The sequence below is a fragment of the Tursiops truncatus genome, chromosome 20, assembly GCF_011762595.2.
Source record: "Tursiops truncatus isolate mTurTru1 chromosome 20, mTurTru1.mat.Y, whole genome shotgun sequence".
Lineage (NCBI taxonomy): Eukaryota > Metazoa > Chordata > Mammalia > Artiodactyla > Delphinidae > Tursiops > Tursiops truncatus.
This window is the reverse complement of record NC_047053.1, coordinates 27,868,650-27,969,974: the sequence shown is the minus strand read 5'-3', so window position 1 is coordinate 27,969,974 and position 101,325 is coordinate 27,868,650. Positions and strand designations below refer to the sequence as shown.

General features: G+C 53.0%; 3 protein-coding genes across 13 annotated transcripts in view; 2 read left to right on the top strand and 1 right to left on the bottom strand.

The window, feature by feature from the left end:
* Positions 1-12,965: 12,965 nt before the first annotated feature.
* Positions 12,966-89,623, top strand: CUEDC1 (CUE domain containing 1). 10 transcript variants are annotated; one of them, XM_033846772.2, is made up of 12 exons: positions 12,966-13,098; positions 37,660-37,733; positions 68,751-69,302; positions 73,567-73,694; positions 78,584-78,710; positions 79,362-79,554; positions 80,631-80,714; positions 82,342-82,413; positions 83,257-83,350; positions 84,662-84,720; positions 85,561-85,631; positions 88,037-89,623. In XM_033846772.2, exons 3-11 carry the CDS (start codon positions 68,982-68,984, stop codon positions 85,626-85,628), a joined length of 1,146 nt encoding a protein of 381 aa, XP_033702663.1. In that variant the 5' UTR covers positions 12,966-13,098; positions 37,660-37,733; positions 68,751-68,981; the 3' UTR covers positions 85,629-85,631; positions 88,037-89,623. The 10 variants fall into 10 exon arrangements, with proteins under 10 accessions (XP_033702663.1, XP_073653911.1, XP_073653914.1 ...); XM_073797810.1 differs by lacking the exon at positions 84,662-84,720 and adding an exon at positions 86,294-86,467 and having other exon boundaries at positions 83,257-83,383; XM_073797813.1 differs by lacking the exon at positions 88,037-89,623 and adding an exon at positions 87,691-87,828.
* Positions 60,629-68,592, bottom strand: LOC117309546 (uncharacterized). Its single transcript, XM_033847643.2, has 5 exons — positions 68,588-68,592; positions 67,730-67,832; positions 66,144-66,406; positions 64,070-64,344; positions 60,629-61,689 (listed from the first exon to the last, which is right to left on the bottom strand). The coding sequence occupies exons 1-5, from the start codon at positions 68,590-68,592 to the stop codon at positions 61,232-61,234; spliced, it is 1,104 nt and encodes a 367-aa protein (XP_033703534.1). The 3' UTR covers positions 60,629-61,231.
* An 8,768-nt stretch (positions 89,624-98,391) lies between the features above and the next one.
* Positions 98,392-101,325, top strand: part of MRPS23 (mitochondrial ribosomal protein S23) — a 4,633-nt gene continuing 1,699 nt past the window's right edge. The window contains exons 1-2 of one of the 2 annotated variants that reach the window (XM_073798159.1): positions 98,392-98,669; positions 99,449-99,619. In XM_073798159.1, the coding sequence (XP_073654260.1) occupies positions 98,407-98,669; positions 99,449-99,619 (434 nt within the window). In that variant the 5' untranslated portion in view covers positions 98,392-98,406. The remainder of the gene's footprint in view (positions 98,670-99,448; positions 99,620-101,325) is intronic. The other variant, XM_004314103.4, reaches the window with a different exon arrangement.

Here is a 101,325-nt window from a genome sequence, read left to right as displayed (position 1 = left end):
GTTTTGGATACCTACATCTGTTTCATATATAATTGAGGCTTTCCAAACTTCCTCTGATAATTGCTTTAGTCTCTTTATTGACTCAGTGAAAACAGCTGGAGGAAGAGTTCCTTATGTTGCTTTTGTCTGGAATGGGAAGTGTTATTTCACTGAATTGCTAGTTAACCGTCCTGGCTGTCCAGGTGTTTCCACTCTTCTCAAGGGGCGCTGCTGTTTGGTCCTCTCTGGAGAGACCTGGGTTCGGGATGTAGAGGGCATGGTGGAGGTTTTCCCTGTAGTATCCTCAAGTATCGTTGCCTGGAATGGTAATCACTTTCCCCTCCCAGGCTTAATAAATCTGGCCTTCAGTCCTGTACTCTTCCCTCTCTAAAGAGTCTTGTAGCCTGAAAGAATGCCATTTGTCCCCATTTGGGCCTATAAATCTCCCCCACAACTGATCTGACCCTGGCAGATTACTGGATAATCTCTCCCTGTCTTGTAAAAGTAGGGGCCAGGCAGATCAGTGCGTTATGGTTCACGGCTGAATACTGATTGAGTTTGTGCATTGATCTAGACTCCAGCTTCTCTTGGCTGCTCGCTTTTGGGCAAAGGCCCATGTAGTTCCCAAGGAAGGAATGGAGGGAGGGTCCAGGGCTCTGCTTAGGATCTTTGTGTGATCTAGCCCTCCCCTTGGACCAGCCCATCAGGGGTTGACTAGTTAGCTCTCTTCTTCCCAAGACAGGCACTTGACCCAGATCTTGGCCTTGGACCATGAGGGTCAAGTATTCTGTCATTTACAAAAACTGCCCTGTCATGGGAAGGGAATGGAGTTTCACACTTCAGATTCTGTATCACCACTGACTTGCATCATAGCTTCAGAAATTGTCTTCATCCCTGATGATCTTTAAGTTGACATCCCACCTTCCCAACTGTTAAATATCTCTTTGAAGAGTACATAGAAGAAGAAGAACTTAAAGTCAGTCTTCTTATTGTAGTGAATCCTTTCTGATGTATATAACTGCCAACCATTCAAGAAGAATTCTCTTGGGTGTTTTGGTAAATTTACATTGTTTATGGAGTTTTCTCAAAGTGAGGTCCACCTGCATTTGGCTGTGTCAGCCCTTTCACCTGAATGTCATTTTTTCCTAAGTACACCTATAAAGACCCTGGGCAAGAACTAATATGCTAACGATGGACACTTGAGGACAACTTTTCATTCTGCCTGTGAGCGATTCCTTTGGCACGGCAGCTAGAGAGGACGAGGAGACCAAGGGAAATGGAAGGGACATGCCCTTCTAGTGACTGGTCCAGCAGCTCTGTCTGGCAGTCAGTGCCCAGGTCCAAGGCTGGGAGGAGTAATGTACCAATTCCAGAGGCTGCTCATGGAGAGGGGAGCCAGCCTCAGAGACTGGGACAGGAAGCTAAGTCTTTGTCAACCTCAGGGGCAATTGGGAGGCCACCAAAGCCATGGTTCTTACTGAGTCAGCCTAAATCCACTCAGAGATCAGGCTTGAAGGAGCCTGGATCCCCAAGGCCCTTGGTCATGAGCCAAGAAATTCCGAGCTTTGTTAATGGTGGGAAAAGAGCCAGAGAGAAATCAGCTTGCTTATGAGGTGAGGGAGAGAAGGGAAAGGGGGAATTTGGAGGTTAGAAAGAGGCCCAGGGAAGGGGGAGAGAGAGAGATTTTGGAGAAATTGTCCTTGTGCTTCCTGTGGTGTCATCTCCACCCTGTCCTCCTCCCCTTTCCATGCATCTGCCCCGAGCTGGACATGATTACTCAGAGGACCCTGAGACAGGCTGCTAGTGTAAGCCAGCTGTGATGATTTCAGCTCCAGTCAATGGGCAGAAAAGAAGGCATGCTCTTCTTAGCCAGAAAAAGAACAAAATCAGTAGCTGAAGAAACAGGCAAGATTCAGGTGATTAGTAGGGAATCCCCACCTGTGGTGGGGACCCAGGAGCCCCTTCCAGCTGAGGAGGTAGGGGTCCCCCTTCCTGAAATCCTAGAGCTTCATCCCAGGAGAGTAGGCCTAGACTCCAGGGTGGCCTGTCCCACACAAGTGAAGTTCTGCCACTTTGCCAACACCAGAAACTGTGGCTGTCAAGGATGTCTGAGGGAGAAGACTGGGGAGAGGGTGGAGTTGTGGAAAGAGGAAGGAGATAGAACCTTTGTATATTCTGTCCCTTAGGCCTAGAATGTCCTCCCCCAAGCAACCCTCCAACACATTTTCTCTGTTGTGAACCACTAGATATCCTTCAAAGTCTAATTAAAATGTTGTTCCCTCCGAAGCCTTCCCTGTAACTTTTAGGCAGTTGGTTCATTCCTCCTTGGTATACAGGCAGAATTGGGAGCTACCCAAATAAAGTGGAGGTAGTCCAGGGCCCCACAGAAGGGAGGCTAGTTCCTAAGTCGGACTGTATATTCCAAATGTTTTGCCACATCCCCTAAATCTCTGGTTCCAAATTAGTGGGACCGTGGCAACCTGCTGCTGACTTGCCCTTGTATCAATGAGTCCCAATGTTCAGGAAGCCCAAAACACAAGGCACCAAGTACCAAGGCCAGAAACAGCAGCAACAGGTAAGTAAGGCCCCCAGAAGATCCAGAGCAGGGCAAGGCCTGGCATAAGGGACAGCTGGGAGGTGCTGTAATATAGGGTTGCAATTAAGAGCAGGGGCTTGGAGTCTGACAGGCTGGGGTGTAAATCCAGGCTATGCCAGTGGGAACTGTGTGTCCTCGGGCAAGATATGTAACCTCTCTGGCCTCAGTTTCCTCAGCCGTAAAGCAAGGATGATAATAGTTCCAACCTAGTAAAGTTTTTGAAGATCTAATTCATGTAAAGTGCTTAGTACAGAGCCTGATATAGAGGAAGGAACCTCAGATTCAATATACTCCCCCCACCTGGTCCTCCTATACCCTATGTAGTAACAGCAACATCAATTCCCTCAGAGGCACCAACTGCGTTCTCCAAAAGAGCAAAGGAGCTGATTGCCTTCCTTCATGGCTTCCCCATCTCAGACGCTGAGATTTTAAGGATTGGCATCCAGCATGGGAGCCAGAACCTCATCTCGGGAAGGAGAAATTTAGATGGGAGACACATCTGACCAGCAGCTAATTGAAGGCTGCCCAATATGTGGCAGGGAGGGCTCAAGTTACACCGAGGGAATAGTCACCAGGTTGGGAGACATGGAAAATGTCAGGATATGTGCCTATCAGAGAAGTCGTTCCATCTCACGTCATTCACCAAGATGCACTAATATCTAGAGAAGTCGCCTGTACAGTTTCCCTCTGCAATCTCACCATCCTGACAGAGTTAGTTCTTATAGCTTGCCGCTAGCCTGGCACGGGCCTGACCTCCTTCCTTCCCAAGAGGAAAGGGAGCGCCACCACCTACCCAGGCAGGATGTGGGAGAGAAGCCTGACATACTTCTCAGACCTGCTCGCTCCTAAATCAGCCCTCATCAGCTCCAACCTGTTTTCCCGAAGGCGTCCTGGACTCGGCGCTCTGAGAGAGGAGCCCCGCAGAGCGCGCGGCAAATGTGGGTTTTGTCAGGGATGAGTCAGTCAACCTACTACGGTGCCCAAACTGCCAGGCCTAACATCCGATGCCCTCCACCGTTTGGCCAAATCTACTTCGCCTGCCTCGTCTCCGCGGTCCGCGCCCCCGACCCCGCCCAGGGTAGACTACGGTTAGAGCGGAGGCAAACAAACAACTCTGGGCGTGTCAGCCCCGCCCCGACTAGAGCATTGAGGAGCCGGGATTGGTTGATGTCTCCTGCGTTCTGATTGGTCGGGTGAGGGTGCTCATTCACAGGGAGCATTGCTCCACTCCCGCTGAAGTTTACTCCAATGCTGCTTCACTTTCTACAGTCTGCACAATAGTTGTTCACATTCTATGTAAATAGATAAAATTAAGTTCTATGATGTGCTTCGCAATATAGTGTTGGCCCACTGAAGGATGGCCGAATCTGTCAGTTTATTGTATTCCATTTCCAAATCACACATGTGCCGGTGAATGGACAGAAGCTGCAGGAGGGCTGTGTTTTGCCTTTCTGGGGTGAGGCTAGGGTTTATCCCGGGATGCCATTTGCTGCGTTAGCTTTTCAGAAGAGCCATTTTCCCAGCACCGATCCTTTCTATCATCTACACTTATATTTCACATTTCCTTGCCATGCTGTTCCATATGGTAGGAATGCTTTTCCTTCTCATTCACTTTTTTTTTTTTTTTTTTTAATGTGGTTAAATATTCCTGCTCACTAGCTCCTCTGGAGAAAAAGCTGATTGCAGGGCTTGGGCAGGGAGAACACAAAGTGAACCTGGAAGAGTTCTGAAAAACTTTTTATTTGGAAATAATTTCAAACTTACAAAAAGTTGCAAAAATGAAAATAGTGCAAGAGACACCCGTATACTCTTTACCCACATTCACCTATTGCTAACGTTTTATCCCTTGCTTAATCACATATGGGCTCTCTATTTCTATATATATATATTTTTTTTCCGAACCATTCCATGGTTTTATACATCATGGACCTTACCCCTAAGTACTCCTGTGTATATTTCCTAAAAATAAAGATAAGCTCTTACACCACAGTCGAGTTATTAACTTTCTACATTTACACTTATATAATACTTTTAGTTAACTTACATTCCAATTACGATCAGATTATGTCCTTGAGAGCATCTTCACTCCCAGGACAAGGCCTAGTCTAGGGTCAGGTGTTGCGTTTAGTTGCTGTGTTTCTTTAGTCTCCCTAAATTTGGACCATTTGTATAGCTGGCTTTTTAAAAAAAAAATTACACACCCCTGCTTTTTTTTTTTAATATAACATTCTTCATTTTATGTTTGTCTGATGTTCTCCGTGATTAAATTGAGATTATTCATTCTTAGCTGGAATACTGCTGAGGTAATGTGTCCTCAGGATATCATATCTAGAGGCACATGACAGCCCTCTGTGCCTCATAGGTGATGTTACTTTATTTGTAATTTTTTTTACATCTTTATTGGAGTATAATTACTTTACAATGGTGTGTTAGTTTCTGCTTTATAACAAAGTGAATCAGTTATACATATACATATGTTCCCATATCTCTTCCCTCTTGCGTCTCTCTCCCTCCCACCCTCCCTGTCCCACCCTCCCTATCCCACCCCTCTAGGTGGTCACAAAGCACCGAGCTGATCTCCCTGGGTGACGTTACTTTAGATCAGTCAGTCAAGACATTGCCTAGTTTCTCCATCATATAATTACTGTTTTCCCCCTTGCAACTAATAAGAAGTCTGTGGGGAAACACATTAAGACCATTCAAATATCCTCCTCCTCATCAAAATTTCCCTCTAGATTTAGCATCTATTGAAGGTCTGATGCAGTCTTTATGATGATGGTGGAAACATCTCTGCACAAGAAAGGCAGGATGGGAATGTATCAAAAGAACACAGGGCCAGCAAATGGCCAAATCCGGAACAATCTAAGCATCAAAATAAATAATGATATGGGCTTCCCTGGTGGCGCAGTGGTTGAGAGTCCGCCTGCCGATGCAGGGTTCGTGCCCCGGACTGGGAGGATCCCACATGCCGCGGAGCGGCTGGGCCCCGTGAGCCATGGCCGCTGAGCCTGTGCGTCCGGAGCCTGTGCTCTGCAATGGGAGAGGCCACAACAGTGAGAGGCCCGTGTACCACAAAAAATAAAAAAATAAAAAATAAAAAAAATTAATAATAAATAATGATAGTAATAAATTATAAGCTCTTGGGAATTCCCTGGTGGTCCAGTGGCTAGGACTTGGCGCTTTCACTGCCATGGCCCGGGTTCAACCCCTGGTCCGGGAACTAAGATCCTGCAAGCTGTGCAGCGCAGCCAAAAAAAAAAAAACTATAAGCTCTTGAAGGAAAGGAAGAATTCATGAAGACATAAGTAAATGAATTAGTGTATCCTGCTGCTCCTTTAATTCTCAGTTCCGCTTTCTGGGGAAGCAACCCTGCAGTGGCAGCTGTGCCCCTTTATGCTGTCACACCAGCTGTGCTGCTCCTTTGACCAGCCACCATCAGGTGACAGTTCCCTGACTAGGGAATGGAGCCGAACTGAGCCCTGGCTCTACCTCCCCCTACCCCAAAGGGAGCAGGCCCTGCAGCCTCAAGTGTGGGACCTGGGCTGAAGGTCTGGACCCTAGGAACCCAGTCCTGTCAGGGTTGTCTTGCCCCGAGGGGCTCAGTCCTGCCCCTTGGGGAGAGGTTTCTATCTTCCTTTTTAAAGAGATACCTGGTGAGTGAAATCTCCCTCAAAGATGTCACTCAGCCCTTTAGGGTCCTCCACCCACCACCCTGGAACTAGCTGTGGTATAACCCCAGGGATGCTCTTCCGCCAAAGAATAAGACATTTTTGCCATTTCTCCTAGTGCCCAGAGCTCGGCTCAGGGGCTGAGGAAGTAGTGCCAGCTCCCTCTCTTTCCTTTCCTGGCCATTTACTGGTGCAACAGAGGTTCCGTCGCCCGAAGCACGAAGGAGCCCTCCCCAGAACTGCAAGGTCCGAAGGCTCCTTCTCCACCCGTGGCCCTGCTTCCCAAGTCCCCCAGGAATATGCATCCTGCCCCACCCCCAACCTCTTCCATGGATCTTCATCACCGGAGAGAATCAGATCTGAACATCTGGATGAAACTGATCGCAGGCAGACCTCCTTGGAATTAAAAGAATGACAATAAGTAAAACAGGCATCATTCATTAAGTGTATTAGAGTGACGAGGAACAGACTTTGCAGCCAGACCACCTGAGTTCCTCTCCTGCCTCTGCGAAGAAACTTGGGCAAGTTACTTAATCTCTCTGTGCCTCAGTTTCCTAGTCTGTAAACAGGGCCTAATGGTAGTACCTAGCACAGGGCCGTTGAGGAGTAAATGAGTTAACAATGTAAATGTTAACTGGTATTATGGGTTTAATTTATAATTATTATAATTGTTATCTCCAGGAGTATAGTGAAGTGCATGGGCTCTGGAGTCACAGGCTGGGTCTGTGTCTTGGTTCCATCACTTATTGCTGGACCTTGGGAACACTTTTGACCTCCCTGTGTCTCAGTTTCCACATCTGTAAAATAGAAATGGTAATAACGCCTGCCCCTTGGTGTTTTTCTGAAGGCCAAATGAGCTAAAATGTGCAAAAATACTTAAAACAGGGCTAGACATTGTAAATGTTCAAGAAAATTTATCATTTATTATTATTATTTTTAACCTAGTGGGGAGAAAGGTGATATTCTTATCATCATTTTAGAGATGAGGGACTCAGAGAGGTTAAGTAATTCGCCCAAGGTCACCCAGCTTGTAAACGGATACAGCTGAGATTTATTTGTACCCTGGTCTGACTGGCACAAAGGTCTGGGCGCTTAGCCACTACGCTATACTTAGGAGGTTAGAGGGAGTTTAGGAGGAAGAAGGAATCTGCTGCTTCAAGCTGGGATTGAACATTTAACCTCTGTGAATGTTTAACTCCAGGCTGGCTTTCCCCAGGAGCTGGTCTGGTGCAGGACCAGGGGACCTCACTGCCTCAAACTCTTGGTATTGTCAAGAAAATAAAAATAAATGTTAATATTCTATTTTTAAATTCCAGCTTGTGCCTCCTCCGCAGATTCTTTAGTGTGGTGTTCCGGGCCATCCACTGTCACACCCTCCTCACCTTTCCAACTTCATTTTGCTACGTTACCCACCACCCACCCTGCAGTCTGGCCACAGTGGATATTTACCCACATCCAAATACGCCTCAACATTCCCTCCTCCTTGCCTTTGCTTATGCTGTGCCCACAGATGGGAATGCCCTTATCCCCAGCTAAAATCTTTTTCATCTCCTGCCTCTTTTGCACAGCGAAAAAGCCAACTGTTCAGAGGTGCTCTCTCTGACCGGTCCTTCATGAGAATTAACCTTTTCCTTCCTGAGCAGCCCCAGAGCCCTCTGCTTACACCTTGAATTTAGTAAGTGTCACACTCTGCCTTGTATTATTTTGCTAGCTGCTCCATATCCACCTTGCCCTTAGATCTGGAGTGGGGGTGAAGAGGGGCTACATACTGTTCATCTTTGGGGTCTCAGTATGAGTACACGGGAAGTCAACAAAAATGGTCATGCAACTGGATTGAAATAGTCGAAGTTAGACAAAATTATGGAGGAAAGTTACTTATATTTCACTTTCCTCTTTGCAGTCATATATAATGATTTTTTTGGTGGGGGGGCACACTGCGCAGCACATGAGATCTGAGTTCCCTCACCAGGGATCGAACCTGTGCCCGCTGCAGTTGGAAGCGTGGAGTCTTAACCACTGGACTGCCAGGGAGGTCCCCATACATAATGATCTTGAAAGCTATATATATATATATATATATATATATGTGTGTGTGTGTGTGTGTGTGTGTGCGTGTGCGTGTGCGTGTGCGTGCGTGTGTGTGTGTGTATGATTATAAAGGAATGTATGTTCGGTGTAGGAAGTTTGGAAAATCTAGGAAAATATGAAAAACACTAACAGTAAAAGTTATCTATAAAACCCTCATCCAACAGTTGTTAACATGTTGGCATGGTTTTTTCTATGTTTATAACTAACTAAATAAAAATTACTAAATAGCCTCACATTGCATATGCTGTTTTGTAGCCTTCCTTTCCCGTAACATATTTTGGATATTTTAACAGACATTTAATATTCTTTAAAAACAACTTTAATGGTTGCACAGAGTTCCATGTATCTACACCTACCTAATCTCCACCCCACCACCTTGTACAGGACAAGCTGACAGCCTCTGAACAGAAAGGCAGGACACCTGGAGCCTTACAGTCAGTTACCAACGAAGGGAAGACACATGGTTTTTGTAAGGGCAAACCAGGCATGTCTCACCACCTGTCAGAAGTCAGTTCTTTGGCAAATATTTACTCACTCATGGGGTCAGCCAGGCCTTGGGCTGGGAGGTGTGGGCACTGAGACAGAAGACACCCCCTACCTCCCAGGAGCTCGTTCAGAGACCAGCTACAATACCATGTGCTTTATAGAGGCTGGCAGGATGGACAAAGGGACGGCATGGGAACAGTTTGTTACACAAGGGCAAGAGGGTTCAAAGGAGGTGCCACAGGCGTGACATTGGCTGGGGCGCTCTGGGAAAGGGTAAGCGTCCCAGGGAATCCTTCTCTCAGGTGGGAGCCAGACTGGCAATCCCACAGGCATCCATTTAGTTATTGTCCGAGAAGGGGGTCATTTACTCATTTTGGGGGGGCCACTGTTTCCACGTTTCACCCATGTGTTCTTTCAAAACCCCGAAGTGAAATTACCAATTCTTTAAAAGTTTCCTCTGAGTTTCTTAGTCAAATCAGTGAAGATGGAGAAAGGGATAGGATGACGCAGATCATCTGGCTGTTTACCCCACTTTCTTTCCCACTTTGGGCCTTGTTAAGCTATCTTTGGTGGTTCGAGGAGGGGAGGGAGTCCCCTGATGGCTGGGACCATGTGGTTGCTTCCAAAACCTCAGCCACACGCTCTTGTCACCATTCAGGCCTGCCATTTGTCCTGGGCTGGGGAACTCCCCAAGGGAAACATCCTGTTGGGGGAAGGGCCTCCCTAAGGCATTTAAATTTCATTCTCCCAGCCCTGGGGACTCACCCACATCTTTTCAACAAAGCAGAGAGATCACCAGTCTATGCTTTAGAAAATAATTGCAAGCATTGAGGACGACGGATTGAAAGGCAGGGGACCTGGTGGCCTGAGCAGTGGGAATGCAGAGGGGAAAGAGTCCAGAGAAATTCAGGAAGTAGTAAGCCCAAGTTTACTTAGGGGTGTGAACGTGGGAGAGGAGAAAGGCAGTGTGTGAAGTCGGTGGCTTGAGTGAATGGGATGTGCCTTCTCCCAGGACAGAGAATTCTGGCACAGGAGATGCAGAGATGAAGGGTTCCGGACCAGCCATGCTGAAGGTGAGGCAGTTGTGGTGCAGCCTGTCCAATCAGGAGTTCAAGAGAGGGGGCAGGTGTAGGAATGGGCCATCAACACACTCTTTATTATACCAATACCAGCACTCATTGAACATTTAAGGTGCAAGGCACTGTTCTGGGCACTTCACGTGTGAATTTGTTTAATTCTCAGTACAATCTTTTGAGGTAGGCACTGTAGTGAGCCCCAAATACAAATCAGGAAACAGGCACAGAGGGAGTTAAGTAACCTGCCCAGAGTCATGCGGCAGCAGGTGGCACGGTCAGGGCTTTGTACCCACTCTGCTCTCTTCCCTCCGTGAGAGCACCCTGGGAATTGCAGGATTTATGGAAAAGTGAAGAGGACTGTGCCCTGGCAAAGCCTCTGAGGCAGGCAGAGCTGAAGTAATGAAGGAGTTGGTTGGAATTCCCTGGCGGTCCAGTGGTTAGGATTCTGCGCTCTCACTGCCGAGGGCCCGGGTTCAATCCCTGGTCAGGGAACTAAAATCCCACAAGCCGTGTGGCGTGGCCAAAAGGAGAAAAAAATGAAGGAGTCTGTAGAAAAATCAAGAGGATAGGAGGCCTTGGGGGTGAGAGTCCCCTCAAGGAGGAGTTAACGGCATCCCAGGTGACAAGCGGGCCCAAGGGTGAGGTGGGGAGGAGGCCAGTGGGTTGAAATGACTGGGAGCCGCTGGTGCCTCCTATGGAAAGGTTATGATGGGGAAGAAAGCTGGATTTCGAGGATTGAATGGGGACTGAGGAAGCAGAGAGAGGATGTTAAGTCTCCTGATGAGTGGGCAAGAGAGAAATAGGGCAATGGCCTGAGGGTAGGGCAGGGTTGGGGTACGGGTGTCTTACCAGGGCACATTCTGTAGTGTTTGTGGGTATGAAGCGGGGCGGGCTGTGGGGGGAGGAGAGAAAGAACTGAAAGCAAAGGGACATCTCAAGCTCTGAGATGAGCAGAGACAAGAGGGGCCCAAACCAGGGTAAAGCCAGGGAAACAAAGGATGGGGAGAGTGAGGAGGAAGGAACAGGCCTCCATAACCAATAGACTGCAGGGGAAGGGACACTTCGGACTGAGGTTTCCAGCTGTGAAGCCAGGGTTGGGGTCGGGGGGGCTTGGGAAGGAAATGCTCTGGACCTCTTGCCTCCTTGCATTTGGGGTGTCCAAGGGACCTGCAGGTGGAAAGCCTCTGTAGGCAGCTGGGTGTGATGGGCTGGAGCCCAGGAGGGTGGGCTGGCCTGGGGTCCTGGGGAACATTCAGCTCAGATGCAGTGGTGGGAGCAAGCGAGGTTACCCAGTGGGGTGTGAGAGGCAGGGAAGGAGTCTGAGGAAAAGCTTCCAGGAAGACAGCCCGGAGAGGAAGAGTATGTTACCAACGCCTAAGAAGTGTTCTTCAAGGAAGAGCGTCCATTACGGTGATCGGTTTCATTTGATGACTATATGAGTAATACATGAAAAGATTTTGTGAGCACTGGCCTCCCAGTGTAAACAGCAAAATCTCCAAGTTTGCAGGTGCATTTTCCCAGCTCCAAAATGCCAAGGTGACAGGGAGAGGAACTGCAGAGGGATCTTGCAAGTAAGCAGAAAAGTGACATGAACTGCACTGTGGGCAAGTGTAACATAATCTAGTGAGTGAGCTCTCGGTTACCACTTTGGGAAAGGAGACAGGAGTCAGCACGGAGGCATGGGTCAGTCCCTCCAGATTAAGGGTCTTTAACCTGGGGTCTAGGGACCACCTCCTGGAGTTTCAAGGGCCCCCAAAACTGAATGTACCACCAAGTGAGGGGGCCTGGGGACAGGTGGGTGGGAGAGAGGAGATCCCCGGGAGGGGGTTGGGAAACTGGCCCTGGAGCTCAACTCCACACGCTAGTTACTGCTGGGCCTCCCCAGAGGGTGTGGTTCTGAGGTTTCTCCCTCTCCCAGGTTCCCAACCTGCTGAAGAAACTTACCCTCGACACGCAAATGATGGAAACACACGGGTGTCTGGGGCACTCTGGTTTGTGGTTTTTACCTTCAGATGTCTCTGTGGCTGAGCACGTTGATTTGTCTCAGCTGGCTAGGGGACTGCAAGCCCTCAGGGGAGGAGGGGAGAGGGAGCTGTTCCCTAAGATCTGTACCCAGATGGGCAAGTGGGTCTCTAAGGCACGCTTATCCAGGAGGAGGGTGCAGGCCTTGGCAAGCTGTCTGGGGGCAGTGCTGGACCTGCATTCTGGCCATTGTCAGCTTCAGATCCCTTCCTTAGGTAGCTCCTCTTCAAAGCTGGATGCTTGGCAGGTCACCCACCACCTGCCCCACCCTACCCACCCCCCAGTTGGAGTCTGAAACTAAACCATGTGGAAAAGAAGAGCCAAAGTTGATTTCCCATTTATTAAACAAGTTCTTCTGTGGGAGATCTCAGGGCTCAGACGCCCCTGAAGTGACCTGGTATGTTTGAGAGGAGATGGGGAGATGGCAGGTGACATCTGATGGTGTGATTGGGTACTACTTTGATTTCTTGACCTCCTCCCCACCATCTCCTTTGACCTCAGCCTTTTATTTTGTTTACTTTCCTGAGCCCTTACTCCCGGGGGGCCTCCCTCCCCTCCACCACAGGTGTCCCAGGTCCCAGATGCGTGTCCACATTCTGCACCCTCTCGGGCAGTCCGGCTCTTAGGTCTCCCCCGCCCCCAGCCGAGGTCTCTGGTCTCCCTCCCGGCGTCGCTCCCCGAGCAGGGTGGGGCAGGACGCCCCGCACCCACTCTGCCCAGGACCGAGACTCCCCGCTCACGCCCTCCGGCCCGCCAGCCGGGAGTCCCCGCGGCTGCTGCGGGGGTCCGGCGGGGATCCGCCTCGTCTTGGCCTGGCAGCCCCCGGCCCCCGCGACTGCGTTACTAGCGGACCCCGATACCGCTTCCCTCCTCCCTCCGAGGGGTCTGCATCGGAGAGGGTCTGGGGGCCGCTGCCCGGCCCGCGCTCGGCCCGCAGTCCCGCTCCTCCCCGCGCAGCCCCACTTGTGGCCCCGCGGCGGCCGCGCAGGGACAGCTGCATTTCGCGCCGCCCGCCGCTAGGAAGCCGGCCGCGCCTCGCTTTCCCCGCCTCCCGCGCCCCAGCCGCGCCGCCGCACCCGGCCCGCCGCCGCCGCCGCCGCCGCCGCCGCCGCGGGATCGCGCCCCTCCCCCCAGCCCCCGGCCTCTCCGGCCCGCGGGGAGCGGACGCGCGCGCGGCTGCTCGGTAAGACCTCCCTTCGCTCCCCGCCGGCGCCGCCCGGCCCGCGCGCGGCCCCGACCCGGCCAGGCCCCACCTTCCCGGGCCCGGTCTCCGAGGCGCCGCCGGGAGGGCCGGGCGGGCGCGAGTTTGATTCCCTGGGCGGCCGCCGCTGCTGCCGGGAGCCCGCGCCGCCTCAGCCTCGTGCGGCGGTTCGGCCCCGCATCCTTCCCGAGCCGCCGCCTCCTCCCGGGCCGCGGGCGCGCGGGCGAGCGGGCACCTGGGGGCTGGGAGCGGGTCGCGCGGGGAGAGGGGTGGTCGCGGGCGGGCAGCGCGGGGAAAGCGAGCGAGGCCTCGGCGAGCCGGCGCCGCCCGGAGCCCCTTCCCCGGCTGCTCCCCCTTGTGTGTGTGGGCGCCCCTCCTCGCTTGGCCCGGGCCGGGTTGGGGGGGGCGCTGGCTGCTTGGCGACGGCTGGCGGGGGGGCGGGGCGGGGGGCGCCTGCCGGGGCCAGAGCTCCTTTTAGGAAAAGGGGAGGTTCGCTTCCTGTCCCCGCGGATGTCACAGGTCGGCTCAGCTTTTTCTGGTTCCACCCGGTCCCCTGGGAGCTGCATCTCTCGTGGCTCGGCCAGGGAAAGTTCACCAGGCACTGTCCCCGCCCCTGCTTCCCCCCCACCCCACCCCGTCCGGCCCTAAGTGCCCAGGGCTCTACGCTCCAGGGGGTTGGTGTCGGCGCTAATTCTTTCTTTCCTCTTCATTTTCTGGTTGCATTGTTGTCTTACACCTAGCACGGGCTTGCCCGTTTCTTTTCCCGTTAAAAGAAGTTTTAGTTCCAAGAAATGAAATTCCGGGAGAGGAATTTGATTTAAGCGGAGGGAGGTTTTAGATTTTCCTTTTTGTGGTTAGAGTGGAGGGTGACTGGGAATTTATTAAGTTGTCCTAGAGGTGATAGAGGATACAAGACCTTCTCACTCCCCACCTGACCCTCCGGCAGGAGCATCGCTGAGCACGGGGACGGTGCCTTCCTGTTAGTTACCCTGCAGTACCCTGAGCCGCCCTGCTCGGGAGAAGGGACTCAGGGAGGTGCTTGGGCCTCTCATTCCTTTTCTTTGCCAGGCATGCTCATCTTTACAGCCTGGGTGGAGCTGGCCAGGTGTGCCTGAAGGAGGTGAGGGACACCAGGAATTCTCTCATGAAGGAAGTTGTCTCACCATGAGATTTGGCCCCCTTGGGATCAAGTGTGAAATGGGTCCCTCTCTGTTGTTGGCAGTCGAGGCCTTTGGAACCTCAGTTTGAATGGAGGATGGCATCCCTGGGCTGGAGAGAGAAACCTGGCTCAGGTCACCAGGAAGCTGGAGGGTGTGTGAGGGACCCCACCCCAGCTCACGTTCTGCAGCTGGAAGGAGCAGGAGACAGGGGATCAGGAGTGGGGACTCGGGCCTGGGCACATCCTTAAATAGGAGAGAGACCTTGGGCAGCTAGGATGGTCTAGGGATGATGATATGATGGGGCGGGGGGGAGGGACTTGGGGCCAGAGTTGGGGTTATGTGTCCCTTTGAGAATCCGGTGACAACTCTAACTCCCCCCTCCCTCCCTCTGACACGTGCATGTGTGTGAGGACACATTTTGTATGTAGTATCAGAAGGTCACTGTGCCCCTTGGAACTGGGGCCCCTGTTGAGACCCCTGATCTACAGTCTGGTCCAGCCTAGGCCATTCAGAGCAGTTCTCTCCTTTGTGTCGGGTCAGTGAATAGTCCCAGGGTGCGGAGAGCAGACCTCTCAAGAGGGCTTTTCTCATGACCTTCCGATGCGACTTTGGGCCGTGGCCATAGAGACCTGGAAACCCTGGACCAGATCCCAGCTCCCTACAGCTAGCCAGAGGATGGGGGCTGATGTGGTGGCCCTTCTCCAGGGGCTGATTTTGCTGTCTATGTGGTGAGAAGGCTCTGGGCACTAACTGGGCCAGGGCCACAGAACTGTTGAATTAGAGGTAAATACAGGGACTAGGGTGAGGGACGGATATTCTGGTGTTTCAACAGAATAGGAGCGAGGTGCTTTAATAGCCCCAGCTCATTCTTGGGGCCACGGGGTTGAGGTGGGAGAAGGTGCTTCAGTGGAGAGTGTAAGCATGAAAGACAGTCCTCCTTTTGAGGAGGTCTTTGGGCAGAGTTGTTCAAGGCCAGGATCGAGGTATTTTAGGTTCCTTAGATCCTTCTGGACTAGGCAAGTCGGGGCCAGAGGGAATGGCTGTCACCATCCCCAGTGCACCCCCAAGGAGACCTGGCCTGCCTTTTCTTTCTTAGCCAAAGCTCACTGGGCCCTGGGCTGCTGCTCAGGTGTTGGTGGCATTTATACTTGGGGATCTGGAAGAGCCTTTAGTAGGGTCTGCTGTCTGTGACTTCTCTGCTTGGTACTGAGAAGCCCTTCTTAGGTTCAGGTGCCCCCAGACAATGGTAGTCCATGGAGACTTTTCTTTGCCTAGCAAGCAGTGTTGAGCATGTGGTAGCACTCAGACTAGTCTGTTCCTTCAGAGCTTCCTACATTTACTTTGCCCTTATGGATTTCCCCGATCCTGGCAATAAGCAACATAGGCAGGTGTATTCTGGAGCCTTGGGGGGCAAGAAGCTGGGAGTCAGACAGGGATCACCTCTGACTATACAAGGTGGCCTGGAGGAGGTGATGTCTCCGTTTTGTTGGCTCTTAGACTTACAGGAAGTGAGAACCATAAAGGGCTTTGGAGACACTGTGGTCCAGTGGTCCCTGACTGGGAACTTGGAAGTTGTGTTGGTGGGATGTAAGGGTCCCGTTGTGGTGACTAGAGATTCGCATTCATCGGTGGCCAGGACTTGTCTGTCGGCCGCTACACCGGCTGCCACAGGTTGGTGAGTTTAGAATGCTGGTTATGTCGGCTCACTCAGTTCTTCTCTGATGCTCTCTGCTTTTAACCTCCCAGTAGGCGTCTCTGATGTGTCAGAGTAATATAATGGACTCCTAATAATGCAGCTATGGCTCTTATCTTTAAAACAGGTCATAAATAATAAATAGAGTAACAATGCCTGTCAACATAAACTCCCTTTTCATAAAATGTGAAATGCACTGAGGAATGATTGGTGGGATGAAAACTTTCCAAATCCCTCTAACCTCCACCCCCAGGAGGCAATCCGGCCACTCTGTGCCCATTTCCATAATAGCTTAGTGGTTTAGAATGCAGGATCTGAAGTTACATACATATTCCCAGTTGCAATTCCAGCTCTCCATCTTACTCTATGACTTTGTAGATGCTTCAGTTTCTCAGCTTTAGAAAAAATGAAAGGAGATCTATGCCAGACAGAAGCTACTATTATTATTATTATTTCTTCACTTGGGTGCTAATGTTCTGAGGCTTCTTATTGCTAAGGAAGATCTTTGGTAAAAACTAGAGGCTGAGGCTGGCTTTTGGAGGGGTGGGATGGGATAGGATGAGGCTTAAATTTTGAGCAGAGGGGAGATGACGAGCTGAAATGTCAAGAGATGACAGAGAAACATAGTTGGGGGCAGAATGACCCGGCGTTCGTAGCCCTGCTGTGGAACCAACTCTTCTCCCTTCTCTTTGGAGGATTTGCCCTCTAAGCTGGTGGGGGTGGGGTGGGGGGAGGATCATAATCAGTAAAAAGGGTTGAATGGCTTTCTATGTTAATGCTAATATTGGTCCTGGAGGAACTGGCAGAAGGGGCCTGGAGGAAGGGGGTCTAGTGGGGGGAGGGCAGGCCCAATGTCAGTCAGGAGTGGAAGCTGCCAGGGGCAGGTCAGGGGTTCTGTGAAGCAATACGCTTGGTAAATAATAATTCCAGCTCTCACTGAGCACTTGCTGTGGTTCAGACCCTGTTCCAAGTGCTTCTCGTGGATCAGCTCCTTTCATCCTCACAAGGTCCTATGAGATATTATATCTATTTTTCAGTGAAGAAACGGAGCTATAAAGGGGTTAAGTAACTTGACCAAGGTGACATGGCTAGAGACTGGCAGAGCCAGGATTTGAACCCAAGAGGCCTGGCTATAGAGCTTACATCGTTAGGGAAATTCTCAGAGAGACCCCTACTGAGCCAAGGGCTGGGAGGCGGGGATGCTGGGTGGGGGGATTGGAGGGGTTACGTGCTCCGGGTGAAGGGCTGATAATGCAACATTCAAGCATCATTGGGACGTGCCTGGAGGGTTCAGCCTAGCGCAGCCTACTGAGAACCACTGGCTCAGTGCCAGACACTCTCCTGGGGCCTGACCCTGAGTACAAAGGTCACTAAGACATGACCCCTGTCTGGGAGATGGCTATAGTCTAGTTGGGGGGATAAACATGTCAGCCTAGAACTGTAGCTGCCATGGCAAATGCTGCACTGAGGTGAAGCACTGAAGAAGGGGATGCTTTTCCAGCCAGAAGAGGAGCTGGGACAGGAAGGGCTTCCTGCAGGAGGGGGCACTTGAGCTGAGTGAGGGTAAAGGTGGCTGCTGCCCCATGGGCTTTTTTTTTTTTTTTTTTTTTTTGCGGTACGCGGGCCTCTCACTGCTGTGGCCTCTCCCGTTGCGGAGCACAGGCTCCGGACACGCAGGCTCAGCGGCCATGGCTCACGGGCCCAGCCGCTCCGCGGCATGTGGGATCTTCCCGGACGGGGGCACGAACCCGTGTCCCCTGCATCGGCAGGCAGATTCTCAACCACTGCACCACCAGGGAAGCCTCCCATGGGCTTTCGATCTGACCACAGAGTGTATTGCTCTCCCACTCTGTGAATTCTGAGTAGAACCGAGGGTCGAATTTTCTGGATCCTGCAACGCCCTTGCCTTATTTGGCTACCTTGATGCTTTTGTGGTTTTTAAAGTCACCTCCTATAATGCCTGCAGTGAACATGCTGAAGAAGAAATAAAAATCTTGTAAGAGTTGTTGCTCAGAACACAGTGATTCACTCTTGTCTCTCCGTACTTAGAAGCAGAACCAGAGGCAAATGAATGTAAACTGCAGAGGAAGGACTCGAGTAAGGTCTGAGGACAGTGTTGCAGATAGGATGTGAGATGTGAGAACAAGTGACACAGGAGTGGAGGGGAACCGCCATCCCCGAAGGTCTTTAGAAATGGGAACAAGTTCCATTTGTCTTTGTGGTTTAAGAGGTTTCATCTGGAGACAGGAAGATGAAGTAGAGGCCCCTCGAGATCTGTGTCAGCTCAGCAACGGGAGGGGAAAAGGATCTGGAATTTTTGAGCTAGAATGTTGCTCACATCTGGCCTAACCCCTCCTTTTACCATTGAAGTGGCTGAAGAGTGCCCATCACCGTAAGTGGCTCATTCATTAGTTAATGAGCCAAGACACAAACCACATCTGCCCAGCAGCCGTGTGCTGCCCTGTGTCAATCCCTGTCAGAGGGGATGCATTCTGGGGGCACTCCGCAGCCCTACTGGGTGGAGTCCACGCCTCGTGAAGAGGGCTGCAGGAGACCTGCAAGTAGTTGACCGCTTGTCTGGCCGCTGGCACTAGAGAAAAACTTCAGCTCCTAATCACGAGATGTTTCTGAGAATGGCCCAGTCGGAGCCAGCGGTCATCTTATTCACCCTTCTGGCCCAGCACCTAGATGAGCTTCAGGCATACCTACAGGGCCTTCAGTAAACTTTGTTGAATGAAGAGTGAATAGCAGACGATCCACAAGTTATTACTCTTTTACCAAACACTTGTTGGGCCAGTACATTTACCATTTCAATTCTGTTTTGCCCAAGCCGACAACTGAATCATTACACGATGCCCCCAGCAACAGAGGAAGGCGTCCAAAAGCATGCTGGGGGCAAGAATGATGAACAGAACAGTTTGGGATTTTTCTCAGAATGTATAATTCTTTGAAAGGGTTTCAAGGGCAGACCTTATGTTCATTTATGATGACCTGCTCTCTTTGTTCGTTTGTTGTAGTTGTTGTTTTTGTTCCCAGCGTGAAAGTAAAGGCTGCATTTTTCGAATTTAGGAAAAGCATGTGGTCTAGCCATCTAAGCTGTGTAGCAAGCAAGATGGCTGCAGAGATCTCCAAAGGGAGCAAGGCTTGCTCTCAGAAGAGAATCTGCTTAAGAATGAGCCAAACACGAACCGATGCTGGAAAAGGAATTTAAAATACTGGGTGGTGAACTTTACTTGCTGGGGTGAATTTAAATTAACTTGTGCAAATTAAAGAAAAGCAGCAGCAGCAGAAAACCCTGTGGAGGATCTCTTCCTTCCTCCTGCCTGTTCATTAAGGAAGCATCGGGTTTTAGCAGGCACCTGCAGAACTCTGTTTTTCCCGGCGACCAACACGCTAGATCTGGAGCTCTGCGGAGAAGATTCTTTGTAGTCGTGTAGGATGATCAGGCGTAGGAAGTCGTTATTTCACTTCGTTCAGGTCTGAGATTAGTTTCGGTTTCAGGCTGTACCAGGAGCTGAGTGAGAGAGAGAGAGCACGCGCGGGGAGCTAGGGCGAGTGAGAGAAGTGAGCTGGGAGAGTCTCACCATTGGCTGCCACTAGTGGCAAGGTGGGTGGGCAGGGAACTCCTGTGGCTGAGCAGGGAGAGGAGGAAGATGAATCAGAGCTGGAGTCGGGGAAGGCGGCCATTGAGCATGTGTGTATCTATGGGCTGGGAGGCAGCGTAAGAAGGAAGATAGCAGCAGGTGTGCACAGGGCAAAACCCCGCACAGTTACAGGACTACTGAGCTGGGAGGTTGTAGGGAAGCTGTAAAACACAGATTACCTGGATGAGGTGGATTTTCCACGAGCAGGTGCAGAGCTGAGAGGAAAGCCAGGTGTAAGTGTGCCACGAGGCCTACACCCACCTTGTACCGGTATCCTTAAAACTTGCATCTTCTTGTGTTTGAGTTTCCTTAAAAAAAAAAAAGAGACAAATGAAGGTTTGAGAGCTGATAGTTGAGACTTGCAGACCTTTGCAAGTTGGAGCATCTTCTAAGACGCTGTCTTCAAGCTGTCGTTCTTCCTGAGACGGTTTGGGGCCAGTCTGGTGGTTTCACAGGGCATCATTATCCTAGAAAATCAGCACTTTTCCTCCCCGGACCGGATGTGGGTGTGGCAGACACAGATGTTTCATCCCACCTTAGCAGTGCTAGAGCATCATTGCATTTTATTCCTCGAAGTCATAAATTCATTTTATTTCTAAAAGAATCACTGAATTTCAAAGCCAGAAAGGATTTTGAAGATTATCCAGACGGCTCCTATAGAGGGATTTGTGGTCCTGGGTCGTTAAGCACCTTGAAAAGAACTATGGTATGTAGTTAAGAACCGCAAGTCAGACTGCCTGTGTTTGAATCCACCCTTGCTAGTTGCTGCTGTGTTCTTGGGGCAAGTTACTCAAGCTCTCGGAGTCTTAGTTTCCTGACCCATGCAATGGGAGTAGTAATATCCCCTAATGGTTGCTAATGAGGATCACTTATTAAGCCCTTAGCACGTGCTTGGCAAATCGTAAGTTCTCAATAAACGTTAGCTGCTGCTACTGCTGCTGCTGTTGTTATTATTATTGTTATTATCATCATTTCATGAAATCACGTGGCTAGTTAGTGGTAGAGCCAGGGCTCCAGTGCTAAACTCTTTTTACTCCTAGTTCTCTCCAGCATGGCCATAAGATCATTTCATCACAGTCTTGAAATACACAAAGAGCACTGATGAAAGTACTTGTGTAGAAATCTTCGAATGAATGAACATTCATAATAGAGCTGGAAGAAATGGGCTCAATCCATGTATTAGATATAGTTAGACTTTGGGCATGAGGGCATATGTTTCCCAAATAATCTGTGTCCACAAACATCCTTTACTCGTGTTCAGAGGTTTCCTAAATGCCAGAATGGTTACCTCTGCTGGAAAGGTTGGGGTGTTTCTCGATATTTTTGTTGAGCTCTCCTCGAATTGGAAACATCCATTTCAATGCGTTGTGGTGGCAAGCAGGCTTTCGGGTGTGATGGAAATATTTCTGTAGCCTCGCTGCTATTTATCCAGGGTGAAGACAGTGCATGGTTTTAAAAACTACGGGCTTGGTGGAAGTCTACATGTCTTAGGCCAGGCCTGCACAAATGCCTTCCCAAATGATTTGCACTGACCTTTTTTGCAAATTGCTGACAGCCTGGGAGCCTCTCGAGGGAGCCTGAACTATTGTTGAGGTGGGTGTGATCCTTGGCCTTGAGGGGTCTTTTGACACCTTTGGTGAGGTGGTAGAAGGCCGTTTTGGTATATTTTCTTGGAATATGAAAACAAATGGAAATTAATTTTGTTTGGCAAATCCTGCAACATTCCCTTGAGATACTGCCACTCTCTGGGGCTTATAGAATTGAAGTCTGTTTTTGATGCTTATCCATGGGACTTCTCAAATTTCCATGCCTGAGGAAGGGAGCGTGTTAAAGTGTGAAATTTCTGAGCGTGCGATTTGGAGTCCAAGATGAGAGATCCAGGCTGAGCTCTGCCATGTATGGACTGTGTCATCTGTGTTGTTCTGAGCAGATCACTTAATTTCTTAATTTGTACTTTTCTTGAGGTTAATCTATTATTGTACCCCGGCAACAAATGGCTTTTGAACACATCTGTTAACTAGAGCTGGTAATAATAATCCCTGTTGCACTAGATGGTTGTGATGGTCTAATAATGATAACATTTTTATTACGTATTTATTGCATGCCAATCACCTTCCTGTGCATTTTAAGAGTATATATTTATTTACTCAGCCCCGTATGAGTATAGTATTATTTACCACTTTCCGTATGAGGAGACGGAGGCTCAGAGGGTTAAGTCAACGTGCCCAAGGTCACACAGTTAGGTAACCGAGGAGCTGGGATCTGAACTCAGAAAGCCGGGCTGCTGCGTCTGTAGATGGTGTTTCCAAGAGGGCTTTGTTGTCGTGTTGTACTTCTTACTCCTTGACTGTTCCTCTTCTTCTTTGACAAGCTGAGGGAGGGATAAGCTGAGCCTGGAGGTAGATTAAGTGTACAGATCACAGTGTTGGAAAGAATGAGGAGATGGGGCATATGAGAGCTTTTTTTGGAGTTATAGGGAAACAGCTGTTTCTAAGTTTGGGACAGAGCTGAAGAGAGCCGACAGGGACAGAGAAGGACATTTTCTGGGTGGATTTTTACTCTCTGCCGTGAGGGGCTGCGCTGTGGATTTAAGGGCCATGTGTCTCTTTGCTCTCCTATCACTTTATTTGGATAGGGATCTCCTATCCCTTTCCTATCACTTTATTTGGAAGCCTGTCTTTACAGCCCAACTCAGCCCTCAGCTGTGACAGCTTCAGAAACTTAGAACTAACTGCTATGGATACAGATAGCAAATTCTTGACACATGAAAGGCAAGGTGAAGGATGGGCTTTTGAGTGGAAATTCTTCTTTGTTATTGCATCTCTCTGAAATGCATATGGGGGTGAGCCATGGAGTGGCTGGTGTTCAAAGGAGAGAGAATTGGGAACCTGGGTGACTTCCTTTCTTCTCATGAGTTGACTTAAGAGAATGAATCATCCTATTAGCTTTCATCTTGGAAAAGAAGAAAGAAAAGAAAGCACGAGTGAGTGAGGTGGCATTTGACTGAAACCAGAGGCCTTCTGTTTGGGTATCCCAAGGTAGAGGCCAGGCCAACGCAGAGGGTCTTGGTGGCTCGAGCCAAGGGTGAGATACCCCCAGGGGATTTGGGAAGGGCTCCCAGCTTTGTGCCACTGCCACCTCCAGCCCTCTCCATCCCTGTGAGGCTCTGGGGAAGGAATAGGCCTTAAGGGGAAATAAATTGGGGTGTGTGTGTCATTTTTAAATGGCAAACCACTGGTGAAATTCATACATAGCAGTGATAATTTTGAAGATAATAATGTAAAAATTCATCACATACAACTAGAGACACTGCAAACATAGTTTTTGACCTTTAGGGACGTGAATGGCCACTTGGACTCCACCCCATGAAGGGGGTGGGGCCCTCCCTGTGCTAACGCCTGACTCCCCTGGGACATCTTTGGGGCCCTCTTGTTCTCTTTAGAACTCAGATAGGAGCCTTCCAGGTGTGAGTACTCCCTGCCTGCCCCGCCTCACCCAGAAGCCGCCCTGTGTGTCTCTGAGTTTGCGAGGAAGCTAGGGGGCGCATCCTTTTCTGAGCCACTCTTTGTGACCTTTCTGTGGACTGTCATTTGGATTGTGAGCCGAGGCTGGAGTCCCCAGAGGAATTCAAAGTCCACCTGGGAGGGAGGTATTGCAAGAAAACTCCCTCAGATCAGCCCCCCTGGAAGCCCAGTTTAGGAATGGTAATACGGCGGCCGTTTTCAGACACCCTCTGGCTTCATGGCGAACTTTCCCCAGAGCGGTTGCTTTTCTCTGCAAGGCCCCGCTGCCCCCATTTCGCCTCGTTTTCCTTCTTGCCCCAGCCATCAGCAGTAGCTACTGTTAACAGCTCCCATGTGTAAGAGGACTCACTCGTTTCAAGCATTTCACTTCAGTCCTTTAATTTAGTCCTGTACCAAACTATGAGCCAGGGATTATTGTCTTTTTAGGTGTGGGAACCAAGGCTGAGGGCTAAGGGGTAAGGTAACATGCCTAAGTAATACAGCCACTTACTGAGTGGGATGTGGTTTTTTTTTTTAAACTTTATTGTAAAAATTTTCAGATAGACTCCAAATTGAGAGAGGCTAGTACAGTACACTCCCACGGACCCATCACCAAACTTCTTCGCTCCTTGTGGAGAAGCCCCTGCTCCAGTGCTTCTGGGGCCGCGGCATAGAGCAGACACCTTTGTGTGAATTAGAAGAAGGGACCCTTTCTCCAGGGTATGCAGCTTGGTAAGCAGAGCATAGGTTGGATTCCAGCCCCATTTGCCCCTTTGGAGGGGCACCTTGTGCAGTGAACAGCCTGTACAACTCTATGTGGTGGCCCTACCTGCCTCACTTGTCTCCTCATCTAGCTTTTGGCAGAAAGAGACAGAGTGATGATTTCTCTGGTTGGCCCTCAACTACATGGGGTCAGGGGAAAAAAGCTCAGCTGTTGGGGACTTTGGGGGCTAAAATAAATTAAGCAGGAGTGTAATTCCCAGAGGAGATAACTCTTGCTGCAGAAGAGGGTGAGGGCAGATGAGCCGTGTCTTTTGCTGCTCCTGTGTTCTTCCAGCCACCTGCTCTCTTGATGACTCCTCCTGGATGCCCTCTCCCCTCTGTTCTGTGCCCAGGGCAAGGGAGGCACTTGTGTGTGGCCGCATGGCTGGCAGGAGGGGAGCTGGTACAGCCCAGGGTATGAAAACCCGGTGTGAACTCAGTCTTGGCTGCTACCCTCCCGGAGTTGCTGGGACAAGCTGTCTTTGCCTCCTGGAAGCTTACCTTTTCTTGGGCTCAGTTTAGCCAGTGGCTGGGTGGGAGGTCCTGCTTTCACACCTGTAGGACTGCTCCTTTTAGTGCCAATGTAGGGCCTGTGGGTCACCAGATAGGGCGCATCTTGAGGAGAGGGATTGGGTCTTTTTCACTACTGTGCTCTTGGCTGTATGGACACATGACAGCATCTAGTCTTGATGTTCTAGAAATATTTGTTGAACAAATGAATGTTAGACAAACAAATACAGCGTCCTGCAGACCAGAGAAATGTGCTGAAGGGCCCCGGTTGAATGATTCATGTGTTTCAGCCAGGAGAGAAGCTAGACTGTGCTGCAGTAATAATCAAACCCTGACATCCCAGTGGCTTGACACCATCTAGGGTTCATTTGTGCTCATGGAAAGTCTGACGTGGGTTAGACAGCCCTCCCCCACCTGTAGCCACACCATCTGGAATATGGGGCCATCACAGTTCCCCAGCCCCTGGCTTTTAACTGCCTTAGCAAGGAACTGACACCTGTTACTTCTGTGTGCATTTAATTTGTCAAGAACTGGTCACATGGCTCCAACCTAACTGCAAAGGAGGCTGGGAAATGTAGAGGAGCAAAGGGTTGTCTTCATGGTTTCAAAGGAGAGGATTTTGTATTTCTTGTCTCTGGCTTTAAACCACTGGAGTGCCTCCAGCCTAATCACTTATCCTCAGTTATAATTTTTTTTTTTTAAACACTAACAAGAAGGGAGCACCTGCCACTTTCTTTAATCCAGGGAAGGAGGCAAGAGATGGCACTGAAGGAGAGTCACTTCGCAGGGATTTTAACCTCCCCTTTACTACATTTTGGTCATGTGATATTCATTTGGTCACTCCACCTTTGTGAGCCTCTTTCCTCATCTGCAAAAGGAGGATAATTATCCACCCATCTGTTAGTTCAGACTCTACTGACTGCAAGTAACAGAAGCCAGCTTGAGCTATTTGAAGCCACGGGGGAATGAAGGAATCAAGGGCAGGAAATACGGCTGGCCTCCCAAGTGCCTGGAACTGGAGGATGCCACTGCGTCTGTGGATGTGTGCCAGATGTCATGGGTCCTCAGCCCCCAAATATACCCATCCTCCTTCCAGTAACTATCAGACTGAATTGTATCTCAGAACCTTGATTCAAATTCCTGAGGAAAGAGTCTGATTGTTCCTTTGTGTCAGCTGTCTCCTGCTGGTCCAAGCAGTGATGGTCAGGAACACATGGTCATATAGTAGCACCTGGCTTGGGGGCTGTCCCCTGTGGATGGGGGTGGGGGCAGTCCTCAGAAAGGTGCTGGTGCTTACCTAGTTCAAGGGTTGTCGAGTTGATTGGATGATGTCTGTAAGAGCGCTTTGAGAACTATAAAGTGCTGCATAAATATGAGCTGGCAGGGTGGTGTGGGGTTTCTCGTTAGGAGTCTTGGAGATCGCACTGCCCTGGAGGGGGATGGGAGAGATTATAATGCTGTGGGAGAGGGTTTAAGTTTTGGTGGAGGCAGGCGAGCTGTTTGTTGGAAGGTCATGGAGCAGAGACTGGAGGGAGTGGACAGGACTAGCGTGGGGGCATTGCCAGGGGTCAAGCTTCGATTATAGGCCGTTAGACCGTAACGTTGTAAAAGAGGGAATACTTGGAGTGTGCTCTCACCTGCCTCGGTAGTTGACACTGTGATTGTGGAAAGGATGTTAGCCCAGATCATGGCATTTCGGTCCTCGTCCGACACTGCCCCAGTGGGCTGTGTGACTACGAGCAAGGCTCTTCACCTCTTCGGGCTGAGTTCTGCTCTCTGAGGATGCTGTGTGCAGCGTATGCTTGGGCCATGTAGCATGGGCATTAAGGCTTGCCGTCTGCAGTGAGACAGCTGGGTGTGAATCCTCCTTCACTTGCTAGCTATATGACCTGGGGACATTTCCTAACCTCCTCCAGTCTGTTTCCTCACTTGTGAAATGAGGATATTCATAGTACCTACCTCATTAGGTTATTGTGAGGGTTATATGACATGAAGGCTCAGTAAAACATCAGCTAACATGATTAACGGAAGCCAAGGCTGCCCGCTGCCAGGGACCTGTGGCCGCGTGGTAACACTGTGTGCTCCAGGCCTCTTGAGTCAGACTGAACATCAGGACTGTGGGGAGGGAGGGTGGGAAGCTGGGGGGCGGGGGCTGGGCATGGCCCACTAGAGGCAGCCTAGGGGGCTGATACTCAGGGCTTTCTAGTAATTCAGTTCCTCCCTGGAGGCCTGCGCCCTCCTCCCGACCTGCAGCCGCTTCCCAGCCCTGGCGCTGGGTGGGCGGTTGGCTGGATTCTGGAAGTTCAGTGACCCCCTTCCCTGCAGTCCTGGGAGGCCCCGGGTCTCAAACCAGATCCACGTTTGGGATTAAAGTGCTTCCCGTGGTGAAACTGCAGCTCCTGGAGAGTTAAAAAATAAATGAAGAAACCCTTCCGACCACAGAGCAATTTGAGGGCTGAATTATTCAGAGGCCCAGCTCCCTCTGGCTTCTCGGAGCGGGGCGGGGGGCGGGGGTGGGGCGGGGGGAGGGACCGGGAGGAACGTGGGCCTGGCGAGGCTGGAGCTGCCCGGCTGCCGCCGTCAGGCCCGGGGTCCCGGCGGCCCGCGGCTTCAGGCCGAGGCCGAGCCCAAGCCGGCCCCTCCCGACCTCCCTGGCCGCTGGGCCCTGGGCACTGCGAGAATGAATGACAGAAAGAGGTCGTGCGGGTCCTTGTCCCCGTGAGCGGACGGCCGGGCGGGGAGGCAGGGCCCGGAGGGAGGCGCCTCCGGCCTGCTCCGGGGGGAGCCTTAATCCCCTTTCGTCCCCTTTAGGAGGATGTTTTCTGATTTGAGGGAAATCGGCGCTTCCAGCAGCTGCGGGGTGCAGGAGAGGGGTGTCGGGGGCCCGCGGGGCCCCGGGGAGGGGGTCAGGACGGGTGTCCCGGCGCTGCGCCGGCTCCGGGCTGCCGGGAGGACCGTGGCCATGGCAACCCCGGCCGGGCTGCGGTCAACACGGACTTTCAAAGGGGGCCTTGTTCCCTGTGGGAGCCCTTCAGTTGCAGCCAGCGGGCTTTTCAGACCCGGGGAGGAAAGGGGGGCAGCGGGGAGGGGGTGGCCTGTTGGTGAGGAAGTGTCACTCCGGGTCCCCTCCTCCCCCGCCCCAGGCTTGTTTCCTGGAGGCCCCAGTTTCCACAGATCCTGCTTCTGGAGAATGAAAAGAAACGTAAGCATGAGGAATGTGTTCAGTCTCCAGGCAACAGGGTGTGTGTGTCTGTGTGTAACTGAGGGGAGGGAAGGAAGCTTGGAAAAAAAAAAATCCCTATCCTGCTGGCCTCCAAGAATGGAAGGCCTCGGTGTCCTAGACCAGCGGTCCCCAACCTTTTTGGCACCAGGGACCGGTTTCGCGGAAGGCAGTTTTTCCACAGAGGGTTGGGGGGTTTGGGGCACGGTTCAGGCGGTTGTGCGTGCGATGGGGAGGCGCAGATGAAGCTCGGCTGTCTCGCCCGCAGCTCACCTCCTGCTGTGCCGTCTGGTGCCTAACTGGCCGCGCGGATGGCTACCGATCCGCGGCCCAGGGGTTGCGGACGCCTGCCCTAGACGGATTTTAGCAAGCTAGCCAGGGCCACCTGAAGCAGATCTTTAAGACTCACGCATCCTTTGGGCAATGAATAGCAAATGAGAAAATATCAGAGAAAATACTAAGTCACTCGTTCAGTGTAATGTAACCAAATGGCAATTTACATTCTTATGTATTAGCCAGTGAAATTTAGTGAGAAAGCTGATCTTGGGAGCTTGAATAGCCTTTGCTGTCTTTGGGGGAGCTTGGCCGCTGGATTTCCCTCCCTTCATTTTGTCTTTAACTCAAGTATAAAAATTGGGAAGAATGGCATGTCTGCTCTCTAAGCACCTGTATCACTTTTAAGGTAGTCTCTGTACATTTGTTAACGAATGTGTGAATGATGAATGCATTTCCACGTAGGGCGGCTAGGGGTTAATAGCCAGATCTTCTCCCTTGACACTCCATCCCTCTTTGGCCTTGTCCGAAGGGGTGGCCAGCAGGGGCAGCCTCAGGTGTGGGGAGATGGGGAGGCAGGACATGAACTTGACTACATCAGTTAACTGTTAACACTGGCCAGGCCTCTGTCAATCAGCTCTCCAGATCCCCCTGGGGATCCTTGAGCGAGGTGTTGGGAAAGATCCTAACCTTTCCAGCTCAGAAAGGAGCTGATTCTGGGCCTGCATTTATTTTCAGGTCACCATCAGCCTGAGGAAAACAGCGTTCAATCAGGTAGACTGGAGTTTCTACTGCTGCTGCTGCCCCCATTCTGGTCAAGAAAAGTGGGGGATCAATAAACTTGAGTATACATAGGTGGGTGTCTTGGCCATTTAGCAAATGGTCCTCACACCCACAGGAGAGCATGAAGGGGGACTCATTCAGAGGTTGGACACTGAGACCCAGGTCAGGTGGCTGCATTCTCATCGGCCCCCATCTCCTCTGTCCCCTCCTGCTTTTGAGGTTTGGAGGCTGTAGATTCTTCTTGTCATCTACTGTTGCATCTGGGGGAGATGGTGCCATTTGAAGTGGCTTCTTCATTTGAAGTGGGGGTGGAGAGGGCTCAAGAACTTTCCAGACTCTTCTGATTAGCATAAAATAGGCACTGCATGGAGCACTGTCTGGAGCTTTGTGGAGAGAGGGAAATAAGAGATGTAGTTCATGCTTCTGGAGAGAGTCAGTCTAATGGATGAGTCAACCAGCACATTAAAGCAACATTAAGGGCCTGTAAAGTGACAGACATTCTTGTTTACGTATAGAATCTTAGACCAGAATCAGAATGTGTGTGGGGTGGGACCCAGGCATGGGTGAGTTTTAGAAGCTCCCCAGGTGTTTCTCATGCACAGCCAGGGTTTCCGGCCATCCCTCCAGTGCAGTGTTTGCAAATGGGGATGATTTTGTCCCCTGGGAGACATTGGCAGTGTCTGGGGACATTTTTGGCTATCACAATTAGGGGTGGTAGTGCTACTGACATTGGTGAGAGCATCTTGTAGGGAAATAGCACATGGCAGGGTTTGGAGGTAGGAGAATGTGGTTTGCTTTCGCAAAGAAGAAAGAGCCTCGTGGTTTCATGAGAGTCAGCTGAGATCCGGAGTTGGTTTTTCAGCCTGATTTTCCCCAGAGTTGTGTCTGTGTCTTGTCCAGACACTTTTGGTTTGGACGTCAAGCCCCTCTGTGTTTGCTGTGTGTGTCAGTAACCCTCAGGCCTTTCTGCGCCCTGTTGTGAGTCAAGTCAAGGAGCCCCTGTCAGGTACCATCGGCCTCAAGTGCCCAGCCCCACCCTCGGACTGACTTTCCCTAAGTCCATGCATATATGAAAGCTACTGTGCAGAAGCTCGCCTTCCCGCTGGCTCCAGGAAGATGCAGTGCCCCTTGCCTTAGTTAATGGCTTGGCTTCATGGCCCCTTCGGTCATTTATTCCCTACTTCTTAGAGAAGAGTGAGGAAGTGTCCCTCGTCTTTCGAGTCCATCATGGTACCTGACACATGGCAGTTACCCCATAAATAGTTTTGAATGAAACAGTGAACCCCTGAATGAGTGGGAGATCTGAGCCTTTTACTGTGAATTGCCCCTTTAATAAGTACATAGTCCTTCAATCCTTGGGCCATAAGTTAAATTAGGAGAGACCGACTGGTAATAAGGAGGAAAGTCTCTACGGTCAAGAACTTCCAGGGAATAAGACAGGTAACCTGAAGGAAGTGGGAACCATTTCCCCTTGGAGTTCCCCTGCTCGTGGCCCTTTCTGGCCACAGGAGTGGCCACTGAGGAGCCATTTCTGCCCTCCTGGGATGACCCAAACACACGTGTGTGGTAGTCCTCCCTGGGCATCACTGGCTGAGATCCAGCTGCAGGGTGGCATGAGCAGAGCTGAGGCAGGAGGCACAGTTTAATCAGAATACCTTCTCTTCTCGGGTCTGGTTATAGGTAGCAAATGCCTCAGAGCCGCTCTTCTCTGCCCTTAAGGCAGTTTTTCTGCAACTCAGGAAAAAAGGGCCCCTGGTGTCCCAGGCTCAGGTTGGGGTGGGAAAGGTGTGTTGCTAGGGCTGCCTGTGATAGGAACCCGGTCCCATGCAGGGCCTTCTGCCCCCTCACAGCCAGTGCCGGGGGGTGAGCCTGTTCTCGGGCCCTTTGCTGGGCTCTGGCTGGCTTTGTCCAGTGGAGTTTCTGGAACCAGCCTTATCTGCCCCTGTGTGATGTGCCGTTAGAAACTTGTTCCTCAAGTTGGGTCCCCAGACCAGCAGCACCCACGCCACCTGGTGAGAAATGGAGAGTCTTGGGCCCCACCTCGGGCTGCCCAAGTCAGTCTGCATTTTAACAAGAGGCCCAGGTGGTTTGTGGGCACGTAAAAGCCTGAGGAGTGCCTTGCTAGAAGACTGCTCGCTGAGGGGGGCAACTGCGGGGGTGGCCTCATTTGAGGGGCGTAGGTGCCCGTCCTTGCAGAGCGCTTTAGGGCAGTGCTTCTCAAACTCTGAGGTAAAGGACGGGTGGTTTATTTCATTCTTCTGGGGACGGATATGTGGCCCGACAAGCATGACCCTCTGCACAAGTCTTAACTGGTCTATATGCTTTCCCTATTCAAAGAGGCAAGTCTCCCGTCGCATGCTTGAATGTGGTAGCAATATCAAATTGCTAGAAACGTCTCTAAATCCTTACTTACTCTCTTTTCCTGTGCTTATCTTGCCAAGGATCCACGACTAACAGTTTCTGAATGGTCTGCAGACCTGCTTTAAGTGGCCCTGGTCTAGGGCCCCATCTTGGGGTCAAATAGACTTGGGTTTGAACCCTGGTTCTGTCACTTAACTTGCTGTGTGTTCTTGGGCAGCTGTTTAGCCTCTCTGAGTCTTAATATTGTCATCTGTAAGTCAGAGATAATAACGCCTCTGCCTCCTAGGGTTGGAGTTAGGGTTAAATGAGGTCAGCGTGGGTGGAGCGCAGAATGCGTGCTCGATAATACTGGCTGTCAGTTGTGGGCAGCAGCAGCACTGTTACTGTTTGCTGTCTTGGAGCATCTGAAAATGAGGACAGTGGCTGCAGTTAAGGGAATACCATTGCTTTTAGATAGACAGCTGTCTTTAAAAGTGTAGAAAATTCGTTTGGAACAGAAACTTTCTTCCTCCTGTGAATTTCTGATAGTTTAGGGCTGCAGGTAATGTATTTTCCTCTGTGTGAATCCAAGCAAAACCAAGGATCAGGATTGGGACAATGTTGGAACTTGTTTTGCAACGGTGGAAAGAAGTAAGAAGCAGTGGATAGGAAATCCCTTTCACCCGCCGGGTGGTGGATTTTCAGTGCTAAGTTGCCTAATTCTAAACGGCCAGTGCATCATCTCTTTGCGGAGAAATTCAGCTTCCCGCTTGGATGTTTCATCAGAACGAGGAGATGAAGTGAAAGAGTAGAGGACTCAAGTTAGAAGATCTGTGTTCTGGAGTCAACTTAGCAGGCATGGATTGGGGTGTCACCTCACTGGTCCATGTTTGTTAACCTCTTTTTGGGTTCCAGACCCCTCTGATAATCTAAAGAGAACTTCGACACCCTCCTTCACCCTGAAGAGTGTATGCACACCCAAACACATTCAATTGTGCATTTGATGTCGTTGGGGGGAGATCCCTGGACCTCATCGAAACCTCAAGGACCCTTGGCTAAGAAGCTCCACAAGGCTTGTTACTAGTGTACTAGAATATCCAAGTGGCAGGTTGTGGAGTCAGAGTGCAGGGGTCTGAATCGTTCCTCTGCTGCTTGCTGGCTTGTTGAACTTGGGTACATTAATTATCTCCTCTAAGCCTCAGTTTCCCCATCTATGAAGTCGGGACAAGGATAGTACTTACCTCATAGGGTAGTTGTGAAATTAGATGAGGTAATATCTGTCAAATGCCTATGTTGCATTATTACTGTTTAGCTTACAGAATGCCCATTGCCCTCTGGAGGAATCCCACCTTGGTAGCAAGAACTTGTGCTGTGCTGATTTGAGAGCAAACAGTATTTGGACTGAGACCATGAGGCTTTCCTTTGGATGGGTGTGGAGTGGCCCCCTGACATACCTCTGGGAAATTTGGAAAGTTGGACAGCTTTGGAGCAAGGCTTCTAGAAGCCCTCGCGGCCCAGCTGCTCCCGTTCAGTAATTTCCATGTGCCATTGTTGGTTTTGGCTCCAGGCTGAAGATCCCTGCCTCTGGAGCTTCCCTGAAACTAGACGCCCGACCCAGAGGAGCAGGGAGGAGGGGAAGGAAGAACAGAGAAGCAGACTTTTTTTCTCTCCTTAATTAACTCAGGCTCTTTTGCTCCCTGGGCTTTTGGGCTCTCGCAGCCCCAGCAATTAGTGGGAGTGTTAACTGGGGTCAGGGCAGAGGCCGGCCTTCAGGGAACTCCCGGGGAAAGTACTGGGGAGAAGGAAGTGCCTCTCAGGCAGGAATGAGGGCTTCGCCTCTGGCCGCCTGGGCCGCTGCCCCCTTTTAGCTGAGCCACCCCCAGTTCCAGCCCCAAGTTCGGGCTCAGCTGTCCCGGGAGAATAGCGAGGAGCTAAAGGATTCCAAACCTCGGCCCCCACCTACTGGGCCTTAATTACATCAACGCACAAAGCCGGGGTGGCTGCTCAGCCTGTCCTGGTGAACAATCGCATCCTGTTCTCACGGCCTGTTTTCCCCCAGCTGCGCCTCTCTTTCATCTCGGCCTCTTTCCCAGGGACGCGGGGCTCGTTCCCAGGAGGCCAGAATCTGGGTTCTAACCTTCTTACTTCTTCCCTAGTCTCGCTGGTTTTGTTTACTCCTTTCTCCCTTTCCCTTTCCCCTCCGGTTCAGGAGCCCCATCCTATGTTCCTGAGGCTGCCCCATCCAGTCCTGTTTTAGAGTGTGTGGGTGAAGGGCTTGAAAAACAAAGCATGTGTCTGTTTTTGCTTCTAATTTGCATGTTGTCATGAGAGAGAAGCAAAATGCCCCCGCTTTATAATGATGCCCCGCTAGTCATAATGCCACCTTCCATTTGTTTAGCATTTGATAGTCTTAGAAATACCATCGCATGCATTTCTCGTGGATCCGCACACATTTTGATGCAGTAGCGAGGATGGGTACCGCTTACACCTAATTTAGGGGAGTGAAGCAGCTTGGCACCAGCCCCATGGCTAGGAAGCCACAGAACAGGGACAAAACCCGGGTCTGGACCCGGGCGCTTCCTACCTCCTTGGCTTCCTGAGTGTGGGCCTTTTTCAGTCCACCCCAGGGTCTCAGCAGAAATGCCTTGGGCAGGAGGACGTCCAGGGCCCACCCCCCGCCCCCACGCCCCGTCAGTGATGGTGAACTTGAGCTCCTTGCCATGATGAGCTGTGAGCTGCGAGTGAGGAGCCCCTGAGAACTGGCATTTCTGGTCTCTCCACTTGACTCTGCCCCTTCCCCAGCTTCAAGGGACAAGGACATCAATTTTTTCCTATTTTACTGTTGCTATTCCAGATACTTAGGTCTTTAAAAGCTCCAGAGGGCTTCCCTGGTGGTGCAGTGGTTAAGAATCCTCCTGCCAACACAGGGGACATGGGTTCGAGCCCTGGTCTGGGAAGATCCCACATGCCACGGAGCAGCTAAGCCCGCGTTCCACAACTACTGAGCCTGCACTCTAGAGCCCGCGAGGCACAACTACTGAGCCTGCACTCTAGAGCCCGTGAGCCACAACTACTGAGCCCGCGAGCCACAACTACTGAAGCCTGCACGCCTAGAGCCCGTGCTCTGCAACAAGAGGAGCCACCGCAATGAGAAGCCCGCCCACTGCAATGAAGAGTAACCCCTGCTCGCTGCAACTAGAGAAAGCCCGTGAGCAGCAACGAAGACCCAATGCAGCCAAAGCTTAAAAAAAAAAAACAAAACTCCAGAGAAGGAGCTTCTCTAGTCCTGTCCACATTCCAGTGTCTCCTGGCCCTGGCCCGCAGCCCAGGCAACTGACCCTGTGATGGGGACGTCTCAGTAAGCAGGACCTGTGGAAGCTGCTTTCTGGGCCTGGGCTTCCCTGCCCAGTTGGGTGACAGGCCTGCAGCCCATCCACAAGGCAGCAAAGCACAGGCGGCTGGGTGACTGCCGGGCCCCTGGGAGGATCTTTGCTTGCAGAGCCCGGCCTGGTGCAGGCGGCACAGCCCCTGTAATTAGTGTTGTTTTGGCGACAGCTGGTGCTGTTCCTTCACTTTAAACCTCTTCCCTCCTTCACATTTGCACAGGGCTTAGGGACCTGCCATTCCCCCTCCCGCCGGCATTCCCAGGAGGCTCCTGAGCCCCATATGGTGAAGCTCAGCTCTCTTCTGTCCTTGTGCTGGTGGGGCTTTGCAGCACAGGCAGGAATCCTCCTCGGCCGGGAGTCTCGAGGGACGCTGGAGCCTGCAGTGGCAGCTGTCTGCTGCCCCCAGCGTGGGGCAGAGCACCTGACTGCACTCTTTCAGTAGGCGCCTTTCAATAGAGTCCTTTAGAGCACTTTAAGGATTAAGGGGCTTTTTGTTATATTCCCTGGAGAATTCCAGCCCCTTGGGAAGGGTCCCCCACTGGCCCGCTGGCCCAGGTCTGAGCACCATAGTCCCGTGGCCTTGGACTGCAGATGTGCCTGTTCCATCTCATTGCTGTGAACTGTCTCGCCTGGGCTGTGCCCTCTCTGCAAGTCTTCATCCTGACTCCTCAGACACACGGACTTTAGTCAGAATGTGCTCCTCTTGTAAATCAACTGTCCTTCAATCAAAAAAAAAAAAAAAAAGAATGTGCTCCTTTGACCCCTGTGTAGTTTACCTTCTACATTACATTCCAGAAAAACTGGAAAATGCTTAATTTCCAAGAAAAGTGATCATTCTGATCACTTAAATGGTGCCACCAATAACATTTGATTGTGTCTCCCTCTGTTCTTCATCTTTTTTTTTTTTTTTTTTGCGGTACGCGGGCCTCTCACTGCTGTGGCCTCTCCCGTTGCGGAGCACAGGCTCCGGACGCGCAGGCTCAGCGGCCATGGCTCACGGGCCCAGCCGCTCCACGGCATGTGGGATCTTCCCGGACCGGGGCACGAACCTGTGTCCCCTGCATCGGCAGGCGGACTCTCAACCACTGCGCCACCAGGGAAGCCCTGTTCTTCATCTTAATGTGCATAGATTCTTAAACAGTCAGTTGTTATCTTACTGATGACATACTTCTGCATGTAGCTTTTTCATGTAACACTGTAGAATGAGCATTCTTAATGAAATGGTGTGGTTCTAAAACATTTTCAGTGGCCACGCTGTTGCCTCCTTGTGCATCCCCTGTTGTTCCCCTCCATCTCCAGCTTGTCTGTATGTTAAGCCTCAGACCTTCACGGAGCTGGATGGTCAGGAGCCACTGTCGGGGTTGTATGGGTGTAATATTAATCCAGAGCTGCAAGGGTGCTGGGAGGAGGGGCCTGGGGCCAATGGGACAGAGGCTCCCAGCATGGCCTCTTTGGCCCTTGGTGCTGTAGTCCTTGAATGGCCCCCGGCTGTTTCAGGAAGCCTCCATGACTTATGCAGGGGTGAGGCGATGGGGCACAGGTTCAGGTTGGCCCTCAGGGCCCATGGGCACATTTCCAGCCTTGGGCCTGGCATGGTGGCCCGGGTGCTGGGAACATGCAGCTGTGACTCAGCTCCGTCTCCTTCCTTGAGCTGTTGGGTTTTTGGACCCTAGCTGTATCCCACAGCCGGGCCTTCCCCTGAAGTCTCCTGTACTCACCCTGGAGTCGTCAGGTGCATTTCACCCTCCCCTCAAGGGCCTGGGGACTGCAGGGGTCTGGGCTTAGCCACCTGAACGTCAGGACAGACACCAACCGTTTCTCCCAGTATCTCTTAACTACACTTCTGATGAGGATAATGGTTAATAACGAAGCCACTTTCAGTTCTGTTCATTTATACGCTTTTCCCTTTCTTGTGAACGGATAAGTTGAGGCATCGAGAGATTTTAAGTTTTGAGCTTGGCTTCCGATCCTGACTCTGTCCTCTGTAGGTTCCATTACTTATTCACTGAGCCTCAGTCTTCTCACCTGTACAATGAAAGCAGTGATGCCTGACTTGCGAAGTTGACGTGAGGATCCAATTAGAGTATTTCTGTAAAATTCTCTGGCACGTAATAGGTGCCCCGTCAGTGTTGGGTTGTTGATGTTGTTTAGGGTCACAAAATGCACCACCCTCAAAGCCGGAGGGACTTGCCCGTCCAGCCCCTTCCCACCTCATGTTTCCCTGGAGTCCCTTCAACTGTGCACTTACCTAGCCAGCTCCAGGCAGGAAGCTTTCCTGCTTGGCTGATCAGAGGAGGCAGGCGGACCAGAGGCGCAGTTGTTTTCAGCTCCTTCTGGATGGGCCATGGTGCCAGGTCAGGCCATGCCCTCCTACACCCCGCCGATCTGAGCGAAAGTAACTAGGACCCTTTCCTTCTGGCTTTTGTCTTCGACGGTGTTGAGAAGGCAACTCCACAGGAATGCAGGGTGCGGTGTCATGATTAACTTGCTAGTGTGCCTTTGTGGCCACGCGTGTCTGCAGGCTCTTGCTAAGACCACCCCTCCCTGCCTCACCCACCACCGCCAAAAAACAACAACATGAAGCCGAAGAGAGAGTCATCTGAGGACAAGCTCTGGTTCTGGGTCCTTGTGCCCCAGTCTGAGGGCATATAGTTGGCTGTCTACTTCCAGGAGGCAGTGAGCTCTAGCCTGGCTAGACAGAGCCAGCCTTTGAGACTTCCAGAGAAGAATCTTATAAACTTGCCAGCCATCTGCCCAAGACCTTGAGTTTTGGGTGCCGTTCTTCCTGAGGCCATGAAGCAGTAGCACTGGCGTCACCTGGGGGCTAGTTGAAAATGCAGACTCTCAGGCCTCACGCTAACCCTGCTGAGTCAGAACTTGCATTTTAGCAAGGCCCCTAGGAGATTCGTTTGCACGTTCAAGGTTGAGAAGCAAGGATTCAGAGCACAGTTCTCAATCACAGGTGCACATTAGAATCACCTGGAGAGCTGTAACAAATGTACTGATTCCCTCAGGCCTAATCCACACGACTGAATCAGAGTCACTGGGGATAAGGTCTGGGCACTGGTATTTTTTTAAAAGGAAAAAACTTTCCTTAGTTGATTCTAATGTGTGACAAGAGTGGAGAACTGATTTAGACAGACCCCTGTCCTTTGGGTTGGATGGTCCTGAGTGAGATGATCATGATGGTAATAGCTGCTATTTACTGAGCTCCTACTCTGCACGAAAGGCTTTATTCTTATCTAGAATCTTCTTTTTAAACCCGAAAGGTGCCGGTTCTCTCACTGTCTCGCATATGAGAAAACTGAGGCTCGGAGAGGTGACGTTAGGTGCCTAAGGCCACGTAAGTACATTGGGGCTGGAACTGCCTGCGTGGAGGCTTCTTTCGCCATTACTTCACTGTAGCTGAAGCTCATGATGGTTTCGAAGGGCCTGGTTCTCACTGGAAAATCTGACGGGATTCTTTTCTGGCTCAGTTTCAATGATACCTTCAGACTGTGTGGTTTTAGGATCATTCGGTTTGAGGAAAAGCACAGCAGCTTTTAGTCTTCAGATTTGTGCATCTCTCAGAATGAGGGGACAAGTTGCGAAGGAATGATGGAAAAATCTTAAGGAAAAGGAGGTATTTCCAAAGGTCATAGAGAACCCGACCCAGCTCTATTTATTTTAAGCTAGCTTTGTGGGTTGGAGCGAGTGCCTTTATCCCTGTGGACCCAGACTCCACCCCTCCCCCGAGACAAGCTAGGGGAGGACTTGCTGCTCCTTCCGGTTCTAAGATAAAAGTGGGGAAACTAAGGCATCGGCCAGAGGGAGCCGAACTGTGGACCCTCAGAGCAGCTGGGAGGCAGCGCCGGGGCTGGGGCCATGTGTGGGGAGACATGGAAAGCACAGCAGAGGGGAGCATCTGTGCCCCAACACGGCATCCCCGAGTCCTGAGCCTGCAGAGAAACCCGGCGAGGAGCAAAGAGAATGGGCAAGATGCTGAGAAAGCCCTTTCTCTCTGTGTTTTGAACCACGTCCAAACCTAACTTTTAAGTTCGAATAAGGATTTGAAAATCAGCCTGGGGCTCCCACGGACTCTAAATCCAGGTTGCTGTGTGTGTCTTCCTTATAAAGTCATGGACTGCCTGTGTTTGGGGAATGGAATGAGTGAGGGGGAATGTTTCACTGCTTTCTTTCGTCGCTTTTCCTTTCAAGAAACACAGCACCCTGCCCTTCACACAGGCCTCTTGTGCATTTCGCTGCGCGGTTGGTCCCTGCACCCATGCTGTGGGGCTTGGAAGGGTACGTGGGGCGACCCCCCTTTATAGTGGGGGAAACACAGGCCCACAGATGCCAAGTGAGAGCCCTGCTGTCCCAAGGCAAATTAGGGGCAGAGCCTGGCCTTGAATCCAGGTCTTATGACTACAAGCCCAGCAACCCTTTTCTTCTACCAACACTTCCCTAGGGACCCCCTTCCTGGCCTTCCGGGGAACTGTCATGCTTTTTATGAAAAATTGTGTAACCAATAAACAACTCCATTCTTTTTATTAAAAATTTCAAATAATACAAATGGCCTGAGACTTCCCTGGTGGTCCAGAGGCTAAGACTCCATGCTCCCAAGGCGGGGGGCCCGGGATCGATCCCTGGTCAGGGAGCTAGATCCCACATGCTGCAACTAAGAGTCCGCATGCCGTAACTAAAGACCCTGCATGCCACAACTAAGACCCGGTGCCGCCAAATAAATAAATAAATATTAAAAACGAGAAATATAAACAAATAAAACAAATGGCCCCCCCTTCCACCACCCCTTCTCCCCATCCCATACCACTCCTCAGAGGTAACCACTGATGAGTGTTTGACGTGAGTCCTCCCAGCACTTTTAAAAATACGCCTTTTGCATGTGTCACTGATGGATTATTGTAACCCTTAACCACCTTGCTTGCTTTACTTGCCAGCTGTGTGTGTGCACGTGTGGAGAAAGCAAACATTCTAATATTGCCTTCAGCAAGATAAAACCAGGTTGTAAATCAGCTGGACTGGTGATCTAGAGCAGGGATTCTCCAACAGGGATGTGCATGGGAATCAACCGTAGATATTGCTAGAATGCAGATTCTGATTCAGTAGGTATGGAATAGGCCCTGGGATCCTGCATTTCTAATAAGGTCCCAGTCAGTGCAGATGCTGCCAGTCGGAGGCCGCACTTTGAATAGGGAGGGTTTAGAGCACGGGCTCTGGAACTGAACAGACCCACTGGGCCTTTAACCTCTAGCCGACTGAGCTGGGCAAGTGTGTAAGCTTTCTGTGCTTATAAATCGAGGAATAAGAATGACACCTTGCCGATAGGATGGATGTGAAGACAAAATGAACTGGGGCCTGTGAAGCACCTAGTCCAGTGCCTGGCACATAGTAAGTGCTCAGTAAATATCAGTTATTAGTACCATCTGGAGATAGAGGCCATCAGGTTGTCCAAGCCAAACAGAAAACACTTGCTGGTTGGCTACTATTTGGTGCTGTTCGTGCCGTGCACTTCTCTGTTATTCATTTAATGTTATCATCATCAAATCAGGATTTTTTTTTTTTTTTTTTTTTTTTGGCTGTGTTGGGTCTTCGTTGCTGCGCGCGGGCTTTTCTCTAGTTGCGGAGAGCGGGGGCTACTCTTCGTTGTGGTGCGCGGGCTTCTCATTGCGGTGGCTTCTCTTGTTGCGGAGCACGGGCTCTAGGCGTGCGGGCTTCAGTAGTTGTGGCTCGCGGGCTGTAGGGCGCAGGCTCAGTAGGTGTGGCACACGGGCTTAGTTGCTCTGCAGCATGTGGGATCTTCCCGGACCAGGGCTCGAACCCGTGTCCCCTGCATTGGCAGGTGGATTCTTAACCACTGCGCCACCAGGGAAGCCCCACATCAGGATTTTTAATATGCTTCATATGGTATTATTCCCATTTGCTTATGGGGAAGCTGAGTCTCAGGGAGTTTGGGTGACTTAACCAGATCCACACAGCTAAGAAGTAGCAGAAATAAACTTGCACCCTGGGTCCAGGTCGAATGCTTGTCATATGTACTGCGGCTGCCTTCTCTTGAGAACCTATTACTCTCATGGCCCAGTGGGTGGTGTGGAAGCTACAGCCTCTGAGTGTGGCTCCAGGGAAGTAAAGACACACGCTTCAAACTTTTTTTGCTCCCACACCTGCCAAAAGAATTTTGAAAAACTGTATCTCCTTACACATTTAAAACTTCACATATAAAATTTTTTTCTCATAACTTTAAGCAGAGCGTATTTCCAGGCTTATTTTGTCAAAACCTAGAACGGCAAACTCCGCCCACACAGTTATGGAAAATGTCTGCCGTAATTCCTAACTGGTAAAGCTGGACCTCGTTGTTAGACCGTCAGCCAAATCATGCTTTGTGTTGGAAAAACTCTGACTCCATTTTTTTATTCCAATAAATGTGTTAAACAGGTGTCCCTGTGTCAGCTTCCTTCCTTCCTAATTCTAAAATAAACAGATGGGTAGATAAGCTAGAGAAGGTCTTGGTAAAATAAGGCCAGCTCCCTTCTCAATGTCCATCCTCAGGAGACTCCTCCCAGGAGTGCTGCATTCTTGAGTTGTCCCCTTGTTTGGTGGCTTTTACCAGGGCAAAGCACCAGAGTAAAGTTGGGTGGCTGGGGGAATGGGCCTTTCTTCGGGGAAGCGTTGAGGAGGGCCACCTCGAAAGAGAGCTGGTGGGCTCCGATGGTTCCCAGCACACTGGTATGTGGAAGGACACCAGGGAGAAGTGGAGGTTTTGGAAATTGATTCCCTGAAGGCCAACCATGTCAGGAAGTCCCCGAGTTTCCCAGGTGTACCTTGGTGGGCAGACCATTGAACCAGATGCCTCCTGGAGATGCTGCCTAGGCTTTTGCTCTGTGAACATCACGTTGCTCAACCCAGAGCCTGTGGATCTCTGTGAATCTCTGGAGCTGGGACTGAGCCTGTTCCTCCCGTGGGCTCCCTGATGACAGCCCTGGACCTTGCCCCACGTTTCTTCCCAGTTCCTCTCTCTCAGCGAGGTAGTGGGGGACTCACACTATACTGATGAATGGCAGAGAGGTAAACAGAGGCCCAGACCGGGTGAGTGACTTAATGGCCACAGAGCAGTCCACGTACCCCACCAAGAAAGCTGGCTTGCCTTCCCAGGGGCGGTACCACAAGTCAAACAAGCCTTGGGTGTGTCAGGAGAGCTGGTCCTCAGAGTCCATCCCCTGCTTCAGTGCAACTCGCTTGCATTCTCTCCTCCTCGGCATCTCTGTCTGTGAAATGGGCTGATGCGGCAGGCATTTAGCCTAGTGTTCACAGGCTTTGAAGTTGGGCAGACTTGCATCTGAATCCTGGCTTTGCTACTTACTAGCTGCATGACCTTGGGCAAGTTACTTACCTCTCTGTGCCTGTCTCCACATGGGTAAATGGGAATAAGAATAATGTCTCCCTCACGGGGCGGTTGAGGGGGTACAGGAGACAATGGCTAGTTCGCACACTCAGGAAATATTCTTGCTGTTGCAACGCTTGTTTCTTGTTCCTCGTAGGAATTATGAAAAAGACCGAGTGGAGTGAAGGCCTGGTTGAGACTCTCCAAGGGCAGGGCATCCCTCCCCAGGATGGCAAGCACATGCAAAGAGATGCTTCATAAATAAATGTCACCTGATAAAGGGTGACACCCCTGCCACCTGCTGAGCCTGCTGCTGGCCTCCTGCCTTCCTGCTGCCCCTTACTGCTCCCTGCTTTTCCTCGCAGCCTGATGGCTCTGGGGTCCACCCCGTGGGGACCTGTTGGAAACTCTGCTGCCCGCCTCCTGTGCTGTGCCCTTCCCGGGGGACGGGCCACAGGCACTCGGCTCTCTTGCCTCCTGTTTGAAAGCTGCCCTGGCTCGTCTCGAGGGCCTCTCCCGGCAAATGTTTTAGAAGCACAGTCTTGTCTCCACCCCTCTACGCCTTCCCCTTAGGAATTTTGTCATCTTTTCTAACAAACTTTCAGCTGCAAGTTACTCCCTTCTCCCCCTCTTCCTCTGGCCCACAGAAGTAAATAATGAAACAAAGCGAAGCTCCAGTCTACCTTGGGCTCTGGCCCTTTCAAGGAATCCCTTTGTCAAGCAAAGAATCCTTTTGTAAAGTGAATAATGATTCACTTTGGACTTTGGTGTTTTTTTTGTTCAGGGTCTTTCTCAAGAGTGGGGGCCAGGCTAATCTGTAGGCCTGGGGGCTGGTGGGGGGTGCTGCCTCGCTCTCTACCTACTGAAAGGGCTTCCGGTGTGTCTGCGGCTCTTCTGATTGCCTGTAATCCTTCCGATGTCCTCCTGTCAGGGCTCTGGCCTGACAACATGGGTCACACTGGCCCAGAAGGTGGTGACGGTTTGTGTTTATCGCTCTGTTTTGCTTCGCCCATCGCGTCTCCATGGAAACAGGCGCAGCCTTTACGTTGCCTTTGCTTTGGGCAAATTGATGCCTGCCGGCTGGGGATTTTTCTTTGCTCTCCACCCTCTTCCCCTCTTTGGGAGTCAAAGGGGAAGGTGGGGACCGCACAGGAAGACTTGCAGTGGCCTGGAGCTCCCAGGTTGGGGGAGCCATAGTCGGTCCTCCAGCTGGGGACCCGTGCCTGGGCTTGGCCTGTGTGGTGGAGCCTCGTGCGTCATGAGGCCATGGGTGGAGCGAGTGCGCCATGGTTTATAGACACTCAGCCCCCTCGCACCTCCCCCCCCCCCGCCCCGTACTCACAGCACAGAGGCAGCTGCTGGCCACTTGGGGCGGGAAGCTGGTGGGAGAGCTGGGACCTGCTGATCCTCCGGCAGGAACTTTGCACGAGGCCTTTAACCTTTCCAGGCCTTGGTCTCTCCGGGGAGGGTGGAGAGGTTTTGAACCTCTTTGATACTGTGACCCCTTTTACCTTAAGGAAGCCCCACATCTGGGTAAACTGCAAAATCATTGTCATATGATTGTTCTATGGTAAATAGTAAATTCTGTGTTTGACTCAAACCAGTGAGTTGCCTGGTTTGAAATGAAACTTCAGAATTGGGAGCCTCTCTTTAGACTAGACTGAGCATTTTTGCATGTGATCCAGGCCCCCAGGTGCCCCCTCCTCCTGCCCAGGGTGTCCTGCATTCCCGGGCTGGTCACGGCAGGGAGACTGCTGTTCCAGGTCAAGGCAAAAGTGTTGGCCCGAGCAGCCCAGGGCGACAGCAGATCTGCTCTGTGTCCTCACGGACCCCCAGCAGCTCAGTAGCAAGTACGCGAGGGTGGCCCATGCAGGACCGGGCTTCCTGAGCAGTTTTCTGCCTGAGCGGCTTGCCTGCCACACTTCCTGCGGTCATCTCGGTCGCTACTGGCTTGACAAGCTATGTTATCCAACAGGCGAAACAGTAGGCTTTTATCACTCAGTACCACGCTCGTGCCAGCTTTACTCGTTGATCAAATACGCCAACTCCACGCTTCATTTCAGTATCGGAACTCTCCACCCATCTGCTTGTCAAATTTAGCAAAGGATGTGTTTAACCTCAGATTTGTGTTGTCCAAAAGCCTCCCTTGAGACTGGAGCTGGAGTCAAGATGTCTGAGGGGAACTCCAAGTGCGTCAGGTGATAGAGGTCAGGCGGTCCCGTCTCCTGCTGCAGAACAGGCACTTGCTGGAGTGATGCACTGTTCAGGGGTCTTTCCTGGGAAGTGCTCTTTCTAACACCTCTTTACAGTCAAGAAAGTTTCTTCTGGAGTCTCACCTAAATCCCATTTTATTTGGTCTGTCTTGAAGAAAGAGAACAAAGGGCAAGTAGCCTTAATGCTTTACCCAAAGACCCTTACATCTCTACTCAGCCTTGGCCAAACACACCTGATTTGGGAGCCTTGCCTCCCTGCTCTCTCTTGTTCCAGCAGAACAATGCCCGAGTTTCCTGTTGGTAAGACGAAGAGAGTGGCAGCTGCCTCACTGGGTTGGTGTGAAAATTAAATCCCGTGGGGACACACGTCACCAAGTGCCTGGCGTATGGTCCATTTTCAATCATTCCGGTTAACTCTGAATGCATTTTCTCTCTGCCTACTTTTATGCCGCCCCGGGTCCCTGCTTTTCCTCATAGCCTCTCCTGAATGAAGCCCCCTGGGCTGGTGGGACATCCTCTCACTGGCCCAGAGCAAAAAGGCCCTGGACGGCATCATCCCTGTCCCTGTTTCTAAACTGACCTCCGAGAGCTCCCAGTTGGGACTGCTAACTTCCGGGCTCTCCCAGGGGCTGCAGCAGGGTCCCTGGCACCTCACTGAGAGAGGCCTTCACCAATTGCTTCTGCTCCCGTGGGCAGCAGCCTGAATCTCTGCTTTGTCTGAAGGGTGACCCCCAAGCCACAGGAGCAAGGACTGCAGAGGGAGCTATTTTCTCCAGGTTTTACTCTTTTTTCTTTTCCCTTTGAACCACAGGTACCATGGCAGAGTGGTTGAGAGCAGCGACTCTGGAGCCAAACTGCCTGGATTCTCACCCAGCTCTGCCACCGTGGCCGCCCTTCCCTCCCTGTGTCTCAGGCTTCTCTGTGGCACATGGGCAGCGCTAAAGAAAATATTTGCTATAATTTCCCTAGAGTTTTGAAAAGTGTGCCGTTGTTTGATTTAAAATTTCCTCCCCTCCCTTTCTCCCGATCAGCATAAATATACAGGCAGACCTCAGAAATGTTGTAGGTTCGGTTCCAGACCGCCGCAGTAAAGTGAATATCGCAGCAAAGTGAGTCACACACGTTTTTTGGTTTCCTAATGCATATAAAAATTATGTTTACACTATACTGTGGTCTATTAAGTGTATAATAGCATTATGTCTTTAAAAAAAACAATGTACATGCCTTAATTAAAAAATACTTCACTGAGAAAAAAATGCCAACCATCATCTGAGCCTTCAGCCAGTCGCAGTAGTAACATCAAAGATCACTGATCACAGAGCACCAGCTCAAATATAATAATAATGAAAAAGTTTGAAATATGGTGAGAATTACCAAAATGGGACACCGAGACACAAACTGAGCAAACGCTGTTGGAAAAATGGCACCAACAGACTTGCTCGATGCAGGGTTGCCACAAACCTTCAATTTGTAAAAAACTCAGCATCTGTGAAGTGCAGTAACGTGAATGGCAATGAACCGAGGTCTGCCTGTACATATTGCTTACCTGCTTTATGCTGGGCACTGAACTAGGCGTTGGGGACAGAGAGCTGAATGAGACCAAAAAATGCCTGCTCTGTCAGGGCCACCAGCCGGCACATTGGTAACTTTGATATCATGTGACTAGTGCTGCCATTTTGATGGTGCAGCAAGAATCTAACAGGCCCAGGCCATGTAGGGGAGAGCCAAGGAGTGCATCTGGGAAGGCTTCCTGGAGGAGGAGGTCTGTGTTCTGAATCGTAAAATTGCAGTTGGTCAGGGTGAGGCTGTTAGGGCCGAGGAGTTAAGAGCACGGGACTAGGGAAAAGTGCTAGGATGGTATGGTGGCCAGAGGAAGGAGCAGCCCAGGACTCGGCCACACGTGGCTGAAGCAGCAGGTCCCTGGAGGACTGGTCAACCTGTGCGAAGAGGAGGTTATCTCCTCTCCAGTACCAGATTTCTGGAGTGGGGAGCAGAAAGGAAGGGCACCTCAATATTGACACTCCTTCTCGCCTCCAGCTTGTCTCTGAGCTCCCTTGATGTTTTCCCTGCAGCCACTGTCCCTCCCTCCCCCTCTTTTAGATAATAATTTGCCATTCACCTCTGAGATAGTATATCCCAGATACACTGGGAGCGGCCCAGAATACCCCTGAGCCTCTTTTTTTTTTTTTTTTTTTTTTTGCGGTACGCGGGCCTCTCACTGTTGCGGCCTCTCCCGCTGCGGAGCACAGGCTCCAACGCGCAGGCTCAGCGGCTGTGGCTCACGGGCCCAGCCGCTCTGCGGCATGTGGGATCTTCCTGGACCGGGGCACGAACCCGCGTCCCCTGCATCGGCAGGCGGACTCTCAACCACTGCGCCACCAGGGAAGCCCCCCTGAGCCTCTTTGACTTGCTTGGGGTTTGGAGGACAAGGATTGTGTGCACCTTAGGAGATTCTGGTTCAGTAGAGGGCCCTGGACCTTTGCCTTTCAGAAGCTCCCGGAGATCCTGCTGCACCCCTCCACCTGAGAATCCTGGCTTCAGGGATGCCCGAGTACCTTTAGGGTTTCCACATTGAGGTGCTGATGGATCTTCCCTGCCCAATCTCCTTGTACTTCCTCTTACTTTTACAAAGTGGCATTGTTGTTGTTGTTGTTTTTGTGGTACGCGGGCCTCTCACTGTTGTGGCCTCTCCCGCTGCGGAGCACAGGCTCCGGACGCACAGGCTCAGCAGCCATGGCTCACGGGCCCAGCCGCTCTGCGGCATGTGGGATCTTCCCGGACCGGAGCACGAACCTGCGTCCCCTGCATCGGCAGGCGGACTCTCAACCACTGCACCACCAGGGAGGCCCGTTGTTGTTTGTTTTTAATCTGTCCTTTTATTCTTCCGACGGTGATCTCTATCATCTTGTTTTTTGGCTTTACTTACTTTTTAAAAAGGTATTATTAGATAGTGAAACTGGGGCACAAGGAAGTAAACGTTGTCCAAGGTCATGGAGAAGCCAGAACCTGCCTTACAGAGTCCATGGTGTCTTCAACCTGCTGAATGTCTTGCTGGGCAGAGAGCCTAAGGGTCCCGAGCCCTGGGTGTTCGAAGAAGCGGGGTAGGGGTCTGCTCCTCAGACACCGCAGTGTCTTCTTGCCTCCCTCCGCTGGGTTCCAGGCTGGCACAATCACGACCACTGTTCCCAGTTGCTCTGCCCGCCTGCCTGGACATCTGTTCTCCTAACAATATCTACCCATAAATCCTGTCCCCGACTCCAGGGTGGCTTAGCTGGGGGACAACGAAGCCTGTGACCGGCAGCCAAGCCTTTCCCATGGCTGCACAAGGGCGCGTCCACACCTGTGTGTGCTTACTGGCGGCACCAACACCTGCCTCTCAGGCCACGGTTGTGTGTGCGCAGCGGTCTCTCGTGCTGCAGTTGGAAGGGCTCCTCACAGAGCCCTTTCTGCTGTAACCCACGCTATTGTCATTCTTGTTCTTTGTGAAAAGAGATTTTTATCTTGTATATCCTGGCATACAGTAGGTCCTCCCTAAGTGTTTTTTGCCTGCCAGTGAATGAATGAGTGAATCATTAGAAGCCCGTGTGTGAATGTCGCTGGGGTGTCTGTGAATGAAACAGACCCAGTTTCCCTGGTACATGCAGAACACCCCCTGGGTGGCGTGGGGGCGTTGAAGAAGTGTCCCTCCCTGAGTCTGCCCTGAGGTCTGATAGAGGTCTGATAGAAGGAGGCAGCAAAGGATGACGTGCCACCTTGCCCGTCATCACGGCCACTCAGCACTCTCTCCCCTCTTCAAGGCCACCAGACCGCTTTGAGCGCTGTGGCTGACCTGGAAGAGCAGAGGGGCATCAGTACTGGCCGAAGTTTCCAGAGACTGCCTCTCGGAAAAGGGGAACCTGAGAGGGGCGTGAAAGCTGGACAGGCCTTGTTTATGAGGACAGAGGAGAGGTGCAGACGGCTGTGCTCCGTGGTCCCTGAACCAGTGGCCTTGGGGGTAGAGCCCAGCAGTGTGTGTTTGACAAGCCCTGCAGGTGACCCTGATGCTCACGGAGTGTGGTGACGGCTGATGCAGAAAAAGGAAGGGGTCTGATCTTTACACAAGAGACTGAGGGGCTGGGAAGCGACCTGGCACGGTTTAGATGAGTTCTTCTGCTGGCGGCACAGAGCAAAGACAGGAAGGAGACGGGCTGACCAGCCAGGAGGCATCAAGGGAAGCAGGCTCGGGACGCCGAGGATCCCAGCTGGATTGGTGGTGGCCGTGGGAGCAGAGAGCAAAGCCAGGTGGTCCTGTGACAGGAGAGCAGACAAGCCCGGTGACACGTTCGATCTCGCGCCGCGCTTTCAGAGCGCTCTTTTCTTGAAAATGTTTAAAAGTGATTTGTCCCCTGTCACATTGTTATATGCTAATTGTGGAAAATACAAGGAAGAAAAAGGGGGGTACAGAATTCCACCAACCTCCAGGACAACTATTGATAGATTGGAGTATTTCTTCTGCTCCATTTTCCTAGGCATTTTTCCTTTATGTAGTTGAAAGCACACCATATGTATCCGTTTGCATCCTGCATCCTTTGCTTAACGTAATTTCATAAGCATTTCCTGATGTGCTTTGAGGCTGTCTCTTTTTGTTGCTGACAGGAGCGCCATAAGGTGGGCAGGGTGGCACTGGTAAGGAAGCAGTAACTAAGACTCAGGGAGAAAAGGAAACTTGTTCCATGAACTTCAGATAGTAGGGAAGTCTGGAGTTAAACAGCCTGGGTTGTTCAGCTCATAAATTACAAGGAACAAAAGGGATGAAGGGGGAACCTGTAGATTAAAATAGACTTTAAAGACACTGTGCAAGACTTAAGTATAGTGTTCAGGCATATGCACATTTGAGGGTTAAGAAATGCAAGGAAGCGATTACCATGCAAACAGTTTGTGGCACGTGGAGAGGGTTTTGGAGCACCTGGCAGAGTTTCATTTCTTGACTTGAGTGGTTGAAAGGTGTTTGCCTTATGATGATTCATTAAACTTACATGTATTTTGTGCAGTTTTCTGTATCTGTTTTATTTTTGTAAAAAGGTTGAAAGGAAAAAGGAGCTTGCTCAAGGATCTGTGTGGCAGAGTCGGGACCGGAACCCCTGTTCACCGGTCCTCCCTTGGGCTTCATTTCCAGCTGTTCCCACCCTTGGTGGGTTGCTGCCCACCCACCTCCCAGCCCCTAGCCCCCAATCTGCAGCTTGCAGGAAAAACTTCAGATTTACAGCTCATTTTGGTTGACTTTCAGGGCCAAGCTGAGACAGCCTGCAGGGAGAACAGGGATTCCCCTTTGACTCAAATGGGGAAATTCTTGAGGAGATCAGTTAAGTCAGGAGTGAAGCTGTCTCAGCCATTTCTATCATTGTGTGCGGTGTGTGTGTTGCAGGGGCAGGAGCTGCCTTGACGATTTCTTGAGCTACAGGCTCAAGCACCCGGGCTTCTGTGTGCTTTCAGACTCCCTTTGCATTCATTTCCTTAGCCTGGTGCATTGGGTTCCTGGAAACAAATGGCTTTTTTCTTTAATAAGCAGTATCCCTCCCATACCCCATCAGCACACACCCTGCCTCAGCTGCCCTTTTCCTCTGACTCCTTCCCGGAAGCCCAAGGAGGCAATGCAAGGGCCACCATGGGCCACAGCCAGGAGGGGGGACAATGGATGAGCCCCGCCGATGCTAAGCACCCCCTTCGTCCTGGCAGGGCAAGCGGGAGACACTTCTGAATCAGGTCCTTGAGGCCAGGGCCCTGCAGCTCCTGAAACCAGACTCGGGCTCCCAGCTGGATTCCTGCTTCTCCCTCCCTGGGTGTCAGGTTTCACCATGGGAGCCGGGCCAAAGCTTTGATCTTGGTTGAGGCCAAGGACACCCGTGGGGAGTGGGCCTGCTACTCACCCTAGCTCTGCCTGCCCAGGAGAAGGGGATCTTTGCACTTACCTGCCCTTCCCAGAAGGTTGTGGAAGGGCTTTTCTGTTGGGGATCAATTGTCCACAGTCCTTGGTCCCCCCCCAGATCGTTGTAACGAAGCCCCCCAATGATGGTACGCCGGGACATCATGCTGCTGAGGAGGAGGGCTCCCCTTAGGTTCTGGAACAGCACTGTCTCATAGAACTTCCTGTGATGTTGGAAATGTTCTAATACACGTGCTGTTCAACGTGACGGCCATCGAACACTTGAAATGTGGTTGCATGACCGAGGAACCGATTTTAAATTTTATTTAATTTTAAATAATTAAAATTTAAATTTATCTGGCCACACGTGACTAGTGGCTACCTTCTTGGGCAGTGCAATTCTGGAAGGAGCGGGTGTCTGAGAAGGCTATACTGCCTGCTCCCCTCTTGCCTCTGCACACACATACACACATACAAGTTTCAGGAAGGCCCTGGACACAATGTCCTTTTTTTAAAATAATTAATTAATTAATTAATTAATTTTTGGCTGCGTCGGGTCTTCTTTGCCGCGTGCAGGCTTTCTCCAGTTGCGGCGAGCGGGGGCTACTCTTTGTTGTGGTGCGCGGGCTTCTTACCGCGGTGGCTTCCGTTGTTGCGGAGCACGGGCTCTAGGCGCACGGGCTTCAGTAGTTGTGGCTCATGGGCTCTAGAGCACAGGCTCAGTAGTTGTGGCACACGGGCTTAGTAGCTCCGCGGCATGTGGGATCTTCCAGGACCAGGACTCGAACCCGTGTCCCCTGCATCGGCAGGCGGATTCTTAAGCACTGCGCCACCAGGGAAGTCCCAATGTCCTTTTATAACAAAGTTCGCTGTTTAAACATTCTCATCTCGAGTGAGGCAGAGCTGTCATTGACCGTAAACGTGCCCCCACATGTGGCTTCTCTGCGTCCTTGCACACGTGGAGGTAAGGGGTGTGAGACCTCAGGAAACTGTGCATGTGAGTCTGGATTCATCGGTCACAGGACGCAAACTCTGCTCTCCCGCCCTGGCGTGCCCGTGCTCCTCTCTGCTCCTGCCCTTTAGGAAAAAGAATCCCGTAAGGGTGGATGCCTGGTAACTGGCGGACAGGCCCTCTCCTGGGAATAAGGCCCAGGCCCCGGGGGCGGCGGGGGGTTGGGGGGGAGCCTACGCTGGCAGTTTTGATCTTATTTCCTGTTCTGGATTGAACAGCTCAAGTAAGAGGGATTTTTGCCTTTTTCAAGAAGGTGGGGATGAGGAACAGCTTTTTTTTTTTTTTTTTGCGGTACGCGGGCCTCTCCCGTTGCGGAGCACAGGCTCCGGACGCGCAGGCTCAGCGTCCACGGCTCACAGGCCCGGCCGCTCCACGGCATGTGGGATCTTCCCGGACCAGGGCATGAACCCGCGTCCCCTGCATCTGCAGGCGGACTCTCAACCACTGCGCCACCAGGGAAGCCCGAGGAACAGCTTTTAATTTCTTGTTTTATATATGGGTATATTTTTTGAGCAAGGTGGGTGGTGGGGTGAAGGTGCCTTAAGGTCGTCACCAGCTGAGTGGGTCCTCTTATCCCCCTCTCGCCCTCACTTTCCCACTGGCTAGCACCTGGGGGGGTGCTCTGTGATGTTTGTTCAATGAACGAGTGAAGAAGTGGTTTCTGCCTGCCAGAGCGCCTCCAGGACAGCCCTCTGCTGCTCCTCTCTCTCTCGTCCTCTTCCTTTCGCCCCGCAGGGCAGGCCAGCCATCTCTCCTCTCCCGGCTCCCGTCCGAGGCTCTCAAGATGTACGCTGCATGTTCTGACACACTAACCTTTTCTAATAGCTGTTTCCTAGTGTATCATAACTCAGGCATTACAAATGTCCCACAGAGTGTCCCTGCACGGCCATCCCCGTGGCATGTGTGACTCTGCAGACCATATGAACATTCCTCGTCAACAGGGCTGTCGTTGTCCCCTGGCCTACTCCATGCAGATGGGGAAAGAGCCCCTCTGTGCAGGCAGGATTTCCTGTGTGCTGTTGGCCCTCTCTCTGCATAGCCCAAGGAGAGCCCCCTTCTGCCCGGTGAGTCGCAGTCTCTTCTACAACCCAGTGCCTCATCCTGCCTGATTTTGTCTTTTATTTTCATTGTGATAAAATGAACATGACATACCATTTTAACGATTTTTAAGTGGCAATTCAGTGACATTAAGTATACATACGGTGTTGTGCAGTCATTACCACTGTCCGTCTCCAGAACTTGTCTATCATCCCAAACAGGAACTCTGTGCCCGTTAAACAATCTCTCTCCATCCCCCCGTCCCCTCAGTCCCTGGGAAACTCTGCTCTAATTTCTGTCTCTAAGAACTTGCCTATTCTAGGTACCTCATAAAAGTGGAATCATACCGTGTCTGTCCTTTTGTGTCCGGCGTAGCATGTTTTCAGGGTTCATCCATGTTATAGCATGTATCAGAATTTCATTCCTTTTTGGGGCTGAATAACAACATTCCATGGTTCCATATGTACAGATACATTTTGTTCATCCGGTGACAGACACTTGGGTGGTTGCCACCTTTGGGCTATAGTGATAATGTTGCTATGAACACGGGTGTTCAAATTCTGCATCTCTGGGAGCGGAACTGCTGGGTCGTATGGTAATTGTGTTTAACTTTTCGAGGAGCCACCAAACTGTTTTCCATAGCAGTGGTACATTTTATGTCGCAGTGTACCTTTTAAAATAATTCTTAACTTTCAACTAGAAAAACGATGCATGTTTGTTATAAAAACCTCAAAGGAGGGCTTCCCTGGTGGCGCAGTGGTTGAGAGTCCGCCTGCCGATGCAGGGGACACGGGTTCGTGCCCTGGTCGGGGAAGATCCCACGTGCCGCGGAGCGGCTGGGCCCATGAGCCATGGCCGCTGAGCCTGCGCGTCCGGAGCCTGTGCTCTGCAACGGGAGAGGCCACAGCAGTGAGAGGCCCGCGTACCGCAAAAAAAAAAAAACAACAAAGAAAACAAAACTTCAAAGGATGCAGAGGTACATGAAGTAACGATGCAACCCTCCCTTTTAGACAACTGCTACTTAGTGTTTGGTGTGTATCCACTTGGACCCCTCCCTGTACCTCTCCAAATATACGAGCATACACTCAGACATTTCAACAAAAGTGGGACACCTGGCCCTGCCGCTTGGTTTTTTTCCATGTCATCCCATGTTGCACCTGAAGTTCTCGGCTGTGTGCCTCTCCGTTCTGTGGATGCACTTGTGTCATGTATCGGTTCCCGGGTAGTGAGAGACAATTCTCACAAACCCTATGCACTCACAGCTTTGCACACGTCGGCTGCCAGAGCTGACCTTGGCACTGGGGAGGCCATGTGGCCAAGAACTACCTTCCCCATCAGTCTCAGCTTTTCCCAAGTTGCTCTACGCTTGGGGTAGCTAAACTGGCTGAGCTGTGTTTTGTGAGGGAGGGCCACCCACCTGGCCTCATCCAGCTGCAGCCTGGCGTGGTACACCCTCCCCTCTGGGAATTCTGGGAGTCAGCCTCCTTTGAAGTGAGGAGGTAACTTAGAGCTGGGCAGAGAGGTGAGCTGCAGCTGGAGAGAGAGAGAGTCCAGACTCTCACAGCATGGGGCGGGCGGGGTTTCTCTTTGGGGCTCTGAGAAGGAGGCTGTGGGACCATCAAGGCGTGCTGTGCCCTCACACACTTGGACAGACCCAGCTTAGGCCTGGCAAAAGGCCACCTTTCAAGCCAAGGACCAGCCTATCTTTTGCCAGCACCTTTTTCTGCAGAGCCCCAGGCAGCTGGTGGGAGAGTACAAAGAGGCCTGGAAAATCCACAAACTGCATAATCAGCCCCTGCATCTTGGACGCTTGACTCTGTTTATTGCTTCCTGTCCCCGAAAGCCCTTTAAAAACAGAGGGGCTTTGAGGGGGGGGAGCTGGACCTGGTGGGTGGCCTGCCCCTGCCAGACGTCCCACAACTCTGGGAGCCGGCAGCTTCCCTAAACAAGTCCACTTTCCTTTCCACTTCCCTCTGCCACCCCCAAAGAGAACAGGGGGTTGTCCAAGAGTGTGAGAGGGCCTAATTGACAAAGGACAAGGGTCTCATTTCTACCAATTTCCTTGAAGGCCTGGAGGTTAAGCTCTAATGAGGTGCAGGAGGGGAGCAGGGTAAAACCTCAGCCTCTGACTGACCCCTGCGAGGTGGGGAGGGGAGCAGGGGGTCTGTTCCCTGGGATCTAGGGACGGTCCTGTTCCAAGGGCCGTGGGACTCGCTCAAAGCTGTTTTATTCTTGTTTGTATTACATTTTTTTTCTTTTGGCCATGCTGCGCGACTTGTGGGATCTTGGTTCCCCAACCAGGAACTGAACCCGCGTCGTTGGCAGTGAGAGTTCGGAGTCCTAACCACTGGCCCACCAGGGAATTCCCTGTATTACATTTTTTTAAAATAAATTTATTTATTTTTTATTTATTAATTTTTGGCTGTGCTGGTTCGTCGTTGCCGTGCGCGGGCTTTTTCTAGTTGCGGCGAGCGGGGGCTACTCTTCATTGCGGTGCGCGGGCTTCTCATTGCGGTGGCTTCTCTTGTTGTGGAGCACGGGCTCTAGAGCTCAGGCTCAGTAGTGGTGGCGCACGGGCTTAGTTGCTCCGCGGCATGTGGCATCTTCCCGGACCAGGGCTTGAACCTGTGTCCCCTGCCTTGGCAGGTGGATTCTCAACCACTGCACCACCAGGGAATCCCCTGTATTACATTTTTAAAAACAGGTTTCTCCTTGTTGACTGACTTTTCTCCCTTCCCTTCCTCTCACCTCCCCAACCTTCATCCACCCTGTCCCAGAATTAACTAATTCACGTCACAGCCTTTCCCACCACTGCCGGTGGCTGAGATGTGACTCTTTCAGGGAAGAGCTACAGCCCTGAAACGTTCACCTGGACACTCACAGCTGGGGGTGCCCGTGAGGGCTGTTTGCTGTGCTTTCCTTGCATCTGGGAGACATGGGCAGGGTGGATGTGGGGGGCACATGGTTGGAAGAGGGATGCTGTGTTTTGGGAAGAGGGGCATGTAGGAAGACAGTCACCCAGAGCTGGGGCTGCCCCTGCCAGCCAGACGTGGGGCGAACTGTCCCTCTCCGACCTGGGGCTCCCGCCGTGGTCAGGCGGGTGGGAGGCCTGAGTTCCCACCCTCCCTCTATGCCTGTCTGCATCCTCCCTTTGCTTGGCGTCCCTGACTTAGAAGCCGATTGACCACATGACCCTGATTTACCCCTGTTGAAAGGCCTCTCTGATTTAAAAAGCAGAGGGTATGAGTTGGCCTGTGCTCTCTGTGTGGACCCGCCGTATGTGAGGGTCCGTGGGTCTGCTCGTACTTTTCCGCAGGGGCCGTCTAAGCAGACTTTCCACGTGGGACCTCTGTGTGTCTGAGCTTGTGCATTTGGTTGTGCAATTCTGATCCTGCCCCACCCTCCCAGCTCCTTCCTGAAAGTGAAATGCTACAGTCCTTGCTCAAGAACAAAGGCTTGAGCTCAGCCCTGCATGTTAATGATTTTCAAGTGTGGCCACTTCCTCCTGCTGGGCCCGACTCACTCAGCTGCTGCCCGCTGTGGTTGGGATGGAAACCCAGCTTGAAGAGCCCAGGGACGGACAGGGGGACCCTGCTGGGGGTGGGAGCCGGAGCCTGGCAGGGTCCTGTTGGCCCTGGGACCCCTGTAGCAGAGGAGGCATATGGCAGGACCGGCCTGCTCTGCTCTGAGCTGGACTGCACCCCCTTCTTTTCTATCTCCCTGCTCCTGGCCAATCCATGCAGCCGCTTCTCTCCTGCCCCAGGGTGACCCCACGTTCCCAACCCTTCTGGAGCCTCAGTTTCCCTCTGTGCCCCATACAGAGATCAGAGGCTCCTCATTATAAGTAGGGTGACAGTGCAGTGAGTGGTTGGGAACATGGGCTTGGGGGTAGAATCCTGACTTAGCCGCTTGGTATCTAATTCCTCTGTGCCTCAGCTTCCCCATCTGCAAGGTAACACCTCCTACCTCGTAGGGCTGTTGCTAGGATTCCATGGAGGTGAAGTGCCCAGCGTGGTGCCAGCTGAGCCCCTGCTCTCGGGGAACAGGCCCAGCCTAGAGCCTGGCTTGTGGAACTCGCCCCCAGCACTGGAAACTGTAAAGTGCTGTGCACATGTAAAGCACAATCATTTGGGGGCAGTCATCACGTTCAGAGTGAGAGAATGATCTATTTCAGGATTTTTAAACGGCTGGGATCAGCAGACCTTGGCTACAATTCACAGATGTTTCCCACTGTGGAAGCTGGGTTTTCACTCCTGCCTTTCCTGTTGGTCTTTCCTCTTTGGTTATTTGGCACACGCACATGGGTTCCCCCCTTTGTGCCACACAAAGGGAGCATGAATCCGGATTCACCCCGTGTCTGTGGGCTGTGGGCCTGAAAACCACTACAGCTCCTCTGTCAAAGATTCATAAACCTTGAAGGATGAGTCAGTCGTGTTTGCCACCAGCAAGAAGTGCTTGAGCACTAGCTGAATACCTCGTGTTTTAACAGTGCTCATCAAGGAGACACGGGACTAAGGAGTGTCCAGCTGCTTTGGAAAGGTCCCAGCAATTGCTGGACTGTCCTCATTGTCGCCTCATACCCCTTAAGTCTGGGTGCCTTGTAACCCACTTGTAGGCTGGGGCCATTCCAGCTACACGCTCTCTCCGACCCAGCCCTCGTGCCCATCCCACACTGGAAGGAAGGGAGTGCAGGGTCCACACATCCCTGGCTGGCGGCTTCCCTGGGAGGGACAGAGCGGCTGCGAGTTTGGGCTTGTGGGGTGAAGTGGCAGAGCGTTTGTTTGATGACTGTGGATTAAGCCCAGGTGTGTGGGCCTAATGTTTACAGAATCCTGATTGGCTCAGGCTGGAATGAAAAAAATGGCTATTCAGGGGAGCAGGGAGGTGGCATGGATAATCCAAAAGCCATTTTTTCAGGGCTTGGAGCCAGAGATAAGGTATTTTTGCAGATCTCCGTAAATCAGCCAGATAGGAATTCTTTTTAATGTGTGCCTACAGTGTACCTCAGCTGCTCCAGTGACTGAACAGTCCACGAAACTCAGCTCAGACAGCTGTGGACCATCTGGGGACTCAGGGCACACACAGAGGATGCCAAGAATGAAAGGGACCTTGAAGATCATTTAGTCCTCCTTGCCCATTTTTCAGATGGGTACCTGAAGGCTCAGGCGGTGAAATGACTTGCTGAAGTTCCCTTGGCTGGTCAGTGATGGAGCTAAAGTCAGAATCTGGGGCCCCAAACCGCATCACTCTGTAAGGTAGTGGTCCTCACACTTTACTGCACATTCGAATGATCTGGGGAACTTGTTAACATACAGATTCCCAGGCTGTAGCCCCGGAAATTCTGATTTCATAGTGGGGTGAAGAATGTGTGTCCTTAGCAAACCCCTCAGAGGAGTCTGGTGAAGGCGGTCTCCACCATCCTCTCAGATACATTGCTAAAACGCAAAGGGCATTTGCTTTTAGACTGATAGAAAAGCACATTTGCTCTTCCCAGAGCCTCGTGAGCAGGCCGGTAGCAGTGCGGGGAACAGGCAGAGATGCAAACAGCTCTGGTTAAACCTAGGCTTTAAAGCAGGTTGCAAGAAACTGGTGTGTCAGAAGACTTGACAGCACACTGGTTTCTTTCCTGTGAGGCCTTGCAATTTGGATGTGGTGCAGCCCTGGGCGACCTTTAGGTCACACATGACGACCCCTTGTCCCTATCTGTAAAATGGCTCTGATGGTGGTAGAAGGTAATAATCTGCGGTACTAGATTATCGTGAGGATTAACACAGTGCACGGGAAGCACAGCCCAGCACTCAGTAAATGGCAGGTTCTCTGATCGCTAATTGCTGGGGGAGGGGGGGGGGGCAGGCCTCTGCTTTATGTCTTTATGGAATGGATGTCTGCTGAGGATGTCATTTGAGGACAAGGGTTCCGGTTCTGTAGCTAAAGAAAGGGTCCAGGTCCTTCCAGCCCTGGGGGACTGGGATGCAGCCACCCCCTTCTGCAGAGGTGTCACCATGGTTTGTACCTAGCTTGGTGGTGCCTTTCTCTGGCTCTGATCCGTCCCCCACCCCAACTCATGTCCTTGCGTCTCTGGGAGGTTTCAGTGATGGGGAAGGTCAGACTGAACAGGGACTCTTTCTCTCCATTTTCTAGGGATGGAGACTGAGGCCCCCTGGAGGCAAAGCAGGCTGGTTCTGGGACCGCCAGGATCTCCTGCCCCTTCCCCTGACTGTCAGATTTGAGGGCCAGGGCTACCAGCCCCAGCGGGCCTGCAGCCCTCCTTCACTCCCATCTGGGAGTTGGTTTTGCAGGGAACCGGAAAGCTGATTTCTGGGCCAGGGTGTGCCACTTCCAGGTTCTGGTTCTGGCCAGATTTGCTGCAAATCAGGTCAGCCTGACCTCACCCCTCACCACTGATGCACCTGATGCTGTAAAAACCATTCTGGGCACATTTGGGGAAGAGAGAGAGGGACCAGGGCCTCATCTGGCCCTGCTGTCAGCCTAGCGAAGGGAGGGGTTGCAGGGCGGGCCGTGGGAAGGCTGAGGGGGCGGTTAGTGCACGTTAGCGTGTGTGTAGGACAGTCTGGCGGAAGAACACAGCTTCCAAGTCGGGTGAAGAGAGGAGTGGACTGAGTGCCTGGGCTGGGCGGGAGGGTCCAGGAAAATCTAAAGGAAGGGAGCGTGGCCCCTGGCTGTGAGGGCCTGAGGCATCTGTGGCACCCGCCTGTGCAGTGAAGGCTTGGAGGGAGCTGGTGTATGTGGCGCAAGCAGACGCATGAGCTGTGCGTCGCTGCGCTGGGGTGCACGCCCACACGGGGACAGGGCGCTGGCCCAGGAGGCCACAATCTGGGTTCAGATCCCAGCTCTGTGGCCACTGAGCTCTGACCTCAGGCAACACACACCATCTGGCAGGGAGAGCATGGGGTTTCTTCCTGAGGGCATGTGTGGGCACGTGGGTACTGGAGTTGAGCAGTGTGGGTGAGGGAGGGCCACAGGTGGGGAGGGATACCTAGCCCAGCGGTGGCAGAGGAGGGGCGCGGGGGAGCGAGCAGCCTGCGGTTGGGGAGAGTAGCACGGGCCTGGTAAGTGGCTCTGAACAGTCCCATCTGCTGTCTGGGCGGGGCGGAATTTCTGATGGTGTCCCGGCTGCCTGCCTGCGAGGGGTGGTGGCCCTCGGGCTGCAGCTGCCTCCTGCTGTTTGAAGCTGGGCCCCTCCCCAAGCCCCTGCTCCCCAGCCCGGGACCTGCATTCCCCAGCTGCTATAGGAAGCACTTCGGAGAAGGGCCCTCTGTGTGCCCCTGCTCCTGCTGCACAGCCCGGAGCCCCTCCCTGGGGGCAGGCCCCTGTCAAACCAGCCCAGCCCCCAGCAGCAGCGGGAGCTCCACGCAGGGGTCCCAGAGCACCCCAGCCTGAGGTCCTGGAGGCACCTGAGAAGAGCCTTAATGCTGCATACTCTCCCCGCTCAGGGCTGGATTCAAGATCATAACCCCAGGGGCTTCCCTGGTAGCACAGTGGTTAAGAATCCACCTGCCAATGCAGGGGACACGGGTTCGAGCCCTGGTCCAGGAAGATCCCACATGCCGCGGAGCAACTAAGCCCGTGCGCCACAACTAGTGAGCCTGTGCTCTAGAGCCCGTGCAACAAGAGAAGCCATCCAATGAGAAGCCAGTGCACCACAACAAAGAGTAGCCCCCACTCGCCGCAACTAGAGAAAGCCCACGCGCAGCAACAAAGACCCAACGCAGCCAAAAAAAAAAAAGATCATAACCCCAGGCCTGACTCCTGGGCCAGGCTCTAGACACAGACAGTCTTACTGACGGCTGCCCCGACTGAGAGAACGTGATCCCCCTCAGGAACCTGTCTGAGGACATACAGGTGTCCCTGTTCTACACATGAGGAAACGCACTCAGAGATGTTCCACTCACCCAAGCAGCAGTGATCGGGATGGAAGCCGGGGTTAGCCCTGAGCTCAAGCCCATCCTTAACCGCTGCGCTCCTACCCCAGACACAGCGCCGGTAAAAACCAACTTGTGGTTTCCCCTCCACGGGGAGCTTCCTGGCTAGACCCCGCCCCACTGCGCTGCTCCGGTGGGCCCTCCACACTGTGGTCTGACCCCTGAAACAGCTGTGGCATCAGCCATCACCTGGCCCACCGGGAATCTCTGTGTACCCTGCAACCCTCCCAGGAGATAGGTGGGGCCCTGGCCCTGAGGCTGAGGCTCTGGCCAGGGAGGGCTTGCCCAGATAGTCCGGGTAGGAGGGATGGAGTTGGGATTCGAAGGATCACAAAAGTTTTAAAGCCCTGGAGGCTCTGTGCTTTTAAGATTTCTTTCTGTCATCATTCAGTTGTTTTTGGTTTGGTTTGACTTGGTTTTTTAAAATCAGAGAACAGCGTAAGACGGAGGTTGAGAAGAGCATGGACCCTGGGGACAGATTGCTTGCATCCACATTTTGGCTCTGTCGCTGACTGTGTGACCCTACGTAAGCTCTTTACACTCTCTGAGTCTTAGTTTCCTCATCTGTAAAATGGGTATAATTGCTTTACTGTGGGGTGGCTTTGATGAGATGATGCATGCCACGTGTTTAGAAAGTGTGTGGCACACAGTATGTGCTCACAGATATTTGCTATGACTATTATTAAAAAGTAATTCACGTCAATCGTAGATAATATGCATATGCAAAGAGAACAGAGAATCACTGGCAGAGCTGTCATTTTGATATTCTTTGTAGGTTATCTGCTTATTTTATAATTTTAAAATTAATGAACATGAATCAAAATTTAAAAGGTACCAAAGGATTTACAGAGAAAAGTTTTCTTGATCTGTCTCTCATGACCTAATTCTCCCCAGTGGAAGCCTATAGTATCAGTTTCTTATGAATCCTTTCAGAGCCCTTTCCCTCACCCTCTCCATATGTAGACATACACATACCCTAATGCACTATAGTATAGAGACTATACTTACTTTTCTGTGCCTTGCATTGTTCCCCTAAGCAATAGGTCTTGGGCATAGAGACATACAGAGATGCCCTATTTTTGTTTACCACTGTATAGTGTTCCATCAAATGTGTTATATGAATTCCATAGAAGTGGAATTCATGGATCAGTGGGTGGGTGCAAAGTGTGTGCTAGTGTGGGGTAAGGGGACAGGAGTTGGGACTTCAGTTCCCAGGACCCTCCTCTGCTCTGAGCACCCCTCCCTAATCTTGGTTCCTTGGCCTGGACTCCCTGGGCATGCTCAGATACTGAATTATGTGGCATCACTGACTGACCACCTGTCCCAGGGGCCCAGAGACATCTCCTGCCCAGACTTCAGGGCTCAGCATCAGACCATGCAGGCCCAGCCTGTGGAGGGGCCTTCAGCTTAACCGCCTGAAGGACATGCCCGGGGAGGGGCAGCTGGCCCCTCTTTCCCAAGGAGCTGGAACTGGGCCAGCAAGAGCTCATGCCTGGAGCCAGCCCAGCTTCACTGCCTGGCACCTGAGCTGCCAGTGCCCCCTTCTCCCAGTTTGGGCCATTGCACTTGGTCCCAGGTACAAACACATTCCTGCCAGCCCAGAGGCGCTCCGCAAGGCTGCAGTCCCTGGGTGGGGCAGCGGGGAGCAGCTTCCCCTCTGTCAACTGAAGTCTGATCTCCTCCCAGGCGCCTGGGTTGAGTGTCTTGGCCGAGCTGGTAACGCTTGTTGATGGAGAGACGGATTGTTGTGGAAATAGTCCCAACCAGTTCAGGTAGAGATGGAAGACAGTTGGTTGCCCAGGCAACTGACAACCTGGGTGGAGTAGAGAAAAGGGATTTGTAAGGAGACTGCCATGGTTCTGTCTTTCCTTCTGGTAGGCTTTGCCTGGACTCCTTCCTCCTCCCTTCCTCCCTGGACATGAGCACCAGGTACCCCCAGCCTCTCCAGGGGCAACTCTGCCCCATTAGGAGTCAATTCAGTTCACAGTTACTGAGTTCTTGCTGTGTGCCTGACTCCGTGCTCAGCCTCGGGAATGCAGAAAGGGGGTCAGGGCTGATGGATTAAGAGTGCCAGGTCTGGAGTCAGATCAGTTTGGCCACTTAGCTGTGTGACCTTGAACAAATTCCTCGACTCCTCTGTGCCTCATTTTTCTATCTATAAAGTGGAAATGGCATTGGTAATATGTACCTCTTAGGGCTGTAGAGAGGATGAAAAGAGTTATTAACAGGCATAAGGCACTTGGAATAGTGGTTGGTACATAAAGAAGCAGGCGATAAGTGTTATGTTATCATTATTGCTATTATTACCGTCATTCTACCAAGATGAGCCGAACAAATGACATGTTACTCATGCCTGAGGAGCTTCATCTTGGATCTTTTCAACTGGAAGGCAGAGCTGACTTCTCAGCCCTTTTACAGCAACCAAGCCCAATGTCTGGGCCTCAGGAACAAAGATGAACAATGGTGTCCTTAGAACTGAAGCTCTGGGGCCAGTCCTTTCATAGGGTAGGGACCTTATTAACTTCCTTTGAAACCTCTTGCCCTAGTCCATACCCAACAGCCCCCATCAGCTATAGACCTGCCCACAGAAGTTGAAGCAAGAGAGAGAAAAATTAGGAAAGAAAACATCTTTTTTCGGTTTTTTTCTCCTATAGATTTTTAAAAGATATTAGTGGGGTAGGTGGATTTCTTTCCTGCCCCAGCCTTAGATTGGACTAATTGATGGGGGATGGCCCAGAGAGGTAAGTGGCTAACTCAAGGTCACACAGCCGGGCATGGCAGAACTGAGTCTGCCTCTCCCTCTCTTCCTCCTCCTCTTCTCTTAGGTCCAATAAGGCCTCCTTTTCCCAATGGCCGTGCCCGAGGGTCCTCTCTGCCCTTCCTGACACCCCCTTCCCCGGGGGGTGGGCACAGGTGTGGCTGCCCAGCAGCTCCCGGTGCCTCGGGAATGAATGAGGCTGGCTTTGTTGCGGCCCCAGCAGCTGTGGCCGTTTGAGTTTCCATTAAGCCCTTTCCGCGCCTTGGTCTGGAGCAGGAGGCTCGGCATTTAAAGGTCACCGGGCGTTTGAAGCTGCAGTGACATTAATAGCTTGGGAAGAAAACAAGACTGTGCAGGGACCGGAGGACAAGGCGCCTCTGTCAGGGCTGTGCCCGCCCCCCCTGCCCCGCCGGGTGCTCACGCGCATACACACACACTTACACACTCGGACACACACACACACAGACCCTGACAGCCTCTCTCTGTCTCTTGTCCCGCCCTCCTTTCTCCCCTTTTGGGGCCTCTCTAGCTCAGAAGCCAAGAAGCTCAGGCAGACTTCCCTGTGCCCTGCCCCCATCACGTCTGAGGTGACAGTTGGACAAGGATGCAGCTGCCCCAGGCCCAGCGGCTTCTCCATTAACACTGCCATTACCCACTTGAGGTTTCCCCAGGACTTAACCATGGTTACACAAGCATCCCAGGGGTCATATGACCTCATTCTGGCCCTGCTGGCTTTTGCAGCCCAGATTCCTAATGAGACAAAATAAGCCTGGGCCTGGTCTTCTCATACGGGAAATGAAAGGGCTGGCAAGCAGGGTGTATCTTGCCTGCCAGTTCTAATCACTTGGTAGTGACTTGCCCAGAGGGCTGAGTTGAAAAGGCTTCTGAGGCTGTGTGGGTTCCATAGGACAATACCTAGATGGATTAGTGATGTCTGCCAAGGACACAGGATATAAATAAGTGGTGTGTGCGCCTTGTATTTCGCACCTTGGGAATAAATTATTTTGAAACTCTTCCAGTCTTGGATTCTAAGATCCCTGGAGTGGCTGGGTGGCTCCTCTTCCTTTTAGTCAGCCCGAGAGTCGGGGGTGGGGCTGATTTTTGAGTTCTTGGAGAGAAGCTGATCTGTATGCCCTTTCCTGGGAGCAGCTGTGGCCTGAGCCCTGGGACACCACCTAGTGGCCTGGAATGGTAGTGCCATTGGGCTGGGCCCAGATCTTATGCAAGAAGGGACAGCGAGTCCCTCTGCAGGCTGTGATCACAGCAGTTACAGATAGATCACAAGATCCGGTCTGTCCCTGGGAGTTTTCAGAGGAGGGAGCCAGGGGTGTGCAGGGACACAGCTGGCCTCGGGTAGTCACTTCAGAAGAATGGGGAGGGGGGGGCGTACAGAAAAGTGTTGGCAATTGGGACCTCTGGCCTCCCAGCCCCGTACCTCCTCCTGAGGCCTCCTCTTCTAATCCCCACCTTCTGGAGTTGAGTCCTGGTCCTCCTGGGAGGCAGCAGAGTATCAATTCAGGTGTTTGAGGGGGTCGAGCTCCTGCCCGCTGGAGCTGTCGCTGGCTTGGAAAGAAGACCAACAGACCAGCCTTGTGTGCCAGGGAGGAGGCCCTCAGGCCCGGCGGCAGAGGGCTCAGGCACCTTGACCGTGTCACTGAGCAGCCTTGGCCTCGGTCGCCTCGTCTGTGAAGTGGGGTAATAATGCACACCCTGTATAAATGATAGGTTTGTTGTGAGGACTGAATGAGAATGCAGAGAAGACAGGGCTTTGGAAATGGAGAAAGCACCCCGTCCCCACCGTTGATATGAGCCGGAGAAGGAAGAGAGGGGAAGGGAACCCACAGTTGCTGCACTCCAACTTCTTTCCTTCCCTTCTTTACTCATCCACCTGATAAGTTACGTTGGAGCTGCTGTTGGACATCCACGTGGAGGCAGCGGGTCGGCTGTGCAAGTGTGGAGTTCAAGGGCGTGTTCCCGGGAGACCTCAGGGCGAGAGACATGTGGGAGCCAATATTCGGCGTGTAGACAGTGTCAAAGCTGTGGGACTGGATAAGATCACTCAAGGTTTGAGTATAGCTCAGGAAAAGGGCCAAGACCCGGGCCGGAGGTCGCACCAACCTGTCTCGTTGGGTGCTTCCTATGCTGAGGCACCCGTATAAATCCTATCACAACACCCCTTCCACGTAGGTATGATCCCAACTTTGACAGATGAGGAAGCTGAGGTTCAGAGAAATGAAATAATTTCTCCAAGTCACACAGCCGTACCAGGCCCAGGCAGAATGGGAATCCATTCTGGCTCCTGGGCTCTCACATCCCCCATGTGGGCCCTACCTGGCCCTGCAGGAGACTGGCTGGGATGACCTTGGGCAAAGTCGGGAGAATGACTCTCCGACTCTCGGGCAGCTGGCCCACCTCCCTGGGCCAGGCCGGGAGTGACTCAGGCCTTGGCTGTCTACACACACTTGGAAGGAAGCTTGGCTGTCTGCCGCCCCTGCCAGGCCTGGATTCCTTTCTGGGGAGGCGGAAGGCCTGGCTCCCTGGGACCTGGGGGAGGACAGGTGTGGGGTTTCTGCTTCCCAATCCCCAGGTTGCTCACAACCTGTGAATTCAGGAGAGCCTCTGAGTCTGCCTCCAAGAGGTCTAATGGGCTCAGCAGGTTAGATTCACTTCCTTTTTCAGAAGTCAGGGGTTATCTCCCTCTGTTTCCCTGCCAGTGCCCAGCAGCCAGGGTTCAGAGAGGCGGAGGAGTGATTTCCCCAAGGTCACAGAGCCAGTTCTGGGGCAGAGCCAACAGACCCCCTCCCTGCCCTCCCTCCGCCAGTGCTGTCTGGGTCACATTTCCTCTGCTGGAATGTCAGCCAGGCTGTGCCGTCTCCTGAGCCTTTCTGAGGTTCCTCCGCTCCTAGCCCTGCAAGCCTGACTTGGCATTTTTGCCTCTTAGGAAATGGGTTCCTAATTCTGGCTTCTCTACACACTAGCTGTGTGACTTTGTACAAGTTACCTAACTTCTCTGAACTGGTTTCCACAGCTATAAAGTGGGGACAATAACATCTGTCTCTGGAGTTGTAAAAAAAAAAAGATTAAATGTGAAAGCGCCTGGCACAAGCTCGTACACCTAAGCTGCCTACTTCATTTTTTCATGTGTTTAACATTTTTTTTCATTTGAGCTGTGCCGGTTGTAGAAGGCAGCCTGGCACGGATGACTCTGACCCTGAGGACAGTCCTTCTCCCTGCTCCCAGCCACGCTGGCCAAACCTCAGCCCTGGCCTCAGCCTCTGCACCTGAGCTCAGCGAGCGCTGGGGAGATGGTCCTCTGAGAAGTGGGGGCGCTCACAGTGACCCCTCCTGGTGTTAATTGTAGGCAGCCTGGCTCTGGGAGTCCGTGGGTCCTTGCAGAGTCCTATGAAAATAGCATTTCTCTACACTGAATCCTGTTTCCCATTACTGTTTCTGAGCCACTTTCTCCTCATCCACAGAAACGCTCTCTGATGGAAAAGTCAAGGCTTTACCGCTCCTGCTCTGTGTCCTGGGCATCTCCTCTGGTCCTGGGTCTCGGCTCTTCATCTGTAATGTGCAGCAGGCTGTAGCGTTGTCGGCCGTTCTCATGTCGCGGCAGACACACAACGTGCTCTTTTTCAAGGCTTTGCACCTGGGGTAAATGGAAGCAGCTGCTGCGGCCCAGCCTCCCCTGGGGCTGTGAGGATCGGTATCTCCTTCCCAAGGGCTGACAGAATTTCGGGGGGTTGATATCCAGATGCTGGGGAAGGACCGCCTAGAATCCCCCGCCCCATCCACTCCAGGAGCAGCTTGGCTGGCACGCCAACGGCCCCTGGCTCTCTGCCGGCCCTGTGGGGCAGCGGCAACAACAGTCACGCAGCTAACCACGTTCCAGGCACCGTGCTGAGGATTATCCTGTTTAATTCTCATGGAAGCCCCATTCGTGTAGGTGACGGATTGGGCACAGAGAGGACAGGGGACGGGTACCAGGTCCCACAGCTGGAGCGGCAGAGCGGGAGTTGCAGCCTGGGGCTGAATCAGGGCACTTACTTAAATGGTAGGAGGGCAAGAAGGTTTCTTGGGGGCTTCCCGACACTCAGGCCCGGAGCCCAAGGGACCTGTAAAGAGGGCTGTTAATGGGGAAAACGTGGACCCCATCATCTTCCTTCTTCCTCTGTCAGGGGGGGATCAGGTCCTGGCCTCTTTCTCCAAGGGGCTGCCCTTGGCAAAGTGAGAGCCAGGTCCCTCAATCTCTCTTATGAAATTACTCGAGGGGGAGGGCGAAGGTGGTGAAGGTGGCCGACTCCAGACGCGTTAGCACAAGGCACGGACCCCCATGTGTGACGACACCAGGACAGCAGATTGCAGCCCAGGGCACGGCTTCTGGGGCCTCCTGGCCCTGAGGTCCTTGTTAGAAGCCTCAGGGCAAGTTTCCAGAACTCAGGACGAAGGTAGACACCAGGGTGGAGCCCCGCTTTGGAGGGTGTTTTGGCAGCATCCTCTGACCTTACGGTGTGTCAGGGCGGGTGGAAGGTGTGGGTGAGGGGAGTTGGGGTGTCTAAAGCCAGCTGTGGGAGGCCACGTCACACTTGACTCCCCTCCTGTGTTCATCCTCATAACACATTTCTTGGACAGATCCTTTGAGGTCACTCCTCTGGGCTTCCTTGCGCAATGGCTTTGGCCTCTCTGAGCTGTGACTCGCTCGTCTGGGAAGCGATGGGGTGGAGGAGCTTGGATAATAAGTCATACTTCACCCAGTCATCTGAATACTACTCAGGCATTAAAGACCATGAAGGAGATCTCTATGTTCTGACATGAGAAGATGGCTACAATCAGTCATTAAGTGGAAAAAAGGAAGTTGCATAGTAGAATTTATGGTCTGATCACATTTCAGTAAAATGAATTCATACTTATGACAGTATGTGCATAGAAAAATGTATCTGCATGTAGATATTCCAGTGTTAAGAGGTTTTCTCTGGCGGTGGGAGGGGATTATAGTTCTGTAACATCAGTGTCCGGAGGCTGCATGGGGCCCATGTGCTTCTAGTTTCCTGCTCTTGAACACAGCCCGCCTCCCTGGGACTAGGCAGACACCCACCCAGCAAGCCCCCGAGCATAAGCCCCGGACAATTTCCACGTCCCTCGAAGGAGGTGGAGGTTTGACGGAGATCAGAATCTCAGCATGGTGGCCCTGGAAGGCACTGGGGGACAGTATGAAGCCCCATTTTTACCTGTGAGGGGACTAGCCTTTAGGGACAGAAGGAATCAGTGGTAGTGATGTGTCTTCCGGCCTCAGGGTGAGGGAGGGCGCTCCCACTGCACCTTCCACACGGTCTGGTCTGGTCTGGTCTTCCTTTCATCATCAGTTAACTGTGGAGATCATGGCAAGGAAGATCGTGCTGATTGGCTCACACCAGCTCTTCTCTATCATCTGTTAAGATGATGACCCCCAGTACTAGAAAAGGACTTAAGAATATCCTGTGCTGGAACAGTCCCTTAAAATAAAGCTGCCACTTTTCTACACTTAGCAAAACTACCGTACATCCTGGGATAAGCATGGGAAAGTCAGAACTTGATGTTTTTGGACACATTCAACTCTCAGTTACCTGCACTAGCAGAAGTGCTACCTTAGAAGTGATTTACAGGCCTGGTTCTGAGTGGGCTGCACTGCGTTCTGTTGCAGATTTACTGGAGCTCTGCACAAGTGGATGCCATGATGGTGGGGCCCTGAGGTGAGGGAGCTAAGGAAAGCAGAGACTGGATGGGCTGGAGACCAGAGGGGGAGGACATTGCCTATACAGAGCCCCTCCTGCCCCAGTCAAGTCTCTAGGAGTCCTTGGCAGTGTGTGTAGTGGTTGAGACCAGTGGCTCAGGGGCCATAGTGCTGGGTTCAAATCCCCGCCTCCTCCACTTTCTCAGGTCTGTGCCTCTGCATAAGGGGGATGATAGCACCTACCTCATAGTGGTGTCAGGATGTAAGCCCTTGCTAACTGGTAAAGAGCTGTGGCTGTTTACTGCAGCTGGAGAGAAAGCAGAAAGAAGCTGTTCTTCCGTGGGCTTGGCGGGGGTCGCCGAGTTCGTTGCATTCTGCCCCTGACTCTTGTCTCCCTCGGTTTCAGGTGGGATGGTCCGTGGAGCCGGACCCAGGATGCTCCCGGGGTGTGGATGACCAGCCGCCCAGCCCCGCACGGCCCAGGCCCGGATGCCGCGCCCTTGTCTCCTGACCCGGGGACCCCGCCCGTCGCGGGACTGAGCTTCCAGAAGCCGCCGAGCGAGCGGCGACGGCGCAGGGACCCGGGGGAGGGGGTTCGGCGCCGGCGGGAAACATTTTCCCCCAGCGGCTCGGCAAGATGACCAGCCTGTTCCGCCGGAGCGGCGGGGGCGGCGGCTCGGCGGCGGCGCGCGGGGCTGGGGGCAGCGCGGCCGCCTCGCAGGAGCTCAACAACAGCCGGCCCGCCCGCCAGGTGCGCCGCCTCGAGTTCAACCAGGCCATGGACGACTTCAAGACCATGTTCCCCAACATGGATTACGACATCATCGAGTGCGTGCTGCGTGCCAACAGCGGCGCCGTGGACGCCACCATCGACCAGCTGCTGCAGATGAACCTGGAGGCGGGTGGCGGCAGCGTCTACGAGGACAGCTCGGACTCGGAGGACAGCATCCCCCCGGAGGTAGGGGCACGGCCCCGATAATTCCCAGGAGCTCCAACAACTGTTTGAACCTGTTAGAGGACTTGGGTTATACTCCTGTCTAGGTTCTACCTAGCAAGCAGCCTTATTTCTCCCAGGGAAACGTACCCAAGTCAGCCCGTGGCCTTATTTTATGGGCAAAATTCATGCGGTCACTAAACAAACACTGAGCACTACTCCGGGGCTGTGCCAGGCACGGTACGAGACCCTGGGTCAGGGGTCATCAGAATGAAGGAGCCTGTTCAAAATGTAGACACCTAGCCCCCACCCCAACGTCCCGAACCCCACTTCCGGGCTGGAGCTGTCTGGTCTGTATTTTCTGAACCTCCAAGTACCCGCTAAGGCCAAGTCAGAGTTTCTGTCCCCACAGAGTTCACAGTCCAGCGAGGACTAGAGGCAGGTGTCAGGCAATGGCAGCCCGGAGGGGTGAGTGCTAGGATGGGAGAAATGGAAGCAACAGAGTGGAGGGGATGGCTTCCCAGAGGAAGAGTGAAGAGTGAGGGAAAGGTGGGTGTGTGGGCAGAGGGCACAGCTTGTGCAAAGGCTCGGAGGTGAAATAGAGCAGGAGTGTTAGGGAACTGGCAGCAGGACCTTCTGTGAGGATCCTAGAGTGCGCAGAGACCAGGAGGCCTTGCGGTTGAGAAGGAGTGTGGTGTGTTCTGGAGCGTAGGGACCTGTGGAGGAGAGCTTGCAAGTTCAGTTCCTCTGACCGAGGCGCGCGATACCCAAGCAGTTCCCTCCTCTCTCCAGGAAGGTGGCTGAGGGCGAAGGGACCACCCCACTGCATCAAGGCCCACTTGCTGGGTGTGGCCAGTCCTCCTCAGCCCCTCCAAGAGCTCAGTAGATGTCTGAGCCCCTAGTCTCAGCAGGACGTGCAGTGCTGGGTGACGAAGGGCACTCAGAGTCTTTCAACGAGAGGGTCACTGCCCACAGGGGCATCTGGGACATGCAGCCATGGATAGGACGGAAGGCCGCAGCAGATCGGATTCAGCTCTGCTCTTCACTGAGTCCCAGCCTGGGCCAGGCACCATCCTACATGCTTTAGGTGTATCATCTCTTCGAATCTCATAAACTTTGTGAAGTGGCATTATTATTACCCCCGTTTACAGTGGGAAGCCTAGACCCAGATGTGGCCTCAGAGTCCTTCTCAACACAGCCCTGCAGGTGGCTCTTCTCCGTTCATCAGAGTCATCCTGTAGGGCAAAGCCCGCTTGCTCTTCCTCCTCTAGGGCTGCTGCCTGGGAGTTCTCTCTCCGGGTGGAGAAGCCCTGTGGGCAACGGCATCTGGCTCATCCCTGTGTCACGCGCAGCACCCGGGAGTCATTGCACATAGCAGGCACTCGGGGAGTGTTTGTTGAATGAATGAATGTTGCTGCTGTCTTTGCACAGCTTTCTTTAGTCTCTTTCTCCGGGAGAGCACTCCTTGGCTCTGCCTGGATTAGCCAGTGGAGGGAGTTTTGGCAAAACCAGATCTTCTTTGTGAAAGGGAGGTGTGTGTATGTGTGTGCAGGTACATCCTTTAAGTGTGAGCTGGAAGGAAAGTTCTCTGCAAACGCTGACCCCCTTCCACAGTCTCATTTGTTCTGACAGTCTGGCAGGTAGGATCATATTTCCTTCTCTGTTCATGGCACCCACAGCCCTGTGACCCTCCGCAAAGCTTGCCTGATGCCCTAGATGGGCCTGCACTGTGTGCGCTTCTGTTTTCCCAAGAATGTTGCTTTCCGGATTGAGCCCCTTCTCAGCACCCCTCCTTGGCTGTTTCCCCAACCCCCCATCTTTGGAGCTCTGCGTGGGCCCATCGGCAGGCGGTTCCTGAGCCAGCGGAAAGTGCTGCGGAAAATTTATGAGCAGCAGCTGGGATGACAATAACTGCTGACTGAAAAAGCCCCCTCTCTGGGGGCTGATGGATGGTGGGCTGGCCCGAGGGGTATCCTTGCCACAGAGAAATATCTCCTGTCAGATAAATGGCCCAGACCTTGGCCCCCAGAGCACCTGGCAGGCATCCATCACCCACATGGAGTTAAGCCAGGAAGCCACAGAACCAAAAACTTCAGCACCTTTAGAGCCAGAAGAACAGCCTCACTGTGGCTGGTGGAGGAGGGGAGGGGAGGGGGCGGGGCGGGGCGGGGGGGCGGAGTCCAGAGACATGGCTGGGGTTACTTCTCCCTGGAGACTGGGGATCAGCCTTTCCGGAGCGTGCCTGGCCTGCTGTCTGCCTCCTTGGTGTTTCCTCATTCTGCTCCAGGAGCCTCTGATGAGCGTCTGGCTCTTGTAGCCCCAGGAGGCCGCGCTGAGGCAGGAGCGGCTGAGAGGGGAGGAAGCCCCCCTGCGCGGCTGTGGAGGCCCGATCTCTCTGAGCCCGAGGGGCGGCTGCTATGGGCCCCAGTCAGAGGAACCCCAAGCGGCTTCCTTCTGGGAGCAACTCCTACTGAGGCTTCCCCTCCTCCTCGCCCGTCTCACCGGCTTCGGGGGGACAGTCCAAGCCAGCCACTGAGTGGGAGGGGCTCGGCCTACAGGCCCCAGCGTGGAACCCTGTCCCTTAGAGCACTTGTGTGCCGGGCACTGGAGGTTGTGCAAGTGTGTGTCAGTGAGCAGGGCTGGAGTTGACAGTGTTCTCTCTCTCTTTTTCTTGTGGAAATTTGGGGTAAGGTGAGCAGTGGCCCGAAAAGCAGCTGCATTCTTCTTTCTCTGCAAAAACATCTGTTTAAGTACTTTCTGCCTCAAAGGAAAGAACGTTAGTGCATTCCAGAGCAGGAGGCCTCCTTGGGTCAGGCTGGCTGTACGTGTACAAAGCGTGGCAGTGTGTGTGTGTGTGTGTGTGTGTGTGTGTGTGTGTGTGCGCGCGTGCGCGCTCACTCACCCACCTGCCCACCCGCCGTGGTGTCCCTTTGAGACTGGGTGCCTGGGCATGGCTGGGCTCGGGCAGAGATGTGCAGAGGCATCTTAGCAGTGATGTCTGCAAATTCACTTGGGGTTCAAATTTTGGGCCAGTTGACAGCCTCTGAGCCCTTCCCACATTCTTTGGTCTTGGAGGAGATGGGCACAGAGCTGGAGAGGAGGACGCGGGGGTAGGGTTGTGTGACCTGGGCTCTCCAGGTTGATGGCTCCCTCCTGCTCCAGACTCCTTTGCAGAAGGGTTCAGGTCAGTCCATATGGCAGGAAGCCTGGCCCTTGCCCAGCCTTGGCTTCTCCTGCCCCTTTCTCTGGCTCCTGGATGAGGAGAGGAGGCCAAGAAAGAGCCTGGGCTCTCCCTTTGCTGCTATCTCCCTGAGAATCCAACCTGGGTGTGCAGGCCTTGTGTCTGAAGGAGGCACTCTTGCTGTAGAGACCACATCTAAGTTAAAGACTCAGTTGTAGAAACAGTGTGTGGCTCTTGCCATGTTAATCGGTCAGCCTGGGCCTCAGTGTCCTCATCTGTAAAATGGGGGTAATGATCCACAGCCTACTTTGCCCAGTTGTTTGAGCTTCAGGTGACATAATCGATGTGGAAGTACTTCGAGAGAGGGTAGGAATGATGTTAAAGTTATCTACCAAAAGTAACACAGGGACGGAAGAGTCCACGAGCCACAAATATGCAGCTCGGTGAAGTTTCATCAGCACTTGGATCAAGAAACATCAACAGAGCCTGGAATCCCCCTTGTGCCCCTTCTCAGCCTTCCCCACCCCCAGAGGTCACACTGCTCCAACTGCACTCCCTGTAAATTTGTTTTGCCTATTTTTTACCCCCACGTGTTTATTTATTTATTTGGTTGCGCTGGGTCTTAGTCACGACAGGCGGGCTCCTTAGTTGCAGCTCACCGGCTCCTTAGTTGCGGCTCGCCGGCTCCTTAGTTGTTGCCTGCGAGCTCTTAGTTGTGGCATGCGTGTGGGATCTAGATCAAACCCAGGCCCCCTGCATTGGGAGCGCGGAGTCCTGACCACGGTGCCACCAGGGAAGCCCCATGTTTTGCCTGGTTTTGAACCTTACTTGGATGGCTAATGCTGCATGGAGCTTCCCTCTGGGGAGAAGTGCTTTCACGTCTGCTGTGTATGTTGGAATCGTGGGCTCAGAAGTAGCCCATGTGCTGAGCGTTAGTACAGGAAGCCAAACGGTTTTGCAGAGTGCTGGTTATATCACTTTACACTCCCACTAGCAGCAGCAGAGTTCCCTTACTACACATCCTCGCCCACACTTGATTTTGTCTAAATGTTATTTAAATTCAAGGAAGGATTGTTAATATTTCTTTCTTTGTCGTCTCTGATACAGATTTTGGAAAGGACCTTGGAACCTGATAGCTCTGACGAGGAACCCCCGCCTGTGTACTCCCCTCCAGCCTACCACATGCACATGTTCGACAGGCCTTACCCTCTGGCTCCCCCCACTCCACCTCCCCGGTAAGAATCCATCTCCTCTCAGAACGCAAGGCAATGGGGAAGGGGATCAGCGTTTGGGATTGAGTACAAACACAGTGGGAAACTTGACTGGACCCTTCGGTATACTGTCCCACCAGGAACAGGCTTCTACTGCAGCAAGAGGCATTTTAGCTGGATACCAAAGAGGACTTTCAAACTGTAAGGATTGCAAGAGCAGACATCCACTGAATTCCTACTCCAGACTAGATGCTATGCTGAACACTGGACAGGACATAGAGATAAACGATGCTCAGCCTTTGCTTTCTGGAAGCTTATAGTCAAGGGAGATGCAGATTGGGGATGACAGACGCATGGAATGTGTACTGACACTTCCCCTCCTGAGCCCATGGCAAACATTACTAACTGATCACTGTGTTCTTTCCTGCTAAGTTGAGACAGAACCTGAGAATCCTCCTCAAAACAGCACTCCCAGACAGTCATCAGTAATGGATGGAATGGATATCTATTTGCTATCCCTGTTCTAGGGACGTTGTGGGGATTTTTAAGCAATGGGAGCAAGTAAGTCTCTTTTTCTGGGGTAATTCGATAATTGGAAGCAGAAGAGTTAGGTCCCTGGAGACTTCGTCCAGATCAGGGACTCTGTAATTTGGAAGTTTAAAATGAAGCTGGTTGCCAGCTGGGTCCCTGGGTCTCTGAAGTGCTTGTTTTTCTGGGCTCTGTGTTTGAAGAGGGCCGTTGGAGCCCAGGTGCCTCTTTGTCCTGGAGCTGCTGGTCCTGAGAAGAACTCAGGCCTGGGGTGGGGAGGGGTGTGGGGACACGATAGGACAGGGAACTTGTTCCAGTGGATCTTCCCTTCTGGGGATCTTGGGAGCCCCAGACAGTGGTGGTGGAGAACTCTGTGATCATACAGGTATAGATAATAATAACACGTACCATTTACTAAGTGCCCTTCAAATTCCTGAAACTGACAAGGTTCTTTACCTACGCCATCGCATTCAAACCATCTGACAATTTGTGAGGTAGGCACTGTTGTCATCCTCATTTTACAGATGAGGAAACTGAGCCTCAGAGAGGTTTCATAACTTCCCTAAGACTACAGAGCTGGGATTTGAACCCAGGTCATTTCTGACTCCAAAGCCAACAAATGCTCTTCCCTGCTGTGTCCTGTCATCCCCCTAATGAGAAAAACCTCTGTGATTGCAGCTCAGGGAGCTGATAGAGGCCTAGAAAGTTATGGGGGGAGGAGGAAGCATTGTTTCGACCCAGGGACGGGAGCAGAGCTGAGGTCCTCCATCACAAGTGATACCAGAGGCTGTAAGGGGGCAAAGCAGGGGGTAAGTGGATAGGTCTGGGTGAGCTCTTGGCAGGACTTGCAGCCCAGGATGGGTCATGATGCCCAGGGCTAAATGATTTTCCTTTGACATTTTTTTAATATCCCAAGATGCTTTTGCAAAAAATTCAGTTTCTATTAGGCAGAATAGTTCTACCTCTTTTTCAGAAGGTAAGACTGAGCCCATAAGAGACAGAATCCCATTGTAAACCTGGCATGGATATCCTGGCCGCATCCTCCCTCCCCTCCTCTGTGCATGGTGGGGTGAACTAGGGCAGGGGTAGTGTAGCCCAGTGATGGGAGCCCCAGTTGGGGGCAAAATGACCTCAGCCCTAGACCAAGGCTCAGGAGGTCTTGCTCATACCTTTGGACAAGTTACTGCCCTTGCCTCAGGTTCAGGGGCCTGACCCGGAAATGAAGGCTTTGCTGGCCTGGGGGTGGATGCAGGGAAGAGAACTTAGTTGTGAGGTCGGACAGAGGCCGAGTGTCCCCCCACCCTGCCTCCTTTAGCTGCCTAACTGTGATTCTTGAGGTGCCTTGGGCTACTGCTTAACTTCTCTGAGCTTCATTTGCTTCATCTGTGAAATGGGAATACTAATCCCCACCTCAGCACTCCTGTGAGGGTTGAATGAGGCATTGTGGGGGGGGCCCTTAGCACAGTGCCGGGTATGAACCAGACCTGTCCCCAGTGCTTTACTGCTCCCTCCTGCCCCTGGCTGCACAGTGGGCCTCTGAGGTCAGCTCTGACAGTGAACAGTGAGACCAGGGGTAAGGCTGCCCTCAGAGGCCAGCGCTCAGGAGAGGCAGGGCCAACCTCTGAGCACGTGCCCCTTTGCCCCGGGTTGGCCCTGCTAGGCCCAGATCCACCCCCAGCCCATTTCCAGGGCCTCATTCGGTCTCTCCATCCAGGACGTGCATTTCCAGCATTTATGGAGTCACCTGATACAGAGATGAATACAGCCCCGCCTTGACCTCCCAAGGAGATCAGGGTCTGGGGGAGGCAGAGACGCGCGGCAGGGTATAGGGAAGGCAGCCTAGAGGAACTGATGTCCCAGCAGTTAGCTGGTAAAGCGGAGGACAGTAGGGCGTTCCAGGCAAAGGAAACCACGTGCAAGGGCCTGGAGGCAGGAAAGGGGGCACCATCTGAGGGAACTCCAGGGAGTATGGAATGTCTGGGTGAGGCTGGAGGGGTGAGAAGATCGTGGAAGCCCTTGAGGGTCCTCCAAGGAGCTTTGACCTTATCCTCCAGCCAGGGGTTTAAGCTGGAGAGTGACGGGGTGAGGTTAGTGTTTTAGGAATCTCTCTCTGGCTGCTGGGGCCAATCAGATTTGAGTGGGGGGGTTGGGGGCAGGAATGGCCTGGCTCCCTTCTGCCACCTCCAGTCTCTGGGGTGCCTTTGAGAGTGAAGATGAAGAGGGTTTGGGAGCTGGCCCTGCTGGGGCACAGAGAGGCAGGCTGATCCCAGGGGAGCGTGCCTGGAATGCCAGGATTCCTGGGCCCAGGTTTTAGCAGGACGATCTGTGTGTTCCAGGACAGGCCTGACCCCATCAGGGCCTCAGTGTCTAGTCTTTACCAAAAATCTTGCCTGGAAGCCTTGTTGCTGAAATCCTTCTGGGCTCTGATATCCTTTGGGTAGGCCTGGGGGGTCTTATGGGGCATGCAGTTCTAGTTCGGGGTCCAGAGAGCCCCCCCCCCAGCCTTCTCTCTCCTTCCCCTCGCCCAGCCTGTCCTTTCCTGAATGAATGACAGGCTCTGAAGCCCGGAGGCACCCCTCCTCACAGGCCACCTGCTGTTCTTCCATTGAAATTACAGCCTTGGAAGTTTTTTATTTGCCTCTCAGCTCATTTCTGACATTCCTTTCTGACCACAGTGGAGTTGCCTGGGCCGCCCGTGCTCAGCGTCCCCCTGGCTCTCACAGCTGTGGGCTGACCTCATCTCAGCCGGTGCCAGGGCAGGGGGCTGGGCCTGCCCCTCCTCCAGGACCGCGGGCCCAGCAGCGAGGGACACTCAGCCTTCTACTCCTCGTCCCCCCTCCCGACTTGGGTTCTCAGTAACAAATGGCTAGAGGGGTCCAGCTGCAACTCCGGGGCTCTCTCTCCATGGCTTTCCTGGGTAGCTGTGGGTGTGATTGAGTTGCGGTGGGCACCCATGTCCCAGATGAAGACCCTGAAGCTGGAGGAAGGGTGCCGGGGTCGACCAAAGAAGGTCCTCGAGTCCCAGAGGGATGGGGTATCCACCCCCTTGACTATCTGGCCCTTGGAGAAAAATGAAGCCGCCAACAGTGATAGGAGGTGGATGAGTGATGGAGGAGGAAAGGCGCCCAGGAATGGGAGTCCCGGGCCGTAAGGCAGGCTCTTCTCTGGACCATCCCCGCATCTGTACAGTGAGAGGGTGCCTGGGGTTCCTTGGCTCCTGTCTGAGTGCTGAGCTCCCACCAGGCATTTAGCGGCTTGTTATCCTGTCTGCTGCCGCCCCCGCCCTTCCCCCTGGGCCCGCCAGGCCACCCGCCCAAAATAGAAAAAGAAAGGAAGTTATTTCCATAGTCAGGGGCAGCCCGGAAAAGCTCCCCTCCAGTGAGGGGGCGGGCGGGATTCCTGGAGCTCGAGACCAAATCAGAGCCAGGCCCGAGAGAGAGTGGCTCCCGGCCCTCGGCTGCCTTCTCTGTGTGTCATTTCCCTGATTCAGCAGAACACGTGTCCTGCGGTTGCCACGCTGCAGGCTGCCGAGGAGCTGTGGGGAGCTCCTGGCCAGGCCCCAGGCCGCCCTCAGGCCAGGACGGCAGGGCGGGAGGCTGGGGGTCAGGGAGGCCACGTGCCAGGGTCTCCTTCCTCTCCTCTCCGCCTCGCTGTTGGCCTCCGCCTTGGCCCAGGGGAGCGGTTCCCCGCGCCACTTGGAACAAGGACCCTTCCAATCCCACACCTCCATGTGCCTTTTCAGCACGTTGTTCGAGACAGCCTCCCGAGGGGCTCCCACGCACCTGGGCAGGGAGACAGCAGCTTGTAGGAGACTGAGCCCCAGAGGGGACAGGGTCTCACCCAGGACCACGTGGCTGGCTTGTGGCTGGGCCAGAACTGGAGCCTAGATCCACTTACCCTCTAGGGATCCTGGTGTCCTCATGTCCCCCGACCCTAGCAAACCAGCACTGGGGCGGGCTGGGCTGCCGGCGGCTCTGTGTCTGTTCACTCGGAGCACGCCTGGCACTCAGCAGCCAGGAGGAGCTCGCGTCATGCTAGGTGCTAGGGATAGAAGCGTGAAGGGCCATGACTGCCACATCCATGTCAAAATCCACAACACGCAGTATGTGCGCCGGCAACACAGAGCTCTCTAGGCCCAGAGGCCTTGAAGGCGCTGAGCAGTGGAACATCCAGTGCAGCGGAGCCCAGGCCCAGAGGCTGGGGGTCAGCCGAAGCCTGGCTGAGAAGGGGAGCTAGCGTGCTGGGCCTTTGTGCCAGAGGCAGCGGAGGCCACGGGAGGCTCTGGAGCAGCAGTGCCAGTCTGAGCAGGATCTTGGTGTGATGGGCCAGGACACCTGTGTTTGGGCCTGACTCTTCCCTCCTCCTCGTCACCTCTCACCCCGCAGCATCGACGTGCTGGGCTCCGCGCCCCCTTCCGGCCAGAGGCGCTATCGGAACTGGAACCCCCCACTGCTAGGCAACCTCCCCGAAGACTTTCTCCGCATCCTGCCCCAGCAGCTGGACAGCATACAGGTAACGGAGGATTCCCCGGCCCCTGGCCTGTGCGGCAGCCCTGCTTGCCCACACCGTTCATGCCAGCCAGTGTCACTCCCTGCTGTTTAAGCCCAGGCTGAGCTGTTTCTGTTGCCCTGGGTTTGTAGGGAAAGAACACTGAACCAAAAGCCTCATTTCCTGTCTGGGCATGGAGGTTTCCTCTTCCGCCCAGGAAGGTGACAGCCCTGGGGACGCTCCCTGGCTGCGGCCATCACCCCAGGCTGGAGGGAGGTGGGCAGGGGCAGGGGGTGGGAACTGTCAACGGCAGAGGTGCTTCTCCCCAGAGGCTGGCCCTCTGCAAGGGGTCTCCCCTGAGACAGCTTAGACAGGGAGAGCTTTGAGTTTGGGGACCCTGAGCAGTTCGCAGATCACTCTTCCGGACTATTCAGGTTTTGATGAAGGAAGGTGTGGGGGGGCGTCCAAGGTGGAGGAGGTGGGGAGTAGTTTTTAAGCCCTTGCTGCTTCCTCAGCAGAGAGGGCTCTGGCCTGTGAAGTTAGATAGGAGGTGCTGGCCGCAGTGTGCGGCCACAGCATCCTGGGAAGGACACGTGTACCCCCAGGTGCGCGTGGATATCTGTGCAGCGTGCGTCCTTGTGAGTAGGCGGTCCAAATGCTCGCTCCCCTCCTCAGGCTACCTCCGGGGGCTCCAAGCCTGCGATCACGGAGGGAGGCCGGGCCCTCACGGCCGGGCCCGGACCCCGGGACCAGGAGAACCGCTGGAAGCAATACCTGGAGGACGAGAGGATCGCGCTCTTCCTGCAGAACGAGGAGTTCATGAAGGAGCTGCAGCGCAACCGCGACTTCCTCCTTGCCCTGGAGAGAGGTGGTGCCCCGGGTGGGGCGCTGCGGCCGCTGCTCCACGGCTAAGGAGGGGCTGATGCTGGCTTTAGCCTTGGAGCTCGGGGTGGCCTCTGTGCTGTTGAGTTATCCTGGTGGGAGCCCCAGAAGTCTGCCAACAGGGACCTGAGTCACCAGCCACCGCTTCCCTCCTCTGGAACTCAGAGAGAGAGAGGGGTGCCCCTCCCTTGCTCCCCTGCCTGTCTGCTCTGTGCCAGGCACTGGCTTCGGCACCATATGTCTGGGGCTCCAGGAATAGAGTGATTGGGTCCGTGGGTGCCTCCCTGAGCAGAGGACATTTGAGCAGGGGCTCTTGAGTTTTTTGGGTGTTTGAGTTGTCCTTGGGCCCAGCACTCTACTGGCCCCAGCCTGGCTGCCTTCCCCCTTCAGGGTGGGAGTGTTTGATGGGGGTACAGCGAGGGGCCTGTGGGAGAGGGGTGTGGGTGTGTGCGCGTGTGTGTGTCTGACTGTGTTTTGGGGGAGGGAGCACGGTGTGCAGGGAGAAGTCTGGCCTGAGACAGAGGAGGCCCAAGGCTGGACCCAGCTCTGCATTAAAGGTGCTGGGGGTCTCGGGGTCTTTCCTTTTTTTTTTGCGGTACGCGGGCCTCTCACTGCTGTGGCCTCTCCCATTGCGGAGCACAGGCTCCGGACACGCAGGCTCAGCGGCCGTGGCTCACGGGCCCAGCCGCTCTGCGGCATGCGGGATCCTCCCGGACCGGGGCACGAACCCGCGTCCCCTGCATCAGCAGGCGGACTCTTACTGCGCCACCAGGGAAGCCCGGGGTCTTTCCTTTTAAATGAAGGGCTGGACTGTCTGACTTCCCAGGGTCCTTCTCATTTTGACACTCTGACACTGCAGGTTGTCAGGGCAGTCGTTTCTGTATCTTTGAGAGTTCTGGTTCTTTGAGAGCCCGTAGGCGTCGTGTGTGCACATATTTCGTGTGTGCAGGTGTGTGTGTGTGTGATTCTGGGGGTTTGGCCTCTAACAACCTCCTGCATCTCAGCGCAGGCTGCCCCTGGGTGGGAGCTAACTTCCCCGACCAGAATGTGGTCCTTTTCCAGATCGATTGAAATACGAGTCCCAGAAATCTACATCCAGCAGCGTAGCTGTGGGAAATGACTTTGACTTTCCCGCTCCTGTCCCAGGTAACCTTGCCTTCCTAAGAGAGAGGCCTGGAGGGTGTAGGGGGCTCACACCCCAGCTGTGGTTTGCGTATTTGGAGTTTGGGGGTAGGCTGAGGAAGCAGGCTGGTGGGGAGGTTTCTCCCTCTTCTCCATGCTCTCCGAGAGGGAGATGGCCCCTCCATTCAGCAGCCCCGGGTTCTTACCAACCCAGCGGCTGCTGCAACCCACACCCGGGATTGGCCAACGGACTGGCTGAACTCCTTGGAGGTGCCTGGAGCACGGGCAAGAAGGGGACACACCACACCACGTAATGTCCCACGGGGTGTCGGGCTTGGGGTGGCCAGGGACTCAGAGACTGGGTCACTGCCCGGGGGGAGCTTATGATTTTACTGGGAACAAACACTGGAGATGCATCCGAGAAACAGGCAGAAGAAGCAGCAAGGCTGAAGACACGCTTGTTAATTACGGCGAAAACATGTCGGCGCGGAAGGGCAGGATCAATCTGGGAAGAGTTCATTCGTTCATTCATTCATTCAGTACCTGGGGAGTATCTGCCACAGGCCAGGCTCTGCCTTAGTGTTGGAGGAATAGAATTGGAAGCTTCACGTCCAAGGTGGTGAGAAGCAAGAATTGCCTCAGTGGCTGAAGGAGGACCAGGGGTGGACAGCAGGCTGCTGGGCTGCACGGACGAGGGTCAGGCTGGAGCTGGGGACACCCTGAAGGTCCCAGTTCCATCCTCGACATCTGGACTCTGCCTGTGTGTGTGCACAGTGGCCCCTGGTCAGCCAGTGCCCACCACACACACACACACACACAGGCTGCCCGCCTCAGAGGAAGAATCCGCAGCTCTTGCCCGAAACAGAGCTTACATCGTGTGGTAGAATGGGGGAGGGGGGCAGAAGGATGGGGAGCTCAGCTGATCCCAGCTTGAAGAGGGAAAATCCTGTCGAACTGATTCATAAGCGACAGGCTGGGAGCTTAGGTCCCACCAGATACGCATCTGGGGGTTTAACAGCAGCCTCTTGTCCTTGATCCCAAATTAACCATAGACACCGGGACCGCCGAGGTGGATCAGGATGACTCACAGGGACTTAGCAGGCAAGGTGACTCGGGATTAGCGTGGGAGCTTAGAAGGGCCTTGAGGGACCCAAGTGGGTGCCGAGTGAACGGGGAGACTCGGCGTACCACGTCAGGACGCAGGCAGGCTGGCCACGTGCTGGTGAATGTGTGACAGCCTGTCGGGGTGCAGGGGAAGCCCCAGTGCTTAGCATCTGGTAGCTTCCATGCTGTAAACACTCCCATCGTGGCTGATTTCAAGCTACCAAAGGGCCTTCACGGAATGCAGAGTGGTCAGAGGAACGGACCGTTGGGAGCCTGCGGGAGCCGGCCCTCCACACATACAGACCAGACCACTGACCCTTTTTACAGAAAAGGGGAGAGTGAGGCTTGGGTGGGGAAAGAAATGCTCCTTGAACCCCGGTGTCCTCCTTGCTATAAGCTCCCTCCTGGTTAGGGCAGAAGCCTGCTCTTTGCTCCCTTCCTCAAGTGGAAGGGTGGGGCTGAGCCCCTGTCCTGTGGGGACAGCCCTGACCCCCCTCCCCGGGCCTTGGGCAGCCACTGGCCCTCAGAGGTGTCTTCCCCCTTCCAGGAACCAGCGACAACAACCCCGCTGCGTCTGAAGATGCCTTATTCAGGGACAAGTTGAAACACATGGGAAAATGTGAGTCCAGCGTACGCCGCCTCCCCAGCTCTTCTAAGGCAGGCCTGTGGCCTCCTGGGAGGGAGGGAGCCACCCGGAATTTTAATGCAGCTGACTCTTGGTGAACCAAAGTGACATTTTAATCACGGGCTGGCTCCCTCAGCTTTCCTGCCTCTCTTCCCTGTGCAACTGAGTCTGGATACAAATTAAGTTTTAAATCCTCTTGGGCCATCTGTCTGCAGAAAAATAATAATGTGCTGGACACCGCGCCCCCCTGCCCCCCGCCGTTTTAGAGTTCACGTTCTCTGTGGCTTGAGGGGGCTTGGCCAGGCTGGGCCTGAGTGGGGAGGCCCAAGCTAAGTCCACGTTCTGTGGGTGGGCGGTCCACCGGGTCAGTGGCCCCTTCCCACAAAGTCCTGCCAGCCGGGTCCCGCCTTCCCCTCCACCCCACCCCCCAGACACACAACCATGCGTGAATGAGGCTGCCATCCTTTCAGGCTCCATTTCAGAGAAAATCTCGGATTAGTCATGGAAATCCCAGAACCAACCCTGGAGGTGGAGAGGGGAGAAGGGGAGGTGGCAGGAAGAAAGCCAAGATGTGAAGCCGTCTGTCACAGCTGGGGAAGGAGGAATACCCGGATCTCAGCTGCTGGCTGCGGTCCCTGGCCAAGCTCTCGGTGGCCTGTGCTGCCCCTGCCGGCCGACCCAGGATGGCAGCCTCACTCCGCCAGGGCACCAGCCTGACCCCGGTCTGCGATTGCTGTCACCTCTTCCCCTCCCCCACCAGCCTGCCCACCTGCCCCAGTCCTGGGGGGCAGCTACCTGCTGCTCCCGCTGCCGGCTCACAGGTCTCTCTGCCCCTAGCCACCCGGAGGAAGCTGTTTGAACTGGCCAGGGCCTTCTCGGAGAAGACCAAGATGAGGAAGTCAAAGAGGAAACACTTGTTGAAGCATCAGTCGTATCCTTTCCAGCCTGGCACCGGGTGGCAGCGGTGGGTGCTAAGGGTGCTGAAAACCCTGGGCTGGACTCCCTGAGGCTGCACCCTCCCCCGGAGTGGGACCGGGCCACGTGACTCTCCCCTCTCCCACCCTGGGCCCTGCTGCCAGCCTGGCGCTGCCCTTTTTTTTTTTTTTTTTTCCCCCCCCCCCGGTACGCGGGCCTCTCACTGTTGTGGCCTCTCCCGCTGCGGAGCAGAGGCTCCGGACGCGCAGGCTCAGCGGCCATGGCTCACGGGCCCAGCCGCTCCGCGGCATGTGGGATCTTCCCGGACCGGGGCACGAACCCATGTCCCCTGCATCAGCAGGCGGACTCTCAACCACTGCGCCACCAGGGAAGCCCTGACCTATCTATTGACACCAGTGTTGACTCCCATCACCAGGCATGGGGAACAGGCCAGTGTAGGCCCCTGTAGGCTCAGAAGCTGTCCTACCACTTTTTAACTTTTTGTCTGGGGTAATCTGCGTCTTGAGAGAAAACTTCGTCCTTCCATGGAAATAAGCAAACCTTTTCCTAATTTCCTTTTTTTTTTTTAAATTTATTTATTTTATTCATTTTTGGCTGCGTTGGGTCTTCATTGCTGCATGCAGGTTTTTCTCTAGTTGTGGAGAGCGGGGGCCACTCTTCGTTGCGGTGCGCGGGCTTCTCACTGCGGTGGCTTCTCTCGTTGCAGAGCACAGGCTCTAGGCGCACAGGCTTCAGTAGTCGTGGCTCGCGGGCTCCAGAGCGCAGGCTCAGCAGTTATGGTGCATGGGCTTAGCTGCCCCACGGCATGTGGGATCTTCCTGGACCAGGGCCCGAACCCGTGTCCCCTGCTTTGGCAGGCGGATTCTTAACCACTGCACCACCAGGGAAACCCCCCTAATTTCTTAAGTTGAATTGATCCACAGACCTTTCCACCTCCTCAATTCACGTGTTGGCCCTGCCTTCTCACTCTTAGTTCCTCCAGTAAAAATATGGTTTTCCACAATTTTACCCAGACTTCCATCCATGCTTGTCAAACAGGGCCCAGGATATTATTATAGAAGCTGAGCAGCCAAAGGAGAACAGGGAGAAAGTTCCTTCTCTGTTCCCAGAGATGGGAGCTGGGGGAGAGAGTCAGCACCTGGCTGCTCAGCTGACCCCAAGAAAAGGAGTCTGCAGGAGGTATTGGGGAGTTTGGGGGGATAAGGCTGGTGTGGTGAAGGCCTCCTGAGCTTGGGGCGGGGGTAGAAGTCCAGGGACAGGGAGTGCCCACCCATCCCTGGGACAGTTTTCCTGAATGGTCCGGCAGACTGGGGGCTGCGGCATCAACAGCCAATCTCCTGGACGACGTGGAGGGCCACACTTGTGGTGAGGCGGGGAGGGCAGGGAAGTCGGGGCTCTGAGTTGCCTGTGTTGGGTGGTCCTCCAAGAGGAGGGCCTGGGTGTTTCACAGGTGAACCCAGACTGTAAAGGAGGGGACACCGAACCTGGGGGACATATCAGGGTTGGTGGGCAGGCGACCCAAGGGAATGGGTCCCCCTCGTGACTTGGTCCATATCGCCTCTCCCTTCCACTCCTGAAAAGGGGCCCAGCCACATCTCCACCTAAATCTTTACCTGGAGCACAAAGCACCGAGTGCTGTTTCTGGGGAATATTCTCTGGGGTGTGAGGGGACAGACAGGCCCACCCACATGGAAGGGCCTCCCCTTGAGAGCCACGCGCTGGGCAGTTTCAGTGTCTGGGGCCCAGAGGCCTTCCAGCGTTCATTCAGTCCCTCCCAAAGGCGTGTGGGCCAGCAGACACTGCCTCAGACCTTCCAAGGCCCACAGCTGAACCCTGATCCTCAGGCCTCAGAGCAGAGGAGCCCTTTGGTGTCAGGAGACATCCAGAAACAAGGGCTAGAAGGGCCTTGGAGGTCATCTGGACAGTCCAACTTCCCCATCTCATTTTATAGATGAGGAAACTGAGGGAAGAACTTGTCCAAGGCCTCAGAGCTCATCGATAGAGACAGAGCAGCAGACAGGGGTCCTAACCCCGCACTGTGCCCAGTTGCCCCTCACCAGACCCGCGCATCGCTCCCGGGGATCAGCGTGTGCCCTGGCAAACAAGGGTGGAGAGAGTTGGCTCAGCTGTCTTGCCCAGCCTGGGAGACGTGTCTGAGTGAGGCCGTGCAGGGTGGAGGGTGAGGTGCTTTCCTCTGCTTTTCAGACGAAGACTTCCGGGGAAGGCGACAGGAGGTGCCCAAGGTGGAGGAAGCACTAAGGGAAGGACAGTAAGAGGTAAGGTGCAGGACTGCCCTGCCCCACACCCCAGAGGGTGGTCTTCCCCGTGGTCCAGAGGCATCAGGCTCAGGCAACTAGATGGCGCAGGTCCGGGGTTTTTTCCCTTGTTACGGCGGGGGGCGTGCGCATGGGGGAACTAGTGTTTTGCGTTATTTATTCATTTGACAGAAGATAGTCACACCTATGCCAGATGCTAGGAACAGGAAGAGAAAAACCAGCTTTGACCTTGAATAGTTTACAACACAGTTGAGAAGAGAGTCCAGGATACACACAGCACACTAATCTAAGAAAAACTGAGATGGCCTCACCGGCCACGTCCACACAGAACTCTGCCATTGCCTCGGGTTTTGGTGGTTGGCAAGATGAGGGAACGGCCCCTCTCAAGACAGCTCTGTTTCTGGCTGGAGCCATGGGCCTCCAGGCTGCTTTTCCTCCTCTATCCCAGTGCATCCCTGGGGAAGAAACAGGGAATGTCAACACCTCCTCCAGGGCTCAGGGGAACCTGTCCCTCTCCCAGCCCCTCCCCCATCAGGAAGCTGCCTGCTCACCCTGCCCCCAGCCACTGTCCTGGTCCCAGGGGTCAGCTATCTACAGGGCTTTTTTTTTTTTGCGGTACGCGGGCCTCTCACTGTTGTGGCCTCTCCCGTTGCGGAGCACAGGCTCTGGACGCGCAGGCTCAGCGGCCATGGCTCATGGGCCCAGCCGCTCCGCGGCATGTGGGATCCTCCCGGACCGGGGCACGAACCCATGTCCCCTGCATCGGCAGGCAGACTCTCAACCACTGCGCCACCAGGGAAGCCCTACAGGGCTTTCTTGAGCTCACGGTGTGGCAGGTATGGCCCTTTTTCAGGCTATGGAGAAATACTTGCTACCCTCAGGGTAACGGCAGCGGAGGGGAGAAACCAGGGTGGGGAGGACACAGCCAGGAAGAGTACAGGCGCCCTCTCCCCTCAGCCTGGGCGGCTGGCCTTCACGTCACCTCTAGTTGACTCGCCACCCTCCACCAGGCCCTTCCAGACCTCTTCTGTTCTCTCAGGCTCTCCTCACCCATGTTGCTGCACCCAGGCTTCCCAGGTATCCGGAATGCTGAAATAAAGCCAGCCGAGGGGAGGACCCCCGCCTCCCGTGCAGTGTCGCTACCACTTCCTTCCCACTGGTCCCCCGGGAAACGTGCTGGCCCAAAGCCACCCCTATCAGGACCTTCCTCATAATTTCTTCCTTTCCTGAATCTTCCAGCTTTTCCCTTTCCTTCCTCAGGTCTACATCCTCCTCGTCCCATCTTAAAAACCAAGAGTCCTCAATATTTTCCATCATCACCCAGTTTGCAGAAAAGTGCACCCTCCTTCACCCATTGCCAGCTGGCACCCCCACCCCCACCCCCAGACTGACTCAGGATCACCTGCCAGGTCCTGGGCCTTTTCCTGTTCTGCATCCTCTGGTGCTGTCTCTGCACGCCATGCCCGTCGTCTCCCCTGAAACTGCCCTCCCTTGGCTCCTGTGGCCCCAGGAATCCTGGATCCCCTTTCTCTCTGCCTCTGATTCTCTGTGCGCTTTGGGGCTCCCGTGGCTCCTTCCACTCCCGCAATCCCAGCTCTCCCCGTAGCTCTGGGCTTGACCCTCTTCAAAGTCTCCTTACTCCCTCTCCCTAGCGGTGCCACCAGCCTCTCTTACAGCATCAGCAATACTTTTGTGCAGTTGGTTCCCAAATCCGGATCTCCCTCTTAGTTCTCCAAATCCACTCCACGGCCCCAGCTGTGCCCACGATGGTCTTTCTAGCCCTGGCTGTCAACTCACTGAAAGCTAGACAGTCCCACTTCCGATTTCCCCGGTTCGTTTCTCTTCTTATTCCTCGCATCACTGCCCTGGCAGACTCTCATCGCCTGGCTAACAGCTGCTGGTCTCTTCACTGCCCCTGCTCTGTTTACCCATCGCCAGGACACCACTACAGTTCCATTTCTCCCTTGCTCTCTGAACGGGTCTTCCGAGCGAAGTCTCCTCAGCTTGGTGTGGGCGTCCCACCAAATTCTGATCCCATTTTACTTTTCTGCCCCTACAGGTGCCCTTGGTGTAGCTCAGCTGGGCTACCGCTGTATCACAGAACAGGCCAGGCACCCAGGCACACCTCTCAGCCCTTCACAGACAGCTGCTTCACCCCACCCGCCCCACTCCATCTCTAGCTGCCAGAGTCCCTGCTGTTTTGCAAGTTGGAATGTTTCTAGGAGCTTGGATTGGTGGGTGTGACCGCAGGCAGAGTTCCAAGGCTGACACAGAGTCCCTGGGGGAAGGAGAAGCCTCCTGTCTTTAGAAGCTTCTGCCCAGAACCATCTCTCCAGGAACCAGTGGTGAGGAAAGACCCCTGGGCTCCACTGAAAAAGACTTCTCCCATCCCTTTTTCCTGCCAGATGTAGCAGTTTCTCCTCGCCGGAGACCATCTGACCCGGTAGAGGCAGCCACAGAGCAAACCGGCCCTCCGCTGAAGAGCCCAGCTGCAGCCGGACGGATGGTGCTTGAGTTCTGAGGCCCAGTGGTTCTCCAGCCACAGTCCAGCCCAGCCACTGCCACTGCCACTTCCCAAGGGACTTAGAACTTCGGAGTTGCATGCTGTGATTGGAGGAAGGGCCTGAGGGTGGAGGCAGCAGCCAACCACAGTCCCTTTCGTAGCCAGGCTGTTCTGTGGGGAACGAGTGGAAATGTAGGATCTAACCCCTCTTCTTAAAAAAAAAAAAAAAAACCACCCAGAAAACTGGCAAAGGTTGGAGTACCCAGAAGGGGAGGATGATCCTACCAGAGGCTCGTTGGCCTGAAGGTGGAGCCCCTGCCCCCCTCTTGTCCTGGTCTCTCCTGTCGGGCCACAGACACTGCCTGATCCCATACCGCCATCCGCAGCTCCCTTCTGGGCACCTAGGGTCCTTTATTCCCATGGCCTTCTGCATCTCAGTCTTTCCCCAGGGGTGCTGGTCCTTGGCACTCCCCTGCACGGAGCTCTGGGTGAGAAAGCCCTGGGCAGTCACTCGGGCCTGCTCTGAGGAGTGATGGGCCACCGCAGAGAGGTATCTGCTGAGTACCCTGCCTGGGCCCCTCGGGCTGCCTCTGTTAGGGGCTGGCAAGGGCCCCCAGCAGGGATGGGGAGGCTGGCCACCCCGGAGCTGGCGGATTCTAGCTAGGCAGGGGTAGTGTTTACTCTGACAGAAGACGAAAGTCAGTCCTGGATGGGATCCTGTAGTCCCACGACAGTGGGGGCTCCAGGGGCTCTGACTCCCCAGTTGGACTAGAAGTTCTGCTGTCATTAAGGGTGGGCAGCGGCCAGTTCTTCAGTAACCCTGAGAAGGTGCAGGACTGAGGGGCAAGAAGGAGAGGCTGCCAGCCGGGCCAGAGCCTCTGGGGCAGAAGGGCTTGCTGGGTGCCACTTGCCAAGAGTGAGAAGGCAAATGGCCAGGAGGAAAACAAGGGTCCTACGAACCTGACCCGGCACCAACCACTGCCAACGGGAGGGAGGGAGGGAGTGAGGGAGGGGCAGCCGGGCTTCCGTGGCCCGGCTGGAGGCGGGAAGGCGCCGTCCTCGGGAGAACCGGGGAGCCGGGCAGGCACGGGGCTAGGGCCCGAGCGGGGAGCCAGCCCAGCGGCACGGCGGTGGGGCGTTGGGGGCGGGCGCCAAGCCTGGCGGGGCTTGGTGGCCCTAAGCCACCTCGAGATAGTGAGGGCGTGGCGGGCTCCCCGCGGTGCCGGAGGGGGACCCTGGCCCGGCTCAGCCTCCCGAGCGAGTGCGGAAGTGCTGCCGCCCTCCAATCCCCACCGCCCCCCAAGGGCTCCTGATGACCGGGCACAGAAGAGGGGGAGCGCCAGTCGCCCCCCGCCCCCCACCCCCCGTCCGTGTGTGTGGCTTTGTCAGTTTTTTTGTTTTTGTTTTTTCTCCTGCGTGTGGGTTTTATCTTGGAGCAGTTTCATAGGAATTCGTGTAATAAAGACTTGGTGTTCTCTTGGTGCTCTGACGTGGCGGCGCGTGTGCTGACCCTCCTCTTCGCCTCCCCCTCCCCCCGGCACCCCGCGCCCGTGGGCCGCCTGCCTGGCCCACCCGCAGTGCCCGCGGGGCCCCGGGGCTCGGCATCCCCGCAGCGCCCCTCAGGTGGCCCCTGTGCCGCACCGCAGCCTCGCCCACCTGCTGGCGCTGCCCGCCTTCCTGTTTGCCTGGGAAAGTAAACCGCTTGCTGGCAGGCCAGGGAAACAGCAGTCTGTTGCGAGCGCTCCAGCCGGTCACCTTCCTAAATAAACAGAAAGCTGCCAGAATAACGTCTTGCCTGGAGCTGCGGGGATGTGTAGTGTCGGGCTTCAGAGGGCCCGCAGACATCTTCCAGTTCAAACCCCTCTCGCTTTCCCTACTCCCAGGCTTCGGTGAACCACCTCCCGCGCCAGGGAGCTCACTGCCAGAGGAGGAGGCTGGTGCCCTTTTCAGACAGGGCGGTTTTCAAGGTTAAAAAGTTCTTCCTGGTGTTGAGCTGTGGGCCTCCTTGTGGCTTCAACCCACACAACTTATTTCTGGGCTCCGAGTCACCCAGGCCAAGTCACTGCTTTTCCTCTGATGCCATGATTTTTTGTTTGTTTTTAATGTTTATTTGTTTATTTTATCATTTACTTGGCTGCACCGGGTCTTAGTCACGGCACGCGGGATCTTCGTGGTGGCATGAGGGATCTTTAGTTGCGGCATGTGAACTCTTAGTTGCAGCACGTGGGATCTAGTTCCCTGACCAGGGATCGAAGCTGGGCCCCTTGCATTGGGAGCATGGAGTCTTAGCCACTGGACCGCCAGGGAAGTCCCCCCGTCCCCATGCCATGTTTGAGTTCAGTGGCCTTTCTCCTGGATAAACAATGCAGGTTCTTCCTGCCTCCCCTACAAAAATGTTCTGCCCCCACCCCTGCCCTGCCCCCAGCCCAGGTAGACCCAGGTGGGCTTGTAAATTGACGTACCTGGACAGCTGGTAATGCTCCAGACCTGGTGTTTGGACCTCAGCAACCCAAGCTTATCCTCTCATCCCTGCTCTGTGCATTCTTTACTGATAGCTGTTGATCAGTGTAAATCCCCCCACCGCCAGCATAACACCAGCGCCTGGGACCTTGTTAGAAATGCCAATTCTCAACCCCACCCCAAACTGAGTCAGAAACTCTGGGGGTGCAGCCCAGCAGTCTGTGCTTCTGATATGCACTAAAGTTTGGGAGCTGTGGTGTTAGGTCAGTACCTAGTACTGGCTGCAGAGTAGAATTACCAGAGTAGTTTAAAAAATCTTGATGCTCAGTACCCTACACCAATTAAATCAGCCGTTATAGGTTGGTTTCTTTGAAAGCGCCTCAGGTAATTCAAGTCCACACTCAAGTTTGCGGACCAGCACGCTAAGCAGTCTGGTAGGTGTTTCATATTAGCCCAGTTAATTTTGCCCAATAATGGCCACTTTACAGATGATGCAATGATATTCAGAAAGGTTAAGTAACTTACCTAAGAGCTAGCAAGGTGTGAAGTAAGAAAAGGGGCCAGGGCTGCCTGACTTCAGAACCTGTGCTCCGCCCTCCATCCAGACCTCCTGAATCTGAACTTGGGGTATATTTGAACAAGGCTTCCAGATGATTCTGATACGTTTGAGAACCACAGTTCTACTACCTTGCTACTCAAAGTCTGGTCTGCAGACCAGCAGCATCTCTATCATCCGGGAGCTTGTTAGAAACAGAATTCCCAGCTCTGCTCCAGACCTACTGAACCAGAATGTGCATTTTAAAAAACTCCTCAGTTGTCTTCTGTGCACAGTAAGGCTTGAGAAACACTGGTTCTCAAACTTGCTGCCCACTGGGATCATCTCTGTTGTTTGGTCCCATTCCCAGAGATTCTGGTTTCATTGATTCGGGATTTAGCCTGGGAATCAGATCGTACAAGCTCCTGGGTGATTCTAATGTGCGGCAAAGTTTGAGCACACTCACTATTATGCCTATTAGTGTAGATGAGGCTGAAGGTGATTGGAACCAGAGAGGGGGGTGTAGGGAAAGAAGGCAAAGAAAGCTTACCAGGTCCAACAGGAGTGCAGAAGAGGAAGCCCCTGCTCCATGATGAGTCCCTCCCAGTTGATCAGTGTGTAGAGGACCCAGGAAGGAGTCGGGCTGGGTCAGGTGACTGCCTCAGCCACCCAGCCTCACACCATGCTCGTCTGCAAGTCCTGGGCTCTTGGTATCCACAACGTGATACTTGTAGATTCATCTTCTGCAAAAATGCTGAGCTGGGCTATCTGGAGTCTGGTCCAGCCAATGCTCCTCCCCCTTTGTATGCTTTGGTGTCCTCAGGGCTCAGCCCCAGCTTGCGAGGAGCTCATGGGGCTGGGGAATGCTGTGCCCGGAAGAACTGGCCTGGTTATTACCATGCTGGGGTCTCAACCCTCCCTCTGTTCTCCTGAAGCAACTGGTAAGGGGTTGAGGTTGGAGGAAACACAGGAGAACTTGGTTTGAAGCAGGCAGGTAAGGTGTGGGATGATGATGCTGAGAGCTGCTTATCAGTGCTTACTGTATGTCAGTCATTTTTCTGGGGTGCTTTACAAAAATTATTTTATCCCACAACTATTATATGAAATCAGTATTTATACTCCCATTTCCCAGATCAGGAAACTGAGGCCCAGAGATGTTAAGGTCCTTACTCAGTATCACCGTCAGTAAGTGGTAGTGCCTGAATTTGAACCCAGGCAGCTGAACTCCAGAGCTGGTGCCTAAACACTAAGCTATATATTGGGGTGGCGGGAACAGGTGATAAGACTTAGAACCCCTGCATAAATGCAATTTGTAGAGCACGGAAAGGTCCACCTGCTTAAAAACATCTTCAACAGCACGCCCGGAAGTCACCTATTAGCATTCTTTATCTGATTTTTAAAACAATCTTACCATTTCCATTAAATGGCAAATATGCTGCTGAGAGCCACACATGAACCTCTTTTGCCCATTATCACAGCATAGATTAATATTCATTGGATTAATTGGCTAGACCAGCTGGAGAAAGATTTGGAAGTTTCTGGAGTTGATGGTGGGGTGAGGGGGTGGGTTGGGGTGTTGAAGGGGGCTGTGTAGATCTACTGCCACCTGGTGGTGATCTCTCAGAAGCGGCAGTTGCTGGTCACCGAGGGGCCCAAACACCATGTTCCCAGAAGGAAGACCCGAGCACCTGTGTGGCCTGAAGCCAGACGAGGAAGTTTACTCTGTTCACATGGTCTTCTGTTTGGTAAAATTTGCAAAGCAAGGATATTTTTGTACCATTTTCTTAAAAGGGCCATTGAGATTACATAAGCTTCGGGCCCCACAAAACCAGCATCTACCTGGCCTGTCATTTCTATAAAGAGTCACAGTCCTTTATCAGGCCAGGAGGATTATTCCAGGGACTCTGCAGGGAGGAGTTGTGAAGCTCAGTACAAACTCAGCACGAGCCTGTCTTGCTCTGACCTTGCCATTCAGAGCGTGGTCTGTGGATACGGTAACCAACTGTTCTGGTTTTCCAGGACTGAGTGGCTTCCTCGGATGTGGGGATGTGGAACTTTCAATGCTAAAACCAGGAAAGTCCGTGGCAAACTTGGGTGAGTCGATTACTGTATCTGCAGACCAGCAGTATTGGCGTCAGCCTGGAAGCTTTTTTAGAAATGCAGTTTCAGGCCTCACCCCAGAACTCCTGGGTCAGAATCTGCATTTTCCAAGAACCCCATGACCTTCAGGTACACATTAAAGATGGAGGGCTCTGCCTCCCCCAAGAAAAGAGGGGCCTACCCCAGCCCTGAAATGTGTGCCTGCAAGGGTCTCATCTTCTGCTGGGAAAACTCCACAGCGTGGTTCCCACTGGACTTTAATTCTGATAACGAAAGGCCAGACCTAGCTGGCTCCTGTTTCCACAGTGATACAGACCACCCAGGGCAGGTAGGCACAAAGTGCTTCTCTCTCCTCTGCCTGAACTGGATTCTCCTTGGGGGCAAGGCTGCTGTTTGCTGAAGAAATGAATGGGCAGCCATGTGAAAATGCCTTGAGGGAATTCCCTGGTGGTCCAGTGGATAGGTCTCCACATTTTCGCTGCTGAGGGCCTGCGTTCAATCCCTGAAAAAAGAAAGAAAGAAAGAAAGAAAGGGAAGGAAGGAAGAAAGAAAGAAAGAAAGAAAATGCCTTGAAAATTGTTAGATGAGATTTAATTGTAGGTGTGATTGAATACATCGTGATCTGTTGCTCTTGGGCATGGAATGGTCAGAAATTGTTATCATCATTACTCCTATTTATTGAGCAATTACTATACACCAGGCACAGTTTTGAGCACTCTACAAATATTAACCCACTGGTAATAACTACACTTGTTAACCCACTGGTTAACTATAGGTGTTAACAAGGCTATGTGGTGGGTGCTATGATGATGCCCATTTCACAGAAGACAAGCTGAGGCTCAGAGGTTTATAAAAAGGGATCTATCCTATCAGTGAGGCACAGAGGACAGCCAGAACGGGAAGTGACCAGGGGCCTGATAGGCTGGAGGATTGCTTCCATTCAACCACAGCTTTCTCCCTATGGGTGTATCCAGGGAAGGCCTCCAGGAAGGAGGGCAGCAAAGGAGGGCTGAGGTCACTGCATCCTCATTTGCTCTAACTTGGTTTTATTTCTCCGTGCTGTTCAACTGGAAAATTCTTTCTATGAGCCAGCTCTGGGCCAAGCACCAGGCTGGGCGTGGGGAGGCAGAGATAAGAGTCCTGGTTGCTGCCTCAAAGAGGCCCAGCTAGACAGACTCAGACAAGCAGACAGTTACAACGCCAGGCCCGCAAAGTGAGAGAGGGAAGGTGAGGGAGCAAGCAGGTCCCGGGGGCACATCCATGCGGTCTGGCTGAGTGTGTGCTGGGGCTGAAGCGCCTTCCCGCCTGACTGTTGAAAGGAAGTGGAGGTGTGGGCCTCCAAGGAGGGAGGGTCTGGGCCAGGAGACAAACAGCATGGAGGTGAGAGGGGGCACTCCTGCCTCTTCCTTGAAGACCCCCCCTCCATGCCCTTCCTCTTCCTGGGCCCTGTCCTGTGGATTGAACATATATTACTGTTTTCCTCCCCTTTTAAAGCAACATCTAACTGCTCTCTGGTCCTGGCTCTCTGCAGTATTCATGATTTCATCAGCATGCTGGGGGGTTCACTTGCCAAAGCTCTTCTGCTATTGGAGATGCGCTTGTTCTTTTTGTCAGACAAACTCCTGGGCGCTAATTACAAAGATGTGGGCAGACTGTAGGAAAGCCGCAAGGGATGGCCTAGACCCTACGGGTGGTACAGAGGGGCACAGTTGGCTGTCTCTAGGCCTGAAGAGAAGGGAGGAGACTGGAACCTGGGGAGAGAGCTGGGTGTGAAGAGGCCGCCCTGCGGATCTAAGACTTTACGGTCCTGGATTGTATAGGGAGGAGGGGTGGGAATGACTTCTGTCTCCTCCTTCTTCCCAGTCCCTGGCCAATGCCTCCCATTGGTGAAACAGAGGGCAAGGGGCTGGAGGATGCAGTCCTAGAAGTCAGCCTCCGGGGGCGGAAGCAGAGCTGGGTGAAGAAGGGCACAGAGTGGGTGTGGCTCTGGGCAGGCAAATGGAAGCTATTCAGTGCCGGTCCTTGTTGATCAATGTTGTGGGCTGAATGGTGTCCCTCCAAAATTCATACACTGAGGTCCTAACCCCCAGTACCTCAGGATGTGGCTGTGTTTGGAGATAGCATCTTTAAAGAGGTATTTAAGTAAAAATGAGGTCATTAGTTTGGGCCTGAATCCAATATGACTGGAGTCATAAGAAGAGGACATGGACACACACAGAGGGAAGACTGTGTGAAGACACAGGGAGAAGACAGCCATCTACAAACGGGGAGAGAGGCCTCTGAAGGAACTAGCCCTGCCAACACCTTGATCTCTGTCTGGCTTCCAGTCTCCAGAACTGTGAGACGATAGATTTCTGTTGTTTAAGCCATTCAGTCTGTGGTATTTTGTTATGGCAGCCCTAGCTACCCAACAGTCAATAAGCTATTCAGCACATAACTTATCAATTATGCATTTGCCTCTCTGTCTCCCTCTCTGGACAGCCAGCTTCTCCAGGACTCAGCACAGGGTCAGGTGGGCGCCAAAATGTTTGTGGGATGAATGGATCATTTAACAAGAAAATCAAACATTAAGGCGATCTATGGAATATCATCAAAATGTTGCAGTCTCAGGGGGCAATCAGTGGATTACAGGACACAACAGAAGTGATGCTGTAACAGCCACTAGACTTGCCTGTTACAAGCACTTACTACGTATAGGCACTGTGATGCGTGCTTTACACGAATGATCGCTTTTACTCTGGCAATGAGCAGACACCGCTAAATGTTCCATGGGGAAAGAGAGGCTTGAAAAGTTATGTAAGCGCCCAAGACGACAGGATTAATGGGCACATCTACAGTGTGATGCAGCGGGACAAAATGGGGCCCAGCGGTATTGTGGAAGGAATATGACCTTCTGGAGAGTTTACAAGCTCTATTCCTTTATCTGTAAGATTATCAGGACATGATCTATGGCCTCAGGTAGTTGAACTATTGAAGGAGATAATCCAGGTCCCTGGTGTGGTGCATGGCATGAGTGCATCAGCTTCTTGCAGCTTTGAGAGGCCCGGGTGAGAAGACAGAAAACCTCTACTGTCCATTCTGCCGGCCCCCAGCTCCCTCCTACGTGATGAATGAATGCTCCCTGGGATGCAACTTCCTGTTGCAGGTTCAGAGGGTTCCCAATGCATCTTTGCTCCCACATCTCCATGGTTCCTTACACTACCCACCAACATTCCGTTCTCAGTCACAGAAGCATGAAATAGGATGCTGGAGGGGAAACTTGAAAGGCTCAGAAGAGGAAGGGACTTCCCCAAGAAGATCTAGAGAGAAAACTGCCACCTTGCAATTCCTCCCCCATCGAGCGTTTGGGTCTTTGGCTCCCCTCCCTGAACTTGCAATAAGCCCTTCTAATTCTTTAGCAGCGGTAACTGGGTAACAGCAGTGGCCTACAGGGCAGTCCCGAGTATGAGAAGGGAAGTGTGTCTGTGGTCTGGGCTGGCAGCTAGTTCTTACTTGGATGGAATTAGAAACTTGTTTTGAAGCCTGGGAAGACTATATTTAGCTGCGAGTATGTTTGCTCTCCCTAGAGCAAAGTCTTGTAGACCTGCCTAGGACTCCATGCTTGGCCCAGCGGCCAGAGCTGTGCTCTCTCTTCCCTGCTCCAGAGGGTCCTGAAGCAGCAGTGAAACCCACCCCTCGGCCCTCGGCCTCAGACCACCTGTCCCCTGCCCCTGGCGCCAGTTTTACCTGACTTCTCAGCCCATCAGTCTCCAGCCGGAGGCATGGCTAAGGAGGCATTGTGGGGTCCTAGAAAGTGCCTAGGTGGGGCTGGAAGCCTGGCTCTGTCAGTTACCTATCAGACAAGTTACTTAACTCCCTGTGGCCTCACATTCTCATTTATGATGGGGATAACAACAGCCAGTTGTGGGTAGGTGTGTGGATTCGGTGAGAGAACACAAGCAAGCATTAACTGCTCATCAGACATCCCCCTCCACCTCACCAGCCTCCCAGAGAGCAGGGAGGACTCTGGGATGACTTGACACTTTCTTGATGACAAAGATAATGGGCTCCCCGGACATATTGTGTGTGTATGTGATTCAGGACATTTCACTGGATTAAAAAGTTCAAAAATGAATACAAACTCTTCACAGGTCAAACTCTGAAGAATACATAAAGAAAAAAATTCTCCCTTCCCCTCCTGCAATCTCACTGGAGATAATCAATGTTCACAGCCATAGGTGCCTTTCCACATAGTTTCTATCCTCATACAAACACGTCTAAAAGATTTCTTTTTTCTTTTGATTAAAGACCTTCTCTGCAATTTCCTTTTTCATTTAACAATAAGTCGTGGGCATTCATCTAGGTCAATACGTATGGCTCTAGCTCGTTCATTTCAATAGCTGCATAGGACTCCATAGATTATACGAAGCATAATTTTCCAGCCATCTCCCATTCGATGGTTGGGAGGGTGCATTACAAACAATGCTGCAATGACGATCTCTGCACAAATATCCTCGTGAAATTGTGTTTTAATTTCTATGGGGTACTTTACCCAAAGTATGACTGTTGGGACAAAAGGTTATCCTGAGAGGATACTTCCCCAGATTTTTGAGTTTCCTTCTCGGAATTTGTTTGTTCCGGACACTTTCACTTTTCAAGCTCTAAGGAACAGCTAGCTAGCGACGCCTCCCGGGGAGAAAACCCTAGCTGCCCGCAGCATCCCCATTAGAGCGCATGCAGGTGGCGCTCCAGGGCCAAAGGGTTTAGTGGGGAGCGCTAAACTGTAGGAGACGGCGGACGGAGGCTTGGGCTCTAGGGTGACCCTGGGCGGGTGACGTTCCTCCCCGGGCCTCGGTTTCCTTCCGGGCAGTCTTTGGCTCCAACCAAAATTAGGTGCAGCCCGTACCTAGAGCTGGTGACCTCTTATCTCTGCCTTACGAATTCCTAGACTAGTTGGCTCTCCCAGGACCTAGGCTGCGCCTCCCTCCTCCCTCCCCATCATCTTCCCTCCGCACGGCCCGGTCTTCTTGGGCGGAGTTGGCTCAATAAGGCCAGGGAGGGTAAACCAACCACCACAATTAATCCCTCCCCTGGATCGGTCATTTATTGCTTCTGCCGGGCTTTGGCTCGCTCCCTCCCTGGCGGCTCGGCTATCGAGTGCTCCTGTCTGAACCTGGCGTGTAGCCGATGGCGTGCCGATGCGGCCATCCTTTGCTTCTGCCTGGCTCCGCCCTCCCGTTGGGGCCGGGGCGGTAGCCCAGAGATCCGCGGCTCGGCCCGCGACTTACAGTCACTTTGCCTGCTGCGGGCGCTTCCGGTTCCGGTACGAGGAACCGCACGGGATCCGAGGCGCCGGGCATGGCGGGGAGCCGCTTGGAAACCGTGGGGAGCATTTTTTCGCGGTGCGTGCTCGGAGCCGGGGTGGGCCGAGGGCGCCTCCCCTTTTTACGCCCTTTCTTGGGTGGGTCTGAGCCCGGCCAGGCCTCTCCTGTGCTCTCTCCTGTTTCTGAAGAATTGTGCTTGACTACGTCACCCCTTGAATTTCTTAGCTCTCACATTCAAGATCGCACCTGTCCGCTCCCCGAGTGGAGGTCTCTAGGAAGAGGAAGGGAGGAAGGGGCTGATGGGCCTGGCTGGACCGTCTTTGCATTTTCCTTGACGGGACGGGGATGGGGCGAGGGGGGTGGGACGCACATCAGAAGGTGGAAGATTAACTCCCGAGCACTGTTAGGTTGGTTTGGAATATGGAAACATCTTACCTGTAGGTAGGGGACTTCCTGCCCTGCCCTCCTTCCGGGTGTCTTCCGGACTCTGTGACCCCGCCGGTGTCCCGGGCTGCGGCTACACTGATTCACTGACTGACCTTGGTTTTAAATTAATTAATTAATTTTTGGCTGCAGTGGGTCTTCTTGCTGTGCGTGGGCTTTCTCTAGTTGGGGCGAGCGGGGACTACCCTTCGTTGTGGTGCGCGGGCTTCTCATTGCGGCGGCTTCTCTTGTTGCGGAGCATGGGCTCTAGGCGCCCGGGCTTCAGTAGTGTGGAACGTGGGCTCAGTAGTTGTGGCTCACAGGCTCTAGAGCGCAGGCTCAGTAGTTGTGGCACACGGGCTTAGTTGCTCCGTGCATGTGGGATATTCACGGACCGGGGCTCGAACCCGTGTCCCCTGCATTGGTAGGCGTATTCTTAACCACTGTGCCACCAGGGAAGCCCTCTGACCTTCGTTCTTTACCCTTCCTTCAGGACGCGGGACCTGATGCGGGCTGGTGTGTTGAAGGAGAAGCCCCTCTGGTTTGACATATATAATGCCTTCCCGCCACTGAGGGAGCCGGTCTTCCGAAGGCCCCACTTGCGATACGGCAAAGCGAAAGCTCACATCCAGGACATTTTCTACCACGAGGATCGGATTAGAGCGTGAGTGCCGGGCCCGTATGGTGGACAGGAGGCTGCAGAACTTTAGAAGGAAAGGTTTAGCCAGCAGTCTGACAACTTAAATAGGAATTGAGTCTGGGCTTGCTCTGTGAAGCCGGTCTTGTCTATCTAGCCGGATTAGGGAATCAGAGCCCCTCACCCATGTGAGAGAAGCAGAAGTTCGGAGAAGTAGAATCTGGAGCCCAACAACTGACTGATCATTGTAATGATAGCTACCTGTTTCTGCACATCTGTTTGGTGGCTGGCACCGTGTTAAGCCCTTAACCAACGTTATCTCATTTAGGTCTGTCTTCAACCCTGCAGGGTTGGTCGGTATCCTTGTCTCCATTTTAGTCATGAGAACAATGAGGCTCAAGGTCAGCTTACTGGGAATTCACTGACAAAGCCCTTTCCCTCAAATACGGATGTCAGTTTTTAGTATCCAGAGTGTGTACAGTTTCTTTTGTCTTTAAATGTTAAGATCGGAGATTGTGCCTAATTGAAATTAATACACATACCTTATTCTTATACCTATTCCTGGATGTAAGAAAACAATTTATAAAGTCATTTTCTCTATTGAGGTCCGGGCACCTTTCACTTGACGAATCTTTTTTTTTTTTTCTCCCACGACACTCCTTTGAGGTAGGAGAACAAGTATGTTCTGGCTCTGCTTGTAAATTTTCAGAGATCTTTGGGGCATTAAATACTTCTTCAGTAGTTTTCTGCTCAGGTCCATTGCATGCTCTCGGTCAGGATGCTTTCAAGGTCATTTACATATTAAAATCATTTGTGCTTCTACTGTTTGCGTAGCAGTGGAACTGGGTGATGGTCACTGGAGAATGTGGAATATTTTACTGCTTCCTCTTTTATTGCCGTTCAGGCCAAAATAATAACACCTTATACTTAAATCGTTTTTTGAACCTTTATCTTTTCGGCCATTTTTTTTTTTTTTTTGGTGTTTTTGATATTTTTAAGAACTTAAAACAACAAAATAAATTTCAGGTTTATCAAAACCTAAATGTAATAAGTGAAGTCCTAAAAGTTCTAGAAGAAACTATGGGGTAATTTAAAAAATAATCTCTGTGATAAAAGCCTACCTAAGCATGATATAAAAACCCAGAAGCCATAGATGAAAATATTAAAATGTCTGCACACAAAAACTACCATAAGCAAAATCAAAAGTCAGGTGACATACTGGGAAAAAATTTTGCAACATGTATGACAGAGGGCTAATTCCCGTTTATATTGCTATAAAGTTTGCTTATGAGTCAAGAGAAAGACCAAAAGGAAAAATAGGCAAAGAACGTGGACAGGTCACAGAAAAGGAAATTCATTTGCTTTTAAACATGAAAAGATGTTCAACCTGTTTCATAAGAAAAGCAAAACTTCAATGAATTATAATATTTCACCTGTCAGATGGACAAAGGTCAAAACGTCAGGAGATACAATTAGGTGCGGGTGTATAGCAATAGGCGGTCTCCTGCCTTCCCGGTGTGGGTATAAGTTGGCACAGCCCCTTTGGCAAGCATTCTGGCAGTTTGCAAGGCCAAATTACAAAGGCACATACCTTGACCCAGCAATACCATTTTTATGAAATTATTCCACAGGCTTATTTGCACGGTACACTAAGAAATATAGATAAAGGTAATCATTGCAACACTGTCTAAAGTAGCAAAGGACTAGAAACAATCTACGTGCCCCGATTTGAA

Coding starts and splice junctions, on each gene's coding strand:
- CUEDC1 (XM_073797806.1), top strand. CDS start 68,982: ATGACCAGCCTGTTCCGCCGGAGCGGCGGGGGCGGCGGCTCGGCGGCG. Junction 80,715..82,341: donor CTTTCCCGCTCCTGTCCCAG/GTAACCTTGCCT, acceptor TCCCCCTTCCAG/GAACCAGCGACAACAACCCC. Junction 83,384..85,560: donor CCTGGCACCGGGTGGCAGCG/GTGGGTGCTAAG, acceptor TCTGCTTTTCAG/ACGAAGACTTCCGGGGAAGG.
- LOC117309546 (XM_033847643.2), bottom strand. Junction 64,345..66,143: donor CAGGACACAGAGCAGGAGCG/GTAAAGCCTTGA, acceptor TCATTTATACAG/GGTGTGCATTATTACCCCAC. Junction 61,690..64,069: donor AGAGGAGGCCTCAGGAGGAG/GTACGGGGCTGG, acceptor TACTCCACCCAG/GTTGTCAGTTGCCTGGGCAA.